This window comes from Corvus hawaiiensis, chromosome 12, assembly GCF_020740725.1.
Source record: "Corvus hawaiiensis isolate bCorHaw1 chromosome 12, bCorHaw1.pri.cur, whole genome shotgun sequence".
Taxonomy (NCBI): Eukaryota; Metazoa; Chordata; class Aves; order Passeriformes; family Corvidae; genus Corvus; species Corvus hawaiiensis.
In genome coordinates, this window is record NC_063224.1 from 2458834 (window position 1) to 2575243 (window position 116410).

At 61.4% G+C, this 116410-nt stretch overlaps 2 protein-coding genes and 1 long non-coding RNA gene across 7 annotated transcripts; 1 reads left to right on the forward strand and 2 right to left on the reverse strand.

The window, feature by feature from the left end:
* The first annotated feature begins 2779 nt into the window (after positions 1–2779).
* Positions 2780–103447, forward strand: GSE1 (Gse1 coiled-coil protein). Of its 4 annotated transcripts, none has more exons than XM_048316683.1 (17): positions 2780–4150; positions 36940–37102; positions 86411–86629; positions 89861–90060; positions 91471–91652; positions 91784–91981; positions 92179–92370; positions 92654–92964; positions 93314–93638; positions 95282–95862; positions 96432–96544; positions 96979–97249; positions 97370–97477; positions 97585–97953; positions 99584–99862; positions 100257–100360; positions 102724–103447. In XM_048316683.1, the coding sequence occupies exons 1-17, from the start codon at positions 3170–3172 to the stop codon at positions 102856–102858; spliced, it is 4731 nt and encodes a 1576-aa protein (XP_048172640.1). In that variant the 5' UTR covers positions 2780–3169; the 3' UTR covers positions 102859–103447. The 4 variants fall into 4 exon arrangements, with proteins under 4 accessions (XP_048172640.1, XP_048172639.1, XP_048172641.1 ...); XM_048316682.1 differs by having other exon boundaries at positions 91474–91652; positions 97355–97477; XM_048316684.1 differs by having other exon boundaries at positions 91474–91652.
* Positions 103448–105711: 2264 nt separating this feature from the next.
* Positions 105712–109904, reverse strand: GINS2 (GINS complex subunit 2). Its single transcript, XM_048317084.1, has 5 exons — positions 109699–109904; positions 108787–108901; positions 107995–108094; positions 106810–106936; positions 105712–106343 (listed from the first exon to the last, which is right to left on the reverse strand). Exons 1-5 carry the CDS (start codon positions 109786–109788, stop codon positions 106218–106220), a joined length of 558 nt encoding a protein of 185 aa, XP_048173041.1. The 5' UTR covers positions 109789–109904; the 3' UTR covers positions 105712–106217.
* Positions 109905–111701: 1797 nt separating this feature from the next.
* Positions 111702–115524, reverse strand: LOC125332106. Of its 2 annotated transcripts, none has more exons than XR_007206364.1 (3): positions 114939–115524; positions 113467–113590; positions 111702–112117 (listed from the first exon to the last, which is right to left on the reverse strand). It is a non-coding gene; the product is annotated as an uncharacterized LOC125332106 (long non-coding RNA). The 2 variants fall into 2 exon arrangements; XR_007206363.1 differs by having other exon boundaries at positions 113467–113555; positions 114939–115514.
* Between the last annotated feature and the right edge of the window lie 886 nt (positions 115525–116410).

The following is a 116410-nucleotide window of genomic DNA, read 5'->3' on the forward strand; positions in this document are numbered from 1 at the left end:
AACCGCAGGGCCGGGGCGGCACAGGATGATAAATGAGCTGCTCTGTCCGGGCTCAGCCAAGGCCCGGGAAGCTGCTCCGAGGCTGCGTCCCAGTGGGGTGCGGGGGGAATGGGGGAGCCAGGGGCTCACGGTGCCTCCGGAGAGGGGCACGGAGGGTTGGTGTCTCAGGGCAGGGTGGGGAGGGGAGTTTGGCCCTGCTGAGCTCTGGACTTTGAATGCAGCGTGTTGTTTTCTCGCCCATCTGCGGAGCAGGCGGGAGAGCATCTGTCGGCTGCACTCGAAGGGTGGGCTGAGCTGGTGGCCACAGCTCCTGGGGGAGCTCCAGCTGGGCAACTAGGGTGAGGCATTCCCAGATCCGGTGCTGCTGCCCGGGGTCAGGGATCCCATCCGGCCCAGTGGCCCCTTTCCATCCGGGAAAAGGGGTGACACCAAGAGACTGTGTACGTCTTTAAAGAACATCTGAGTCATGTCCACCCCGACGTGCGGCGTTCCCACTGCCCTCGCTGCATAGAGCAGCCACCACATCAGCCCTATAAATAAATAAAATATAACGAGGCCCTGCTGTCTTCTGGAAACCCCTGAAAAAACCCCGTAGAGCCAGTTCTCCCAAGGTATCGTATTCCCGCTTTGTGTGTTGCCTCCCACCCCCTGCTTCTTTACTGCTGGAGCCATCTGCGTGGAAACTGGATCCGGGTCCCTGAAGAGCCCTCCTGCCCCTGCCCGCGCTCCAGCTGATGTCACACAATCTGTTTGATCTCAGGGCCAGTTGCTGGGGAGCACCGGACGCCGTCACCCGCAATCCGGGTGGGAGGTGACACGAGGGGTTGGTCAGTCCAAGGGGGACCCAGACGGGGCGCCCCGAGGAGTGATGAGGAGCAAGGGACAATGGGGCTTCTGTGCATCATCTGGGTGTGCTGGCACGTGGCTCAGACATTCATCCTGCTGTCCCTCTGTCCCCGTGTCCTATGCAACCACTGACCTTGCCTCTTTGGGTTTCATTCTGCCCCCTCCAAGCTCAGGGAGATTTGCAAGGACAGCACCTGGGATATTGCAGCGACTTGCCATGAACTCCAACTCCACAGCACTGCCGGGAGCAGGCTTCCTCCTAAAATGACTGTTTGAAAAATCCCCCTTCCAGCACCGTGCCGAGCCGGTGGGCATGCTGACGAGCCGCTCGGGTGGTTAATCAGTCAGGTTTAATTGAGGCTGGCCCTGGGTACAGTTTGCGCTTCCGCGGTGCCTATTGTCCAAGGACAGCAAAGTGCTTTCCAAGCATTAAATCTTATCGCAGGCTGCGAGGCAGGTAAGGATATACCGGGATTATTGCATGCGCCGCTGAAACGCCGCCAGCTCCGGCTGGGAACACATCAGCTATTTACCAGTGAGTGGCAAAGCGATGCAGCATTTTAGGACCGAGCGGGAAATAGAATCTGGTATCGAACTGGAACAGCGGCAGTAGTTTTTAAAGTGGGAAATAAATTACCGGGGGTGGTCGGGACACCGAGTTAATGGCTGGAAAGGGCAGGAAAGGGCCGGTGCTTTCGGTGGGATCCGTCCTGCCGCCGTGAAGCAGGACACGGTGCCTTTGGGGAGTGGGAGCCGCACAAAGCGCCCTGCTGTGCTTCGGGGGCGGCGGGTGGGGGACGCTGGTGCCGGGCGCGGAGGGGACAGCGCGTGCGGGGGCTGCTGCGGGGATCCCCGCGTGGGGCCGGTCACGAACCCCCTCGGGGGGTGGCTTTGTAAATCCCCCCGTCCCTCCCCCGTGGGGTCCCTCGGCTGCGCTCCGCGCCGGGCTGGCGGCGGGCGGGGGGTGGCAGCGGCTCGTTCCTCCCCCCGGGCCCCCCCGGGCGGGCAGGTCGCGGCGGGGGGGCCGGGGAGGAGCCGGGCCGGGGGCGCCGGGGCCGGGAGGCGGCCGGCAGCCGCCCTTCCTCCGCGCCGCCGGCGGGACCCAAACTTTCGCACCGAACTTTTATCCTGGCTTTATTTTTGTTGCTGTTCGTGGATATTTTGTTGCCGCTGGGAGCTTTTTTTTTTTTCTGTTGTTGCCGTTGTTTTATTATAATTTTTTTTTTTTCCCTTTCCTTTCTCGCTGCCTTCCCCCGGCGGGAGGAGGCGGGCGGAGGGGTGGGGGGGGAGCGCTCCGCAAACCCGCCCCCCGAGCCTGCGTGTCCGGCGGAGCCGCGGGATGAGCCGGGGGCGGCGATGAGCGCGGCGGGGCCGGGGGCGGCGGCGGGGCCGGGGGCAGCGGCGGCGCCGCTCTCCCGCAAGCAGCGGCTGATGGCCGCGCTGGCGGCCGGCGAGGCGGCGGCGGCGGCGGGGGGGGGCGGCCCCGGGGCCCCGCAACCCCCGGCGCCCCCGCTCTGCTGCTTCATCTGCGGCGGCGGCATCAGCCGCGGCAAAGAGCTCAAGCTTCAAGTGCGACCCCCCCCGCGACCACCGGCCCTTCTTCCCCTTCCTGCAGCACCAGGAGCCGGCGCCCGGCGCCCGCGCCGTCTCGGCGGAGGGCTGCGCCCTGGTCTGCGCTGTCTGCCGCTGCTTCCTGGGCGAGCAGTGGGACTCCTTCGAGCGCAGCCGCACGCCGGTGGAGAAGCGCATGTACTGGCTCAAGCGGCCCCATCAGTGCGAGGCGGCGGCGGCGGCGGCGGCGGCGGGGGGAGCCGGGCTGCGGCGGGGGGCCACGGGCTGGGACCCCGCCGCGCCGCCGCGCCGCGCCGCCGGCCACCCGGAGGAGGAGGAGGAGGAGGAGGAGGAGGAAGAGGAGGAGGAGGAAGGGCCGGCAGCCGGCTCCGAGCTCTCCGAGCTCTCCGACGCCGAGCCCCTCTCGGAGCCCGAGGGGGCGGGCGGCGCGGCGCGGGCCCCCCCGGCGGCGGGGAGCGAGCGGGGGCCCCCCTGCTGCTCCTCGGACAGCGAGATCAACATCACCAGCGAGGAGGAGGAGGACGACGAGGAAGGCAGCGAGCGGCCCGCTTGGGCACCGGGCACCGCCTGCTACATCTGCGGCAGCCCCTTGGCACCCGGCGCCCAGCACCGCGTCCACGTGCAGAAGCAGGAGAAAACCTCGCCGGGACCTTTCTTCCCGTTCCTGTGGCTGCACAGCCCCCCGCCGGGCGCCCAGCCGCTGTCTCCCACCGGCAGCACCCTGGTGTGTCCCTGCTGCTTCGCCTCCCTCATGCAGCAGTGGCAGAGCTTCGAGCTGGCCAACGTGCCCGTGCTGCAGCGGCTCTACGTGGTGCCTCTCAGCGCCGGGGCCATGCCCGCCAAGGGCCGCCGAGGGATGAAGGAGGACGGGACGGGCATCCCGCCGGTGCCCGAGGCTTGCTACCTCTGCGGGGAGGAGTGCGGCAAGGAGGCGAGGCCGGTGGCTGCCAAAATCACCAACGGCAACGCGAAGAGCACCATGCACTTCCCCTTCCTCAGCCTGCTGCCCTGCCCGCCCGGCGCCAAGGGGCTGAACAAGCACTGGGAGGTCAGCAGCTGCCGCAAGTGCTTCGGGGTGCTGCAGGACCTGTGGGCCATGTACAGGGCCTGTCACAACGAGGAGCTCATCTCCTCGGTACAGAGCTTCCTGGGGCGGTACCACCAGGTCTTCTCCGCCGGTGACCTCGCCGGTCACCCCGCTGTCATCAAGCCTGGTCCCACCTCTGTCTGCTACATCTGCGGGGCCGAGTTGGGAGCTGGTAAAGAGTTCCAGCTCAACGTTAACCCACCGGGGCGATTTGGGGAGAAGGAGCCCTTTTTCCCCTTCTTGACGGTCTACCCACCCGCCCCGCGGGCCAGACCGGCTGACTCCACCGGGCTGGTGGCCACCTGCATCCTGTGCTACCACGACCTGCTGGGACAGTGGCTGCAGCACGAGGGCAGGAACTCCCACCACCCCAGCAGCGCCTGGTCCCGGCAGTACAAAGTGGAGACCTTCGTCTGCTTCTTCTGCCGGCAGGAGAAGAAGAGATGCCTTGGATTAAAAGCGGTTCAGGTGGCCAGGCTTCCCGTCTTCCTCTACACCCTGCGCGTGGCCAACAGCCTGCTGGTGGACGATGGGAAGCAGCTGACCATCGGCGCTTGTGCCGAGTGCGGGGCCGTGGTCCTGGCTGGCAAGAGCATGACCCCGCCAGAGCTGCTGGCAGTGGCACCCCCGGCTCTCCTCCCCAAGGTAAGGCAGTTGGCCCAGAGCCCATCCCTCCTTTCCCAGCACTTCCCACCTCTGGAATCCAGGAGGAGTTGGAGCAGTGACATAGATGGATGCTCTTCTTTTGGGTCTGGTTCCTGGGGGCGAATGCTAATGGATGGGGTGCCTTTAGCAATGAAATTTTGGAGCTGTCAAGCTGTGAAAGAACAGATAAAAACCCTTCCAGGAGGTGGGAAGAGCCAAGATCTGTCCCGTTCCAGAAGTGTCTGTGTTATTGGCAGCTTCGCACGAGGGAGGTGGGAGCCAGGACAGAGGAAATCCCAGTCCCGTCCCGCTTGCCATTAAGGGTGCTCAGAGACGCCAGAGGGGCGGGAGGGCTGCCTGGCCTGCCCTCCATGGGAGCATCCTTGGGAAGCTGGAAGGAGCTCATGGCCTCTGTGGGAAACTTCCCAACTTATCCCTACTTTTACAAGGCACCCTAATCAAGGGATTTCCCTTGGAGAAACCCCAGTTCTTCCCACAGCTGGGGGGCTGATGGGTGGCCACAGGGCTGGGTGCCCCGCACCCGTGCTGCTCTGGTTGTTCTGCAGTGAGGGCCCCCAGGCAGCGTCCCCTTGGGCCCCCCTGAAGGGTGTCACTGGTGTCATCGCCCAGCTGCTGCCAGTTTCCCCAGTTGTTCCTTTCTGTGCCTCTCCCTGGAGCTACACAGGTTGCTTTGGGGGCATCAACTCGAAAGCACATGGCAGAGCAAAAGTTTATTCCTCCCAAGCTTGTCTTTCTCGTGGGATGGGGAAATAACAGCTTTCACCCCCAAATTTCCAGCCTGTGGGAGCTCTCCAGAGCCACCGCTCTGTATCAGCAAACCAGGCCCCAGGCTGGGCTCTGTCAAATGCCAACATCCCAAATCCCTGAGGTCATTTTCAAGGCCTTTCGGCTCCATCTGTAGCCAGAACCCTGTGGCTCTCTGAGGCACTGGCATTTTCTTTAGAAATGTAAACCAGCCCTTCCAAGACAGCGCTCCTTTTCTCTCCCGTCGCTCGCCCTTGGCTGCTTACAAATATAATTTCCCACTCAGCTGTGCTGGCTCCTGAACTGGGGGGGGGGACGACACTGCTTGGAAAGCCACCAGACAGGAGCTGCATTCACCTGGAGGGTGCCAGGATGGCACTGGAGGTTGGCTTGGCACCGGTGCTGGGAATCCTCTGGAAGCCATTGCTTTTGGGGGGTTTCCCCTGGCGTCTGTCAGCCTGAGCTGGATGGTCCTGACATAACTTCGGGTCATTTGTGCATGCAGGTGGTTCATTTTCATGGTTGCTGGGTGGGTTGTGATGCCTACGTGGTCACGGGTCTGGTGGCATCTGCGAGGTGCTGGTGGCCATGGAGGGCTCAGGAGGCAGGCGAGTGGTGCTGATCCAGGAGTGATTTTGGGGCGCTGCCCCAGCAGAGCCCAGGTGGGTGCAGCTGATGGGAAGGGGATCATCTGCGTGTCCCCAGCTGGTTTCCCAGGCCTCTGCCCCCTTGGTGTCCCCAGGCCACCTCAAGGGGACAATACAGACAGCAGTTCTGCTCCAGCATGGATGGGTGCTCTGGGTGCTTCCCGTGGGGTTCCTCAGTGACCCCCCCAGATCCCAGCAATTTCTCAAGCACGCCACTCCTCGTCCCTGCTGGCCCCAATCCCAAACTCCCAGAGTGTGTCCCGGGGAAGGGACGTTGTTGAGTTCCTCCTCTTTTTCCCGGGTTTGCTAATGAGCAAATTAAGGGGCTGCTGCAAGGGGCTGAGTGGCAGGAGGCACAGCAGAGCTGCCTGGGGACAGCGTGGCGGGGCTCTGCCGTGTCCTGGTGGGGACTCTGGCTGGCCAGAAGGTCCTGGCGCATTTTCCCTCCCTGTCTCCACATGCTTTCCAGCAGGCTGAGACCTCACAGATGTCAAGGTTATTTAAAACACGGCTTAATGCTTGGGTAGGGCACTTGGTTAATTTAGCTGTACCCTTGTTCAGTCACGCTTGCTGGTGTAAGTCACCCCAGATGAGCTTTTCACTCTTGTGTGACACCCAGATTCCCATTCCAATGGGACCAGGCCGGAGGGAATGAGCCTGAGCAGTTAAAATCCTCTCCCCAGTTCTCCTTGCAGCTCTGCAACTTCCTTTCTGGGCTGCACTTGCTTTTTCACACCCCATGCCCACAGAGCTGTGGCTTGCTGCTGTCCTGCCTGTGTATTTGTGGACACAAATGGCTCAAAGCTTGAGGTCAGTGCCCCAAAAGCCACCAGACACGCCCACATCTCCCTCTTTTAGCAGGGCAGCAAGAGCAGAATGGGGTTAAGGCCCTCTCTGTAACAGAATGGAGGTGCTGATGAGGGACCCCCACATCTGAGGCTGGTTAGGGAGGAGCCAGCGATATTTTGGGTGGGTGGTGGCTCTGCTGCTGGTTTAGTGGTGGGGAGCAGTGGAACCAGTGATGCTCTGTGGAGTGTGTGGTGGGGCCTGAGGTTCTCCTTGCTGCAGGAGGATCTCCTGGAGGTGAGCTCTGCAGAACCCTGCTGTGGTTGGCGTGTGTGGGGCGGGTTTGGGTTCTCCCCTCCGAGAAGAAATGGCAAGGCTGGGTGTGGAAATGGCACCCGGCATGGGCATCCTTTGGTTTGTCACCCTCGGTCCCCAGATGTGCACCGTGAGAAGGGATTTTCTTTCCAGCTGTGCCCCTTGCAAGGGGAAGCTGTGCAGATCTTTGCCCTTACTGGTGCAGGGCTCTGAGTTTGGGGCATCTGGGTGGGATATCTCCTCCTGCTGATCTGGATAAACTGCCTGTGCATCCCACTGGGATGTGCACCCACCCCAGGAGGAGCTGGTTCCTCGAGCAGCCGCTGTTGGGAGCGATGGCTTTGAATAAACCATAAAAGGCCCAGATTTTGTTGCTTCTCAGAGGTGACAGTGACCTGTGTCCCTGGCTGTGCCTTCTGAAGTCACCCCCAAGCCCTCCAGCCCTCTCCCCAGGGGTGAAGTGCTGCGTTCCCATCTCAAGGGCTGCTTGTCCTCAGCCTGCCTGGCACTCTCAGTGTCCTGTGTTCCCCAGGAAAAGCTTCCCCTGTCTTTCAGCTCTTCCCATCTTTGCCTTCCACTCTCTCTCTGCAGTTATGTAAAAGTGACTCCTCTTGAGGTTTTCTGGGTTTTTTTCCCCTTAAATACAACTTCTTGGAAATACTTTCAGGTGTCTGGAAAGCTCTCAAATCCCACCATAACTCAAGCACAGCTGTTCAGGACAACCAAGTGATCAGGCCCAGCCACATGGGTTCATGAATGGCAGGTCCTTGTCCCCTGATGTCCTGTGACAAGGTGACCCACTCCGTGGGTGAGGGAAGGCTCTGGACGTTGTCTACGTGGACTTTAGGAAATGCTTTGGCAGCGTTTCCCACAGCATTCTCCTGGAGAAACTGGCTGCTCATGGCTGGGATGGGTTCCTCGGGTAAAAATCTGTCGGGATGCTGGGCCCAGAGAGTGGCGGTGAATGGAGACACATCCCATTGGTGGCTGGTCACCAGTGCTGTCCCCAGGGCTCAGTGTTGGGGCAGCAGGGCTGGGGAAGGCTCTGGAGCCCCAGGAGCGGCTGAGGGAGCTGGGAAAGGGGCTCAGCCTGGAGCAAAGGAGGCTCAGGGGGGACCTTGTGGCTCTGCACAAGTCCCTGACAGGAGGGGGCAGCCGGGGGGGTCGGGCTCTGCTCCCAGGGAACAGGGCCAGGAGGAGAGGGAACGGCCTCAGGCTGGGCCAGGGGAGGCTCAGGGTGGATATTAAGGAAAATTTCTCTGTTGAAAGGGTCATCAAATCCTGGCACAGCTGCCCCGGGCAGTGGGGGAGTCACCATTCCTGGAGGGATTTTACAGATGTGTAGGTGTGACACTTGGAGACATGGTCAGTGGTGGCCTTGGCAGTGCTGGGGGAACGGTTGGACCCGATGATCTTGGAGGGCTTTTCAAACCTAAACGAGTCTGTGGCTCTGTGTTCAGTTTCCTTTGGTGCTGTGTGGTGCCCTGGAGGTGTTGCCATCCTGCTCCTGGGAGCAGCTGGATTCCACTGCCTCTCCCAGCCTCGTCCTTGGGCCGGTTTCTGGGAATCACGTGGTGTTTTCCATGCCCCATTCCCGCTTTTCAGAGCACACCTGGGGCTGGTTGTGTGGGGCTGTGCCTGACAGGGCACAGGCAGTCTCCAGGGGTTGAGTTCACTGTATTTACTAATTGCCAGCAGTGCTGTTGGCTCAGCTGGGGATTTGGCCCCCGCTGCAGGTTCCGAGCTCCAAAGGTCATGGCTGCGTTTCCAAATCACCGCGTCGAGCTGACAGCTGTTGGTGGGCACTTTCCTTTTGGCTTTCGAAAAGGGCTTTGGGCAAAAATCAAAGAGTTCTTGTGTTCTCCACTAAACATTGTCCCACTGATGCTGAGTGGCAGCCAAAGCTCCTGGATGCCAGAAAAGCAAACCCAGAAGGCAGGGAGTGATGCCTGAGCCCTCCTCCTGCATTGCACCAGGCCAAATTATGGGATATATGGGTGCACTGCAGCATGAGAATTCAGAGACCTGTGTAGGAAGAGCCCCAGGCACCTCTGCCTTCTTCGCATCTTTTACAGATTTTGAGGGAATCAAAAACCTTCTGGCCACTGGCAGTGTTTTGGGTGGTGGTGCTTTTTTGGCCAAGCTGGTGGCACCTCTGTGTGTCCCCAGGTGTCACGTGTGGGGTCCAGGGGGGTGGCACAGGCTGCGTTTGGCTTCTCCTCATGCCTTGAATAAGGAGCGGAGCTGGTCTTACGTGTCTCAATCTTTTGGCTTCCAGCTCAGGTCGGTTTTGGTGGTTCTACCTGTGCTTGTGCCAATTTCTGCCACCACGAATTCCAGCAGCTTCAGAGCAAAATCAGGCCAGTTTAAGCCAACTTCATTGAGATAAACCTGTTTAGTTTGCAGCATGGGAAGGTGTTTTTAGTGGGGCCTACGCTGCCTTTCAGCAAAGCAGCTGCTGCAGCCAGCCCCGACCCGGGCTGGCATTTTCAGATGAGATCTCAGTCCCAGCACGGAGGTGGCAATATAATCATGATATGACTTCATGTCTCGGGGCACGGCCTCCCTCGGGATCGTGTTCCCAGATGGCAAACAAAGAAAGAACACGGGGAAAATGTGCTGTGTGCTTTTTCCTGCCGCTGAGCCCAGGGGTGCTTTGCTCTGTGGGAACTCGCACCTGGCTGTCCCTCCTCCTCCTCCTCACCCGCCACTTACCTCGTGTCAGAGTCACCCCCTGGCGTGGTGGCTTGTCCCCCTGGGGTTTCCAGCCGGGGGTGTGTGTCCTTCAGCCACGCTGGGGGAGCAGCACAGGGGTCTTTGCTGTGGCCGGGCTGACCTTGCTGGAGCAGCTGTCCGAAATTCCAGGGCTCCCGCGCCGCTGCCAGCGCCGTGTCCTGCAGACCTCGTGCTGACTCCACAGCTCACCAGCTGGCTGCTATATATTTATTTTTCACCCTGCCCTCCCTGCTCTTTGCTTTCTCCCTGCCTTTCCCAAAAGCAGCAGCGCTGCAGGACTGGCAGCTCGAGCAGGCACCTGCCAAAAACGCTGGTCTGACACTGTGCTGCACCCCCGAAATACCCCCTGTGGGCCCCCTGGGGAGAGGGACCGGCTCTGCTCTCACCCCATGCAGTGAAAATGCTTTTGCAACCGCCGGAGCATCCGCAGCAGCCTCTGGAGTCGCAGCCAAGTCGGGAGATGGGGTAAAGGGGCGGCCGGACGGCTCTGGCTGCTGCGGCCGGACAGATGTTTTGTCCAGACACTTGGCCTTTCTCAGCCATCCAGGAAGCCCGGTCGCAGAGGGCAGCCTGCGATGCTCTTTGGCTGCTTCCCAGCGAGGAGGGACTTCCCTGCACAGCAGAGTGGGTGCCTGGTTTTCCAAGCACATCAGGAATGGCAGGGGTTGGCTTTTCACCCCCCAAGATACCAGCTGGGTCCGGTCCTGACGCCCTCGTCACTGTCCTTGAGTGGCAAGGAGCTGTCTCAATCTCCTGAGCAGGGTTTGGGGACCCACGATGTTTTGGGGCACAGGGCACAGCTGGTTTGCCAGGAGCCTGTTTACATCTCTCTGGCTGCAGTAGGTGCCCTGGATCTGTTCCAACATTGGTTTGTGGGGTGAGGAGGGCTCTGTTTGCTCCCTGATGGCTCCTTTGCTTGGAGATGGTCCTGTGCTGCTGGACAGCATCTGCCCAGATGTTCCTCCCCGCAGCAAAAGGCCTGTGCCACATGCTGCCATCCTGGCCTGGAAGGGATGGCATGGAAACTTCCCTCTGGTGCCTCAGGGGGACACTGCCCTCCTTGGGGGCAAATCCAGGCAGGTGGTGAGGCAGGAGCATCCCTGGGAGCTGGGGCAGGAGCCCGGCTGGCAGTGGCAGCCTCCCAGCCGTGCCGGCCTCTCTTCCGCAGGGAGCAGCTGGCGGCGGGAGCCTTTCCAGCGGCACGATTCCCCCGGGCCCCGTCCCAGGGCTGGGACAGCCCCAGGTCCCCCCATGGCCAAGGCGGGTGGCAGCGGGGCCTCGAGCGTGCCTTGGCTCCTCGGTGCCGCGCAGCGACGCGTGCCAGCCGCGCTTTGGGGGCCGCTCCTGTGCCAGAGACATCGCTCCCGGCCATCCCAGCCTGCTTGCCCTCCCTAGGTCGTGGGGAGGGTGCCGGAGCCCCGGTGCCAGCCCAGGCTGCTGCGGGCAGGTCGTGGTTTGCTCCCAGTGCTGGGTGAGCAGCTGCTGTGGCCTCTCCCCGGCACATGCGAGCTGAGCTGTGCCATGGCTGGATAAACAGCCTCGTGCAGCTGCTCCGGCTGCTGTGTGACTCCTTTTCCCTGCTGGATCTTCGGCAGCAGGGCAGGGATGAAGGGGATGGCTCCAGGGGGAGTTTTGGCTGGGCTGGGAGAAGGGGGACATTACCTGGGTGTGCTTGGCGGCCTGGCATGGGTATGATGCTGCTTCTCCCTCTTTAGTTTCCTTCTTTTCCTCCTCCCTTCCACATTAGCATGAGTGCTGCTGGGCTTTAGGAGCTCTCAGGAGGCTGAAGTCATCTGTTTACCCACGGAGCTGGCATGCTTGGAGAAGCAGCTCTCCCGGCTTTCCCTCTCCAACCTGCCGGGGAGGTGCCTGTGCCGAGCGTGCCGTGACCTGCACCAGGGCAGGGTGAGCCCTGTGGCTGCCCCGGGCTGCCTCACATCCCATCGCATCCCATCGCATCCCATCGCATCCCATCGCATCCCGAAATGGGGCTGGGGTGTCTGTGCTGTCGTGGTGCAGGTGTAGGAGCTCCATCCATCTGGAGAACTTCCAAGACGCTGTGTTTTGGTGGCTGTATCCAAGCACTGGTGCTGGATGGGCCATTCCCGGTGGCACAGGGACCTGCTGCAGGATTTACCGAGGGTTATTTCATAACCCCTGGCACACAAACTCAGGAAATCACCGTCTGCCCTGGTGCTGCCTCTTCCCGCCGGCTTCCGGCAGAGCCGGCCACGGCATCGCCTGCCCCGGTACCCTGGGAGAGCCAGGTCTTGGCAGGGGTGAGCAGCTGGGTTTTAGGGCTGGTTTTGACCAGGAATGCATGGGGAAAGTCCTGGCACCTCCCATGAGGGATGTGGAGAGGGCAGGAGGGCTTGCAGGGGCTGCTTTGCTCTCTCCCAGCTCCTCCCAGTGAATTTTTGTCTTCTGCTTTAGAGCTGAAGCAAGGCTGGGAGCCAGCTGGGATGAGAGGGAAGGTCCTGATGTGAGAGGGGTGGTGGCCACCCCACAGCCAGGAGCAACCCCCCCTTGGTTTGGGATGGACAGCTGCCTTCCCTGGCCGAAGGGCAGGAGCCTGGACTGCTCCCAGGCTTCCAGCCCCTCTGTGACCCCCTCGAGGCTGTGTCCTGATGTGCTGTCACCCAGCATGTCCCCAGCACCTGCTGTTTTGGGACTGGGGATTCCTGCTGTGGGGGCATCATCCCTGTGGGATGTGCATCCCATGGCACAGCCCAGGCTCTGCCACAACTCCATGCAGGGGAGTTCTCCCAGCTGACCCTCCAAAATGGTTTTAATTGTCCTCCCCAGCCTTGCCTCCCTTGGAAACAGAGAGTGGGTCATCTGATGGATCCAAGGGGCCACCAGCAGCCATCTCTGTCCCTGGGGGCACCAGGGAGGGACTTTGGAGCTGGGAACATTTTGGTGACAGCCGGGACATTGGGCTCTCGCTCAGTGTTTTGCAGGCACGTCGGGACAGACAGACCCGGGAGGGAGGGAGGGACGCACAGACAGCTGAGGGTGTGGGGCACACAGCAAATTGCCACCGTCACCTTCCAGCTGCTTCCAGCATGTTTCTGGAAAGGGGCTGTGAAGCTTTTCTTCGAGTGATGATCAGGTGCTGATGATTCCAGTTATTGTGCTGGCCAGGAATAAATGTGTGGGTATGTATAGGGATGGATGGATGGAAGTCTCCTGCTCCCCTCCTTGTCCTCACTGCTAAACCAGCCACATTTTCTCCTCCCCGTCGCTCCCCCCGGCTCTCAGAGCAGGCAGCAGGAGTTATCCTGGAGTGAAAACACGGCGAGGACAAGGCCCTTCAGTTTTCCTGGGAGGCAGCGGTGCCAAGGTCAACCTGGTGTGGGGACAGGGCTGAGTTGTCACTGCTGGCCCTGGTGGGCACCCCGGGGGTGTCCGGGCTGTTCCCAGTGCGGGGCTCCCCGGGAATGGGGGGAGCAGCTCTGCTGCCTGCAGACAGAGTCCAGATGCTCTGGCTGCAGCGTCTCTGGAGGGGGAGATGAATTCGCTCCTGCCGTCTTCTGTTTTCAGTCCAGAACATCTGCACAGTAACTGGGAAATCTGGGCTTTCTCCTGCTTCTCAGCCAGGTCCTGTCAGCCCTTTCCTCTTCCAAAAAGGGGTTTGGTGTTGTTTTTTTTTCTCTCCCCTTCCTGCTGTTGCTTGTGCTGTGTAACCTGCTCCCTGCTGTGCATCCTGTCAGGGCTCTGCTTGGGTTTGACTCTGTGAGGAGCATTTGGAGGGACCTCCCCATCTCAGCCACCGCCTGAGCTCAGGGATGTGGATCCCCGGGAGCAGATTTTCCTGTGGGGCTGTTCCCCTGGGGCACTGGGATCACCCAAGCTGCTGTATCCCTCATTCCAGTGGTTTTTCCCCGTTCTCGTGCTGATCACGCTGATCCTGCATCCCGGAGCCCGGGTGCTGCATGCTGTGTGCTTGGGGCTGGACAACCCCTCCCAAAAGCTGGCACTGGGAAGCATTTGAGGCTGCAGCAGGGTGGGGGCCACCCTGCTCCCTGCTCCCTGTTCTTTCCAGCAGTGAGTGGCTTGGCCAGGCTGGCCTCGGGCTGGCCAGGACAGCTCTTGGCTTGGCAGTGGTCCCACACGGGTGAGGTTTATTCCGTGGCCGCTGGCTCGGGCTCCTGGCAGGGCTCTGGTGGGTGCTGGGCACCTCCTTTTCCTTGCTGCTGCTTCCACCATACCCTGGGGACCCTCAGGAAGTGTCATCCCAGTAACTGAAGCCCTGGAGGAGGAATAAATCCGTGTCCTGTGCTCTCACCCTGACCTTCCCCACCGGAGCTGCTGGGGCCCGAACCTGGCTCCATCCTTTATCCATCCCTGCTCTTTCTCCTTCATTTGCAAAGATTTCCTCCCTCTTTGCTCATCTCTTAGTCCTTTTGCTGTGTTTCCCCAGCCCTTGCTGCCCTAGTTCTGGCTGCACTGGCCCCGTGCCCGGTGCCCTCTGCTCAGAGTGGAAGGAAGGGCTCCGGGGAAGGACAGCAAAGTCTGGATGATGCCAGCAGGGTTTGTCCTTGGCTTGGACAAGGGACTGACCCCCTCAGAGGGGCTTTGGGGCCATGAATATCACGGGTGCTGTTCCCCCAGGCCAGCAGGGGTCTTGCAGGATGCAAAGAGACAGTGGAGGAGGGGATGCCCCCTCTTTTGGCACTTTGGGGACCTTGGGACAAAATGCAAGTGGTGCTGCCTCCCCCTGGGTTCCCTGCTTCCAGAGGAGGGGGGAGAACCCTCAGGACGAGATGATTTGGGGTGCACTTGAGAGCCAGCAGGCTGCCTGGGGGGTGGCTGGGCAGGGTGGCTGCCAGCTGGGTACCTGGAGGTGACGTATGCCCGGTGCCCCCGTCCTGGGGACGGCCACACAGCACTGGCCTCACAGCTGCTGTTTCTGGCCAGTCCGTGGCCTCTGCACCGCAGTCACCACCGCCGGGGCCGGCAGCTGCTGCCCTTTCCCTTCCCATTCCCTCAGACCCGTGGGATGGATGGAGACAGGATGAGGAATCCCCCCAGCGTGGGCAGCAACGGAGCAGCTCAATCCCTCCTGGGATCTTCCCTCCAGCCCCGTTTTCCTCCCGTTTAAACGCGGGATGCGGCTCTGTTTGGTGGGCGGCTGTAAAAATAGCACTTGGTTTGAGTTAGGAGGGTGGCGGGGACGGGCTGGGAGGGGGCCGGGGTGCAGGGGGAGGTCCGGTTTCTCCCTTTCCTGGAGGAATTAGGGAGGCCACATGCTGCCAGGAGTGTTTGGCTGGTAGAGGCAAGCGGAGGCTCCGAGGAGGCGAGCAGGCGTCCGCACAGATGGAAATTTGATCACCCACGGCTCAACAGATTGTTTGATTTATTTTAAAATCAAGCAGATGGCTGCAACAGGAGTTTGTTTAAGTTCAGCTCCGAGCTGGGCCAACGGCCAGGATACTCGGGGGTAGGCGTGCCAAAAAATGTTCAATGACTTTGGTCATCACCCACCTCTCCTCCTCCTCCTCCCCTTCCCTCGCTCCAGCGCACACACCCCGCTCCCCCTCTTATCGCATCCTCGCCTTCATCTCTTGGCTCCTGCATCTCGCTTTGTCTCTCCCGGCGGGCGCAGCCTTGCCCTCCGCTTTTTCCTCCCCTTCCCTGCACTCCAGAGGGTTTAACTCTTCCCCAGCCGTCCCCTCGCCCTGGTTCCCGTGTGCTGGAGGGGTGCGGCAGGGGTTGTCCCCGGTGGAGAGAGGGACAACCCCCACCCCACGGCTCTCTCCTCGTGTCTGTCTACTCTGGGACCAGTTTGGGGGGCATGGAGATGTGTGGGTCCTGGCTGGATGCCCAGAGGGATACCCTGTCCCATACCCTGCCCCCCATGGCTGTCCCTCCATGGTGGGGAGGGCGTGGGTGGATCCTGGTGTCCCCCTGCCCTGCCCTGCCCTGAAATGGTGGCAGCCTGAATGAGCCCCAGCAGTGTGGGATGCCCATCTTGGGGTGCGAGGGGTGACCTGGGCATGGAGAGGAGCCCCTGCTGCAGCCCGTGGTGGCTCTGGACGTGTTCCTGCCCCGCTGCCATATGGCCGGCAGGGAAGGGGCTGGAGGAGCCAGTGGGAGGCAACCTGGGATGTGCTAAACTGCTGTCAGTGGGATGGGGCTTGCTGTGCTCGGGGCTTTAAATCACCCCGTGCCACCAGGCTGGCACTGCCCGGGGGGTCTGACCACCCCGGGGTGGCACAGGGTCCCCAGCACGCGTGGCTGTGTCCCCTCAGCCTGCCAAGGGATGTCTGGTTTGCTCTCTGTGGCAGGGACAAGGAGCTCTCTGCATCTCCTGCGGAGAGTGGGTGGGATGCTCCAGGACCACCGGCCATCCTTGGTGGCCTCAGGATATCCCTGTGCCCCGTGCCAGCTCCCAGCACCAGGGCAGGTTCTCCCTGCAGGTTTTCCTGCCTGGGAATTGCCCGTTCTCCCATTTCTGGGAGCAGGACAGCCTATGGGCTGTGGGATGAGGCTTCTCCCCAGCTCCGGTCTCCTCTCCACGGCGGGGGCTGGGGGCTGTGGGTCCTGCTGGGAGGAGCGCGTGGGGCTGGAAGGGGTTAAGGCAGGCAAAGGAAAACAAGAGTGCTGCAGGGCCTGGGTGGCTGACAAGCCAAACAACTGTTTTTGACTCACTGTTGCTGCCTTGCCAAGTGCAATTGCTTCCACATTCCCATCCCCTGGCTGCAGGGGCGCGGGGAGATGTTGGCTCTTTGCGGTCAGGAGGGGAAGGGGGATGCCGGGGGGGAGCAGCAGCGGGAAGGGCTGGCTCTGCACTGCTTTCTCTCAGCTCAGCTCTCTCCTGTTCCCCTCCCTGGCGAGGGGCAGGGGGTGATGCTGGCCGGGGAGTGATGCTGGCAGGGGAGTGATGCTGGCAGGGGAGTGATGCTGCCAGGCTCACTCAGGCCAGCTCCTGGTGGAGCATCCCCTTCTGCCAGCCCTGAAGGCGGGAGAGGGAATGGGGGGGCTAAAATGCACCCCCAGGGTGTCTGCCCTGCCTTCTCCTGCTGTTTTGTCTGCGGGGATCACTCTGAAGAGTGGCTCCTTCCCTGCCAGGGGGTGCTGGTGGGTGTTTGGGGTCAGCAGCACCCATTTCGCCCCCCTCCATCCTCCCAAGAGTGGAGCCCCGCATCCTCAATGTCCCAATTCCAGCCGTTTACAGGGATCAGGAGTGACCCCACTGCAACCCTGCTCACAGATGTGGGGTCTCATGTGGGGCTGGACCCCCCACCATGCCTGGGCGGCGGCAAATCTGCCACCAGGGTTTGGGGGACACAGACAAGCCCGATAAAACCCCCAGGCCTCCGAGTGCTGGTGCCGGTTGTGTTGGAGACAGGAAGAAATAACTCCTTGGAGAAGAGGCTGGGGAGTTACAGCGAAGATTTGAGCTACTCAGGGTCGCTGCTTTGTGGAGTTAATTATCTTCTGAGTCTGGGTTTTTTGGGTGTTTTTTTGAGTTGGTGTTGGTTTTTGGTTTTTTTTTTCCGCTTCTCGGGATTATTTCTTGGCAAATGAGGCGTCATTCTGAAGCACTGAGCTCTGCTCCCTCAGAACTCCTGGCTGCTAAGTGCTGTGGAGGAGATCCTGGTCCTAAAAAAAACCACACACCAAAAAAACCACCCTCAAAAAAAGCCCTGCTGCTTTTGCAGTGCGAATATGGGGTCTGGGACAGCTCAGGATAGATTCTGTGTGTGTTCCTGGAGCTGTTTCCCTGGGGAAGCCGGAGCAGGAACCTCGTGTGGGCACGGGCAGCACTGGGATGGGCAGGGGAGGATGTGGAAGGGCACTTGATCCCTGTAGGATTGTGAGCTGTTTGGGGTCCCCCACAAAGTCCAGCCTGGATTGGAGGGCCTGGAAGGAACCCCCAGAATTTGGGAAGCTGTGAGGGTGTGCTGTGAGCTGACCCTTGGGTGAGGAGGGGTTTTATGGGGCATTTTTTGTGGCAGCTGTTTCCCTGTTTGGGGTGCTGTGGGGTTGGGACATCGCTCTGGCATCAACATTCCCGTCACCCTCGGGCTCCTGGGGCTCTGCTGCCGCCTCTCCGCACTTTGGAGAGGCCACTTCCTCCTGCTGGCTGTGGAAAGGGTCCGTCTGTGCTGGGACAGGCGGGCCTGTGATGCAGAGGAGCTGGCCTGGATGCTGTCGGACAAATGGGACGCATACCTGGAGCTGCTCCTGCGGGATCTGACTCCTCTCGCTCCCGCTGCTGGTCCCTGTTTAATCTCAGCCTCGTTTGCTGAATCCCAGGGGAAGGAGGCAGCGGCAGAGCAGGAGCTGGTGGCGCTGGAGGTCGGAATGGAAATCCCTTCTCCTGTTCATGCTGCAGGAAAGGACCCCCAGAGCTTTGCCCAAAATATCCCATGTCCACGAGGGATGTGGGAGACCCGCTCACGCTCCGGTCTGGCACCATGGGGACAGTCACACCATCCATCATCCCGTCTCCAGGGGAGCTGCAGTCCAACCTCTGCCCCTCTCCTGAGCATCCACCACCCTGCAGGACCCATCCGTGCCGCTCCCATCCCCCTGGCATCGCCTCACCACGGCGAACCCCCAAACTCTGCAGAGGAAGCCAAAAGGCCCTCCTGGCATGCCCCAGCCACAAGTGGCAGGGGATGCTCGTGTCCCTGTTGTCGGACACCTTGTCAGCTCCTAATCCCGACATGAGAAGGCAATTAGGGGCCGGGATCCCCTTCCCGAGGCGGCAGATGGGGCGCGGTGCCGCCGTGGGGCTGGGGCTGGGGCGGAGGGGCCGGCTCTGCCTCCTAATGTGTTTGCAAATCCTCCCCAGCTGAGGGGATTAAAGCCGGCATCTGGCTCGCTTTAGAATATTAAAACAAAGGGAGTTGTAGGCGCCATGATCGGGGGCAGGCGAGGGAGGGAGCGGGGCCGGGGGGGGCCTCCCCATGCTGGGAAAGTCTGCAGGAATCCCCCCCCTCTCCCAGCCCTTCCACGAGGTTTTCCCTAAGGACCAAACCCAGCGCTGGGGTGAGGGCAGCAGGGCACAGGCGGCCGCACCCGGGGACCAAGGGGGGATGCTGGAGGCGGGTGGGCTGCGGGGGTGCTTTTTGGGGCGGGGGGTGGTGAGGAAGGTTTCTCTCTGCTTTTTCCACCCCGTTGCGCTGTTCTGGAAGCGGCAAGAATTCAGGAAGCCGGCGTGCGGCGAGTGCCAAGTCAGGCTGTACCGCAGCCAAGCCCCTGCTTGTTTTCTCGTCTTGCTGGAGCCAGTGAGTGACCTTATTAGCTTAGGGGGCAGCTGCCTTATTAACACACATCTGGCGGCGAGGGGGCCGCATAGGCCTGATATTGTCTCCCTGCCTGCTACCAGCGTGGCTGGGGGGGCTCCCCCCGTGGCTTCTCCCACCCCTCCCGGTAGCAGGGCTGGCATCCAGTCGGCCCCACTCGCCCCATCCCCCTGGGAGGGGGTTTGTGCTGGGGGGCCAGGATTAGGCAGATGGGGTTTGGATTTGTTGGGGATTAATAATTTAAGATGATAATCTGTGTGAGGCTATCATCTGCAGGGGAGGGAGGGGTGTGGGGTCCCCCACCAGCGCGGGGGGCCTGTGCTGCCAGCATTCCCATGGATGCTGCCCCATGTCCCATCTTCCCTATGGGGCAGGCCCTGGTTTTTGGGGCACAGCATCGCCCTGCAGGACGAGATCACTCAGAGGGGCTGGACCACCCATGCAGCATCCTCCCATCCCTGCCAGCAGCCGGGGTGGGCACTGGGATTTCCTTCTGGATCAGCATCGGCGTCTCCTGCAGCAAGGAGAGCCTCCAGCATGCCTGCTTCGGGACTTTTCCAGCACTTTTGGCTCCTGAAGCGGGTGGGTTCCCAGGAGGATGGGAGCTGGGAGGCTCCTGCCGTGCCAGGACAGGGAGCTGGGGGCTTTGCCATGTGTCGAATCACCCCAGGCCCTGCTCTGGCCTGTCCTGTGGGTGCACATCCCACTCACAGCCACCCATCAGCCCCATGGGGGACTGGCCCCATGCCCAGTGTCCACCATCACCCAGAACTGCCCATTTCCTCTCCCTGGATATAATCAGAGCCAAGCTGGGAGCACCCCTGTGCCGCATCCCGGGGGATCCGGGGCAGGCCAGCTGGGGGGTGCTGGGTGCCCGCCCTCCCCTCCACCACACAGGGATGCCCTTTGTCCTTCTTGGCGTGTGGGGGAACTCGGCAGCTCTTGGCTTCTCCCTTCTGTTTTGGAAATTCAAAACATTTGCAGGGCGGCCCACTCGCGCCCTGCCGCCACGGAGAGAGGCACTTGGCTGACTCCTCTGCTTTCCTTGGCCGCTGCTCCCTCCCGCTCACGCTCGGGGAGGGCCTTTTCTCCACCTCCTCACCCCTCTTTTTTTTCCTTTTCCCCTTTTTTTTTTCCTCTCCTATGCTGTAAGCTTGGAAAAACACCCCCCCCAGCCTGCAGGAAAGGCCACCAAGGGGGCCGGGCAGCAGAGCCCAGGGCGAGCGCGGTGCTGGCAGCGCCGGTGCCCGCTGGCCCCTGGCACTGACCTTGCTCTCCGCTGGGAAGGGCGGCTGTGCCGGGCGGCCGGAGCAGCCCCGCGCTGCTCCAGCGCTAATGAGCTCTGCCCGAGCAGAAGGATTAATTAGCTGCTGGGAGGAGGAGGAGGAAGAGGAGGAGGAGGAGGGGGGCATCCTTCTGCGGGGACTCTGGTGCCACCGGAGCCTGGCACGGCACAGCGCCCAGGGCTGCGGCACCGGCGGCGTTTTTGGGATGCTCCAGGAGGAGATGTGGCTCTTCCTGGAGCAAATGCATGAGCCAGGTGGGGAGAGGGAATCCCAGTGCCACGCTGGGAAGACACAAGAGCTGCCAATCAGTCACCCAGGCTGCTGCTCTTTGTATTCCATTTTTTCCCCCAAAAAGAGCCTCGTAGGTTTTTTTTTTTAATTGCTGTTTCTGTGCTGTTGTCCCTGTGGGAATGGGAACCGAGGGTGTGACATGGATGTGTTAAATACGTCCCCTGGAATCTAAAATGTCACTGCAGGGGACGAGGTGGCAGCTGGCTGGGAGCTGTGTGTGGGCAGGGCCTGGCTGTGTGCTGGGGCTCGGCCCTCACCCCAGAACCCTAAGGGCTCAGGGATGCTCAGGAGCATTGTATTGGGGACTGTCACCCTCCTGGAGGGGGGCCCCAAAGCTGGCTTGGGGCTTTTGGTGTCACGTTAAGCTGGGGGGATTTTGGGGGGGAGGGTGGCTTTGTGCCTTGTCCTCCCCTTGTCCTTTGTGCCCCTCTCCTCTCCGGAGAACCAGACATGGGGCAGGGGTGACATCAGGGAGGCCCCGGAGACACAAGCAGGGACATCGTGTCGAGGCCGGGAAGGTCGCAAGGATGCGGAGCTTGAACTTGAATTAGATGGTAATTGCGACGTGCCTAATTACAGGGAAAGAGCAAATCACTCCGGTGCTTCATAAAGTGTCTGACACGGAATAACGAGGATAATTAGCAATCAGACGGGAAGCTGCTGCCTCCCCGGCCCCGAAAGCCCTGGGGAGCCCCACTCCCCCTCCCCTCCGCAGAGCATCTGCCCCTGCCTGGGGTGGTTTGTCCCCCCCAGCATGGGACAGCTGCCCCCCAGTCCCCCCAGTATGGGACAGCAGCCCAGCAAAGCCACCCGAGCTGGGGTGAGGTGCAGCTGGTGGCTGTGTCCCCTGCCCAAGGGGGTCTGGTGGCTGTGCCAGTGTCCCTCCCCGTGTGTGTGTGTGTGTGTCCAGGTGTCCATCCCCACGCGGATCCGTGTCCACGTGTCCGTCCCCACGGCCGTGTCCGTGTCCAGCCGTGCAGCTCGTGCCTGCTGCCAGCAATGCATTAATGCTGCCTGACGCTAGAGCGCACCACAGGCATGTCGTGACATCCTCCCGGGGACACGGCTCCCAGCAGGACCACCTGCCCCGGCCACCTGCCCGCGGCCACCCCGCTGGGCACCCCCGCTGCCCTCGGTGGCCGCAGGGGACGTGAATGGGTGTCAGGGCTGGGACTGGTGGTGCCTAATTGCACTCGGACGGCTTGGGATGTGGCACCCCAAAAAACCCCCCAGCCATCCCAGCCTGGCTGCTGTCACCCGTGGGGGACCGGGAGGAGGGCAGGGAGTGTCTGGCTCCCAATTAGCTGCACCCTTTAATGATGCTGGAGTTGGTGCAGGGAATGTGTGTCCCCCCTCAGGGACGCTGGGTTGTACTGGGGAGCTGATCCTAAACCTTCCATCCTCTCATCCTGCACCCAAAGGCTGAGGAATATCCTCCCTCTGGGCATGAAAGGACCTCCTAGCCCCAAAATGCCCCTGGGTGAGGGGTGCCAGGCTGCTTTGGTGACTTCACTCCAACTCCTGCTTGCCCTGCAGCCACCTCACTGCTGTCCCCGCCACCTCCCAGACCAACACTGGCAAGGCACATCCCTCTGCCCCTGTCCCAGCACCTCCAGGGAACCCCACAGCAGATCCCACCATGATTTTTGGACTGGTCCCACCGCTGGGTTTGCAGAGAGGGCTGAGCATGCTGGTGCCATCGTGGGGATGATGTCCCTGGGCGTCCCTGAGTGCCGGGGCAGGGTGGAGGTCACGCTTCCCCATCCTCCTCTGTGCCTGTCTCCTTCCTGCCTCTCCTGCTGGCTTCTCTTTTTTGTTTCCCCCTCTCAGAGCAGCTGTTCTCTAATAAGCTGTTAATGATGATACAGTAAGTAGGAGCGGAGAGTCCTGCGGGAGCTGCCATGATTTGTGTAATTGGCCTCAGAGGAGACAGAAGTATCTAATATTTACATGCCGGTATTAGTCCCCTGGGAGCCTGTCTGGGCTGCCACGGGAGGCAGCTCCCAGCTTCAACCTGTCTGCTCCCAGCTGATGGATCCTCAGATCTCAAATGGATGGGAATAGCCGGATGGGAATGTGGGGGGGGATCCCCCCCAAAAACCTGCTGAGCATCCCCACAGCTCGGCACCCAGCCGGTTTGTGGGAGCAGCGGGGTTGGGCTGAGCTTCCAGAGGGAGGATACTGAGGTTTGAGGATGAGGAGCTCTGTGCTGGGCTGGATGGAGGCAGGAGCTGGAGATGCCCCAGAATGGGTTTACCAGGGCTTTGGCCGGGCTCTTGGGGCACAAACCTGTTCCCGAGCTGGCTGGTGCCTGGAGCAAGGAGCGGCAATAGAGAGGGCCACTCGCCATGCGGCCACCAAGCACCGTCTCCCCTGTGCCAGGGGCTGGGGTGGGTCCCTGGGAGCTGTGCCAGAGCTGCTGGCAGGGCAGGTTTGGAAGCAGAGCTGTCACTGTGCTGCCAGCAGGCCGGGTGAGCCATGGGGCTGGGCAGGGACTGCCCGGGGTGATCCTGCCTGCAGCTGTAAGGCCGGAATGCCAGGGGAAACTGAGGCACGGCTGGGGAAACTGAGGCACGGAGGGCTGAGGAGCAGCCTGCCCACCCTCCTGCCAGCCCTCACGCTATGGGGCCTTGCCTTGGGCTCCATCCTGTGCTGTAGCGTGGCCAGGGTGCCACCAGGGCTTTCCCGCTTCCCTTGGCACCTCCTGGTGTCCCCAGGGCTCTGGGGCTGTCCCCTCCTGCTGGGGGTCAGTCTCTGGCCAGGATTCCGCCCGTGCCACTGAGCTGAGCTGTGCTGGGATGCTGGGGCTGTGCTCACTCCAGTGCTCACATTCCTGCACCCCCAAACCTTCAGAGACCCCAAAGGAGAGTGTAGGGACTGGCATGAGCACATCCCCGCTGAGCAGTGGGGCCAGGGAGTGGGTACATCCCAATTCCCTGCCTGGGGTGGAAGTTGAGGGGTGCCATGGTCCCCCAACCCGTCTCCCAGTGCACATTGGTGTGCTGGAGGGGCCCCCAGCCCTGTGGGATTGCATCCCCAACCTTTTCCACCCGGATTCCCACTCTCCCATTGCCTTGGCAACCCCTGGCGTGGTGACTCAGAGCCTTCTGCAAGGGGATGTCTCACTGTGTGCCCTCCCCATGCTTGGGGTGCCCTCCGGGGGGGATGAGAGGGCTGTGGGGGCCTGATGCGGGTGGCCAGGGGGGTTATTTTATGGGATGCCAGGCTGGGCACCGCTGTTGACCCCGCAGAATCAAAGGCGCAGTGTTTCCCAACCGTTTCCCAAAAGGCAAGTGGGCACCTTTGCTTTGGAGGTGGCCTCATCCTGCCCGCTGGGACTGGGCTGGGAGCCACCCGGACCTGGCCCCGGGGTTATCCGGGGTCTCCTGCGGTGGGGAATGGCTGTGGGGTGGAGGTCGCTGAGCCCTGGCAAGCTCGTGGCAGGGGTGGAGGCGCTCGGGTGGAGTCTTGTGGTTCTACGCTGGTGTCACGGGGGGTGAGGAGCTGTTGGCTCCTGCTCTTCCCTCATCCCTCCCTCCCTCCATCCCTTTTCGGTTGTCCTCCCTGCTCAGGACGTTCCAGCCTCTCTGTCCCTGGCTTCCTGCCAGCCCTTTCCCACACTCCCTAATCCTGGGCTCCAGCCCTGGCTGCTGATGCCCTGGGAGCAGCTGCTCAAATCTCCCCGAGCCAGGGAAACAGGACCTGGCCCTTGACCTCCTGGAGAACCTGGGGGGGTGGCAGGTTTGGCGTGGGGACAGCAGGGGTGTCCCCGAGTCCCCTGCTGTGTCTGCCACCCCTTGTCCAGGGCAGAGAAGATGGATTTATGTTGGCAAAGGGTGCAGTGGGGAGCGGGGCAGCACCCCTGGGTGCTCTCAGGCTCTTATGGGGCTGAGGGGGGTGTTCACAGCCCCTCACACCCCTGTTCTGTGGGTGTTTGGGGGGGCAGATCCCCCCACCTCCTTCCCTCCCTCCTGCCTGATCTGTTCAATCTGCTAAGCAGGGGAATAGTGCAGCCGCCATCTGTGAGCCTGCCAATAATGGGATTAACTCCTTCCCCTGGCCGGGGCCGAGCCTGACGCTCTTTCTGGCACCCCCTTTCCCGGGGTACCCCCTCCTCCTGCCTGCCGGGGGCAGCCAGCCCGCCAGGACATGCCGGTGCTGATGTCCCAGGGCAGTGATGTCCCAGGGCTGGCTGGGGGCAGCGCCAAGCTGCCCCCACGCAGATCTGAGCCACCAGCATGGACTCACCCCCTCCTGCCTCAGTTTCCCCTCTCCTACCTCAGTGCCCCCCCTTCTTCCTGGTTTCCCCTCTTCTGCCTCAGTTTCCCCTTTTCTGCCTAGCACGGTGGATTTGGGGCATTCCAAAGGGCTCTGTGCTCCTGGCAGCGCAGGGGCCGCTTTCCCCGCGTGGCAGTGGGAACACGGGCAGGGGGAACGCGCTGAGCTGTGCCTGAACCCCCGCGTGGGGGTGAGTCCTGCTCTTGGAGGCAGAGGAATGCAGGATGCGAGCCCACCCGCCCGGGATGCTGCCGGGGGAGGGATGCAGGGATGCGGGATGCGAGCCCAACCCCCCCGGGAAGCTGCCCGAGGCTGGGGCAGAGGCGACACCGCACGGGGGGGGTTCAAGGGACCCCCACCCCCAGCGCTGCAGCTTCAAGCCCTTTTGCCGGGGGCGGGATGCCCCCGCTAATCCTCTTAGGCTGCGCCCCGGAGCAGCTGGCGAGGCTGGCCCGGCCGCTGCCCATCCTCCCTCCCAACAGGTGCCCCCCGGCCCCCTCCCCGCCGGGGCTGGGCGGGGGGCTCGGGGCTCCCCGCAGCAGGCAGCGCCCCCCTCCCCTTCCCCCGAGGCTGGCCCGGGAGCGCTCATTAATTATCTAATCTTCCCTTTATGTTTAATTTACAGCCCCGCGCGGCTCTGGCCATATGCTGCTTTTGTTGTGTCTGGCTCTTTGTTGTGGCAGGCAGCGGGGGCTGGCGAGACCCCCCCCCCCCCTCACCCCCATCCTTTGATCCCCCCCTCCCCTCCCAGCGCCACCCTCCAGCCACCCCCACGGCACGGTGGCGAGCCCCGCGGAGGGGGTAAGTGCCTTTTTCTCGGTTATTAATTTCCCTGACCCCCACCCCCCCAGCTCAGCACAGCCCCCACCCCCCTAGCAGTGCGTGCGTGTGTGTGTGTCTGTGTGTGTGTGTCTGTGTGTGTGTGTGTCCCCCGCCTCTCGCCGGCGGCTCGGGATGTGATCGCGCGTGTGCGTGTGCGCGGCGCTGCCTCCTCCCGCTGCCGCCGCCGGGGTCACCGCGCCGCCCGCGCCCCGCACCGCGCCCCGCACCGCGCCCCGCACCGCGCCCCGCACCGCGCCCCGCACCGCGCCCCGCAGCGCCCGCGCAGGTACGTGCAGGGCAGGCAGCTGCCTGTGCCATCCCCTCGGACTGTCCCCCTGCCTTACCTGTACCCCCCCCCGGCTGTACCTTCCATCCCATCCCATCCCATCCCATCCCATCCCATCCCATCCCATCCCATCCATCCCATCCCATCCCATCCCATCCCATCCCATCCCATCCCATCCCATCCCTGTACTGCCCACATCTGTACCCCCTACCTCCCGTCTGCACCTCTCTCATCTCCACCTGTACCCCCCTCACGCCTGTACCCCCCTCGTCCCCATCCTAAATGCCCCCACCCCCTCCTGTATCCTCCCACCCCTCTGTGCCCCCCTACCCACAGCCTCTACCTCCCCGCCTGTACCCCCCACCCCTGCCTGTACCCACCCCATACCCCCAACCCCTGCCTGTACCCCCCACCCCATAACCCCCATCCCACCCCCCATTCAGCCTTGAGGGGGGCACCCCACCAGCCTTGTTGGGGAGATAAACCTTGTAGCCCCACCCCGACTTGTTGCGTGTCCCCCCCCCCAATTTCTCTGTGTGTGTGTGTGGCTCCTGCTGTGGGTGGGTGTGGGGACACAGTGGGGGGACCCCTGTGGCCCCCTGGCCTGCGGTGGGTACTTGAGGGGGGGGAGTCTGTGGAACTTGCTGCAAACTTTGTGTGGTGCTGCCAGGTGCCTTCTGCACTTCCAGTTTTTTCTGTAGTTTTTTTTTAAAAAGTAGTAAAATGTTTTTTCTGCACCCCAGCAGGCCCATACACAGCTCTAATGGGGTGCTTGGGGGGCACCCCAACCCGGGGGCTGCAGAATGTGCACCCGCCCTCGAGGGGTTCATCTCTGGCTCCTGTGGGGCAGTGGGCAAAGGGTTTGGGGCATGTGGCCACTGGGGCAGCGCAAGGCTCCATCTGTGGGTGATGGGGGGCACCTCCGGGTGCTCTGCTGGGGTGCTGAGGTGGGATTTGCCCCCCCAGTGAGGGATGCTGGTGGCCTGGGAGGTTGCCCAGCTGGGCTCTGCCGGTCCTGGTGTGGGCAAGACCCGCACCCCCCGGCTCGGGGCGGCGCGCAGGGGGCTGTGCTCGTGCTGTCTGTCCGTCTGTCGGCACCTCCTGCAGCTGCTGCTGCCCGCTCCCTGCCCGCGCTGTGGGAGGGTGGGTGCCAAGCCGCCAGCCCGCCTTGGCTGGAGGATCCGTGTGCCGGGCCAAGCGCTGGGCTTGGAGCGCTCCGGCAGCGGTGTAAGGTCACCGCGACCGCCGGCGAGGTGGCCCTGCCGGGGCGTGCTGGCTGCTGCATGCCAGGAGCCACGGGGTGGTGGCAGGAGCTGGACCTGGGGTCACCGAGCCACTCATCAGGTGAACAAATCTCCTTTCATGGGCACAGGAGGCAGCTGGCTCTGCAGGCATCCTGCTGCCGGGCATTCCGGGGGCTCTGTTGGACAAGGGACTCCTTGTCCCCAAGGGGATGCAGCGGCGTGGGGAACCCATGTCCTAAAGGTGGGTAGTGGCAACAGGGGACAGTGCCAGCTGCTGGCGTGGGTGACCCACACACGTGTCCTGGCAGCAGAGAGGGAGACAGGGTGGACACCACCAGCACTCCTCATCCTTGCATGTGGGGCTGGCTGTCCCCATGCAGCCCCGTGTGTCATCAGGGTGACCGGGCTGGCCCTTTTTGGGGTTGTTTTCTGCCCACCAGGTGTGGGGACCTGAGGAGGGGTTGTGCCACCATGCCAGGTGGCCACTGCTGCCATCTGGCTGTGCCTGTCCACATACAAAGTCCCGCTGCTCCCCCCCTCCTGGCCCCATGCCATGGGGTCACTTCCCAATAAGTCACCACAGCTCTGTGTCACGGTGGGTTCGCGCTGCGTGTCATAAGCAGCCACAACACGAGGCTGGGGTCCCCCCATGGCAGCCCACCCTCTGCCCATGCCCTGCTATCCCTGCCAGCTGGGGAAACTGAGGCAGCGGGGCAGGAGGCAGCTTGCCCGAGGGACCCAGTGCCAGGGCTGGGGAGAGCAAACAAGATTCTTGGCACGGGCCGGCAGTGCCGCGCTCTGCCTGCAGGCAGGGTTGCTCTTTGCTGGGTATGCAGTTTTGCTGCTGCTCTGCACCCCAGCTCTGGCTTCCTGGGGACTGTGCCCCTGTCCCCACAGGTGACACCACCTCACCTTGGCACTGGTGAATGGGGTGATTGTTCCCCCCAGGGGTGGCCGGTGCCCGGCGCTGTGTGTGGCGGGGCTGGCACAGAGAGCGGCTTGGCCTTGGCCCCCTGCCCGCTGCCGTGCCCTTTTCCAGAGGCAGCTGCCTGTGGGTACGGCTGGGCAGCCGTCCTGCCTGCGGGCTCGGCCAGGGCAGGACCCTGCTCCCCTGGGCCGCCGGGTCACCTCCGTGCAGGGTTGCAACACCCGGGGCCACCGCTGCCGTGAGCTTGCCGTTCTCAGCTCAGTGGTGGTTTTTCTCCCATGTTTCTGTGCCAGCTCCATCCCTAAAGCAGAGGAGGGGATGAGCAGGGAGCTGGTTCTCCCTACTCTGCCGAAAAGTCCCTCTGGGAGAGGCGCCCAGTGGCGTCACCTCTTGTAGAAGCGATGTGTCAGCTCCGAAAGCCCCTGGTTTTCCACCTTGGAGCTGTGTGCGGGAGGGGGCGGTCCTGCCCCCGCTCCCCGGGCACGCGGGAGCCCTCGGGGTGCTGACATTCCCTGGTCCACGCTGGGTTCCGTGCATCCCTCCCCTCCCAGCTCGCTTGCCAGCTAATGGCGCGGCTTATTCCTATGGCTTTTTAAGTGCTTAATGGCGCGCGGGGCTAATGATGCAGCTCCCTCTGTTCCTGCCGCCTGGATGGATGGATGGATGGATGGTGTCGGATGGCGCTGCCCGAACCTCCGGGAATGGGGACAGGGACGAGGAGGGGCCCAGCCGGTGCCCCGTGGAGCTGGGGTTGGGCGCGGGCGTCCGCCTGCCTCTCCTCCCTCCCCTGCGCGGCTGCTCGGAGCAGTAATGTCACCATAAACGATATTTATCACGAGGTGATAAAAATCTATTTCCAGCGACCTCTTGGAAATGGCCCTCGTAAAACCAGGCAGCAGACGGAGGCAGGAGGCAGACAGCGGGGAGGGGGCACGGGCAGGGAAATGGCTGTAATCAGCCACGGAGCAGAGGCTGGATCTGCCGGGGAGCCGGCCCTGCCATTCCCGACCCCAGGAAATTGATGGCAGCCGTGAAGGCCAGAGGGCTGCCCGGGCACAGCTGGGCAGATGCTCGGGCATCCCAGGGCTTGAGCATCCTGGGATGCAGCATCCAGGCTGTGAAGGGAGGACCAGAGGGATTTTTGTCTTTAGGTGAGCGGGATCAGGGGGTTCTGTCCCTCAGTGACACCTGAGGGATCCTGGGCTGGAGCTGGTCCTGGAGCAGCAGACTGGGATGGGATGCTGGGCTAGCCAGCTTTCCCCCAGGCTTCCCAGCCATGGGGATGGCCCCCTCCTCTGTCAAGCACCGCTGGGTCACCCCAGTGCCCCCTGTGTCCCTTCTGGGGGGCCACCATCGGTGCCAGAGCCCCTCCAGCTCCATCCCTTTGGTGCCCATGGCCAGGTGCTGATTCAGCATCTCAACACTAATTACTGAGCCTGTAGTGGATCCTGGCTGTAAATTCTCCATCAGGAGTGGGCTGGGTGGTGGAAAACCTCCCTGGCTTCTTTCCCTGCTGACCTGAGCAGGGACCCGTGGTCCCGTGTAATTCATTGGGGTGCTGAGTTGGCAGCATCTCATCCTCCCCCACCCACCTTTGGGGTGCACTGCCCGCCAGGAATCCCTCCTTCCTGCAGAGGTCATTCCTGTCATGCTCAGCCCAGCTGTGTCCCCACTAGCATTAGGGACAGCCTGCGTGACCCCATGTCCCCCCTGCACCCTGGGTGATTCTGCCAGTCTGGGCATTACTGGGGGCTTTGCCAGGCTGAGGGGACAGAGGACACCTGGGCCACCTTTTTTGGGGCTGGGGAGGTGGGATTCACTCTTCAAAATGGGGACAGTGCAGGGCCCCCCGTGTTGTCCCCTGAGGGAGGAGATTGTGAGGGAAAACAGCTCCCAGCTGCAGGGGCTAATCCGCTGCCCTGATGAAGAGACTTTAATCACTTAAACTAATTAACCAGGTGGGGCATTGGCTGGACACCCCCCCACCCCCCACCCCCCCACGCCTGGGTGTCCCCTGCCTGGGGTGTCTGCCTTAGGGGGGGACACGGGCTGGTGAAGCAGGGGCTGGCTGGGCGTGCAGCTCTCAGCCGTGGATCCTCACGGAGCTGTGCCAGGAGGGGACAGCAAGGACGATGGGGACATCCAGGAGGATGGGAACATCATGTGCAGAGCCTCAACATCCCCGTGGAGGGACTCGATGCCAGCGCGGGGCTCTGTGCCCACCTGGCCGGGGCGCGCGGTGACACGGTGGGGTGTGTGTGGCAGGTATTATCCTGCATTAAAGTTTCCCCTTGCAGATGGTTCACATTTAATCTGCGGCTTAAGGCAGCGCCGGACCTGGCGGTAAGTCCGTCTTTAGATGGCAGGCGGGAGCCGAGAACGGGCGCTAAGCTGCCCGCGGGATGGAGAAGGGGGACACGGCGGATCGAGGGACACGGATCGAGGCCTTAATGCCACCGCGCCGCGAGCTGATGGCCCAGCCGGCGTGCGGCCCTCGCTGGGATTGCCGTGACGTGTCCCCCCCCAAGCGGGATGGGGACCCCCAGATGTGTCCCCTCACCCAGCAGAGCCTTGCACCCACCTGGCTGTGCCTCCCTGCCTCGGTTTACCCCTGAGCACGCGGGGATTGGCCCGTGTGGGAATGTCCCGAAAACATGAGCCGCTGTGGGGTGGGTGGGGTTTTCCAGAGTGAAAAGTCCCTTGGGACAGCTGCCTTTCCCTATGGCAGGTATTTAGGGTGGCAGGGAGGGGACACTGGTCACAGAGTGCCCGGCAGCTCTGGAGCTGGAGGTGGGTGAGCTGTGCTGGGTGGTGGTGTCCCTGAGATGGGGATGGGGAGCAGGGGCTGGGGCTGAGCAGCTGCATGTCCTTGTGGGATGTCAGCAGGATTTGGGTGACAGACATCAAGCTGCATGCCTCCCATACCAGCTCTGGGCCCCATGGTCTCAGGGGGACCTGGAGCCGGGGCTGGGGCATGGTGGCAGTGGGAGGTGGGAGCTGCAGGGACATCTGAGGCCAGGGAGTGACTGCCCCAGCCAGGACAGTTTGTCTCAGTGTGGAACGGCAGCACTGCAGCTATTAACTCTGGAGCCTAATGATGACAGCGAAGGCTCTGTGCTGCACAACCTTGAGGAAATCCTTGAGGATTTGAAAAAGCTGATTGTTCCCTGCAGGCCCGGCACCAGGAGTGGCAGTGCTGCTGCCAGCCCTGCTGTCCATGCATGGGTGGGATGCTCACATCCTCCCCTGCCTCAGTTTCCCTGCCTTGAAAGGAGGGTGAAGGCAACATTCCCCAGCCTGGCAGGGACTGGCGAACGTGAGCTAGAGATGTGTGTCCCCACAGTGGGACAGGGACCGAGCAGGATGCGGGTCCCATCCTGCCCAGCCAGCCTGGCGCTGGGGTGATGGAGGGATGATGAGCATGGAGGGGATTTTGTGTGGACGTGTGGAGCATTGTGGAACACTGCACTGCCCGGGCATGGGCTGCAGGTGCTGACATCCCCACCAGCCACGGCTCATCCCACAGCCTGGAGAAACTGAGGCACGGGAGGAGACACGGCCTGGCCTGAGCTGCCGGAGCAGCGAGCAGCCGCCGATCCCCACGCCCAGAGCCCCAGAGGAGCTCGAGGAAAAGCCAGGAGCAGGCGGCTGCGTGCCCCCCGCCTCCCCCTCCATCACCTCCCTGTTCGCTGGCGAACAAATGTCTGTTCTTGCAAAAAAAAGAAGTGACAGGGGTCGGCGCAGCGCTTTCCACATGACCTGCCCGGGAACAGAGGACGTCTTTGTTAATCCAGCGAGCTGTCAGTTCAGCCTCTTCACAAAAGGCATAAACCACTTATTGCTGCTCTCACCCCTGACCCCGGATCCGCCTGCGCGCCCTCCATTGTGCCGTCTCGAGGAAGCTGGCAAACAATTTCGGCTCCGGCTCCCCCTCCCCGCCGGCGGCTGCACGCGGGGGCCGCCGCTTGCCCCGCCGGCGTGGGGAGCCGCTGCGGGGGACCCCCCTACACACACACACACACACACACAGAGCACCTCCCCCGGCCGCATCTGCGCGCCCGCCGCCTCGCCTGGCAGCTGCTGCGAGGGGATGGGGGCTGCCACAAAGGGAGCACCTCCCTCCCTCTCTGCCTCCAGCCATCCCTCCCTCCCCGGGGCTGCCGGAGCAGCTGGCCGGAGCCCGCAGGCTGCGGAGAGGGGCTGCCGGGTGCTGAGCGCCCGTGGCCCCCTGGCCGAAACCCCTTAATGAGAGGGGACAAAAGCTCTTTAGGGTCCCTGGCTGGGACAGGCTGGGACGGCGGCTTTAGCCAAAGCCGCTTATGGCCCGGCACAAAGCCGCCGGGAACAGCCCAGCTCCTCGGGGAGGGCGTGGATGGGGTGATGCTTGTGCCCTGCCAGCCTCAGGGTGCCCGGGGGTCACACGGGGTGACAGCCGGGGGAGGGGGGCTGAGCACGTGCCACTCACCCTGTCCCCCTGCGCCCAGCACCCGGACCCCGCGGCGGGGCCGGTGCGCGCTGGAGCAATTAGATGCAGTCACTTTGGGGCTATATATAACCCAAATTGCTGCCTGCAGCTCGTTAGCTGCTGTCAGAGCCGCTGCGGCCGCCGCGCTGAGGTGGTGTCGCCGGTGGGGGGCTGGAGAGTGACGCGGGGACCCGCTGCTCCCCGGGAATGGGGGCATGAGGGGGGCTGTGGTCGTGCTGGGGTGGCCACAGGGTCGGATCCTCGCTGAGGATGGGGTCCTGGGGGGGTTGTGCTTCACCCCATGTGCTTCTGCTCCAAGTGGTGCAGGGTGGGCTGTGGTGACACACGGGGGTCACGGCCAGGCCTGTCCCCCTGCCTGCTGCTCCCAGGGCTCGTGGCACAGTCTGGTGTGTGTGAGTGTGCTCGGGCATGGGCAGCCACTGGTGCATCCCTTGCCCGTGCCAGTGGTGTTTCCAGTCTCATCTGCCCTTGTGGCATTCAGCCTGACCACAGTCTCCAGCCCCTTCCATCCGTGCTGGTTCCCAACCGGCACGTCGCAGCTCTGCCGGCACACACCGGCCCCCACGCCGGCGAGGAGCGCGGCACCTCGGGCTGTCTGGGGGCAGCTGCGAGATGAGTGCGAACATATTGTGTGGGCTCCTGGAGCAGGCGTCACGGTGTCGCTGCTGGAGAGCGAGCGGGAACCGCAGCCCCGCTGTGACAAACGGCTCCGGCACAGCCGCAGCCGTGCCCACGCGGGCGCCGCGGCACAGCCGGCACCGCCGCTGCGCTGGGACAGGGATTGGGGATCCAGGTGGGCAGTGATGCTCATGGGCAGACCCTCGGCACACGGTGTCACCTGCCACCACAGTGACCCATCCCTCCAGCTGTTTGAATTTCCTGGGGGGCCACATCCCCATCTTGGGAAGGGTTAACGGCACCGTGTCTCACTCTGGAGCCTTTTGTTTCTTTCCCCTTTTTATTTTTTTCCCCTTCCCCTCTTTAATGAGGGGTTAGCACAGCTGTAATTGTAGGTTCCAACTTTCCGCCAGCAAACACGGCTGAGAAACTTTAAATACGGTGGAGATGCATGGACCCAGCCACCACCCCTCCCGTGGGCACCCATCAGGGCCAAGCCGTGCCACCAGCAGGGACCCCAGCTCCCCAGGGGGACCCCAGCCTGCTCTTGTGGGAAAACCCTGTGTTTTCAGGCTGCTGGGACAAGGATGAGGAGGGCAGAGGCTTCCTGGAGGGAAGAGCAGCTGGAAACGTCTGGGGGAACACACGGCAGGGGCTGTGCTGTGATAAAGCCCCAGCAGGAGCTGGGGGGCTTGAGGGCCTCAGCGACAAAGGGAACTGGGGGCAGCCTGCTCCGGCAGCCCTCAACACTCCAAAAACACCTTTTATCCTGAGCACCGCCTCCTGGGCCTGGGGGAGCCGGGGCACAGCGAGGGTTTGTGTCCCCCAGGCCTTCCAGCTGGGTGCTGGTGCTCTCTGCATCCCTGGGAAGTGCAGGATGTGGCCCCTCTGTGCTGGGCATTCTCCTCACCTCATCCCTTGCTCGCTCACAGGAGGTGGCACCGAGGTTGTGCCAAACCCCATCGCTGGTGCAGCTGTGCCGGTGCTTGCCGGGCTCCATGCCCGCTGCCTTGCTGGGGTGATGCCAGCCAAGAGCCAAAGATTGCATCCACCCCCGGTGCCCTGGCTGCTGGCAGCACGGGGGTTTTCCGGGGTGCTGCCACCCGGGAGGGTGGAGGTTGGGGTGTTGCGGTGGGGGCTTTGCCGTGCCCGTGGCATTCCCGTGGGCGGCGTTTCCGTGGGCGGCATCGGCGCTGCGCACGCCGCAGCCCGTCCCAGCAGCAGGCGAGGCACAGGGGAGGTGGAATGGGGAAGCCACGTTTTTGGGTGTCCCGAAGGCACAGGAAGTACGCTGGCGTGGCCTCCTGCCCTTTGCTTTCCCACCCCACCACTGGCATCCCAAAGCTGGGGGCAGAGCTGGGAGCTGCAGCAGGTATTTAGCCCAGTGATGGGAGCAGAAGGAATGTGCCCTTGGCAGGGAGGGACAGGCGTGGGGACACTGGGCATGGGGACACTATCCCCTGCCCTTGGTGCCATTGTGTTCCCAGACTGCCACACTGCCTGCCCTGGGCACCACACCAAGGGCAGGGGGGGCACCAGGTGACATGGCTGATGTGGGGTCTGGCAGTGCCTCTCTGTGTCTGTCCCTAGAGGCCACCAGCTGTATTTTGACCCTACTCGAGCTCTCCACGTCCTTCGTACCAAGAACCTGCTTGGGTAGAGAGGGGCAGATGCCACCCAGGAGGGGTTTGAGGAGTGTCATGCCATGGGGCCATCCCTGCCAGCTCTGGTTGGAGCCTTTTCCCTGTGGTTTTGTCACTTGTGGAGCTGGCCTGCGTGCCAGGTCCATTTCTCCTGTGTTAGTAACATCACATAGCGATGTCACATTGCTGTCACCCCCTGCACACCTACCCCTGACCTGGATGTGCTTGAGGCTGTGCCCTGTGTCCCTGATCCCTGTTGTGGATGTCCTGGGAGCTGTTTCAGGCTTGTCCATCTGCAGGTCCCTTGATGCGTGTCACGAGCGGGCCGGCCTCAGCTCAGCGCCATTCAGCAGGCACAGATCCTGGTCCCCTCTCTCCAGCCCTGGAAAGATGTGGGATGAGCATCTCCCAGAGCCAGGAGGAGCTGAGCTTCCTCCCAGTGAGATGTGGGGGATCGGCCAGCCCTCCCCTCAAATTTCAGCGCTTGGTGGCAGAGCACCCTTCCCTCCCAGCTTCTTCCCAAGCACCTCAGGGTGCTGCTTAGCAAATTAGCACCCAAATCAACCCGCTCGCCTCTAGTTGGGGGTGAGTCTTTGAGGACGTGGCTGGGGAGGAGGCCCCCCCACCGAGGGGCTGCCGCCATGCTTTATCTGGGTGGACAGATCCCTCCTAATTGAGCAGATATTCCGTGTTCGCAAACAGATGGCTCCTTTGCATCAATTATTCCTTATCTGTGTAACCGGGGATGATTTGCTGACAGATAGCGCTGGGTGAAGTTAAAGCAAGGAGGCGGCCGGTGCTCCCTGCAGAGCCTGGGGGTTCCAGGGGACACGGGTGGTGAGGGGAGGTCGGATCCTGGCTGCCCTTGGGCAGGTGGGACCCATCTCTGGTGCCTTTGCATCTCAGCATCGCTTGGCAGGAAAATAGAAGGGATGGGAGCTGCTGGTGCTGCGGGGCTGCTGGGTGGGTTGGGGTGTGGGTCAGGGTCTGGGGGGGCTCCCTGGGGAGCAGGAGGGTGCCAGCCTCGGCCCAGCTGTCAAAATCCACCTTCCCCCCCAAGACTCCGGCCTGGTGCTTCCCAGCTGCGTCTTGCCCAATGCTGCTGCGACACGTGATGGGGAGTGATTAATGCTAATTAATGATTAGTTGCTCCGGGTATCAAAGTGCACCCCAGCCTTTTCTCATGCCCACAGGTAGGGGATTGCTGCCTGCTGCTGCCGGTGGCATTGTCCTGGGAGGAGGAGCAGTGGCATGGCCTCCCCCCTGAGACATCCCTGCCACCTCCAGGGATCCCACCCCAAGCTGTCAGGGCTGGGGACTGATCCCTGGGCTTATCCCCTGCCTGCTGTGAAAGTCATCTTCTGTTAATCATTGGGAAGGAGAACAGCATCCCGCCATCACTGGGACAGCCGGTGGCACCCTGCCAGTTGGAGCTGGGACATGGTGGCACTCGAGGACTCACGGGATGTGCCAAGCACTCGCGGTTGTGCAGCGCTGCCATATGAATTCCATAAATTAAACCTTTCCAGGAAGCAAATGGTAAATTTATACGTCCACTTGTGTGTGTAGCTCGTTGAGTCTAAGGGCTTCCCAGCAAGACATCCACCGACCATCCATCTCCATGTTTATAGGAGTAATCCTGAGAAAAACAGGATCAACATAAAATCCTCACCGTGGCCCTAATGTCCCCAAATCAGGCGCACGGTGTCCCCGATGGATGTCACCTGTGGCAGGGGGAGGTCACCTGCATCCCACCATGCCCGGGGTGGGCGCAGCATCCTGTGAACCTGGGTTGTCCGTGTGTCTTTCCCAGAGTGGCACAACAGTTCTGGGATGAGCGTGGTGTCACTGGCTGTTGCTTTATTAAAGCTAAACAGGAGCGGTGACAGCCCAGGCTGTGTGCCCAGGCAGGAGGGTGACAGCTACAACAAACCCAGGGCCACAGCAGTGCCCAGGGGTTGAGGAGGTGGACTGTCCCCAAGCAAGGTGCAGCAGGAATGCCATCCCCATCCCAGCAGCACGTTTCCCTCGCCCGCCTGGCAGGGAAGGCGATGGGGGGTTGTTGATCTCGAGTAAACACTGCCCGGTTGAGTAATCGGGAGCTGCCTAACCGGCCAGCTGCTGCCGGCGGGCGAGGGGACGCCGCTTTGATTCATGTCCTCACCCCCCTGCAGCCTTTCTTGTCTGGCTGTGCTGGGAGCCATCGGCCGGATCCAGCTGTAGCCCCGCGGCGGGGCTGGCGTGCGGCTCCCGCGCTGGCCACGTGCACCGGCCGGCAGGAAAACAAAAGCATCTTGTGTCTGTGCGCCCCGAACCCCCCTGTGCCCCCCACCCGCGCCAGCGCTGCTCCGACAGGGAGAGGCAACGGCGCTGAGTGTCTGTCCTGCTTCTCTTCCAGGCGTCCTCTTCGTCCCTGGAGACAGCCATCACTAAGCCTGTGGCCGGTGAGCCCCGACACCGGGTGGCCAGCGCTGGGGAGAGCCCGGGAACGGGCAGCACTGCCCCGGACATCGGCCAGCGGACGCCTTTGGATGTGGAGGGTGCGGACGCTGGAGCCACAAGTAGGTGATGGTGGGGGATACCAGAGGGTACAGGGCTGCCATTCCCAAAGGATGCCCCCGTCCCACTGTGGGGTGACCATCAGCCCAGTGTGCTGCTTGGGGCTCCCAGTGAAGGCTCACGCCCAGCGGCTTGGGGTTGGGATCCAACACCCGCAGCCCCGCTGGGAAGGTGACCCCGATAGCTCCACGGTCCCTGCCCGCCATCCCCGGGGCCGTGAGTCAGGCTGTGGGCGCCAGGGAGAGCCGCGGTGTTGGGCTGGCTGTGCTGGGGAACCGGGGGGCCCCCGGGGCTGGGATGGACCGCGGCTCCAGGGACTCGGCCGCCCCGTCCGTCAGGAGCAGCAGCATTTTTAGGAGAGGTATCATGCGTGCTTCCCGCCTGCCGCCTCCCTGGACCGGCCTGTTTGCCAGCCCTTCCCGGCGGGCGCGCCGGGCCGTGTTGTGCTGGGCCACGCCAGGCTCCTTTGATCCCGTAACAGCCGCCGATGCCGGTTCCTGGCGTTGGGCTGGGAAGAGCCGGGAACCGCAAGGTGCAACGGGCAGGAAGCCGGGACAGGCAGGGAGAGCCAGGGGGCAGCCTGCAGGGCCAGGGGGCTGCTTGGTGGTGGGGATTTGTGACCCCTCACATTCCCTAAGAAGGACACTCCCCAGGATTGCAGTAGCCCATGTCACCCGTCAATCAGCCCCACGGGGATCTGGCCGTGGTTTGGGGACCCTGCAAGGCACTGTGTCCCCCGGGGGGGCCAGGATGCATTTACAAGCTGCTCACAGCCCAGCCGGCAGTGGCGTGGAGGCAAGCTGGGAGCCGTGGCCTGGAACGGGCCCGCTGGAGTCAGCCCGGGATTTATTACCCTGCCAGTGGCTGCCGGGCAAAGGTGACAGTGACTAATGGCTTGTTACACGCCTGCCACATCTCATCTGTGCACCGCGTCCCGCTGCCGCGCTCCCAGCCCTGCTGTGCAGGCAGCCTGCGCTGTGTCCCATCCTGGGGGGGGGACAAAGGGGTGACCCCCCCTTTGCCCCTGCAGGGACCTCAGCCAGAGAGAGTGACAATGACAGCTGGACAGCTTGGCATGGAGACCCACACTGTCAGCAGTCCCTATGGCCAGGCAGAGCCAGGCTGGTATCCCCGGGAGCACCTCCATATCTTGGGGGTGGTGACACATCCCAGGGTGTCCTGGTGAGCCTTGTGTCACATACAGGACTTCCTGGTGCACAAAACCCCTTTGTGGTTGCCAAACCATGAGCCACTGCTCTGCCAGCACGGTGACAATCCCATGCCAGGGTGGCTGGGCTGGGATGCCGAGGGGATCCTGTGTGCGTGTCCGGATGGATGCTGACGGAACCACAAATGCATTCACCAGGAAAATTAAAAAATTAACAGGCATTGGCTCGCTCTAGATTAGTAAAGGCAGGAGATAAAAGCAGCTCTTTATACCTTGTGAGAATTGCTGATAAGGGCATTTGTTCCTCTGTATTCTTTAAAAAGAATGCAATAAAAATTTAAAATAGAACGGGAAAAGGGAGTTGGAGGGGGGGGAAGCACGAGGAGGGTGGGGGGGAAGCATGAGGAGGGCTGGGGGGGTGGCGGGCAGCAGCGGCACCGCAGCAGCACCGGCGTGGCGGGCACTAGGGCCTGTTGCAGGAAGAGGAGGAGGAAGGAGGGGATGCAGAGGTGAGGGTGAGCCGGGAAAGGGCTTGGGGCTGTGTGTGTGGTGGTGTGGCAGTTTGTTTGGGGACAGCTGGGTGTCCCTGTCATGGCCTTTGTCTCCTCCTGCAGAGATGCCAGTTCACGGCTGGCAGTGCCAGGATGAGATTCCTCACTGAAGCCTCCTTCTGGCCCGGGGGAGGTGGGGGTCTGGCCTGTCCGAGGCAGCCGAGCCTGTCCGGCGCGTGGAGGCAGCCGGCGTGGCCGGTGAATGATGGGCAACTTCCTCCTGTGTGAGTGGGCTGAGCCCCACCCCACTCATGTCACTGGTGTCCCCAAGCCCAGGTGATGGTGGCACGGCACAGGGCTGACCACCACCATCCCCACCCGGGGGGGACAGTGCTGTTCTCATTCCCACTCCTGGTGCAGGGGGTCCCTGGGGCACTGGGGTGCTCCGAGGGGAATACCCCTTATCTCTGCAGGGTCTGGGCTCAGGACCACCCTGGGTGCTCACTGTGCTGGGCCAGGCTGGCACCCCTGAGCCTCCCAGGGTGTCTTGGAGCAGTTTTGGGGTGGGGGTCAAAGGCCTGGATCCCACCCCAACCTCTGGCCCCCATCAGTGCCTGGCACAAGCATCCCCTCATCTCTACATTTGGGGAGAGGTCACCTGTGGGGTCATCAGTAGTGACACCCCCCTCACCCTAATTCTTGGCATGCTGCGGAGGGAGGGAGACCCCGCGGGACCCCCCGCATCGGGGGAACCCCCATCCCAGGTGAACTGGGGGGGTGATCCCGGCTGGGAGGGGTCCCGCTCCCTGCCCAGCATCCCCGTTTTCGGAGCCCCTCGTGCCTCGCTGCCGGTGCCCGTCGCCCCCGCCCCCGCCGCCCTGCCCTGCCCGGCCCGGCCCCCGGTGAGTCACGCTCCAGCCGTGCGGCTCCCGGGGCGGCGGGCGGGCGCCGAGGGAAGCAGGAAGCGGCGGGGGAAGGCTCGGCACGGCTCGGCTCGGCACGGCTCCGCTCCGCTCGGCTCCGCTCCGCTCCCTCCAGCGCTGCCCATGGAGGAGCGCAGCCCCCGCTGGACGGCGCGGCCCGCGGGTGAGTGACCCCCCCCACGGGAACCCCCCAGCAGCGCCGTGGGGAGGGGGCAGCGGGGTCCCCCCCGGGTGCGGGTGGTGCTGGAGGGGTGGGATGGGTTTGGTGTGATCCCGCCGCTCGCAGACCCCCCCCCAGCCCATTTGCTGGGGGGCCCGGCGTGGGGGATGGAGGTCACCCTGGGGTCGGGGGACCCTGCGGTGTGGGGGACAGAGGTCAGCCTGGGGCTGAGAGAGACTGTGGAGTGGGGGATGGAGGTCACCCTGGGGTTGGGGGACCTCATGATATAGGGGGGTGGAGGTTGCCCTGGGATTTGGGGGCACTGTTGTTTGGTGAATGGAGGTCACCCTGGACCGGGGGGACCCCATGGTATAAGGGGCAGTGGTCGCTTTGTGTTTGGGGGAACCCATGGTGTGGGGGATGGAGGTCACCCTGGATTGGGGAACCCTGTTGTGAGGGGAACAGAGGTCACCCTGGGTCTGGAGGAACCCATGCTGTGGGAGAGCAAGGTCACCCTGGGGCTGAGAGACCCCATGGTTGCCCTGGGGCTGGGGGGTCCCTGTGATGTGGGGGATGGAGGTCACCTTGGATTTGGGGGACCCCACTGTGTGCGGACTGACATCGCCCCAGAGTTGGGGGACCCCATAACACAGAGGGTGGTGGTCACCCTGAGCTTCAGGGGACACTGTTGTTTGGGGGATGGAGCTCACGCTGAGGCGGGGGACCCTGTGGCCTGGAGGATGGAGGTCGTCTTGGCTTGGAGGACCCTATTGTGTGAGGGGTGGAGGTCACCCTGGTGGAGGAGCACCCGATCATGGGGGGGACAGAGGTCACCCTGAGCTTCAGGTGCCCCGTAGTGTTGTGGACAGAGGTCACCCTGGCCTTGGGGGACTCCCTGGGTTGGAAAATGGAGGTTGCCTTGGAGCTGGGGATCCAGCTGGGGAGTGTTGTAGGGAGATGAGACCCTCTGGGTGCCGTGACCCACATTCCGGAGAGACCCTTGGGGTCATTTCCCATGGCTGGCATGGCACTTGGTGGCCCTAACCTTGACCCTTCTCCTTGCCTTGCTGCCTGTCCCTCTCTCGATGCGGGCACACAGGGTGCTGTGTGGGGCCGTGCCTCAGTTTACCCACCCGCCGCTGCCGTATATCCATGTTTCTGGACACCCAGGGTGGCCAGAGCTGGGGAGGGACCGTGTTGCTGATTGAGCCTAAAGTGGGGAGCCCGGGCACCGCACCCTGTGCCGGGCTGATGCCACAGCCCCAGCGTCTTGCCTGCCTCCACCTTCATTGCCCTGCTCCATCCTGGCTCTTCCAGCCCTGCCTGTGCCACCTGCCGTGCCCTTCGCCCTGGGGCTGCCGGCTCACCGTGCCCTGCTAGCGCCCGCTTTGCATGGTGACATGGGTGCCAGTCCCCAATGGGTGGCATCTGTCAATCGAGTGCCCCATCGGTGGCATCTGTCCCCAAGCCCTGGGCAAGTGCCCACTGCCAGCCCTTGGAGCAGCAGGGCGAGTGCCCCGCTCTCTTCATCCTCATCCCTATCCTCCTCCCGTGGCCGAGGGCACTGAGCTGTGGGGTGGGCGCCGCGTGGGTGCCTGCTGGGCCACGAGCAGGATCCAGATCCAGGGAGGGAGTTAATGGAGGGAAAAGGCAGCGGGAAGCCAGCGCCTCTTCCTGCAAGGGCGCGCGTGCGCCGGCGAGCACCGGGGTGAGCCCGTGTGGTTTGTGGGTATGAGCAAGGGGAGCGTGCGCCCGGCTGCGTGTGCGCTTGGCAGCCTGTGTGTGTAACCTGCTGGGGAGCTGGCGGCTGTGACGGGGCCAGCGGCCTGGCAAGGCTGGCCAGCTAAGGCCAGTGGGTCCCACGGGGCTGGGGGGGGTCGGTGTGCGGGGGGAGCTGGCTGTGAGCACACGTGTGAGCGTGCGGGAGCGTTGCACAACCGCGGGGTGTCAAGCGCTGCGTGCCGAGTGCTCGCCGGGGGCACACGGGGTGCGTGTCCCTGCACGTCCCGCTGGGCCTGCGCTGCTGTGCGCGCACATGGGGCCTGCTTTGGGCGGTGGATGGGGGTGAGGGTGAGCGTGTTGGCTGCAGGGCAGGGAGCTGCAGCGAGGAGATGGTGGCTTTGGCAGGGGGCCAGGCTGCCGGGGGGCGCAGGGGGGGGTGCCGAAGGACGCAGGACAGTTTATTCCTTCCTAGCATGCTGGTGGCTGGGACAGGGGAACGGGGCGGGGGGCAGCTTGAGGAGGGGGTGTTAGTTTTAATCGCTGCTCCTCTGTTTGTTCCTCTGTCCCCCAGCCCTCTCTCTGACCCTGGCGTCTGGCCCGTGGGAGGTTGAGGCCTGGAGGGGCTGTTCCTGGGGGGTTTGTGCCTGTGCCAGCCGTGTGGGAGGTGGTGGTGCTCTCCCCCACACCAGGGCACAGTGCCATGGGTCACACCTCTGTCCCAGAGCCCTGGCACTGCCGCCAGCTCCGGGTGTAAGGCCTGGCCTTACCGTGGGCAGCAGCAGATGGCCTCTGCCATCATGGCCCAATGGGGACACCCAACGCAGACCCCATGTGCTGGCAGTGCTGGGGTGCATCACCCACCTGTGGGGTGCTGGGTGCCCCTGAGGGGCTGTGGGGCAGCCCTGCCAAAGCCCCGGGAAGGAGCAGCCGGGACAGAGCTTGGCCTGTGGCAGCTGCCCGGGCAGGCTGCCAGGGGGATTGCCCTTGAACTGGCCCTTGCCATGCCTCATGCCTCATGCCCTGGCCGCCCTGGCTGTCCCACTTCCCCCCCGCGTCCCCCCACCCCGGCACCCCGCTGCCCGCTGGCGGTTGTACCGCGGGGCAGGGTGGGAGGAAGCGCCCCAGAGCTCCCGCACCCCTAACGGCGGCTGCCTTATCTCGGGGCCTTCTGGGCCCCCCCACCCTTATCCGCCACGGCCGTTGGCCCTGGCTGGGCTCGCAGCCCCCCCTCGGCCCCCCCCAGCCCCCGCAGGGTCAGCCCTTGGGGGCGGCCGCTTGGCAGCCTGCCCCCTCGATCCTTTTTGAAGTTTCAAATCCATTTAAGTCAAGAGGAGGGAAAGTTATTGCCTCTAAAGCCCCTTGCGTTGAGCAGTAAATCCTCTTTGCTGGGCCAGCACCGCCTCCGAGCACCCGCGGGACCGGGGGGTGACTCCCGGAGGGGGGTACAGCCTGAATATGTGTGTGTCCCCAGCACCCTGCAGGCGGGTGCTTTGTGGCTGGGAGGGAGCGGGGACCCCAAAAGCATGGGGTTGGGGTTCCTTTGAAACCCCCCAGCTGAGCAGGCAGGAGCATCACTGCTGCTTGCTCACCATTTGCTGGCCACCTCCTTGCTCACCCTGATTTGGCCCAGAAAGGGGGTTCCCCTCGTGGCATCAATGCCCTGGTGTCCCCAGCGGTGTGGCACAGCACCCCCACTGCTGCTGTGCACCCTCTTTGAGGCCGATGGAGCGGGAGCTGGATGTGCTGCCAGCACACCGGCGTGTTTTATTTGATTTCCCTTCTCCTGAGCTGGCAATATTTAAATATTAATGCCTGCCTCTAATTGCTGGGTCAGAGGAGCGGGGCGGCGCGGGAACGGGTGCAGGGGCGGCTGATTTTGTTGTCTCGGGGAGTGTTTGCCGAGGAAAAATGTTTGCGCACACACACACATAATTTTACTCCCTTGGGATTTTCTTGGCCTTGGGAGTGATGCAGGGGGGGAGGCTGAGCTGTGATGCCACCGGGCCATCATTTTGCAGCAAGGCACCCACCCCCCGCCTCCGGGGGCCCTTCTCTGGCGCCCGCGGAGGGATTGTTAATGGCAGGGGAGGGGGGTGTTTTATTTTCTCTCCGGGCAGCGCGGCGTCAGATGCTTGCGTGCTCGCTTCCTGTAATAAAGCGACCGCCGGCGCGCTTGTCACCTGCTCTCTGTTGTGCTGCCAAGCGCAGACATGCCGCTTCTTGCTGCGGGCCCTGGCGTGCTCCCCACCGCCGCCGCTGCCGTGCCCGCTCCGGGCGCTCGCCCCGTGCCAGCGCGGCGGTAGCAGGTGTTTGGGGAGGGTGCGACGGTGCCTGTTGCCGCACGCCCCGTGCGGGCGGGGGCCGTTTAACTGTTCCTCACCGCGGCCGTGCCCCCTTGGATGCCCTCCCTGCTTGGCACTGGGGTGTCCCGCTCCCCTGCGAGCGTTGGCGCTGCTGTTCCCCGGCGTTTGGGGTGCGCCGTGGCAGAGCCAGCCCAGCTGCAGGCAGGTGGCTCCGGTTGTCCCCAGCTGTGCCGCGCAGTTGGATCGGGGAGGTCCGTGCAGCGTGTGCCACGCAGGGGCTGCGCAAGCTGCTTGGCACTGCTCTTGCATACCGTGCTGTGCCATACCGTGCCGTGCAGCTGGCTTGGACACCAGGGCACTGCCCGCTGTGCCGTGCTGTCCCTTTGCACTCACCTTCCCAGTGCTGTTAGGGGAATTTTCCCCATTGGGAAATCCCTCTGCTCCCCCTTGGATCCCTCACTGGTTTGCCAACCCCCGCAGCCGTTGTTCCTTGGCTGTGCAATCTCCTTCCTCCTGCCCGCATGGCACATGAGCCGTCCTGGTTAACTGGTGTTTGCCGGGTCCTGCTCCTGTTAACCCCGGCCAGGGGAATTCTGTATCCTTGAACCTGGCAGGGAGGCTCCTTGGAGGGGGCTAACACGGGGTCTGCTCCCCCGCGGGCAGCCTGGAGTGTGGTAGATGTGGGGTTTAGGGATGAATTACACCCAAATATCCCCCGTGGAGGAGGCAGGCTGGGTTTTCCTCCTTCTCACCCGCATCCTGCCCTGCTCCAGCCCCAGCTCCCGGCACTGCCTTTGTTTCCGCTGTATAACAAGATGATGGGTTAGGGTCAAGCTGCGGGTTCATAACTTGTTGGAAGACTTTGCCGAACAATAAAGGTGTCTGGCTTTATATCTGCTCGTATTTTATCCGCGCCACGGCCTTTCCCCTGCGCCGGCCGGGATTTACGGCGGGGGATATTTGAACGTGTCGAGGCGAGCTGGGGAAGCCGAGGCCGACCCCCTCCCCACGCCTTTGCATTCAGTGCCTGGGCGCTGAAATATTTACCTTCCAGCTCCTCTGACAGTTCAAGCCGTCTCGTGAAGCAAAGGTTATTGAACTGCGAATGTTATGACATTACATTTTTGTGTCTGCACTTTCTAGATGCGTGATGCAGCCTGAATGATAAGTGATCTCGGGGTTAAGGGTGGGGTTTTTTTTTCCTTTCTGTTCCTTTCCCTCCCTCCCTGCTCTCCTCCCTGAGCTGTCAGCTCTGCTGAGGCTTGATAACGCTCCCTTTTATTGCCCTGCCTTTGCATTCCTGCTGCTGGGCTCCCTGCGGTGGAGGTGGGTGCTGGGAAGGCGGGAGAGGGACATTTCCAGCACAGAAGCTGGCTGCACTGGTGTGTGCCTCAGTTTCCCTAACCCTCATGCCGTAAAGTGGTAACCCATGCCAGCAGCCTGGTTGGTACTCCCCAGTGTAGGGAAATGCTGCATCCTGTATTCCACCAGGACCATAGAATCACAGGATAGTTTGAGCTGGAAGTGACCTCAAAGCTCATTTCATTCCAACCCCCTGCCATAGACAGCGACACCTTCCACTAGGCCAGGTTGCTCCAAGCCTTGTCCAGCCTGGCCTTGCCCTGCCATGGGGCAGGAGGTGATGCCCGGTGTCACTGGTGCCAGTCTGTGCTGTGGTGCCCATCTTGCAGCCCCATTAGTGGGATTTTGGGGTGCTGAGGTGATGCTCTCTGGTACCCCGTCTGTCAGGGCTCTGAGCATCTCTTCAGCTGTCCGCACTTGAGATGCAGCATCCTGGGTGCCCAAGTGGCCAGGGGGACACGTGGGGAGGGGGACAAGTGACAGCAGGCCTGGACTGTCCCGTACACACTAGAGGGCAGCAATAAACTGGATCAGTGGGCTGTGTTCTGTCCCTGGGGGCGTTGAGGGGTCTGACCCCCCAAATTTGCCCTGGCACAGTGGATTTGCAACGGGGGCATGCTTATTTTTCAGGGGTGCTTAAATAAACCCATTGCAGCAGAGTGAGGGCCCTCCAACCACTCGGACCCGTGGTGTCACCTCATCCCAGGAGCAAATTAATTAAGTCATTCCATAAATTTGGCTGCGTTCACCGCTGGTGAATCACATCTGCACCCCCCTTTCTCCCCTGGCTTTTCTCTGGGCTCCCCCTCCCTGCAGGAGTCAAGATCTCACCCCGCAGCGCCTGGAGATTTCCATGGGCTCAGGGCTGGCTGAGCATCCCGAGCATCCCGGGTCGGGGCGGCCGCCAGCGCTAACAGAATCCAGCTGTGCCGGTGGGCGGGCAGGGGGGGCCGCGGGGAAAAGGGGGGAAAAAAAAAGAGGTCAGGGCCCGGGAAATTAAATGTTCATAAATGTAGGCCCGAGCGCTTAAAAAGTAGGGCAGTGCCATTAAATCTCATTAAAGTTTAATACCTATCAGTGCCACTTCAGGCAGCCCTTGGACATTGCTTTAATTTGATGGGTGTTAAGGGAGAATTATCAAATAATTGTGCTGGCTGGGGACTTGCTTTTATCATGTTACATGGAAAGCTCTCCCGGCTTTGTGCTGCACATCAAAACAGCGGTGGGTAGGTATTGTTCTGGGGAGGGGATGGGGGTGGCTGCAGGGGGGTCCCCGCTGTCCCCATGGCCCTCAGCAGTGGCAGGAGGGATGAGGGACACCGGATCAGGTTGTTACAGGGATTAGTTGCCCCAGCAATCAGGTTTTTCTGCCCAAATTTAACCCATCTGCCCCCAGCAGGGGTGTGCTGCCCCAGGCTGGCATCCCTGAGGGTGGCGTGGGGACAGGGAGCATCTTGCCATTGTCCTCATGGGTTCTGCTGTCATCCCTGTGGGCCCTGCCAGTGTTCCCATGGGTCCTGCCACCATTCCCATGGGTCTTATTGGTGTCCCCATGGGTCCTACCATCAATCCTGTGGGTCCTGTCATCATCCCCACAGCTCCTGCCATTGTCCCCATGGGTCCTGCCAGTCTCTCCATCACTCCTCCTGGTTTTCCCATGGGTCGTGCTGGTGTCCCCATGTCCCAGCACGGTTGTGCCACCCTTCCTGCACTCGCTGCCCCAGGATGCCAGTGTGGGGCTGTGGGTACTGCTAATTAATACTAATTTTTGGAGAGGCTGTGGGGTCTGTGGGGAATTGCAGATGGGAGGAGCCAGGGATGGCTGGCTCCGTGCGGAGGCGAGGACATGGGCCCATGCATTTTTTATAGGGTGCACCCGGGGTTATTTTTATTTCTTTCTATTTCCTTCCTCCTCCCCTTGCTGTAAAAGTCCCTGTTGATAAAGAATTAGTGCCAGGTCGTTAGTCCTGGTTTTTATGAGATAAACCCGGGCGCAAGGTGCTGTCGTGTAAACGCCGGGGCCAGGGGAGCGCGAGGACGGGGAGAGCGGAGCCGCTGCCATGAATTATTCAGCAGCGCCTGATTTCACATTATTCTCACTGATACTTTTACAACCTGTCAGTAAATAAAAAGATTCTACATTATTTATAGAAATGGGCCCGAATTGGGTAGGAGAATTTACTGTTGCTATTATTAGGGGCTGCTCAGAACCGCGTTAATGAGAGCCGGGTGATGGCGAACGCTGCTTCCCGCGGGCACGGTGTCCCCGTGTCCTCCTGGGTGCCACCTTGCTCCCCAAGGATCACTGTGTCCCCTGTCTCTCCCTGCTGGGGCTCCATGCGTTTGAGCTGCTTGAAGGGGGGGATGTCTCCTTCCTAAGGGATGTCCTTCCCTGGGATGTGTTCTTCCTGGTGACGCATCCCTGCAGATGACACCTGGGACGTCCATGACAGGGATGTCACCTTCCAGGGGATGACATCTTCCCAGGGATGTCTCCTTCCTGGGGACATCTTCCCAAATATGTCTGCTTCTTGGGAACATCTTCTTCCCCAGGACTATGTCTTCCTGGAGACATCTTCTCAGGCACATCTCCTTCCTGAGTATCACATCTTCTCAGGGACATCCTCTTCCCGACACTTTTCCAGAGACACCTCCCTGTGGATGACACCTTCCCAGGGACATCCCTGTGGGGGATGTCTCCTTCCAGGAGATGCTATCTTCCCAGAGCCATCTTCTTCCCAGGGACAACTCCCTGTGGATGACACCTTCCCAGTGATGTCTCCTTGCTGGGGAAATCTCCTTCCAGGGATGTCTTCTTCCTGAGCACATCTCCTTCCCAAGCACAGACATCTGCTTCCTGGGGATATCTCCTTCCCAGGGCCCACATTTCCTCAGGGACATCCTCTACCTGGGGATGTGTCCTTCCCTGGGACATCGTCTTCCCAGGGACGTCTCCTTACCAAAGACATCTGCTTCTTGGGGACATTGGCTTGGGAACGTTTCCTCCCTGGGGACCACGTCTTCAGGAACGTCTCCTTCCTGGTGACCACATCTTCCTAGGGATGTCTCCTTCCTAGGGGCCAGCCCTGGGATGCAGATCTCTGTGGGAGGAGGATGCTTTCCAGTCACGATGCAGTTGCATTTCTGTCCCCATCCAGTGAATTTTTCCCACCATGCCCGTGCCCTCCTGGCTCTGCATCCCACCCTGTTGCAGGAACTGGAAGGGCTCCATTTCCAGCCCGTCCCCCCCTTCCCATCATTTGCCTGTCGCCGGAACGGGAGCCATCCCACCCACGCACCCGCCAGCCCCCCGGATCCCATCTGGGCTTCCCGCATCCCTGATGTGACAGCTCCAGGGAGGTGGAAAAGCATCGCACGGGGTTGGGAAGCCCCGAGGAGGGAGGTGCTGGGCTGTGGGTAAACCAAGGCACGGCGGCAATGGAAAAACCAGGAGGAAACCCAAGCTGTAATGGTTTGTCTGCGGTGTCCTAAGGTGGCTGCTCCCAGCCTGCCGGTGACAGGTTTATTGGCAGGCAGGCCGGGCTGGAAGGATTGTGGGCTATTTACAGTGCTGGGGCCGTGACTTTGCGAGCAGACAGTTAACATAAATTCACATGATGGATCAGTTATCACTTCATTGAACTGGTGGCGGATCCATTGAAGGCTGTGCAGTAACATACTGTTTCCTGGCTCTGCGCAGCGCTGGGATACATTAAATACACTTTATTTATAGCTTACCATTGCTGCACTGTGGGCAGGAGAATGCAGCTTTTGCAACTATCATCTAATTTTATGATGAGCATTAAAGCAAGGCCTATAATTTGCACCTTTTTATTCATTAGACACTGGTGCAGCCATAAGTCAAGAATGCCCAGGGATTTAGATGCTGATCCAGAAGATAAACTATTGACAAGCCAGATGTATTTTTACATTAGTGTGCCTTTACAATAGTTTATGTTGAGAGTGGAATATAAATTGCATTATTAAATACGAACCACTCTTGTAACCGCTGCTCTTCCTGCGTCTGTGCAGGGTGGGATTCGGAACTGCAGAGCACGGAGGCTTTGCCTAATGGCTCCAGGTTGGGGGGGGATTGTTATTTTGGCTTATTTTATCCGTGGATGTGCTGATGCATCAGAGCAGGGGTCTGTGTCAGCACTGTCCCTAGGAGGAGGCATCCTGAGGGATGAAGAGATGTGGGATGTCAGAGCAAAGCCATCCCAACCACGTGCCCTCAGCAGGGACCTTGGCTCGGCCGCTGCCACCCGGCCAGCAGCGAGTTAAATCCTTTTGTTTCTGAGGCAATACAGTTTATATTATGAGCATGAATAAAAGATGGTTGTGCTAGGGGTAGCTGTCAGGATCTTCGCCGCCTATAAAGGCTTCTACTGTAGCTTGACAGTAAAAGACTGTGTTTGGGGACTGATGTGGTTTCTCAAAGGAGCTAAATAAATAAGGGACGCTTATTTTTACACCAGTAAAGGCTGCTGGAAATTTAAAGCCCTGTTTATCTCGCTGAAATCACGGTGTTTATTGTTATCTCGTGGAGGGGGAATTTGCATGTTCGCTAATAATTAACCCAACCCAGCACTTCTCCCTCTCTTACGTGCGGTGGCCCCGCCGTTATCTGGGGGGAGGAAACGCTTGCAAATCAAATGCAAATATTGACCCTGCCTGGGCCAGGCGCTGCGGTGGCCGGGTGCTCCCTGTACCCATCCCACAGCCGCTGCAGGGGCAGGAGGGCAGGATGGAGGGGCTGGGTGCTGGTGTGGGGCATGAGAGGGCTGATGGGAGCCATCCCCATGGCCACCCCATCCTTATTTCTGCCCTATTCCCACTGACATCCCATCCACACTGATGCCTGTCCATATTTCCACCCCGTTCCCATCACCTGTCCCCATTGCCACCCTGTCGCCATTACCACTCCATCCTTATTTCCATCCTATTGCCATGGCCACCCCAGCCCCATTGTCACCCTCTTTGCCACCCCATTCCCACTGTCACCATGTTGCCACCCCATCCTTCTTTTCACCTCATACTCATCCATGGCCACCCCATCTTCATTTCTACCCATCACCATCCTGTCCCCATTCCTTTCCCCAAGCCACCCTGTCCCCATTGCTACCCCATCCATATTTCCACTCCATCTCCATGGCCACCCCTTCCCCATTGCCACTTCATCCTTATTTCCACCCTGGTCTCATGGTCACCCTGGTTCCATGATCACACCATCCCCATCGCCACCCTATCCCTATTGTCACCTTGTCCCCATTGCCACCCTGTCCTTATTTCCACCCTATTTCCTTTGCCACCCCATCCTTATTTCCACCCCATCCCTGTCCCCACCCCGTGGCCACCCCTTTGTGGCAGGTGCTAACAGGCGTCCCGTCCCGGTTGCCGGTCCCCGCGCCACCAGATGCTGCCGCTCCGTGTCACACCATCATGTCGCTAGCGGAGTGTAACGGGGAGAGCAGTCGGTGCCTTTGTTTCTCCTGCTCTCCGCACAGCTGTCACTTCCAGTGATCAGTAGAAAAATCATCACCCCACCGGATCATACATATGGAACGGTGTCTGTGCGGAATATTTATTGTAACATGTGTCGGGGCCGCGCCGGTCACGAGCCCCGGGCTGGGCTCGCGCCATGCCAGCCCCGGAAGGATGCTCCAATCCCCCTGACTCTGCCCGCTGCGGAGGTGTGGGTATCCCCCCGGCGGTGTCCCCACAGTGGTTGGGGGACTCGGGGCTAATTGCTCTTGGTGGCCTCAGGCTGTGCAGCATCCTCTGCCTCATGGGGGACTGGGAAAGTGTTCCCTCTCCCAGCCTGTCCCCACCTTGTTCCCAAAGGATGGCTTCAAGCTGGGGGAGCAGCTGAGGTGTGGGGGTGTGCAGAGCTGCAGCTGGTAAAGCTGCAGGGGAGCAGAAGCCCGGGGGCTGCCCCTTGCTGGGGTCACCTATGGGGTGGCCTCTGGGGTCTCCAAGAGCAGGAGGTGAATGCTCACAGGCGCCTTGGCCCCGTCAGTGTCTCCAGGAGCTCTCTCCCATCTCGGGAGCTGTCAGCTCGGCACCTTTCATGTATGATGGGTAAACAGCGTGGCGCGCCTGCCGGGGAAGGCTGTTGGATCCCTGCTGGTGCTAAAGCGGTGTCTGGCAGGGACGGGGAACGTGCCGTCGCCTGCGCGAGGCACGGCGGACGTGACGCCCCGCTGGGGCTCCGTGCGGCTTTCCTGATGGAGAGCAGAGCCCGAGCCGGCCCGGTGTCAGGGTGAGGCTGTGCTGATGGGATCCCTGCTATTCCCTGCAGGTGTGCCACTCCCATCACCAAAAAACAGTTCCCACATCCCCATCCCGTGCGCTGGTGGCTGATGGGGACACAGAGCCCCCCGTGCCCCCTCTCCGTGCGTTCTCCCTCTCCGGGGTGGACAGATGCCGCGCGGGCAGGACGGGGTCACCGGGTCCCCCCAGCACATGGCTGGGGGAAGGTGTTGCCAGCGCCTTTTGGCACCCGCTGCCACACGAGCGCGCTCCTCTGACAGCTTTATCAAGCCTCCAGACTTCCCAATTCCATTGTTCCTGACATCTGTTTCGGTAAGTGATTAATTGCAATTAGTGAACGGTTTGAAAGCCTGTGGAAGAATATTCAGCAGAAAACTCGTCAAGATTAATGAGTGGTGGCAGTTGTCAGAAGGGCTGCTGCCTCGCCGGGATGCGGCGGCGGCGGGGAGGTGCGGGAGGCTGGGCGAGCGGGGTGCCCCCCTCCCCGCGCCCGTGTCCCCCCCCCACCGTGTCCCCCCCTCCCGGAGAATAACACGGGCTGATTTTTCATCCGAACGCATGAATTATCCACTAATGCGCTATTAATAAAGCGCTGTGGAGTTTCACCGAGATTAGGTCCTAAATCATGCAGAATGAATTTTAATCAGTCCGAAAGACACCGGTGCTAGCCACTCCCGGGGACCTGCGGGAAACCAGCCTGGATCCAGCCGGGATCTGCTGCCGGAGCAGCCGCGCCTGCACCTTTGCCCCCGTGTCATGCCGTGCTACGTGCGGGTGGTGGCAGAGCCAGGCGCTTTTGTGCGCTGCTGGCAGGGCAGGGGGGTTGCAGGATATGAGCTCTGTGGGCACAGCCGGATCTCCAAATCCTTGCCAACGGGCACAGGGGGATGGCAACATGTGAAGTGGCACCCGGCCGGGGTGCCAGGAGGGAGCAAGGATCCTCTGTGCCGCTGTGCCATGCCCAGATTCCCAAAGGCCCCACATTTTGGGGGTGTCACTGCTGCAGCGAGATTCCCAGGTCTCTGCAATGTGCCTTTGCTCTCCGGTTGTGCCCCCAGCTCGGTGCAAGGGGCCACCCCGAGGTGCCGGGGGCTTGTGGGGGTGCCGAGGCCGGGGGGTGACACACCCACAGCCCCGAGGGGGAAGGGAGGGTGCGACATCTGCTCCTGCAAATTGTTTGCCTTGCCGAGGTCAGGGCGGCTCGACAGCTCCAGGTCCTGCGAGCAGATGGCTCCGGCATGTTCCCGGCCGCGCTCCGCTGTGCCGCACCCATGAAATTCCCCATTAACTGGCTCTGACCGGAGGGTGGAGGGGAGAGGAAGCATCCCTCACTCCTCTGCACTCAGCCTGGGAGCACACACAGCCTGTGTGTGTGCCCAAGGGCAGCAGGGACTTGTTTCCTCCGCCGGGGAGGGGGATGTGCCCCATGCTTTGCACGGCCTCACTAATCCAGGGGGGCTACTCATCGTCCGGGTGCAGGGGGTGCACCCACGTGCTGGTGGGGAGGGAGTCCTCATCCTCATCCCCATCCCCATCCCTGCCTGCCGGCCTGTCCCCGTCCCATTGCTTTGATTTATTGCTCTTTTGGCGGAGGGCGGGGGTGGCGGGGGTCGGCAGGGGCTGGCAGGGGTCGGGAGGTCGCGCCATCGGCCGCCCTTTGTTGGTGTCCGGCACAATGACCCGGCGCAGGCTGTTTGCTCGGCGCTCTGGGTAATTACCGTGCCGGGGAGGATGAGGAGGTCAGGGCCGATGGAGCCGCCGTGACCCGCCACCGTTGAGCCCTGTGTGGCAGCGGCTTGTCCTTCCCCTGTCACCATCTGCTCGGAGGCGGCCGCTCGGAGCGGCGGGGCTGCGGCGCTCAGACGGACGGACAGATGGTGGTGGGTTTGAAGAGGTAGAGTGTGTACTTTGTTCTGGAGAGCTTGGAGGAAAAAAAAAAACCATTAGAAGGAGAAAAAGACAGGGAGAGGAGAAGGAGGGGACGTCCTCCTGTGTCCTCACCGCCTGCCACCGTGCCACATGCTGTAGTGGAGATTGTCACCGTGCCACGGATGGGGCTGTGAGTGCTGGCACCGCAGCGTGCTGCAATTGGAACGACAGGGAGGTGGCATGGGTGGTCACTGCCCCTCTGAGTGTCCCCTATGCCACCACCCCACAGGATGCGGGGGTCCCTGTGGTGCTGCCAGGGTTGCCCTTATCCCCGCTGCGTCCCTCCAGGGCCTGACCCCAGTGTGCTGCCCGCTGGCACGGCACGTCCCCACCTGCCAGCGGTGCCAGCCAGGCCAGGGCTGATGCAAGCGGCATTCCCGGGCAAGCCCGGCCACTTCCCAACCGGCTGGGGCGGCCGGACCGGGGAGGGGGGTGGTGCGGGCGTGGGGTCCCTGCAGCGGTGCTGCGGACGCCGGGCACAGGCAGGGCGACGCGGCGTCTGCCCGGGGCGCTCCTGACCCGCCGGACCCGCTCGGGGAGCGGCGGCGTGGGTTGGCGGCTTTGGCTCCTGTGCAAGAGGTGGGGCTGGCCGCCCCTGCCGCCTCGCCGCCGCCTTTTCCAGCGGCGCCGGTCCTCCGTGTCCCGGCATCGCCTCCGCGCAGCGGGCCGCGCTCGACGCCCATGCAACGGTGCCACGGCGGAGCCTGCCCGGCGCCCGCGGGCAGGGCGGGGGTGCTGGCACCGCGTCCTGGCACCCGGGTGGCTTTGCTGGAGCGCGCCGGTGTTGTGCCATACAGGGGGGATTTGGCGCAAGCAGCGGGCGCTTGAGGCCACGGGGCACAGGCCGATGTCCTGGAGCGGGGATGTGAGTGGGCTCCCTGAGAAGGGATTCCCACGGAAGTCAGAGGCTCCGGGTTTGGGACCCTGCCCGCTGCCTGCCACCGTTGCAATTCTGGCTTTGCTGCCTTTTAATTACTGCCCGCGCCAGGCCTGGCCCCGCGTTCCACTTCATTACGCGATTGCGATCGGGGCCGCTCCTCCCTCCCGGCCGGCTCCGGTGGATAATTAGGTGTGTTTTCTCCCGCGTGCAGACAGACACTTAATACAGCTTTAATCACCTGCTCCAGCGGCTCCCACCCACCGCCCTGTGCCCGCTGCTGCCGCTGCTGCTGCTGCCCACAGCCCGCCCAGCTGGGTAATGACAGGCTGCGGGTCCCCAGTGGAACGCCCGTTGATAACCCCCGGTGCAAATGGCCGGTGCAGGTGCCCAGTGCAAACAAACACCCCCTGCAAGTGCCCAGTGAACGTGCCCACTGCATCAGCCCCGTGCCAACGCCTCGTGAACACCCCTAGTGCAAATCATGGAGTTGTGGAATGGTTTGGGTTGGAAGAGACCTTAAAGATCATCTTCTTTCAACCCCCTGCCCCTGCAGGGACACCTTACACTAGACCACATTGCTCCAAGGCCTCTCCAGCCTGGCCTTGAACACTTCCAGGGATGGGGAATGCCCAGTGCCAACACCCAGTGCCCATCCCTGACGCAAATGCGCCATGCAAACACCTTGTGCAAATGATCAGTGCAAACGCCTGGTGGACATCCCCAGCACAAATGCCCCGTTCCAACGCCCAATGCCCATCCCTGGTGCCGATGCCCGGTGCATACACCACCCAGGCGGGGACCTGGCGTGTCCTGGGGCGCCGTGGCGCTGGCAGGCAGCACTGCCCAGCTCCCGGCCGGCTTCTCTGGAGCAGGCGGCCGCCGGCTCCTCGCAGGTGTACGCACAGACTCCGCGGCGCCCGAGCTTCTGTGCGGCGGGCGCGTGCCAGCACACTGCTGTGCCTTGCGAAGGTAGCAGCCATCTGCACTGTGATAAAAAGCCCTGAGGATGATAAATAGACAAGTAGCACTTTTATTGGATTGCCGTTCCGAAGCAGCCACTTTGGGTTTGGCACGGCGCTAACGACAGACTCGCCGCACGCTGTGCCCAGCCGCCCCGGCCGGGGGAAAGGGGCTGCCCGGTGGCGATGCCAGCGCCCACCCGGGCACCAGTGCTCAGCCTGGAGCGCTCCCCCTGCCTCTTCTGCCCTTGGTTTTCAGGTGTGACACAGATCTGGGTGACCCGGGATGTGGCGGATGGGAGGGCAGCGTGGCTGGCTGTGGGGCAGGAGTGGGGCTGTCCAGCTGGCACAGCTCGGCACAGCATGGCACGGTGTCCCAGCTGCTGCGCTGGCCTCAGCATCACCTGCACAAAGCAGCTTGTTTGTCAATAATGGAGCAGGGAAAATTGCACCCGAAATGCCTCTCGGCTCTGCTTTGTGCTGCCTTAATGTGTCCACCCCGGAGGTGCCGGCTTGGCGGCGGCACAAAGGCTGCTGGAAGGGAGGGGAGGAAGGGATGGGGAGCTCAGAGAGGTTCCAGGGGCGATTTACTCCCCACTGCCCTGCACAGACCCCCAGTGCCAGGGTGAGGGGGCAGAGACAGGCTCTGACCCACGTGGTTGGCACCATCATACCCCCACAGCTTGGCCATGCCTGATGCCAGGGATGTCAGCCCAGTGGGATTGATGTGAGTCTTGGGGGCAGTTTTGGGGGGGCAGCATTGCTCAGTGCTTGCCCAAAACTCCCGCTGCTGGAAGCGGGGTCCTACCAAACATCCCCATCTCACCGTGCTGGAACATTGCTCTGGCCTTGAGGATGCGTTTTCCAGTTAATTCCATGTGAATCATGGCTGCACTCACCGTCCCACACTGCCTGTCCCACTAGAGCCCCGACATGGAGGTGACACCGGATTTTGGGGTGGCGTGGGAAAAGCAGTGACCCCCTGCTTGCTGGTTTGGCTTGGGAGACACTGGCAGCATCCTTGTCCCTGTCTGTGCCCACCTGTGGAGGCAGCTTCTGCAGTGGGATGGGGCAGCTGGGGACACCATTTCAGGGGTGAGACAGGACAGACTGGGGACACCGGTTTAGGGATGCTGCAGGACACGACAGCTTGGGGACACTGTTTCAGGGCACAGTCTCCATGCTACAGGGATGACAAGGGGAGGCTGGGCTGGCAGCGCTGGGGCTGGGGGTGCTGACGGGGGGTGTCTGTCCCCACACCCTGCCAGCCCCCCACCTGCAGCTCAGGGGCCGCACGCAGCTGCCTGCCCGGGCGTGCATCCCAGGAATTTGGGAATGCGGGGGGGCCGGCTGCCTCCGTGCCCTCTGACCCCCCGGATGATACAAGCCCTCTTCTGTTTCTCCTCAGCCCGCCGGCGGGGTCAGCCTGACGGCTGGCAATGGCTCCCTCGACGCGATAAAACAGCTCGTCTGTCACGACACAATAGATCCGTCAGGCTGCTGGCACAGCCCAGGGGACACGGCCCCGGGGCTGGGTGTGTGCTGGGGTGCGCCTGAGAGGCCCCCTCAGCCATGCTGGGGCTCCCCGGGGTGCTCAGGGTCTCAGCAGGGGGGTAGGGACAGGGACAGGACCCAGGTGTCCCGGCTGATACCCCTGCCAGCCCCTGCTCTGCCGCAGGGAGATACAGCCCCGTGTCCTGGCTCCCTGCCATGCCCGCTGCCCTCACTCCTCGCCATCCAAAAATACCTCGGGAGGCCCCAGCACGAGGTGCCCCTCATGCAGGGGGACGTTCCCGAGGGAATTGCTCACCTTCACCTATCCCAGTCCCACTTTCCTCCTGACTTCAGCGTCTTTTTTATCCAATTTTGCATCAGCTTCTCAATAATTTCTGGCATCTCACTATCCGGGATGCTGATGGGTGCGGGCTGGGTGCTGCATCCCCCTGCAGCACCACTCCCTGGCATGGGTGCAGGACTCCCCCTGGACCCCCAGCCCCGACTGGGGTTGTTTTTGAGAACTCAAAAGCATCTCCAATTAGGAGCAGTGGTGCCGTGGCGAGGTGGCAAGGCACTGGGGCTGTCACTGTGCCGCCTTAATTAGCAGCGCCAGGGCAGGGGTCAGCACAGCTCGGCGGTCTTGACAAGGCTGCTATCAAGTGCAAGGAGGGAGGAGGAGGGAAGGGAGGGAAAAGCAAAACTCCCCAACTCAGGACCAGCCTGGGCGGCGGGGAGGGGGAGGATGAGCGCGCCGGAGCCACGCAGGCAGAGTTAAAAGGGAATAAAATGGTCGCTGTCACCCGCCAGCGGCTCAGCGCCGGGGCTGTGCCTCCTGCTGCCGGGCTGTGGGACCGGTCCTGGGCCCCCCCAGCAGCCTGAGCACCAGCCTGGGGAGGGGGGCACAGGACCCCTGCCATGCTGGAGATGAAGAGCTGGTCGTCTTTGCTGCAGAGCCTCAGTAAGTGACGGGAGTGGTGAGGCTGGGGGCTGTGGGACGCTCCTCCTATGGGGCACCCCCTCCTGTGGGGACACCCCACTGCGAGGTCCCCACAAGCCGCCCCCTGCCCGGTCCCACCGTGCAAGGGGAAGTGGGTGGGTGGCATGGCCGGGGCGAGGGTCCCGCACCCCCCGGCCCCGCGTGCCGCCCCGTCCCCTCTCCGGCGTCCCCGGCCGCGGGGTCAGCGCCCGGCCGCGGCCAGGCTTAACCTCTGCCCTTACCCTCCCGACCTCCAGCCCTGTTAAAAAGGGTTTAAATGCAAAGTTATTTGATAGCTAATCCCAGCTATCCTGGGGGCAGCCCCGGGTTTTGGCGCTGGGAATCGCCCCGAGCCGGGACCCTCAGGTGGCACCGCCGGCGCAGCCGGGGTTGCACCGGGGCTGGAGGTCGGGCAAACGCGCCGATTAAAGTCCAGCGGGTGAAAAGAGCTTAAACAAATCCCAAATCCCTCAGATGCCAGATGAAGCTGGTTGAAATTTGCTTGGGAGCCACCGTGGGGAGGGGGAGAAATGCTGAAACTGCTGGGAGCACTGGGGAGGCTGGAGCTGTGTGGGTGCTGGGAGGGCTTGGGGCTGGGCAGGGGGCTCAGTTGGTGTTGTGGGGGCCAGGTCAGTGTTGGGGGACCCTGTGTGACTTCCTGCCCTATATCCCTGTGCTGCTGGGCCAGGAGGGACCAGCATCAGGGAACCCCCCCCAATTTCACCATCACCTCCCCAGTTTAGCACATCTCTCCTCCAAAATGCCGTTTGTGGGGTGCCAAGGGGAGACACAGGTGGGTGTCCCCAATGCTGAGCAGTCACCCAGCCAAACTGTTTGCTTGGGAGCAAAAAATCCCCATTTTCCCCCTTCCAGGTGTCATGACATGGAGGTACTTGCTTGTCCCCAGGCCTGTGCCACTAAACAGGTCACAAGTCCCTGGCCTGCCGTGTCCCCTTGCTTTCTCCAAGGGAAAACATCTCCTTGGGGTGCCAGGCTGCAGCTTCACCCCTAAGTCCAGCAGGATATAGGGACTGAAGAGTCCGTGGGTAGCCAGATCCTGCCCTCCCGTTGTGATGCCCTTAGGGAAACTGAGGCAGGCACAGCCAGGAGGTGCTGGTGTGGTGGGACCTGCGATCTGGGGTGCGATGGGGGCTGTGGGTGGGAGGCAGCCAAAGGAGGAGGAACAGGGGGACAATTCCCAGCGACAGCTGTCTGGCCTGGGGCTGGGGTGGCCGGACAGGCTCTGTCCCCTCGGTCCTTACCTGTCGCCCTTGGCAATGAGTCCCCAAAGAACCATCCTGGCCAGCTGAACCCCAGCCCAGGGACGGAGGTCACAGATGCTGCGAGGAGCCACGCAGACCCCCCCAGACCTCCCTTAATTGGGGAGGATGGATGGGCTGCGGGAAGGGCTGGGGACCCCTGTGCTCCCTGCCCAGTGGTTATGGGATGCCCTGCACCCCTGTGCCAGCCTCTCCATTGTCGCCTTGCAGGCTCCATCATCGCGCCCATTCCATTGTGGTGCACCCTCCTTCACACCCCCTTGTGAGCACCGCTGACAACCCCAAACCAGGCAGCTGGTGGCAGGGTGGGCTCTGTGCAGGGACCATCGGCCTCTCCAGCTCTGTCACACCCCACATCCCACATCCCTGCCCACCAAGGGTTAACCCTGCAGAGGCAGGATGCCTGCAAGCCGTCGTGCCAGTTCAGAAATGAATGTTGCCTTTAATATACCATCCTTCAATCCTTATCTCTCCTAATTTATTGGACATAACTGGTTGCGCTGATGGATTCGTGGCTTAGACCTTGGCTTCTAAATTTCAGCATTAATAATCTGCCCCTTCATTCTGCTCTCCAGATGTCTTTCATTTATCTGCTTATTCAGTAGGGGTGCAACCTCGCGTCCTCCGTGCCAGTGCTAATGTGGCCCGGTGACAATAAATTTGGACTTGCAATAACGTGGCCAGATGAATGAATTGACCTCTTGGTGACTGTCACTCCCAGCCTCCCCCCTCGTTAGGGACTGCTCGGGACAAGGGGGGCCCCAAACAACGGATGCTGATGTCAACCCCCTCCTCCTCGCTTTTTTTTCCCCAAATTTGGGACAATTTTTAGGGAAGCAGATGAAGGGACTGCTTAATCTTTAATCAGCTCTGGAGCAGGGTGAGGGCAGCCATCCCTGGGGAAATCCTAAAACCAGAGAGCCCTAATAAGGCCCCCCAGGGGCTGTGACCCCTTGCCCAGGTGGGGATGTGTCAGTGCTGCCGGGCTGAACCTGAACCGGGCAGGTTGCACACCTGAGAGCGTGCGGAGGAATGTGTTTGCTTAATTAATTGGCGGCGGGAGCGCGCCGGGGGTGTAAATCTAACGTGGGCCTTGGCAGCCTGCAGTGCTGCGCACACAAGACTAGACTTTAAATAAGGGTGCAATTATTGTTTGAATAATTGACGAACAACGGGCGCGCATCGGCGCTCAGCCTAATGGGCTTTGATCGCTCGCCAGGGCCGCCCGGCGCGCCGGCATCCCGCCCATGAAAGATGTGAGGGGTCCAGCTAGGGGTGCCGGGGGGTCAGCGGGGGAAATCAGGGTGCTGCTCCCCTCCAGGTGGGTTTTGTGGCGTAGATGTGGAAAGTGGGGTGTTATTCCCCCCCGCCCCGGCCGACAGTGTGGCGCCGCGGGGTCGGCCGGGGAGGAGGAAGAGGACCCTGCACGTAGCAATTGATTTAAATCATTTTAGAGAGGACCTATGGAAAATAAAAAGCCTTTAATCACATTTGTATCCATTTCCAGCCTCGGTAAATCAATTTGGATTGAGCTGGGTGCCACGGTTACAGCTGATTAGCGCGCGGCGGATGGGGTCAAATTAATGCTAGCTGGGTTCGCGTAATGGGGTCACCGTCGTGAGCATCCCTCCTCCGGGGGGCTGGGGTGGGGAGGAACATTTCGGTCCTGTCCATACCACGGGCAGCTTTTCCAGCAAGGAAGTGCCAGGATGTGAGCTCCATGCTGCTCCGTGCCTCAGTTTCCCCTTGCACCAGCATTAACCATCGCAGAGGAGCCAGTGAGCAGCGCGGAGGATATTTAGGGGGATGTTGAGGTTGTCCCACCTTCTTCCCCCGATCCCACTGTGCATCACCCACGTGTCAGAGCCACTCACGTGTCCTCCCCGCTGCCCCACGGAGGAGCCATAAACAGGTCCCTGCGCCCTGGTGCCGGTTAATTTGTTTTCAATAGGTTCCAATCAATTAAACGTGGTCCTGGCGAAGGGAAAAGTGCCCCGGTAATTGGTGAGAATAAATCACTCGGCGCGCGGCCCCGGCAGAGCCGCGGTGGTGCCTGGGAGCCTGGGCTGCAGCCGTGTGGCACTGTGGGGATGGGGATGCTGGGGATGGAACCCGCTTAGCCTGGCCAGCATTCCTGTGGGGCTGGCGTGGGATCCGCTGGGAATGGCGTGCTTGGAAGCTCCCAGCTCGCTTCCTTCGCCTTCTCCCTGCCTGCCCTGCCAGCTCCTTGCACGCGATGCCTGCCTGCACCCCGGGGCGAGGGCGATGCCTCCCTGCCCGTCCCCACAGTGGGGAGCATCCCCCCATCCCTTCGCCTGCCTCCCCCAGCCCTACCCCAACCCGGGCTGTAATTACCGCACGCTGTGCTTTGATTGCTCCATTCCAATTAATTAAACCCGGCGGTGACCCAAATTATGATCCCTTGTCTTGTCAAGCGCCGTATTTTTAACCTTAACTGGCTGGGCTGTGTTTAGATTTCCAATCCGGGCAGAAATGTCACCCGGGGAGAGTGACTGGCATTGAACCCAGCCTTCCTGTGACGAACCCCGTAATTAGAAACCCTCGTGTCCCCGAGACGGGTCTTTAAAGCTGTCAGAAGCCAAGATCCAGCCATTTGATACAAGACTATCATTAGCTGCGCCCAACCTATTAGCTGCAGGTAAATAACAGGCTGTACCGGAGCCGGGGAACAGGCGGGCTGGGGAATTGGATGGTTCTTAATTAGGAGAAGCGGTGCGAGGGATGCTTTCCCCTCTAATTGCCTTCGTTAGCAGCCTGGGTATGTGTCCCTGTGCCTGGATCCTCTTTCCTGGCGCGGTGACGGCTCCTGCGCCCCCATCTTCCCATCGTGGTGCCCATGCCACCCGCTGGCCCAGCCATGGGATGGGCACCATGATGGGAAGGCAGGGGCGTGAAGCCATTTCCCAGGCTTGGATAGGGATTGATGGTCTCCGGTCCAAGTGGAGGATAAATCTGGGCTTGCCGCCGCTTTCCGAGGGCTTGTCTGGGTGACATATTCGGTTGGTTTGAATGTCTGGATGGAAAATCAATCACCGGGGCTGTTTCCGTCCCCCCTCTCGTGCTACGTTTTAATTTGCCAGGCTGCGGGGTCCGTACTCCGAGGATCCATCTATATTTGTGTCAAGTGCCGGCGTCTTTGTCTCCCCGGTGAGGAATTGTCCTTCCCAGCTCGTCACACTCTGCCCTGGTCATGGTTTTGGGGTGCATGTGGGCACTGGGGGGGGTCTCCAACACTCCTGGGGTTTTTCCTGGTGTGGAACTGCTCTCCTTCACCAGATAAAGGGGCACGGAGTGTGGGGAAACTGAGGCAATGCAGTCTGCTCCAGGCTCTGCTTTGCCTGCTGGATGGATGAGGATCCCCATCCTGCTCTGCCCCCCCTGACAGCAGGTGGACCCCCCATATCCAGCATATGGGGGGGTCAGGAGACACCCGGCAGTGCCGCGGCAGCAGAGCCGCCCGCCTGGCCCTCGCCGGCCTGCCCCCGCCTGATCCCGCTCCTGCAGACGCTCTCCCTGACACCGGCTGACAAGAGCCATTTCCAAGATGGATTGATTCAATTTAGCACCGATTTTTTGCCGGGGCCGGTGACGTACGGCTCCCCAGCCGGCGCTGGGCAGCACGTGACTCCCCAGCGCCCGCCGTCATTAGAGCAGCTCAGCACCGGCTGCTGCAGCCTAATCAGCCCCGGCCGGCGCGGGAGGGGGCCGCATCCTGCCCTGGCACCGCATCCTGCCGTGCCGCGGCTCCGCGAGGCTGCCCGCCCCCGGCATTCCCACCAGGATGCGGCCCTGGAAATGTGGGGGTGGTGGGCTACCCAGGATCGTGGCAGCTGGTACCCAGGGTGGTACCCAGGGATGCTGGTGTTGATACCCAGGGATGCTGGCAGTGGTACCCAGGGATGCTGGTATTGATACCCAGGGATGCTGGCAGCAGTACCCACAGATGCTTGCAGTAATACCCAAGGGTGCTGGCAGTGGTACCCAGGGATGCTGGCAGCACCACCCAGGGATGTTGATGCTGATACCCAGGGATGCTGGCAGTGATATCCAGAGATGCGGGTGGTGGTACCCAGGGATGCTGGCGGTGATATTCAGCGGTGCCAGAGCCGCTGGTGAGGCTGCGCGGGGGTGATTTTGTTTGTTCCCTCGTTTTCTGGGTTTTTCTCCAGGCTTGATGAGTATGTCTGGTTCTTTCTCGCTGTCTGTCTTCTCCTCTCTCCTTCTTTGGAGGCAAATGGCTGACTGATTGCTTTTCATCTCCCGCTCTGAGGAGCTGTAAGAGCTACTTTATACAAACATCAATTACAGGCACGTAATAAATTAAGGCTCCCTTACACCGAACCCATTAGAGTCCACTCTCATATCAAAGCGCTCCCATCACACACGGATTGGGGTGGAGTGGGGGGGAGGAGGGAGAGGGAGGAAAATGTCTTATTAGCCGGCAGATTGTTAGCAGAACACTGATTTAATTGTGTCCCCGCGCCCGAGCGCGGGAGGAGGACGGGGGGTGCAGAGGGGGGGCACCCGGGGCCTGCCAAAAAAGAAATGCCCAGGGATTGTTCCCTTCCCCGAGGTGCTGGGGGGCCACCTCCCTCCCAGGCTTGTTCCCGTGCCAGCTCCGGCTGCCAGCGATTCTCCTGGTAACGGCCGAAGGGGCCACGTTTCGGAGGTGCCCCCCACCCCGGCGGGCACCGCGCCGAGCAGCAAAGCCCAGGGGTGGGTGCCCACCCTCCTCCTACCCCCACAACCTTTGGGGTGCCACCTCCAGCGCCTTGGCCTGGCTGGGTGATGCTGAGGGCTGCTGGGGTGGGGGGAGCGTGGCAGCTGCCTGGTGTCCCTGTGTGCCAGAGTCCTGCCATGGCACAGTGGGCATCGGGGCTGGGAGCCCTGGGCTGGGAACTCGCCCAAATGCCTCCCTGCATTTGGATGGTGCGTCGGCGTGTGGAGGTGGAAAAACAGAGGAGATGGGGGGCAGGCAGGAGGCAGGGAGCAAACTTCCCTGTAGGACAAAGGCGACTGCATCCGCCAGCAGCTCCCGCTGCCTCTGCCTGCGAATAAATAGCCTCCAGGCTGTCAGTCTGGCACTACCCCGGGGCTGGAGGCTCTTGGAGAGGAACGGAGCCCGGGAACAGCAGGCATGGCTGGAGCGCTGCCCGCCGGGGCTGTGCAGGCGCTGGCACGCTGCGCTGGCGTGCTCTGCCCGGCCGGGGCTGCCTCCCAGCCCAGCCCAGCGTGGTGGCCCAGGGCCTCGCCACACATCCCTCGGGATGGGCATGGCTCCCCAGGAAGCCAGGATGGGGACTGGCATGGGTGCATGGGGGTGCCGAGGTGTGCGTGGGGTGGAGTTGTGGGGTTGTACATGGATGTGTGACACATGTCAGGGCACCGAGGTTGCCTGTCCTCCTGCAGAGGTGATGCACGTGCACATCCTGTGCTGCGAAGGGGGTGTTGTGCACAGGGTGTGAGTGCACACACATGAATCCATCCCTCTCTGCTGAGGGGTGTTGTGCACAGGGTGTGAGTGCACACACATGAATCCATCCCTCTCTGCTGAGGGGTGTTGTACACACGTGTGAGTGCACACACACATGAACCCATCGCTCTCTGCTGATGGACATTGTGCACACATGTGAGTGCACACACATGAATCCATCCCTCCCTGCTGACGGATGTTGTGCACACGTGTGTGAGTGCACACACATGAATCCATCCCTCCCTGCTGACAGATGTTGTGCACACGTGTTTGTGCTCACGCACACCCATCGCTCTCTGCTGAGGCTGTGCATGGTGCACACACACAAACGCACCCCCAAGCTCCTCTCAGCACGCTCCATCCCAGGCGCACCTCCCCCTTCCTGCACACCCCTGGGTGCGGCCTGGGGGTCTTGCTCGCCCCCCTCCCTTCCAGGGCAGGTTTTATCTCCCGGCCTGCTCCCTGCCTGCCGTTCCCTCGCTGCCCTCCGAGCCTGACATTTACATATTAATATTTTCCAGGGAGGCAATGCATTGCGGTGCAAGTGTCTGCATTGTGGTTGCACATAATGTAAAGTGAGATAAAGCGCCCGGCTCCGCTATGAATAACTGCAAATGAAAACCCATGTGGCCATAAAAGCCTTCACATTTGCCCTGTCAGCATGTGGTACATCGGCTAAACAACTGATTTAGCTTTTCTTTTTTTTTTCCAAGGTTTATCACCACTTACAGAGGACATGCTCTTTGTGTACTGCCTGTCGCTTTCTGCTCAGCTTCCTTGTCACTTCCCCTCGGCGTCCTCCCAGCCGGGCCCCGAAACGATGCTCTGCTCCTCTAAACCGCCCTGACAGCCCCTATTAGCTTCTGGCCGAGTACAGCTTGGCGCTGCTGGGGCTATTTATCTCGCCGGCACAGAGGGCTGTTATCTATCACCCTCGCTCCGTACGGCCCCGCTCCTTCGCTTCTGCTGATGGCAGGGATTTGGGATGGGGTCCTGGTGGGGCCTGGGGGGAGCGAGGGGACCTGGTAGCGCTTATCCCTCCTCCCAAAGGGGCTGGATCAACCCACCAGGCTTGGCTTTTTCGGCCATGGTGGCTCCTCAACCTGGTGCTGCCGGGCTCTGGCCCCCTCTGTGCCAAGGGGATGCAGCCAAAACCGCTCGGGATAACCTGGAGAATTATTCCTGCTCCTACGCGGCGTGGCTGCTGCCATCCCCACGGCGCTGGCCCCGGGCAGGGGTGATGTCCCTGCGGGACCGCTGGCTCCCGAAGGCGCCGGCTTGGGTGCCAGACCTGAAATACCGGGTGGGGAGGGAGCAGGCGAGGTGGTGACGCCGGCGAGCGGGACGAGCAGCTCCGTGCAGTGCCTGTGGCAAGGGGGGGGGACGGGGGTCCCCGTTCGGTGCCCGTGGAGCTGCCTGGCCCTTGGCCAAGGGCGCTGGCACCCAGCCGGCCCCCGGCACTGCCGGTAACCAGAGCTGCCTCCCCTCGCTGTTATTTCAGCAGGTGGGGGCAGATCGGTTTACAAGGCCGGGGAGATGCCTATCAGTCCCCTCCTGCCACTTCGTCCCCACGCCACCTCTGCCACGTCCCCGTTAGCAGGGCTAGACATCACCGGTGATGGCAATTGCCATCACCAATGGTCGCCTCGCCTGGGCACGCTGCTCTTTGGGGTCCCCAGCACTGGCTGGTGCTGGCAGAGGGACTGCAGTGTCACCAGCGTGGTGAGCTTTGCCCCTGGCTGCCCTGCACCACCACCTCGGCTCGTCCCCTTGAGTCATGCCGGACGTCATGGCAGGCGCCAGCGAGGTGTTGTCCTGCAGGGCCAGCCCGGGCTGGCGAAAGCTCTGCGTCACCCCACGCTCTGCCCGGGGTGCCAGCGTCCCTGGGCGCTGGGCAGGGGCTGGGGGGGCCCTGTGTCCCTGGCAGGGCTTGCATCAGAGCACGAAGGGGGTGTTGCACAAGTGTTTTCTGTCTCAACCTGCCCCCAGCCAGTGCTTGGGGAGGGCTGTGGGGGGCCGTGGGTGGGAAGCGGGGGGCCGGGGGGGTTGTTTACAGCCACGGAGCTTGTTTCCTTCCACCTGCCTCGGGGGAAGCAGTTAGCGATTTGTTAGTCAAACCAGATGAGCCTTCCCGGAGCGGCTTCCTGCCAGGCTCAGCGCGGCCCGGCTGCCCTGCCAGCGGGGTCCCCTGCGTCCCCCAGCTCTGCCGTGCCCCCCGCCGCAGCCAGCGGCACACGGAGGGTGCGTGGGTGGGATGTGGGGAGGCTCAGCAGCTCCCAGGCATCGCCCCTTGGTGCGGGCACTCCCGGAGCAGCCTGCGTGGGAGCGTGACTGGAAAACCGGGGTGGTGCTTGCTTTGGGGCCTCTCCCCAGATACCTCCAGGGAGGTTGTGCTGGGCATGGCAGAGCCCGTGGTGGCTTGGCGGGGTGTTGAGATGGAGGGGTGCTCTCCGGGGAGATGTTTGGGTGCTTGGGCGATGGGTGGGTGCTGCGCGATGCACTGAGCAGCACTGTGACAAGTGCCACGTGTGTCACGGCCCATGCACTGACCCGCTGTGCCTCATCCCTGGTGGGCCACGTGTCGTGCGTCGTGTCCCACGTGCCGTGTCACTTGTGGGCACGGTGTGCTGAACCCCACACGCGACCACGCGTCGCGTGTCAAGCGTCGCGCACTGAAAACGCCGCAGCGCGCGTCCTGCATCGCCTGCTGAGCACCAGGCGCTGACCCCCGTGCACCGCACGCCAAGCACCACGCGTCCTGCATACCTGTGTGACGTGCCAGGCCCCCTGCACCGAGCACTCTGTGCATCAGGAGCCCCCTGCAGCGAGCCCCATGGTCGGGCACCGTGCCCTGAGCCCTTCGTGCCCTGCACCGTGTGCCCGCACCGTGTGCCGCGCACGGCGCATCCCGCACGCATCCAGCGCCGCTGCCCCGACCCTGCGGGACCGGGGCCCACGCAGAGAGCGGGAAGTGCCAGCCCTCGCTCACCGAGTGGCGCCGGGTGATAAATAAGGAAGTTAACACCCAACCCGGGCTGCTAATTAGCTTTTAACCTGTACTAGCAGTTAACTACAAAAGGCAGTCATTTGTTCCGGGGAGCTGGTAGCGTAGAAAGAGCGAAACATGGCCAATTTTGTTCAGGATGAATTAAGACTTGCAAATGTAAAATGAGTTCATCTATTTAATTAAGTAGCGGCAATATGGATGTTAAATTAAGTTAATGGCAGGCATGCCAAAACAAGGTTATACAAATCTTGTCCTGACGGGGTGGGTTCCGGATCCGGCCCTTGGATGTGGGGTGCTGGGGTTCTCGGGGGGGGCCCTGGGGTGAGCTGGTGGCCCTGGGGACACCCCGCTGGCCTCCTCAAGGATGGAGGGAGAGGGAGGTGGAGGTGGAGGGAAGGAAAAACAAGGCAGGAGGAAAGGAAAAGCGCGTCTCACCCAGCGCCGCAATCTTATCAGGGCTGAACTTTACTCTCCCGCTAAAGATATAGGATACTTTAGGGACATCGGAAAGAAATAATAACCCTCTGATTTGTAGCTCTTGGGCTCTGGCAGCCGAGGGGAAAGGAAGACTGTCTTCTGCCATTACCATTTTTTGTATGAACTATTCCCCAAAGAAATCAAACCCTTGTACAAGCCCTCCCGTGCGGCAGCCCCTGCTCCGGCGCTGACCCGAGCCGTACGGATTATCACCGCGCATCGCAGCCGGAGACAGGAACATTCATTAAAATTTGAAACACAAATGGAAAATTGCTACTTGAAGCCTCCTTGCCAGAGAGCCAGCCGCTTGATCAGAGACCTCATTAATGTATCTAATGTGTAAGGAACAATTAGACTTTTCAAAGACATCCTTTTCCCAGCCAGGGGGAAAAAAAGCCACCAGAAGCAGCTTGAAACCCCCCCCCAGTCCAAAGCAAACCCAAACCTGCCCCGAGGAATTGGGGTGCTCCCCAGAGGGAGCCTACGAGCCGTCGGAGAGTCTCGGCTCCATCCTGGCACCCGAAATGCCCGTTTCTCCTTAAGTTAGATGGGGAGGAAAGTGGGCTGATTAAAAAGCTGATTTCTTTTCCCAGCGACCGGCGGGGTTTTGCCATCCTCCCGTAATTAGCCGGTTACACGGCCGTATGTTTTATTTATGAGCCGAGGGTGGAGGGAAGGGAAAGCGGAGGAACGACCGTGCCCTATATATCTGCAAATAAAACACTTCATTTCCCTCCTGGGGAATGTCACCTCGAGAAACCATCGCTTTCCTGCTCACTGCCCCGTCCAAATCGCAGGCTGTAAATGGCTTTGTGGGCCTGGCTGGCGCTCAGATGGGTTTAAAATATGGATTTATGTCTTTATTCTGCATAGTCAAAGGTCAACAAGAGCAGGAAATCATCGCTGAGCTGCTTATTTACGATGGGAGGCGACCGTTCGCTCCTCTTGATCCTGTGTCCCCACTGATGGATGCTTCCAGGGGGCCGGGCTGCAGGGAATGTGGTGGAGCCTGTGCCTCAGTTTCCCTAGAGCGGGCATCCCTTGGGGTTGGGCATCCCACGGGGCGGGGGGGGGGACTGCAGGCTGGATGTCTCCAGCACGGCCGCATCCCACTCCGTGGGGACACCCATGGGGAGGCCGAGCATTCCCAGGGAGGGGTGTCCCGGTGGCGATCCGGGGATGCCCGTGCGGCGTGGCCGGGCCGTGGCGGCGGCGTGGGCAGGGCCGGCCCCGCGAGCTGCGCTCTCATGCTTTGCTAATCCCGCCTGGCACCTGCCCCAGCTCCCGGCGGCTTCGCGCGAGCAAAGGAACCAATTAATCCTCCCGGCGCTCGGGGAAGTGGGTCAGGCTCGTCAGGCTCTGCCGCTAACGAGGGGCGAGGCGCGGCGTGGCCCAGCCCGGCTGCTGGCTGGCCGGGCGGGTGTCTCGGCCGGTGCCCGGCGTCCCGGCTCCCCGCGGGGTGGTAAGTGGGTAAACTGAGGCAGGGTGGTCGTCCGCAGAGCGGGGACAGCCCAGGAGGGTGGCGGATAATTCGGTTGGGCCGATGTCGCAAAGGACCGGGGTTTCCCAACGGGGTTGCCCGGCCGCTGCGCCTCGGTTTCCCCATCCCGGCCAAGCAACGGGTGCTCCTGGTTTGGGGTGTTGGGGTTTTGGGAGGCAGGGCGGGGAGCGCTGGCAGGGCACCCCTTTGAAGTGGAGCACAACTTCCAGGAGTGAAGCAATTCTCGTTTGCATAATGAATAAATGGAGCGGAGCGGGGGGTGGTGGTGGGGAAGGGGGGCGAAACCCCAAAACCGGAGCTGGCAGGCAGGTCTGCCCTCTCTCCCCTCCCTGGCCTCCCCTCCCTGCCTGCCCGCTCCCCCAGCCGCCTGTAATTACAGGTTTATTGCCTGCACAGCTATTGTGTAATGACATGTTTGCAAATTAATTTTTACGGCTCCTGCCGTGGGGTGGGGGGGGAGCAGGGGAGGGGTCCCCCGGTGCTTGCCTGAACCCAGCAAATCCAACTCCTCTGCCAGCGAGATGGGAACTGGCTGGGAATTGGGTGACGTGGTGACTCCAAAGCTTTCCCAGCGCGGGGTGGGGGGGTCCCCGTTGCACCCACACTGGGGCGGAGCATTGGGTTTGGGGCACCCCCAGGTGTGTCACCCCATAAATGACATTATAGAGTGCACCAGTGAGGTGGGGGGGGGGGGTTGGCCGGGGTGGGGGGACACGGTGGAGCAGCACCCCATGGGTGGAAGCAGCAGCTGCCAGCACCCCACGGAGCACGGTGACACAGGGGAGCTGCCTGGGAGGGAGCGGGACGCGAGCGACAATGACTCAGGGGACGGGCCAGAAATACTCCCAGCGCCGATCTTGACAGATGTAGGTTAGGAAGGAAGAGAAGACATAATAATAATCCCCCGACCTGGAATCGGGAAAGCAATATTTAATGGGGGAGGGGGGGAGGAGGGTGCAGGTTTTCACCGGCTCTGTCTGTGCCAAGTGGGTTTTTGGGGAGCACGGCTGGCAGGGTGGGAGTGCAGGGATACCTGTGTGTGTGCACAAGTGCGTTTGCAGCCAGAGGACCTCTCACAACCCCACTCCAACATCCATGCCCAGCCGTGGGGGCTGGATAGGTTTGGGGTGACGCTGTGACCCCCGTTTCCCCCTCGTGCCCACGCTCTGGTGAAGGTAGGGCAGGCAGTGCTCTCCTGGGAATGGCCGGATGGATTTGGGGTGACACCGTGACCCCCATGCCCCCCCATCCCCACACCCAGTGCAGGCAGTGCTCTCCTGGGAATGGCTGGCTGGATTTGGGGTGACACCGTGACCCCCATGCCCGTCTCTCCCCACGCTCTGGAGCAGGCGGGGGCCACCTGGGAATGGCCGGATGGGTTTGGGGTGACACTGCGACCTGCGTGCCCCTTGTCCCCAGGCTGCGGTGCAGGCAGGAGCAGGCAGCGGGCGCCTGGGAATGGCCTCTGTATCTTTAAGCTGTTTGAAGGGCTGGTCATTATCATACAGGATGTGGCTTCTCTTGCAGGGGCGAGATATCACACATCGCCCTCGTGAACTTTGGTGTTAAAACCAGTTTGGGAAGAGAAGGACGGAGCTGGGTGGGGGGGGGGGAAGGAGGGAGGGAGGGGTGAGACGCGCGCGGAACCCTCAGGGGCGCGCTCCCGTGAGAAGCGCGCTCCCGCTGGAAGCGCGTGCCCGCGGAAGCGCGCCCGTGCGTGCCCGGAGCCGGCGACGCTCCCCCCCGCCCCCCCCGTCCCCTCCTTTCTCCACCCCGCCTTGGCTGATCGTTTGCTTAAAGCAAATTAAGCCGGGCCCTCGTTACTATGGTGCAGCCAGGATCTCCAGCCTCCCTCGCGCTCCCGTAATAGCATTTATTAGCCCTATTTGCCTGCAAGCATGTCTTCCCGGATCTGCTAATGCATCAGCGGAGAGGGGATGGGGGAGATCCTATCGGGCGGCTCATTACAGCCCCCGACGACCAGCGAGGCCGGCAACGGGGGATTTAGAGGCTCAGAGGGGATTTGGGGGGGCAGCAGGAGCACACCCCCAGCCCCCCGCGCTAGGGTTGGGGCAGGCGGCTTTGCTCGCCTGCCTTTTGTGAAGCAGCAGGCAGCTCCCGGCAGGCAGGAAAGTTGGGTTATTTATTGTTTTATTTCCTAATTTTCCCTCCTGAAGCGACTGGGGGGACTTGGGTTCCTATTTTTATTTTACATATATCTCTTCACCCCCCCCCCCCCCCCCCCTCCGGCGCCCCCCTCCGCCCGCCGCATCGACAGCTGTTTGAAAACAGAAAAAGGCAAGAAAGAAAAATTTAAAATTATTCCGTCTGTAGGCGAGGAGGAGGAGCGGGAGGTGAGGGGGAAGGAGGCTGCTCCCCGGGGCGCCCCGGGGGTTCACCCCCTCCCCCGAAACCGCCGGGGCCAAAGACTGGAGCCCGGGGGACGCGGGCGGTGGGCGGAGGGTGCTGGGGCGAGCAGCTGCCGGCCGCCCTCCTGCCCGCTCCCCGTCATTAGGGGAGACAAATCTGCTGTCAAGGAGCCAGATTTCCAATTTACCGATAATGATTCTTGCATGAAAATTGATCGAGGGGCAAGTCTGCCGCCTCTCGCCCGCCCGCCTTGGCGCAGCCCGCCGAGACGGGGCTTTCCGGCCGCACGGACGGACGGACGGACGGACGGACACCGGCTCGCTGCCCCCGCGTGGGTCACCCGCCCCACGCCCCCAGCACCCTCCGCAGGGTGGGGGGAACCCCACTGCGCTGATTAGGGGGTGCGTTCCCCGCCGCCGAGGGTCCCACCGCCTCTTCCTCCTCCTCCTCGTCGTCGCTGGCTTTTTGTGTGCCTGCGGTTGGCAGCTGGGGGCTCAGCGGCAGGAAAACCCCCGGGAAGGCGTCACGCGTGGCAGCCAGGCTCCTGCCCTGGCCCCGCCGGTGACAGCCGCCACCGCCACCCTCCGCCGGCGCCCTGCGCTCGCTGCTATTTCAATTTTTATTTTTCCTCCTCCCCCCACGCACTTGATTCCCCCCGCTCCTCCTCCTCCTCCTCCTCCTCCTTCTCCTCCTCCTCCTCCTTCTCCTCCTCCCAGCTCCACCGTATTTTTTCGCCTCTGGTTTATTTTTCCAACCCCCTCCGTGTGGCTTGGTGCTAATTTTTGGGGTTTTTTTCTTTTTTTTCTTTTTTCTGGTTTTTTTTTTTTTTCTTGCTTCCTGACACATCCTCCTCACGTTGGCTCTTTTATTTTTATTTTTAATTTTTTTTTTTCCTGGCTGCAATGGAACTGTAACATAAATCATGTTTGGGTTGAAACCACCTCTCTATTACTTACCAGGTAAGGCACCGAGCGATGCTGCCGCCAGCCCTCTGCACTCCCTCTCCCCTCACTCCGGGGTCTCCCCGCGGGGTCCCCCCCAACCCGGGGACTCCCCTTTGTCCGCCCCAGCCAGCGGCAGCCAAGGGCGATTTGGGGGTGAAGTTACTTTCTTCCAGCACCTTATAGAGGTTTTGGGGCTGGGGGAAGGGGGGAGAGAGGGGAGCAGAGAGCCCTGGCACGGCACTGCAGTGTTTTGGGGTGCTTGGATTCCCCCTCTCTTCTCCTGCTGCCACTCCCTCACCCTTGGGGTTTCTCCCGCTCCCCGAGGAGCCAGGGGCGTTCTGGCCGAGGTGGGATGGGGAGAAATGCTGGATTCGCTGTGTTTTGGGGTGGGGGTCCCCGCTGGCAGCCCAGTCACTGCGAGGGCACGGGGATTTGGGGCACCAAAGTTTGCTGTGCCACCCCAGCCAGCAGCTCCGGCCCCCGCGGCAGCCGGCGACGGAGGAGGATTCCCCTCGGCGGGGTTTGGGGAGCATCCGTGGGGCTGGGGCGCGAGCTCGGGGGGTGCATCCAGGGTGTGTGCTCAGGGTGAGTGTTTTGGGGGGGCTTTGGGGTGCTTAAGCGTACTGGAGGTACTCTGGGGGCGCAGGCTCAGGGTGCGTGTTTGGGGTGCGTACCGGGGGTGCAGACTCGGCACGCTCGGGCTGTGAGCTCAGGGTGTGATCTTGGGGTGCTCTCGGGGTTCACACTCGGGGTGCAGCCTTGAGCTGGGAGCCCAGCCGTGAACTCGAGGCGCTTTTGGGTGCAGGCTCGGGGTGCAGGCTCAGGGCGTGAGCTCAGGGGCGCTCTCCCAGAGTTGGGGGGCGGTGGCAGGGCCCCTCTCCGGGGGTCGGTGGCCACGCGTGGCCGTCCCTCCGCGGATGGCTGTTTGTTTCAGGAAATGGCTTTGGCATGTGGCCGTTCTTACCGGTGCGAGCGGCTCTCCCAGCGCGCCTGCGCCGGAGCGCACGAAGGCGAGCCGGGAAGGGCGGCCAAGGGGCACCGGGGTCGAATTGGGGGTCCCCCCCCAGCTCTGGGAGGGGTTGCGCTGTGACATCCCCTTCCAGCGCTGTGCCGTGGTGGGGACATGGGTGACCTGCTTTCCTGTGCCGCCCTGAGCGCTCCCACCCTGCTCCGACCCTGCGCCCTCCTCCGTGCCGGCTGTGGGGGTCCTGCTCCCCGTGTTCCCCCCAAACGCCATCGCCTCGCCCGCTCCTCGCTTTTCTCCGCTGCCTGCAGCAGCCCTGGGTGGTTCCTGCCCAGCCTCGGAGCTGTCCCTTGCGGTGGGGAGCCCTCCGAGGGCTGCAGGTGCAGGGAGACGGGTTTGGGGTTGGCTTTTTTCCCCCCTTAAATTCCATATTTAGCACGCGCCGGTCGAGCCGGGGTTCCCGGCGGCAGCTCCTGTTGCGTGAAACTTCTCGTTTTGCCGTTGTGGCTGATGCGCTAATTCCTGCGCCCTGGAAAACCCTGCCCCGGCCGGCTCCCCAACCGCCTCGGAGGAGGGGGAGTAATAAAATTGGAGGAGAAAAGCAAGACGGAGAGGAACATGGAAGTGTCAGGCTGCGAGATTTAAAGCAATTAGGGGGAATGATGCTGGAGGCGCTGGCACGCAGCGGGATCGCTGGCGGCAGCTGCCGGGCGTTGGGAGATGCCGGTGGGCCAGGTCGGGTGGGAGCAGATGGAGACGGGAACCTTCCCCCCACCCTGGGCTCGCGGGGGTTTCATCAGCTCGGGGCTGGTGGCGGTGACTCAGCGGCGCGAGTCCTGCTGGGGACTGTCACCGCCTCAGGGACTGCCTGGCCGTGGCCCGTGTCACACGCTCCTCCTCGGTGGCTTGTTCTCTCAGCTTGGCTGGCCCAGGATCCAGCCGGCTCCTGTGTGTCCCCTCGGTCCCTCTGGTCACCAATGCTCCTGTCCCCTCTGGTCACTGATGCTCGTGTTCCCTGTATCCCTCTGGTCACCAATGCTCCTGTCCTCTCTGGTCATTGATGCTCCTGTTCCCTGTATCCCTCTGGTCACCAATCCTCCTGTCCCCTGTATCCCTCTGGTCACTGATGCTTCTGTCCCTCTTTTCACCAATGCTGCTGTCCACTTTCATCCCTCTGGTCACCTCACCAATGCTCCTGTCACCTCTGTCTCTCTGGTCACCGATGCTTCTGTCCCCTTTTATCCCTGTGGTCACCGAAGCCTCTGTCCCCTCTTATCCCTCTGGTCATGAGGCTGGATTTGTGCCACGGGGCTCAGCCGGCTGCAAGGGGACACTGGGCGCTGTGGGGACCTGCCACCAAGCATCACTGAGAGCCGGAGGACCGGGAAGGGACCCCATTCCCTGCTGGTCCATATGGGAACCATGCTGAGGCTGATCTTCCCTGAGATAATGTGGGCGCATTTGTCACCCTATGGCCCCTGTCAGCGTCCCTCGGGGACACCACCCTCCTTTGGGGACGTCGGCACCCCTTGGGGACACAGAGCATCCCCGCAGGGCCTGGCTGTTTGCTCCAGCAGGCACAGGGGTGGCACCTGGATACACCCGGCCTTTTGGGGACCCCCCCTCCCTATGGGTGTCCCCAAATCCGGCAAATCCCCCAGGTGCTGGAGGGGTCCTGGGGCTCCCCGGCGGGTGCCTGGTGTGCCGGGGAGGATGGCGGTGGGTGCCGGCAGCGGATGCTGCTGACTCAGGACCTTCCCAAATGGTTCCTATTTTTATGCCGGGGCCGGGAATATTTAGCCCCTGGATCAAAGCAGATGGAAGGAGCTGGGTGATGCCGCGTAAACACCCGCTCGGCGGGTGCCGCTGGCGCGGGGTGTGAGTCACCGGCGGCTCTTGGCAGCGCTGGGCGGGTGCAGTCACCCCCAGGCTGGGTTTGGGGTGCTCGGGGCTCTGCCCCACTCTTGGCATCCCCCTGGCTGGGTCTGGGGTTTGGGGATACCCTTCCTTATCCTCGCCGTGTGTGGGGTCGAGGGATGCACGAGGAGGTGTTTGTGGGGTGCTGAGAGGGGGCTGGGTGATGCCGGGGGGTTCCAAGCCGTTTTGGGGTGCCGGGAAGTCCTCCTGCCTTTCTCCCTTGCCCACCCCACCATCTTCCTCCTCCTCCTCCTCCTCCTCTCGCCAGTCCTAAATTCGGTCGCCATGGCAACCATGTCAACCACTTTCCAGCTTCCCCGTGATGGTTTGAGGAGGGGAGGGGTGGAAGAGGGAAGCCAGGGGAAGGGGGGGACTGGGGGCATTGCTCGGAGCTCAGGGGGATACTTCCCAGATGGTTTTTTCCTGCTGGATCCTGTCTGGCGAGTGGGGCCCGTGCCAGCCCACCTCGTGCCAAGGGGTCAGGGGGTCCTGGCCTGGGGAGGGGGCTCCATCACAGCCCCCCAGCTCTGAGTGGGTGGGTGGGCACCCCCAAAATCCGGTGCCTTTCTGCAGCCATCCTGCTCGTGCCAGGGCCCTGCAGGCACCCGGGACATCAGTAGCTGGGAGGGGGTGAATTATTCCCAGACACCCCCTTTTTTCATTCCTCCTTCCTTTCTCACACCCCCCCCCCTCCATAATCTCTTTATTCCCAGGCTAAACCTGGTTCCTGAAGGTTTTACAGGCAGATTTGCCTGTAGCTATGTAGGACAGGGTGCAAAGCCGGCTGTCTGTGTGGGTGGGTGGGTTACACCAGCACTGGCATCACCCCACGGCAGGTGGGCACCCGGCTGCCCCCCGGGAACGGCTGTGCCAGCACGGAGCTGCCGGGGGAGAGGTGGAATTACCCCGGCCGGAATTCGGCTGGCGATTCGGGGCCGCCCTGCCACCATCCCCCTTCTCCTGGCACTGCCGCACCCCGATCCCCGGGGGTACAGCGGGCACCGCTCACCTCCAAACCTCCCAACGCATCGCGGGGTTTTGAGGGGGAGCAGGTGCTGCCTTTCTTTCTGGCGTGTCCCCCCCTTTTCCCTCGCCTTGGCACCGGCTGTCGGCACCTGCCGGGATGCTCCTTGGCACGGCACCGCGGCACGTGCGTGGGCACCGCCGGCGGCAGCCGCGCTCGAGGCACCGGCGGTGGCAGCCGGGGGTGGCAGGGAGGTGGGGGGGGGGGCGGGGGAGAACGGGGCCAGCTCTGCCCCGAGCCTGGCAGCGGGAGCATCCCCTCCCTCTAATTTTATGACTGATTTTTTAACTTTATTTCCCAAACGCTGTGCTTAATTAAAGCCAGGCGCCTCTCGCCGCGAGCCTGACGTGGGGGATTTATGACTCCAAACATCGACCCCCGCCGAAAAACTCCTCTCTTGACAGATTATTCCCCCCTGATTCAAAGTGGGGGTGATGCTCTGAGCACCCCCTCCCTATCCCTTGCAAGATGCTTTGAGGGGGGAAGCCGGCTGTGCTTCAGCATCCCCAAGCTTCCTCCTTCCCCCCCTTCTTTTAATAATAATGCTTTAAAGATGTTTGACATCTGTAACAAACAGCTGGCATCCTGTTATGGAAGAATGTCCTTTTATTTCCGAGCAGGTTGAACTGTCATTAATAGTATAATTAGGTGATTATCGGCGTACAGCAGAAAACTGCTTAATTGCACAGCCAGCTTTCCGAGGATCCCAGCTCCTTTATTGCTGGATTTGTTTTAGCCGCCTGAATTTTTTCGCACTGTTTTGTTGGGTTCGGTTGTTGGTTGTTTTGTTGTTTTTTGGGTGGGGTTTTTTTTTTTTTTTTTGCCACGTTGATGATTATTATTTTTTAATGCGTGTGACAGCTGGGGGAATGTGGCAGCACCGGGGGGGGGGGGGACACACACGCCAGTGCTGGCACTGGTCCCCATGTGTGTGTCCCCCCCCCTCCTTCCAGGTCCCCAGGGGGTTTAGTTTTAACCCCGTGTGTGCTGGAGTTGGGGAAAAGGGCTTAGAGGGGGCGGTTTGCTGGGTGCAGCACCCCTGGATGGGAGCTGAGAGTCGTTTGAGGGAATAAAGGAGGTGCCTTTGTTGGGGAGCAGAGCCGTGGCACCTGCATGGAGGGCACCCCTCACCCTGGGCAGCCTTCACCCACCGCTCCCTGCTGGGACCCTCCTTTTGGGGGCTCCGTGGCAAACAAACGTGGTTCCCCGCGCTGCCGCCGTGGCGTCGCTCCATCCCCATCCCCACCCTCATCCCCGTCCCCGGGATGTGTGGGTTTGGGGGCAGAGCAGCTTTTTTGGCGCCTGCCAGACAATAGCGCTTTGTATCTCCCCCCGGTGCCGCCAAACACACTTGTTAGCGCCGCAGCTTTGTGCTGTAAATTTCCATGGAGTAATTACGTCTTAATTTATGATAATCCCGGGCGGGCGGTGGAGGGGGGACAAGCGCCAGTCAAGTTTGGAAGTTGCCCGCCGGGGCCCGGGGGTCCCCCGTGGCTCCTGCCGACCGTGAACTCCACGCTCGACCATGAACTTCTCAATCCCGGTGGGTGGGGAGAGCATCCCCGAGCATCTCCGGGCCAGGAACGGGGCTGTTCCCGGGGGCGACTGCGAGTTGAGGCCGCGTGGGGCTGGGAGTTGGTGTCAGTTTGCAGGGCCGGAGTGTCCCCAGCGCCGTGGCTCGTGTGTCCCATCCCACCGCCCATCCAGGAGCTCGGGATCATCCTGGGGTCATCCCGGGGTGAGGCCGGGATGCTGTGTGCGTGTCCCTCCCGGCAAGGAGGGAATCTCTCCCTTCCCCGAGCCCCTGGCACCGCTCCGCCGTGGGGCCGGACCCTTCCCCCTTCCCGGCGCTGAATGGCTCATCCCGCCTTTGTCTGGAGGGCTTATTACCGGCAAAATAGAGGCTCTTTTCCCTCGGCCTTCCCAGGGGGCAAATTAGAAGCTTTGGAAATTTGCGAGGAGGAGGATGGGGAGGGGATGAAGGGTCTCGTCACCCGGAGGGCGACCACAATGCCAGCCAGGGCACTGGCATCTCCAGCATGGGTGTGGGAAAGGGAGAGAGGGGCTCCCTGTGTCCCCTGCAAAACCACCACAGTGGGAATCCCTTGGGATTTGGGGGAGCCTCCCTCCACAGGGAGGTTTGGGGGGTGCACACCTGGTGTTGCTGAGCATTGGTGTGGAGCTAGGAGGGTGCTGGCATCCTGGCATCCCGCTGCCCTTGCCAGAGGGGCCTGTGGGCACCCTGTCCCCTGCTCCGGGGTGGGATTTATCCCTGGAGAGCGGTGAGAGCCGGGGGCTGTGCCCGCTGCACCTGCAGCCGGGTCCCCGTTGGGAGGCAGCGTACACCCACTGACATTTGCCAAGCGTAAAAATTCAATTAATTCCAGCAGGCAGATTAAATATAAGTGAATTTTAATAATTTGCTCGAAAGGCTGAGGATTACCGTAGGCGAAAAGGGAAGATGCTGCTCGTGGGGGCACAGGCCGGCCTTCCCAGCACCGGCACATGGGATCACCGCTATTAATCACCCTAAATCCCAGCGTGGGAAGAGAAGAGGACTCTGCTCCCCTTGCTGGGGTTTTGGTTTATCTTCCCTGTGATGAGGAACTTGCTGGATCTGTCCCACCAGTGCTGGCAGCGTGTCCCCATCCCCAGAAGAGTTTGGCTCCAGGGATATCTCTGCTCCTCCAAGCCCTCCTCATTTTTTTGAGGGGCTTCATGAGAAGGGAAACACCCATCAAGGTAGCCCTGGTGACACTGCAGGTGCTCCCAGGCTTGGAGAAATCCAAGGTCTTCCCAAGACCTCTGCAGCATCTCGTAGCTCAGCGCTAGGGACGTGGGGCACCGATGGGGAGCAGATGGCGCTGGGACTGGGGAAATGAAAATCCACGTGGCAAATTCTCTGTTTGCCAGGGATCATTTTTTATCCCTAGGTAAAACCTTTGCTCTGGCCTGTGCTGGACCCATCTGCACCGCCAGAAACCGCGGGGGGATCCTGGGAGTGAAGGGGGGATCCCCATCCTGCCCGGACGCCCCCATCCTGCCCGGACCCCCCCATCCTGCCCAGACCCCTGGCTCTGCAGTGGGATTGATGGAGATTGCCCGTGACCTTTGCTGGGACACGAGGAATTACCATTAATACTCCCGTATTTCCGGACTTCGCGCCATCCATAAATCTCATATCAAGCTGGGCGGGCGGCGTAATCTGCCAGGCGGTGTTATTAATGCTCCTTATTAATACTCGTTATTAATGCCCCTTACTAGTACTTGTTATTAATACCTGCTATTAGCACCTGTTATTAATTGCCCCTGGAGCCTGGCGTGAGCTGCCCTGTGGATGTGGTAAGGGATGGGGGCTGCACTGTGTAACCCCTCTCTGCTTTTTGGGGTGCAGCCAGGGCGGATGCTGGGGAGTGCCAGGTGCCAGCAGAGTCACCCACCAGCAGTGAGGGTTCTCTGTGGGCACCCACCCCCGTGATGGGGGCAGTTTTTGGCTGTGGGCCCAGTGCTGGAGGGGGTTACAGCAGCTGGAAGGCGGTGGGGTGGCACGAGGCATCCGCTCACCTTGTCCTGGCACTTCCCAGCTGTGTCCTGCAGCCCCTTCCCTTGGCTGAGTCCTGGCAGCCCCCCTGCCCTGTCTCCTCCTGCCCCTGCCCTGCCTGCAGCCCCCTGCCCTGCCCCTGCCCCTCCAGGACCTGCCCCGTTCAAGATCCAGCCTGTGTGAAACTCTAATCTCCAATTTTATTCGCTCGGCTCCAGCCGATTTGCATAATCCACATAATCACCCTGGTTTTAATTGCCTACAACTCTGCAGAAAGATCATGTGGTTAAGTGGTAAATCATAATTAGATAAATAATTGGCTTGGCCGCAGCAAGCTGCTTTGTTATACCTGCCATCTGCTGGGCAAGGGATCCTGCGCCCAAAACAATGCGCCGCTGCCGCACGCCTGCGCCAGCCTGGGGACGTGGGGCACGGGGCTGTGGGCATGGGAGGGCAGCCTGGATGCGCCGGGCACTGCCCACTCTCGTGTCTGGTAGTGCCGTGAAAGGTTTGGCAGCACCGTGTGGCGCCTGGCTCCGACCCAGGCGTTGCCCAGCGGCTCTGTGGAATGCCCGGTGCCACCGTGCAGTGCCCTGCGGCATCCGGGAATGCCCAGTGCCACCGCCATGGAATGCCCAGCGGCGCTGTGGAATGCCCAGTGCCACCGTGGAATGCCCAGTGCCACCGTGCAGTGCTCAGTGGCACCGTGGAATGCCCAGTGGCACCATTTAATGCCGCTGTGCAGTGCCCGGCAGCACCAAACAATGCCTGGCAGCACCATCAAGTGCCCAGCAGTGCAGCTCCCTCCTAGGTGATGCCCAGCATCCCAGTGCAATGCCCAAATCTCCCCCAGACCGTACCCAGCATCCCAGTGCAATGCCCAAATCTCCCGCAGGCAATTCCCAGCATCCCAGTGCAATGTCCAGTCTCTCCCAGGCGATGCCTGGCAGCTCCATGGAGGGCCCAGCACCCCACAAAGCCACTGAGCCCCAGAAGATGCCAGTGCAGAGGGGTGAGGGCTGTACCCCACATGCCCCAAAGCAGAGGGATCCTCAGGAGACATCCGGATCTGGGCATCAGGAGCCAAGAGGAGTTGCCAACCCAACCCTGGAGCTGCAGAGGGGAGTTCAGGGCCCAGCAGCACCGGGGGGCCACAGGGGCTTGATTTTCCAAGCCCCCAGCATTCAACACAGGACAGAAACAGGGTAGAAAGTTGCTTTGAAGTAAATCTTTTGCTGGCTTGATTTTCCTGAGGGCTGCAAAGGCTCCCAGGGCTGCTTGGCTGGGCATGGGAAGGCCAGGAAGGGAGAGAAACCAGCCGGCATCACTCCATCCCTAGCACTACACCCTCCAAATGAGCTCTTATTAGTTTGCTTGTTGTCGTTTGCCAGATCAATGGTCCATGGAGGAGTGATCGATGGAGGCCCAGCCGGATAATTGTGCCGGATGCTCGGTGCCGTGCCGGGGCTCCACGGGGAGCCCCAAATCCCGTCTTTGGCCACCAAGGTGCTCCTCGCCATGGGGGACCTATCCAAGGCCCTCCGAGGGGATGGGGGATGTTCCCAGGATGGGCCCTGGGCGCTGTGCTGAGGCACCCTAAAATTGGACAGAGGTCATGCCTGCATCTCTCGGCACTTGGGGACATTTGGGGGCACCAAGCCTGGCCACCTCCCTTCATTTCAGCTGCGTGCTGGGAGGTGGGAAGGGAGGGAGGGCAGGAGCGAGGGCTCCGATCGATCAATTAATTAATTAATGGAGCATGTTGGAGGTGCGGCGGCAGAGCTGCTTTAATGAGGGGTGGAAAACGTGCGGCGGCTCGGCGGGACATCGCCGGGAGAGGAGCTGCTGCCCTCTGCCTGTCCCCTGCCTGTCCCCTGCCCGAGGGGGTGGCGGGGCATGTGACAGGGAGACGATGGGCACACGCTGGCCCTGGCCCCCTGCCCTCCATCCTGGGGCTCTGCCCGCTGCATTCAGGCAGAGGGAAGGGGGAGCTGACAATGCGAGGCCATTAGCATTGAAAATCCATGCGGAGCAGCTGTTCCTGCTTGGAGCGTGCAGCTGGATGCGGCTCCGGAGCGGGAGCAGAGGCGCTGAGAGAGGGGGGAAAGGCTGAGGGGGGACCTCATCACCCCAAATCCCTCGGGAAACCAGCAACAGCGAGCACGGTGGAGCCTTCCAGAGGGCTTGGCCAAGTGGGCTCCGTCCCAGCCGCCGTCCTGCGGGGTGGGTGGGTGCAGATCCATCCCGGGGGAGGAGGAGGATGCAGGATGCTCGTCTCTCCCCACTCCCTCGGCCTCCCGCCGCACTGGGTTTTTTTCCGCTCCATTTGCCAGGGGCTGGAGCTGCTGCCTGATCGTATTTGGTAATAAATTATTAGTTCCAGCACTTGGGAGCCCGGGAGCTCAAAATAGCCGCTGTAAGAGCGGGTGGCTGGTGCAGGTCGAGTTCAATGGCAATCTGCTCCCAAGGGCACTCCACGCTCATTAGAGGCCTTTCAAGGTGCTGGGAAGGGGGCAATCGGCAGCCGAGGTGCTAAACCTGCCCGCTTCCCTTTTCCCGACAGCCGTACCCCGTGCCCAGGGATTTCAGGGCGCTGGGAGCCCATCCCTGCCCCTCGCTGCCCGCTCCTGCCTGCCCGCGGCGGCTGCCAAGGGGTTTTATTTGTCTCCAGCCCCACCAGGCAGCCAGACTGGTTCTGCTCTCGCTGCCGGAGGAGGCTCCCGCTGCCAAAAAACCCGCCAGCATCATCAGGAGCAGATGGAGAGAACATGGCACGCTCCCAGCTCCCGGCTCCCAGCCCTGAGCCAGGGATGCGGGGGTTCGGGGGGGGCGGGAGCACCGCTCCAGGAGTCAGGGGTTTGGGGTCCTGTGCCGGCAGAGATGCCAGCCCCGTGGCGGGTGCCATGTGCGGCGCTGTGGGAAGGAGTGGCGCAGGGAATGGTGAGGGGAGCGTGGCAGTGACCCTGCCATCCCCTCTCCTCCTCCTGCCGGGCAGGGAGCTGCCTGCTCCCGCGGGCAGGCAGCCAGCGGGCACTGGGAATGCCAGACACTCCCTGTACTGCTGTGCCCGGGCACATGCTGTGGGAGGGACGGGGACAGGGTGACACATCGCCTGCTCCCCGGTCCCCAACCTCCCTCGTGGCCTCAGCGGGGGACCCAGGTGTCCCGTGGCCCCCACAGCCCCCCTGCCTTGGCGTGTGGGTGGGGTACAGGCATCAGTTTCCCAAGGAGGAGTGCATGGGAGTGCCAGCCCTGTACCCGCACAGGGCTGGGGACAGTGGAGGGACAGCCTGTCCCGTTTTGGGCTTCATCTCCCCGCCCTGGTGAGGCAACCGCTGCCATGACCCTGGACTGCTCCAGGCACCAAACTTGACCTGTTTTTCCACACGGATCTGCCTGCTGGGAGAAGCAGCCGGGGAGGGGCAGAGCTGGGGGGGGGCCCCACCTCACCGTGGGGCGTCACGGCGTCCCCAGCCACCCGCAGGGGTGAGTGGCACCCACGCCGTGCCGGCGACGGGATGCCGGAGGGATGGGGGGGACGCAGCACGGCAGCCCCACATCCCATCCCATCCCCGTGTGGATGCTGCCGCCCAGCCAGCTCTCCGTGCCTCAGTTTCCCCAGCTGGCAGCTGGCCCGCGGAGCGGCCCAGGGACGCCCGGACAGACGGACGCCAGAGCCGGTGGGGCACGGCGGGTGAGCTGCGCTGCTCGGGCCCCAGCCTGGGCGGAGGCGCAGATTTTATCACCGGGAGGGAGCGGCAGAACTGGTTTGGAGCGCGGCTGGGGCAGCGGCACGGCTCAGCCCGGGGGGCACGCCAGCTCCCCGCACGCTGCCCGGCCACTCGCCGGCTCCCGGCTGCCCTGTGCTCGCCTGGCAAATCCCATCGGGATCATGAGTTGACCGGGAGGCGTTTGGGGCCGTGAGGATCAGCTGAGCATCACACGGATGATGCTCAGCTGCCAGCCCCGTGCCCGTGCACCAGCCTGCTGATCCCACCGGATGGTTGGAAAAGCATCTCCAGACCCGGATTGGGGCTGGAAGAGGGGGTTGTGCTGGGGTTAATAGGTGGGGAGGAACTGGGGGACACTGGGAAGTGCTTGGGCAGGTGCAGGGCTGTGCCTGGAGGATGTGGGGCAGTGCCTGGGGGGATGTAGGGCAGTGCCAAGGGGATGCCGGGCAGTGCCTGGGGATGCAGGATTGTGCCTGGTGGATGTGGGGCAGTGCTGGGAGGTGCAGGGCTGTGCCAAAGGGATGCCAGGCAGTGCCTGGAAGATGTGGGGCAGTGCCTGGGGAGATGCAGGGTTGTGCCAAAGGGATGCCAGGCAGTGCCTGGAAGATGTGGGGCAGTGCCTGGGGAGATGCAGGGTTGTGCCAAAGGGATGCCAGGCAGTGCCTGGAAGATGTGGGGCAGTGCCTGGGAGGTGCAGGGCTGTGCCAAAGGGATGCCAGGCAGTGCCTGGAGAATGCAGGATTGTGCCTGGTGGATGTGGGGCAATGCTCAGGGGGTGCAAGGGAGTCACAGGCTGTGCCTGGAGCGCTGCGTCCCCTTTGGATGGTGCGTGGGTGCCTGGTGCTGCAGGCACATCCCGGTGCCCCGCTCTCGGGGGAGCACCGAGCCCTCCCCCGGGGCTGGAGCAGAGCCAGGGGGTGCCAGCGCAGAGCCCGGGGGTGCCGGGGCCAGGCTGGCGTGGCGAGTTGGCTTCCCAGCTGTTCTGGTAATGAATTTACATGAGCCGAGCGTGTCGACAAGGCGGCAGTCAATGGCTGAGAGCAGCGGAGTTAATAAATGCTTGTATAATGAGGGCAGAGGGGAGCGCGCCGCCGCGCCGGCCGCCTCTCCTGGGGCCGGGGGGCAAAGATTAATCAACGCTGAGTGCCCCCCGTGCCCCCCCGGCTCCCGCCGCGCTCCCCGGCCAGCCGCTACAGCGGGATGCTCCGGGGGCTCCGGGGATGCTCCATCCGCCCTCTGCAGTGGATGCTCCAGGTGTTCCGGCGTCTCAATGCCTCGAGCTGCCTCCAGGCCCGCTGGGAGTTGGGGGCTGCCCCACGACCCCCCCCCGGTCCTCCTGCCAACCTGGGAGCGGGGCTAATTTTAGGCTGGTGTTAATGAAGCTGCTCGGTGAAGTCTATTTTAAGGGCCCTGACATCAGCAGTTGCTGTTTTGGGAGGTGGAGAGCCCTGGAGCAATTGGTGTGACAGCTGGGGGGGGCTCGGGGAGGGCTGCACCCTCCTGCTCTGCTCCTGAACCTCACTTTTGGGGTCACCGTGCCCTGGAGCACCTCGGTGCTTTGGGGTGCAATGGTGGGGATTTGAGGCGTGAGGATCTGAAGGTGCAATGTGGGGAGCTGGGGATGCAGTACTGGGGATTTGGGGGTGCAGTGGTGGGGATTTAAGGGTGCAGTTCTGGGGATCCAGGGTTGTGTTATTGGGGATTTGGGGGTGCAGTGGTGGAATCCAGGGATGTATTATTGGGGATTTGGGGCTGCAGTACTGGGGATTTGGGGGTGCAGTGGTGGGGATTTAAGGGTGCAGTTCTGGGGATCCAGGGATGTGTTATCGGGGATTTGGGGGTGCAGTGGTGGGGGTTTAAAGGTGCATTTCTGGGGATCCAGGGGTGTGTTATTGGGGATTTGGGGGGGCAGTGCTGAAGACCCAGGGATGAAATATTGTTAATCCAGAGATGCAGTGATGGGAATTCAGGGTGCAGTGTTGGGAATCCAGGGATACACTATTGGGGATTTAGAGGTACAATGGTGGGGATTTTGGGGTGCAGTCGCTGGGATTTGGGGGTGCAGAGGTGGCAATTAGGGGTGCAGCAGTGATGCCTTGGGTTTTGGCAGCACCATCCGAGTCAGGGGGCTGCGCCTCTCCCCATCAGCTCCATCAGGATGCTGAAGTCCCTGTGTCCCCCAAAACACGCTGGTCATTCCTGCAGAGCTCCGCTGAGGCCCCCCTGCTCCATTATCCAGGGGTTCAGTGGGTCTGGGGGATGCTGGCATGTGGGACTGCATTCCCCCCATTGCCTGAACTCGGGGTGCATTTCGGGGTGGGATGGTGAACTAGAGGAAAGGTGTTGGTGGTCCCATCTCCTGGGGGAAATTGAGGATCCTCTCTGCCCACGTCTAACCCGGGCTTTCTCGTTCACAGGCATGAGCCATGAGCCGAAGTCGCCGTCCCTAGGAATGCTCTCCACCGCCACCCGCACCACCGCCACCGTGAGCCCCCTGACCCCGTCCCCCCTGAACGGCTCCATCGTTCCCAATGGCAGCCCCGCCGCCAGCAGCACTTTGTCCGTCCAGGCAGCACCTTCCTCCAGCTTCGCCGCCGCTCTCCGCAAGCTCGCCAAGCAAGCTGAGGAGCCCAGAGGTGGGGACAGGGGCAGGGACAGGGGGGTGACAAACACCAGTGCCTTTCCCGGGAGCTGGAGCCGGTGTTTTCCTGCCATTTCCCAACTAATGGCTTTTCCTGGCGTTGTGTCTCGAGGGGGCAGTTTGGGAATTCAATTCATCCGGAGTAATCCGAGTGCTGTATCACTCACGGTGCCTTGGGAGAGCACAGCATGGCAGGGCCAGCCCTGCTCCCTCCCACCACGCTGCTTTTTCCAGAGGTTCCTCCAATTTGCTACTTCCCCAGCCAAATTTCCCAACTAAACAGCCCTAGAAGGTCCCCAGCTCTTGTCACTCACATCCTCCACCACACCCCCCTCTCTCTGCTTGGATATGGGATGCTGGGTGTGAGCTGCTTCTGGAGCACCCCGTGGGAATTGTCGGGGCTCCCACACCCAGAGGGAGAGGCAGCCAGTCCCCAGGCTGGGAAGTGTTTCAGGAGACTGCTGGTATCCTCGATTTGGGATGAAATAGCCTTTATCCCTGCTATTTGCATCGGCGGGTGCTCCTCTTGGATCACTGCCCACTGCCTGGGCACTTTGATCCCTGGAGAAGACACACAAGCCCTTTGCAAGATGTTTTTTTTGCAAGGTCTTTTTGGAAGACCCTGTTTTAAAGGCCCCTTTGGCACAGTCCTTTTTCCAAGACCCCTTTTGCAAGGGTCTTTTTTGGAAAATCCCTTTTGGAAGCACCATCTTCCACAAGACCCTCCTTGCAGCCCCAAAATCTCTGGCACAGCTGTGACCTGAAGCATTGGCTGTTCCCAAGGAAATGTGTGGGGATACCAGGTCCCTGTAACTCTGAGGGAGCCCGGTCTTGGTGATGCTTCGTCCTCACTGGAAGCTCCTGGTTTTTCCCAGCTGCTTCCTCTGGAGCCCATCTGCTTCCTTTGGAGCGACTGATTGAGTTTGGGGAATTATTTTGCTTTTTTTCCCCCTTGCACCCCACATCTTGTGCCCTCCCTGTGCTGCTCAGCCCATCCCAAGGGACATCAGCAGGTTTGGGCATGGATTTTATGGCACTGGAGAGAAGCAGCCACGCTCCCTTTGGATTTCCCCTTAACACCTGCATAGTTTGTTTGCAGAAACCCTTCCCTCGCCCATTTGGGTGCCTCAAGTGGCCCATCCCAGAGGTTTTTGATCCGTGTGGGTTTGGGTGTGTGTTGGGAAGGGGGTTTCTCTCCTTGCTGTGGTTTTTAGCACCAGGAAGTGAATTGCTTTTCCCTCAAATCCTCACCCACTTCCCACAATGGGAGATGCTCGCCCCCCTTCCCTTCCACCACGGGCGCTGTGGCAGATGCTGGATCCATGCAGGATCACTGTATTTTTTCCATCTATATGGGCTCACAGGTGTGCTGGGATGCCCCTAGGGATGTCCTGCTGCTCCACAGCATCCCAAACTGTCAAGGCTCATCCCGACCAACCTCTTCCCAGCAAAGCCCCACAAAGCCACCGCCTGCCCGGGGGCTGCTGCCTCTTGTCCTGCCCGGGGCTGTCCGCAGGGTGGGTTTGATTCCACACCCCCCTTCCCTTCTCTTTCCCCAGTTCTCCGTCAGGGTCTCAGCTGTTAATTACATTTGCCTGTCAGCCCGGGCTGCTAATCTGCTATCGCCGAGCGGGAAGCGGGAGGTCAGAAAACAAAGGTGACACCATCACACTGTGCCTCTTGTCATCTCCAATCCAGATTAGTTTCATTGACTAACTCCTGGCTGAATACCACCAGTTAATTATAACGATCACAAACCCTCCCGTTTAAAGCCACACAGCGAGAATTAAGGTTCTGAAGTAAGACTTTAGCTTCATTAATTGCCGGGCTCATTGTGATGGTATTGATTGTTAACGCTATCGCGTGGTGAGTAATGGCTTCCCAGCTCAGAGGGGATTAGGCTGCTAATTGTTGTTGGCCTTGCGCTGACAAGATAGACTTCAGTGGGTGTCAGATCGGCCTCCTTTGTCGGGGGACAGCCTTTCTCCTTCCCCCAGCCTTGCTGCTCTTCAAATGAAAGCGATTCGGAGCGACTCGGGAATAATTAATCAGAGAGGGCGGCCGGCAGTGGGATGCTCTGCTCGGCCTGTGCTCCGCTCAGCATCCTTCCCATGGAGCATCCTTCCCACCCAGCGTCCTTCCCGCTGCCTGGGGGTGCTCCTGATTCCCCTGGCGTTCCCAGACGCCTGGCTCCCTCCTGGTGTTGTGTGGCATGAGGAGAGGGCGAGGGGATGGAGGTGGAGTGCGGGGTGAGGAGCTGCTGGCACACTCTGGGAGCTGGCTGGTGTGCCCACAGGACAGCAGCTGGCTGGCACACTCAGAGGAGTGGCCTTGCACACTTGGAAGGTGAGGAGACACCCTGCACACTCGGGGGAGCCAAGGGCCCTCTCCGTGCCCTGCTCACTGCCCTGGAGCATCGCTGTCACCTCATCGTGCTGTGCCCACAGACCGCTCCTCACTCTCCAACAGCTGATCCCTGCTGGCGTGCTGGAACCTCCCTCTGACGCAGACTCTGGGGTGGAGAAGCAGAGTTTGGGGGGCTTGCAGCCCCCCAGGCTGCCCAGCCGGGTTTGGGGAATGGGAAGTGTCCTGTGGAGCAGACACCCAGCTCCGTGTGCCCTGGTTAATGTGGAATTTGTATTTCTCTGCTTTTCCTGTTCTCCACTTCCGCTCCATTTTTATTTTTCCTTTGGAAATATGGCCAGCATCCCTGGGGTGGGGATAAGCTAAAGTACAGATGTATTATGCAAGTGCAACCAAAGCCTTGCCCAAGGGTTTCAGGGAGTCACTCCTTCATCCCAGTGTCTCCAGAGGCCCTGGCTTTTCCCTGACAACTTCTGCAGCTGGATTAAGGAGTCTCTGGGTTTGCCTTGGGAAGATGTGGCCGTCTGGGGCTGGCATCACATCGGTGTCACTTGTGCCAAGGGGCTTTGTGGCACTGGGGGTTTAGCAGTCCCTGTTCAATGGCAGCAAGAGGCTGCCCCATCCCACCATGTTGGGTGGAGCCTTTGGCACCACTGGGAACCTCCCTTCTGGGATGGGAGGATGAGGGTCCAGCTTGGGGGTCTGGCAGGATGCTGACCACCCTGAATGCATCCCAGCGCCCCACCCCTGCTCCCTGCAGCGGGGCATCCTGTTGGGAATGGCTCCCACTCCTCCAGGGGGTGATTTCATCCCGTTAATGCTGTGTTCTCCTAACTTACTTCAGTTTTTGATTTAATTCCAGGGTCCTCACTGAGCAGCGAGTCGTCCCCGGTGTCCTCGCCGGCCACCAACCACAGCTCCCCCGCCAGCACGCCCAAGCGTGGCCCCATGGGCCCCATCATCGTGCCCCCGGGGGGGCACAGCGTGCCCAGCACGCCGCCCGTCGTCACCATCGCCCCCACCAAGACGGTCAACGGGGTCTGGAGGAGCGAGGGCAGACAGGTATGGCTGTGTTTGGGGGGAAGGATGGAGGGTATGGGGTGCCGTGCATGGCTCCCAAGGGATCACTGGGCTGCCCACATTTGGTCCCTTCCCCAAACTGGTGTGTCCCCGAGCTGCCGTTGTCACCGGGGCTGCCACCATCCCTGGGCTGCCATCGTCCCCTCACTGCCATCATCCCTGGGCTGCCATCGTCCCCTCACTGCCACCATCCCTGGGCTGCCATCCGGAGGGGAGCTCGAGGAAGGAGGAGGAGTGGAGGGGGGGGGCGGGTGGAGAGCAGCTAATTAAGAAGCATCGTTAGTGGTTCTCCTCTCCTCCGCATGCTACAAGCAGATTCCCGGGGGGATTATGCCACTTGGAAAGACTAATTAAACCACAAAGCGGAGAGCCGAGGGTAGGGGATGAGAAACGCCGGGGGCGGAACGGGGGAAAATAAATGGAGCCGCGATCCCCGGGATCTCGGAGGGGTGCGTGGGATGTCCGGGTGCTCCCCAGCGCGGTGTCACCCCCGTGTCACCCCCGTGTCCCCCCCTGGAGTGGGGGTTAACCGAGTGCGGTGATTGTCTGGCAGAGCCGCGCTCGCAGCGTGGTGCCCGGGACGGGAGGTGATTAGAGCAGAGCCTGGCACGCACAGCGAGCTCAGGGGGGACACCGCACCCTTCGTGGTGACCTTGGGGCTGCCCCTGCCCTGGCCCTGCCCTGGATGGGCTGGGATGGGGTGGGGAGGGATGCCCACACGGCGTGGGGGATGCTGTGGGTGCCGCCATCCTCATCCTCCTGAGCTGCTAAACGGAGAAGGCGCAATGAAAAATGATAATATTTAAACCTAAACGAGCCTTGCTGGGGGTCACCCCACTAATTGTCAGATCCTGTGGGGTCTCCTGTCGCCCCAAGCGGTTCCCCCTTGCCAGGGAGTGACCTTCATCCTGACACCAGGGCTGGAAGCTGATGGAAAGCGGCTGAGGCCCTGAGGGCGGGTGCTGATGCCGGGGGGTGCTGGGGGGGTTGTGGGCTGACCGCTGGGTTATGGCCCTTATCAAAGGCCAGCTGGATTTCCCCCAGCCGTGTCATTCCTGCCCAGATGATTAATAGCTCTGGAGAACAAAGCGGCCATAAATCTCTGGGCAGGTAATGGGTGTCTTGCCCTCAGCTCTGCCCCAGCTCCAGCACCTCCTTTCCCACTGGGGCCCCACTGCTGTAGCCTCCCAGACCCTCCCACCTCTCCAGCTGCCCTTCCAAAGCCTGGATGCAGGAGATGCTCTGCTGGATGCATCCTCTCCTGGGTACTGGTGCCAGGCAGGGCAGGCTGGGGACCTACCGAGGGTCTCGGGGTGGGGACACAGCAGGGATTCCCCATCTCCTGCCATCCCCTAATGCCCATCTTGGCATTCCTGCCCCTTTGCCTCCCAGCAGGAAGCAGGGTCGCGAGGCAGCAGCAGCAGCGCCGGCCGCGAGCGCCTCATCTCGGAGCCCCCCCTGACGCAGGAGAAAGCAGGGGGTCCCACTGTGCCCTCCCACCTCCTGGGGACACCCTACTCCTTCGGGCTGCCCCCCAGCTCTGTGGTCCAGGACTCCCGCTTCCCGCCTCTCAAGTGAGTCTGCTCGGAATGGACGAGGGGGTTGCAGGATGTGGGTGTGCCCTTCGAGCTCTGGTCCCACCTGGGGGAGGTGACATCTCCCCACGGGGACAGTGAGGGATGGTGACCATCTCCTTGCCCCCCAGCCTGCAGCGGCCCGTGCACCACGTGGTGCCTCCCAGCGCGGTGACCGAGGATTACCTGCGGAGCTTCCGTCCCTACCACACGGCCGAGGATCTCCGCATGTCCTCCCTGCCGCCCCTTGGCCTCGACCCGGCCACTGCCGCCGCCTACTACCACCCCAGCTACCTGACACATCACCCCTTCCCTCATCCTGCCTTCAGGTGGGCACCTCTGAGCCTTGGGATCCCTGGGAGTTGCTGCTGGATGAGCTTTGGGGTCTGGGGAGGTGGGAGCATGATCCACTGAGGGCGTTTTGGAGCTCTCCATCCCTTTCTCCCAGTGGAAGGCAGTCCCCATCCGGCTCCTGGGAGGGGAACTGGGGGCTTCTTTGCCTGTCTGAGCATCCCTGTTTTCCCAGGATGGATGAGTCGTACTGCCTGTCGGCACTGCGGTCCCCCTTCTACCCGCTGCCAGCGCCGGGCTCGCTGCCCCCCCTGCACCCCTCGGCCATGCACCTGCACCTCTCGGGGGTCCGGTACCCCCCCGAGCTCTCCCACTCCTCCCTCTCTGCCCTGCAGTCCGAGCGCATCTCCAGCCTTGCTGCCGAGAGGTACGGAAGGGCTGATGGATGGTGGGGGGCATGGATGGGGCGCTCCAGGGGATGCTGACAGAGGACCAGGGGTGGTGTTGGGGTGCTCTATGATTGCTGGTAAGTGAGTAGGGATTTGGGAGTGCTCCAGAGGATGCTGGCAGGTGCCCAGGAATTGTTTGGGGGTGCTCTGGAGGTTCAGGGGTGTTCCAGGGGATGATGAGAGGCATGCAGGGTTGATTTCAGAGGTGCTCCAAGGGGGATGTTTGGGGTTGGTGCTTTTCTTTTTGGCTTTTCTCCGCAGGCTGCAGATGGACGAGGAGCTGCGGCAGAGGGAGCGGGAGCGGGAGAAGGAGCGGGAGCGAGAAGCCGACCGGGAGCGGGAGAAGGAGCGGGAGCGGGAGCGGGAGCGTGAGAAGGAGCTGGAGCGCGAGCGGGAGAAGGAGCGGGAACGGGAGCTGGAGAGGCAGCGGGAGCGTGCCCGGGAGAAGGAGCTGAGCATGGTGAAAGCCATGGAGGGGCCCTTCCTCCCCGTGGCGGAGCTGCACGGGCTGCGGGGGCACCCGGCCGAGGAGCGGGGCAAGCCGGTGGAGCCGCTGGCGCCCGGCAGAGCAGGTAACGCCCACCTTCCACAGCTTGCCTTGGTCCCTGTCCCCTCCAGATGGCAAAGCCAAGGGGGTCTGTGGCCCCGGGAGATGGCTGGGGACGGGGACGGGCTGTCCTGGCTGCCAGCTCTCTTTGCCAGGAGCCCAGCTGCAGCAGCTCGGAGCGGCGGCGCGGTGCCGGTGCCATCTGACTCGGGCCGGGGTGGCACCGTGCCCGGTGCATGCCGGGCAGCTGGGCTGGCAGCGAGTGGGCAGCCCCCTGTGCTGAGCTCTGACCAGTGGCTGCCCCAGGGATGCTCACCCCAAAACACCCTCCCTCTCCCACACCCTGACTCTCCGTCACCCCTTTCCCAACGCAGACAAACTCAAGGACTCGGTGCTGCCCACGCCGAAGCCCATCCAGCACCCTCTGCACCCGCCACCGGGCTCCCACCACCCCGTGCCCAGCCTCATCCCCAACCACAGCGTGTTCCCGCTGCCCGGGAGCAGCGCGGCCACGGCGCTGCTCATCCACCGCACCAACGAGGAGGAGAAGTGGCTGGCCCGGCAGCGCCGGCTGCGCCAGGAGAAGGAGGATCGGCAGTCCCAAGTCTCGGAGTTCCGGCAACAAGTGCTGGAGCAGCACCTGGACATAGGGCGTGCCCCAAGCCAAGCTGAGCCCGAGCACCGGCCCGAGCACCCCAGGTAGGGATGGTGCCAGCCCTGCTCCAGGGATGGAACTTTCCCCCAAAACTGAGCTGCATTTTCCTGTGTCGCAGCTGTCCTTGCTGGAATATCTGTAGCTGAAGCTGGATAGGGACTTTGGACAAGGGAAAGGAGTGATAGGACAGGGGAAATGTCTTTAAATGGAAAGAGGGCAGGGTTAGATGGGATATTGGGAAGGAATTGTTCCCTGGGAGGGTGGGGAGGCCCTGCACAGGGTGCCCAGAGAAGCTGTGGCTGCCTTATCCCTGGAAGTGGTCAAAGCCAGATTGGACAGGGCTTGGAGCAACCTGGTCTAGTGGAAGCTGTCCCTGCCCATGGCAGGGGGTGGAATGGGGTGACCTCTGAGGTCCCCTCATCCCACACCATTCCATGATGCCATGATATGATGATCTATAGGATTTTTCCCCCAACCTGTGTCTGTGCCCACCCCGTTACCCAGCTCTGCCCCCATCAGGTATCCATCACCCCACGGCCGTGCCCCTCACACATCCCACGAGCCGAAGCTGCAGTGCCTGGCCGGTGCCAGTGGGTTCCTGCCACGCGGTGCCAGCCAGGCCGGCTGTGCTGGCAGCACCCGGCGTTCCCGGTGCCCGACATCTGTGCGGCGGCAGGCGCCGAGCCCAGGAGGTGGCCGAGGGCCAGCGGCAAGTGGCCAGGTGCTGCCCAGCCACCGGCACCGCTAATTGTAGCTCCCCCCTCCCGGGCAGTGGGGCCGGGCAGTGGTGGATGCCTCGTTTGGGGGGCACCTGCACAGAGCCGGGTGGTTTGGGGGGCAGCAGAGCGTGCCCACACCCCCGGATTGATTGACAGGGGCTTGCTCGCCCCCGTGGCTGAGCACTTAAGCGGTGCAGGCTCATCCAGCCAGCTCTGCCGCCTGCTCCCTTTGTTATTTTTGGGTATCCAGGGGATTAGCGCGGCTCATCGAGGATAATAAGGAGCGGATCACAGGGCGGCACAAAGGCAAGCGCCCGCCGCAGGCTCCCTTCCCCATCCGCTCCTCCCACCCCAAACCGGAGAGGAGACAGCAAGGTCACCCCGGAACACCTGCAGCCGGGGTTGTTTCATCCCCATCCTTTTCCAGCATCCAGCGGGGCGGGAGAGGGATGGATCCTGGGGGGCAGGCGGTGCTCCTCGCCGGCGGTGGCACGACGGCGGCACCGGGCTGAGCTCGCTGCTCCGTGCGCGGAGCTCGGGGGCGCTGGAGTGGAAACGTGTTAAATGCACAGCTTGGGCACATGAAATATTTATCCCGCTAACGGGCTGGCTCCGGCTCCGGCTGGCGGAGGAGGGCTGCACCGGGGCACTGCCCTCGCCACGGGGCTGTGCCAGGGCTGGTGGCTCTCTTGTCCCCACACAGGGGTCAAGGCTGGGGTCTCCAGCTCCGGTGCTCCTGGGGTGCAGCCACATCTCTGCCCAACCCACACATGCACAGCCTTAACTCTGCCCCCATGCTCAGGCTGGTGGCAGGGAGGGGAGAAGCACGGCAGTGCCACGTGCACAAACCCCTCTGGGTGTTCCTGACAGGCACGTTTCTCCCCAAAATCCCCCAGTGCTGGAGCGCTGCCAGCTCTCCGCTGGCAGTGCCAGCTCCTCACCTCTCCGGTGCTCTCCTCTCCCTGCAGGTTGGGATCGAGCCGCCACGAGCCGAGCAGCCGGGAGCCGGGGCAGCACTTTGGCGGGCCCCCACCCCTCATCTCCCCCAAGCCCCAGCACCACCCTGTCACCACGTCCCTCTGGAACCCCGTCTCGCTGATGGAGAGCCCCCCCGACCCTCCCCGGCGCCTCCCTGAGCCCCACGCCCTCCACAGCCACCCGGCACCCTTCGAGCCCAGCCGCCAGGGCATCCCGCTGGTGAAGGTGGAGAGGGTCTTCTGCCCGGAGAAGCTGGAGGAGGGGCCGAGGAAGAGGGATGCTCTGGAGAAATACCCCCCGGGACGGGAGCCCGGCGCCCCGGAGCACGGGGCCTTCACCCACACCCCCTTCCTAGCTGAGCTGGAAAAGTCCACTCAGAGCATCCTGAGCCAGCAGAGAGCCCCGGCCACCCCGTTCCCCGAGGCCACCAAGCCCAGTTCGCCCTACCGGGCCCCCCAGCCCCGCGCCCAGGACCCCATGTACATCTACGACGAGTTTGTGCAGCAGCACCGCAGGCTGGTCAGCAAACTGGACCTGGAGGAGCGCCGGCGGCGGGAGGCCCGCGAGAAAGGTGAGGGAGCGGGGATTTCCCCCCGGCACCGGGACCTGGCCGGGGGTCTCCCGGGAATGCCGACATTCCCGCATCCGAGCGGTTCGGTAAACCCTGCGCTCCAGACGTGCCCCATTAATAAATGATGAACTGGAGCTAATAAGAGGGTTTTAAATATTGATGGGGTTGCTGGAGTGGGGATGAGAACAGCAGTGAGGAGGAGATGGAGAGCTTGGAGGGGGCTGGCATTGCTGTCCCCACTCCTTTGGGGTGGGGGCTCAGCCACAGCCTCCCCAGGCTGTGTCCCATTGACCCCCCGCCACCCATGCCACTGCCATGCCAAGAGGATACACAGGGGTGGGTGATGCCCTCCGAGGTCCCACAGCTGCTGGAGAAGGGACAGGGCTCTGTTGGGTTGCACCCCGCACCCTGCTGGGCCCCCCACTGGATCCCCATCTCTCCTCTCTGACATCCCACCCTGAGGCACCCCCATCCCCAGTGGGGTTCTCCTGTGTCCCCGAAGATTCCCGGGGGTCCCAGCAGGTTCCCAAGGTGTCCCCAGCCTCACGCCAACCTCTCCCCATCCCCAGGGTACTACTATGACCTGGATGACTCCTGTGACGACAGCGACGAGGAGGAGGTGCGGGCCCATCTCCGCTGCGTGGCTGAGCAGCCCCCGCTGAAGCTGGACACGTCCTCTGAGGTACTGATGGCACTCCCTGTCCCCTCCCTGTCCCCTGCTGTCCCCTGGGGGAGCAGCCCCTCCTTTACACCCGTTCCCAGTGCTCAGAGCAGCCACCATCCCCAGACATCTGCAAAGGCACTGGGGGATGAGGGATGGGGATGGCGAGGATGGGGATGGATATGGGTGATGGAGGTGGGGATGGAAACAGGGATTGGGGTAAGGATGGGGATTGGAATGGGAATGGGGGTGGGATGAGGATGGGGATGGAGATGGGAACAGGAATGAAGATGGGGATGAGAGGAATGGAGATGAGAATGGGGCTGGGAATGGGAATGGAGATGGGGACTGCAACAGGGATGAGGATGGGAACAGGAATGAAGATGAGGATGGGAATGGGGATGAGAATGGGGATGGGGGATGACCCTGCTCTGCTCTCCCCATGGTCGCCCCAGAAGCTGGAGTTCCTGCAGCTCTTCGGCCTCACCACGCAGCAGCAGAAGGAGGAACTGCTGAGCCAGAAGCGGCGCAAGCGGCGGCGGATGCTGCGGGAGCGGAGCCCCTCTCCGCCCACGGTGCAGAACAAGCGCCGCACGCCCTCCCCGCGCCTCCCGCTCTCCACCCGCTACAGCCCCGACGAGATGAACAACAGCCCCAACTTCGAGGAGAAGAAGCGCTTCCTCACCATCTTCAACCTCACGCACATCAGCGCCGAGAAGAGGAAAGGTAACAGCCATGGCCCGCGCACGCTCGGCTTTGGGGGTGCCCTGGGGGGGTCCTGCCTGGGGCCCTGAGCTTGCTCTGCTGAGCAGAGGCTACACTAAACCTCAGCTTCCCATGCCGCAGACAAGGAGAAGCTGGTGGAGATGCTCCAGGCCATGAAGCAGAAGACCACGCCGGCCGCCGTGGTGGTGAAGAGCTCCCCGCGGGACAGCCCCGGTGCCCCCAGCACCGGTAAGCGCCCCAGGTCCTTCCCTGGGTCTCGGGATGGGGGGCACGGCTTTGCCTTGAGGGACGCACGGAGTCCTGGCTGTGTCCAACTGCTGCTCCTCTTCCCAAAGAGCCGCCGGTGCCGCCGCTCCTGCTGGACCTGGATAAACCCGTGGGCATCGCCGTGTCCGTGCCAGAGGTGCCGAAGGCGGCGGAAGCGTCCAGGTTAGAGCAGCTGAGAGCCCAGGAGCCACCGAGGCCCAAGGAGTCGGGCACGGCACCGGAGAAGCCCCGGCTGAGTGATGGGCACCCCGGGAAGAAGGCTCTGAGCATCCTCAGCTACGTCAGGGGTCCCCTCCCCAAGGACATCCCGGTGCCGCTGTCCCACAGCATGAACGGCAAGAGCAAGCCCTGGGAACCCTTCATTGCCGAGGAGTTTGCCCACCAGTTCCACGAGTCGGTGCTGCAGTCCACGCAGAAGGCTCTGCAGAAGCACAAAGGTAATGGGGATTTGTTGGGAATTCGTGTTTTAAAGTCGCTTTAAGAATCACCAGCAAAAGTACCAGCAAAACCAGGCTTAGAGTAAAACCAGCATCACAGCAAAGCTCGTCGGCAAGGTTCGCTCCCCTGTTTATTAAGTGGTTAAAGCACTCCGAAAAAAGCAAACAGAAATCCAGCGTCAATAAATAAACCCCAAATAATCCATGTGGGGGCTGGAGGAGGGGGAAACAAAAGGATAGGAAAGGGGGAGGACAAAAAGCAGTATGGAAGATCCTCGTGTTGAGTCACAAGTTCAGAACAGACCCCTGTGCTAAACTGAGCCTGGACTTGAGCAACGGGCTATGTTTAAAGGGCCAACAGCACTTAACTTAGACTTAACAGCACTTAACAGCATTTAAACTTAACTTAAACTTGATTGATAAGTTAAACAATTTAGCAGAGGAGTCATACAGAATTCACACACAACAGTAACTTCCTCCCAGGCCTAACTTAGCAATCTGAGGTACTTTAGAATCCAGGAGAGTAAGATTCCCAGGGTATTTGCTATGGCGTGTTCACCCTCACACATGGACAGAAAGAGTCTGTACAAGGTACCTGTGAAAATTCCCCTGGAATTCAGTGAAATGCTCGCTTTGGATGCCTTTCCATCTGCTCAGTGAGTGAAGTGTTGAGCTTTGAGGAGTGGAGGATCAGCTCAGGATCTGCTGTGGTTCAGGGATCCTCCAAGTGCAGGAAATGTGAGAATTCCCTGGCTCTGAGAGGGAATTTGCTGGTCCCAGCCCACTGTGGTCCAGGAGAGCTCCTGGAGTCTCACTCAGGGACTTTGTAGGGCTTTAGTCACAGGAATTTTCCACCCTGGCCCCAGTTCAGGTCAGTGACTCTCTGTGGAAGTTTGATAACAAAATGATGATCCCACTTGGGTTGTTCAGGCCAGGAAGAGAAGTTTTGAAGGCTGTTCATTACACAGGAGCTCGTTAGGCAGCAGCAGTGCCTGGGGTAAGCAGACAGGGTTTGTGATAAGCTCCAGAGGAGCTGAGTCCAGGTGCTGCTCATCAAGGCCAAGGCCTAACGAGCATTTCCCAGCTCATGCTGTGAGGGGGGACACAGCGCCACAAATCCCAGAATCCCAGAATCACTGTGGTTGGGAAGGACTTCCAAGGTCGAGTCCAACCTGTGGCCGATCCCCACCTTGTCACCCAGACCAGAGCCACATCCAGCCATTCCTGAACTGGTGGGGACTCCACTGCCTCTCTGGGCAGCCCATTCCAGTGGGCATTGCTATCAAGAAATTCTCCCTGATGTCCAGGAAAATAAGCAGGGATGCAGGAAGCTGGCTGGATACTGGGATATCACCCCCTTGTCCTCCCACTGGGGTTTGGCACTGGCAACCTCGTCGCTGGAGCATCCCATGAGCTCATTGCTGAAGCTAAAAATTAGGGATAACACAGCTCCAAAGCCTCCAAACCCATTCAGCTGAGTGATTGAGATAGCTAAAACGACTCCAGCGCACAGGGAGTGACAAAAACCCCCAGAAGATGCTGTAACCCCCCAAAACATCCATGAAGGGTAGAATTAATGCCTTGAAGGGGCCGTGGGGAGCAGGCAGGGGCTGACTGTGGCTGCCCACAGGGGGGACGGCGGCGCTGACGGCGGAGCAGAACCACAAACTGGACGCCTCCATCCACTACAACATCCCCGAGCTGCAGGCGTCCACCCGCCTGGCCGGGCCCCCGCACAACGGCACAGCCGAGGGGCCGCTCCGGCCACTGCCCGCCCTGCCCCGGGACTCCGCCTCTGAGGAGGAGGAAGAGGAGGAGGAGGAGGAGGAGGAAGAGGAGGAAGATTACCCCAGGCCCAAGTGGCAAGGGATCGAGGCAATTTTTGCAGCTTACCAGGAACATATAGAAGGTAGGGGGTGTGGGGGGGTTGGGCAGGGAGGGTAAAATGCCACTTGGTGCTTTGTTTTCCCTTGGGAGCGTGTCACTGGTTCCTGCTGGGATGGGCTGGGGAAGCACTGGGGGTTCTCCAGCACTGCAGGAGCAGCATGAAAGCAGCAGGCACTGTTGTTGTTTTTGCAAAAACGGATGCATGCATGAGAAATTGGTGTGCTCAGAGCTGCCCAGCATCCTCCCAGTGGCACTTGGAGGTTCCTCACAGGCAGTGCCAGGGTTGGGAATGCTCTGGGATGCTGGGGGCAATCACTGCTGGCTGGGCAGAGCCTCGAGCAGGGCTGGCACCCTCTGTGGGTGGCGCAGGGAGCCGGAGGAGCCGGTGCTCAGCCCCTGTCCTTTGGATGTTGCAGAACAAAACCTGGAGCGCCAGGTGCTGCAGACACAGTGCCGGCGGCTGGAGGCCCAGCACTACACCCTGAGCCTGACGGCCGAGCAGCTGTCACACAGCATGGCGGTGAGTGGGGACGGGCACCCACCCCTGGGCACCCCATCCCCTGGACACCCCATCCCCTGGGCACCCCATCCCCTGGGCACCCCATCCCCTGGGCACCCATCCCCTGGACACCCATCCCCTGGGCACCTCATCCCCTGGACACCCCATCTCCTGGACACCCCATCCCCTGGGCACCCAGCCTGCCTGGGATCTGACCTCAAGGCACCCAACTTCCCCAGAGCACACCCGTGTGCCTCCATTGCACCCATCCTGTGCAGTGCCCATTCCCTGCAGTGCCCATCCCTGTAGTTCCCCATTCCCTGCTGTATCCCAAACGCTGCAGTGCCCATTCCTTGCCTCCCATCCTATTCCCCCACTATTTCCCAGGCACCCAAATCCCCTATGAGAGCATCCAGGCGAGCTCAGCATCCCAAAAGGGATCCCATTCCTTGCAGTGCCCATTCCCCTTCACTGCCCATTCCCCTTCACTGCCCATCCCCTCACTGCCCATCCCCGCACTGCCCATTCCCCTTCACTGCCCATCCCCTCACTGCCCATCCCCTCACTGCCCATCCCTGCACTGCCCATCCCCTGCACTGCCCGTCCCTTCACTGCCCATTCCCCTTCACTGCCCATCCCCTCACTGCCCATCCCCGCACTGCCCATCCCCTTCACTGCCCATCCCCTCACTGCCCATCCCCTTCACTGCCCATCCCCGCACTGCCCATCCCCGCACTGCCCATCCCCTCACTGCCCATCCCCTTCACTGCCCATCCCCTTCACTGCCCATCCCTTCACTGCCCCTCCCCTCACTGCCCATCCCCTTCACTGCCCATCCCCTCACTGCCCATCCCTGCACTGCCCATCCCCGCACTGCCCATCCCCGCACTGCCCATCCCCGCACTGCCCATCCCCTCACTGCCCATCCCCTTCACTGCCCATCCCCTTCACTGCCCATCCCTGCACTGCCCATCCCCGCACTGCCCATCCCCTCGCTGCCCATCCCCTTCACTGCCCATCCCCGCACTGCCCATCCCCGCACTGCCCATCCCCTCGCTGCCCATCCCCTTCACTGCCCATCCCTGCACTGCCCATCCCCTGCACTGCCCGTCCCTTCACTGCCCATTCCCCTTCACTGCCCATCCCCTCACTGCCCATCCCCTTCACTGCCCATCCCCGCACTGCCCATCCCCTCACTGCCCATCCCCGCACTGCCCATCCCCTCGCTGCCCATCCCCTTCACTGCCCATTCCCCTTCACTGCCCATCCCCTCGCTGCCCATCCCCTTCACTGCCCATCCCCTCGCTGCCCATCCCCTTCACTGCCCATTCCCCTTCACTGCCCATCCCCTCGCTGCCCATCCCCTTCACTGCCCATTCCCCTTCACTGCCCATCCCCGCACTGCCCATCCCCTTCACTGCCCATCCCCGCACTGCCCATCCCCTCACTGCCCATCCCCGCACTGCCCATCCCTTCACTGCCCATCCCCTCACTGCCCATCCCCTCACTGCCCATCCCCTGCACTGCCCATTCCCCTTCACTGCCCATCCCCTCACTGCCCATCCCTTCACTGCCCATCCCCTCACTGCCCATCCCCTCACTGCCCATCCCCTCACTGCCCATCCCCTGCACTGCCCATTCCCCTTCACTGCCCATCCCCTCACTGCCCATCCCTGCACTGCCCATCCCCGCACTGCCCATCCCCTTCACTGCCCATCCCCTCACTGCCCATCCCCGCACTGCCCATCCCCTGCACTGCCCATTCCCCTTCACTGCCCATCCCCTCACTGCCCATCCCCTCACTGCCCATCCCCTGCACTGCCCGTCCCTTCACTGCCCATTCCCCTTCACTGCCCATTCCCCTTCACTGCCCATCCCCGCACTGCCCATCCCCTTCACTGCCCATCCCCTTCACTGCCCATCCCCTCACTGCCCATCCCCGCACTGCCCATCCCCGCACTGCCCATCCCCTCACTGCCCATCCCCGCACTGCCCATTCCCCTTCACTGCCCATCCCCGCACTGCCCATCCCCTTCACTGCCCATCCCCTTCACTGCCCATCCCCTCACTGCCCATCCCCGCACTGCCCATCCCCGCACTGCCCATCCCCTCACTGCCCATTCCCCTTCACTGCCCATTCCCCTTCACTGCCCATCCCCGCACTGCCCATCTCCGCACTGCCCATCCCCTCACTGCCCATCCCCGCACTGCCCATCCCCGCACTGCCCATCTCCGCACTGCCCATCCCCGCACTGCCCATCCCCGCACTGCCCATCCCCTCACTGCCCATCCCTGCAGCACCCTCACCCTATTCCCCCACTATTGCCCCACTCCACGAGCTGTCTGGTGCCCGCTGACCGTTCCCATTCCCTGGCTGCCCGCAGGAGCTGAGGACCCAGAAGCAGAAGATGGTGTCGGAGCGGGAGCGCCTGCAAGCCGAGCTGGATCACCTGCGGAAGTGCCTTGCCTTGCCTGCAATGCAGTGGTCTAGGGGTTATTTCAAGGGGTATCCCAGGTGACGCTCCTTGGGCCAGGCCGAACATATAGTCTAGAAATAATAATCTATTTTATTACCTTGAATATTTAATATTTTTCACTGGGAGGTTTGAAGCTAAAAAAATAAAATTAAAAAAAAAAAAAACCCAAACAAAAACAAACAAAACACCACGACAACAACAATGACAAACCATTAATAATGAAAGGAGGAAAACAAACAAACAAACAAACAAAAAAAAGAGAAATAAATAAATGGAGAATGTGCCATGCATGAAGCAAACAGGAGCCGGGAGGAGCCGGGAGCCCATCCCATGGCCAGCAGCCCACGGCATGTCCCCTCCTGTCCCCTCCTCCGGGGGCCACGGCGCTGAAGCCCCACCCCCCCTCCACCCACCCACACTTTATAACTCTCATTTTTGTTGGTTCTTTGATTTTTTTTCTAAAAAAAAAAAAAAGAAAAAAGACAATGAAAGACTCCACCGACAACACTAAACCCAGGCGGGGCCCCAGGGGCCGGGTGCTGCCAGATCCCGCTCCCGGCACGGCACCCCCAGCCCAGGGTTTCCCCTGGAAATGCACTTGGCTATCAAAAAATAAAGTCAATAAACTGGTTGAAGGTCCCTTTTTGTTCCTGGTCGGCGGGGAAGGGGCAGGGATACGCGTGGGGTCACTTTGTCACCCCGGCTTTGGGACTGAGCAGGCGGGGAAGGAAAAAAAAAGAAAAAAGGTGCTTCAGCCTTGTACTGTGTATATATATTAAAAAACAACAAAGTTTTGTATGTTTTTATTGCTTTAATTATTGTTATAAAAAGCTTGCCTTTTTTTTTAAGATGTTTCTGCTTTTTGTTTTTTCCTTTTCCACCCCCCCTGCCCCCCCCTTTCTCCCTCCCTGTTTTTATTTCCTTTCCAGTTTGGTTTTTTGGCAAAAGGATGAACTCACTTTTTGTGTTTGTACTGCTGCTGGTCGGGCCAGAAAAGATACTGAAGTGTTTTAAAAAGAATCTAAACCCAGGAAACATAAATCCCCTTTTCCACTGGGACAGGCCCTGTCCCACCATCAGTCCCTTGGGAAGCTGAACCTTTCCATCCTCCTGTGGTTTGTTTTTTTTATTTTTACCCTTTTTCTTTGCTTTCTGGGGCTCTTTTTGCTCAAGCTGGGTTGTCGTGGGTGTCATGATGCTGGGTGGTGTCTGAGCCTTGCCCAGGCTCCATCTGCCAAAGGAAAAATCCCAAAAAATTGTGCTGAGAGGGTGGAGGGTTGGGGGTGGGTGGCACTGGGGTGTCCTTGTCACCCCCCAAAAAATACCAAGACAATCAGAGTGGCTCTAAGGCAGTTTGGGCACAGGGAGAGGGGGCCCTGTGGGGTCTCCTGGTGGCACCTCGGGGACAATCCAGGTGGAGCTGTGCCCGCAGGTGGGCAGGGATGTCCTGGTGCCACCAGGCTGTGGTGACAGGGTCAGGCTCGGTGCCATTTGCAGCCAGTTTCTAAAAACCCCATTGCGTGCCCCGCCTCCCCCCGGGGGGAAGGGGAAGGGGGGAGCCTTTTTTTTTTTTTTTTATTGTTATTTTTGAATTATTTATTAGAAATTGTTCTTAATTCGCCACGAGACCAGCTCACATCTCCGGCAAAAGGTGACCTCTGCTTCCTGCTTTAAATTCCCTCGTTGCACAGGCAAAGAAAAGCATTAACCCCCCCTCCCCATGCCCCCCCCTTGCTCCCTGCTCTCTCATTGGCTTCACTAAATAAAAAAAAAAAATTAAAAAAAAAAAAAAAAAAAAAAAAAAAAAAAAAAAAAAGCTGGGCAAGATTAAAAAGCAAAATGCCCTTGTGACAGAAATTAGTTTAATCTGTTTTAAATCCCCAATTGCCTCGCCAGCCTCTGGCCTCGCCGCTGCCAACTCCGGGCTTCGCAGGGAATTTTAACACGGCAAAATATGCTCGTTGCTCCACTCTGTTCCCTGCCTGTGTGCCGTGGCAGAGGGAGGGGGAAGAAGCCAGGGATGGAAAATCATTGGCAATTTATCCCTCGCCGCGCTGAGGAGCCCGGCTGGGGTGCAGCCTCGCTTTGTAGCAGCTCCCGTGCTGACTTTCCCTCCTCACCAGCCCGGATTCAGGGTTTTTGGACCAATTTTCCCCCCCCTCCGGGGTTGTGGTGAGCATTTGTGTCCATGCAGAATTTCTGGAGCGGCTGTGACAGAGCCTGGAAGGGCTGGGAGGAAAGAGAGGAAGGCAGAGCCTGCTGGGGACAGGTTGGATGCTGTGAAAGAAAACAAAACAACCCAAAAAAGGAGAAAAACCCAACCCTAAACATGTTCAAAGTGTACTTGTCAGAATTAATTGTAATGTAATATATTATTTGTTGAATGTAGTAATTAGGTATTTATGAATATATCGCTGTAATTCCTGAAAACATCCCCAAAAAAAACCCCAAACCCAAAATAAACTCTTCCACAACGACGGCAAGGAATCCTTTCTCCACCGCTGCCGCCGCCGGCGTTGGGAACGCAGCGCTGCTCCGAGCATCCCCAGCCCTGCTCCGAGCATTGCCGGCAGCTCCTTGCCTCATTCCTGCCATCATTCCCGCTGTGCCAGCCCTTCGGGGCGCAGCCCAGGCAGGCAGGCCACAGATGGCAGCGGGAGCCTGGCCCAGCTGCTCGGGGAAGGGCAGCGCTGGCAGCCTGGCACCCTCGGGCGCCAGGAATAATTACAGCTGCCATCAGCACAGCCCGGCTCCAGCCAGAGCCCGCCTGGATCCTGCCCTGGATGCCGCCTGGATCCTGCCCTTGCCTGTCGCTCTGCCGCAGGGAAACGGGGCCGGAGCCAAAGGAGAGCTGCAGGATTTTCCAAGCATTGTTTAACCCGTGCCGGTGGCACAGCCCAGCATTAATTCGATGCCGTTCTTCAGCTGCAGTTATTTTTTATTATCGTTACGGATTTTTTTGTTACAGTTTCAGATTGAAACCCCAACTATTACAAAAATAAAGAGGGATGATAGGATGGTATTTCCCCACAGCTTGGGATCTGAGGGGGAAAACCATTTTCTTTTGTCCTTCTCCAAAGAGCAGATGGATCTGCCTCCCACCTGATCTCCCCAGCAGACACCTCATTGCCGGCACATCTTCCCTTTTTTTTTTTTCTTTTTTCCCAAAGCTCTGAGAAAATCCATGGAAGCACCGCCTCGAAATTTATGCCTTTCAAGGCAGCGTGTGGCCTGTGCTGCCCTCAGAAGTTCCCTCGCTGAAGTACAACCCGAGAGATCCGCCCAGCGAGTCACCGCCTGCACCGAGGCTCTGGGGATGCTCGGGAGCAATTCCCACCCGGCCCCGAGGGAATACTGAGGGCTGGGCTGGCCGGGTGAAGCAGCTCCTTCCCAGCTCCCTCTCAGAAATCCTGGGAGTGGGAGCTCTCGCCAGGCTGGAGGTTAGTCCGGAGCTTGTACATGTGATCCAAGGCTTGGGTAAGGAAAGTCCCGGTGGTGTTGATCTCCATCAGGGTTAAGTTATCCAGCTAAAAGGGGGAATAACAGGATCTGGGAAGACAAGGCACTCAGGAAGCAGCTCACAGCCCACAGTTCCCTTTAGTGACATCCCAAAGGACCGATGCAGCTGCCACCCCTGTCAAGAGAAGCACCCAAGCACCATTTCAAGCATCATTCCCCATCCCTGGAAGTGCTCAAGGACAAGCTGGATGGGCTTTGGAGCTGCCTGTTCTAACGGAAGGTGTGGAACAGGGGTGGAGTGAGACCTTTAAGACCCAACCCAAACCATTCCATGACTCCCTGCTTCCCACAAAGCACAGGGAGCCGCCCCCGGCCCGCAAGGCACGGGTCCAACCCACGGCTCCAGCACCCCGGTGACGCACCCACCACCCAGGACAAGCATGCCCCAGAGCCAGCCTCTTCCCAGCAGCTCATTCCTCATCCCTCAGCACCCCCAGGGCAGCTGGATCCCCCCGGGATGAGGTCCTGGCACACCTTGGCGTGAGCCTCCTGCTGCCGCACGAAGCTGTCCGCGGACAGCCGCAGCTTGGCCATGCGCGTGTCCCACGTGTCCTTCACCAGCGTCCGGATCTCGTCCGCCCTGGGGATGTTGTCAGAGGCACTGGGACAGGGAAAGGCAAGGCAGGATCAGAGCAGGCTGTGAGGGATGTGTGGTTATGCCACTGAGTGGTGGTGTCACCGTCTCACCCCCCACCCCGAGGCGCTTGCAGGACAGTTTGCTAAAAACCTGCGACTGCACATTAAAATCCTCTCTGCTCCTCGTGCTGCTAGGATTTCTGGGATGGCTCCTTTCCCCAGGAATGCTCAGCTCCAACGCAGCAGCTGGTTGTCGCTAGAATCCTTCTGCTCTTTAATTGCCCAGCTGGTACGAGGCACACAGAGGGCCCCTAACCCGGCCAAAGTCACGGCCAGCCGAGAATCCAAGAGCTCAGGCACGCTGAAATCCCCGGCTCGGGGCTCCCAGGGCTCCATCAGGGAGAATTAAGCTGGAAGGGCTGTGCCACATCGCCCCATTAAGGCCATTCAGCGCTGCCATAAGGACCCCGGGATGTGATCGATGCGCACGGACAGAGCTGTCAGGGTTGCTGGAGCGTGCTGGGAAGGAGCAGCACGCCAGGAGCCTCCTCTCCAGAGGAAAAGCCAGAGCTGGAATGCCCACCCTGCTTAATCGAGGGCTTAAAGTCAGCAGAGCCCTCGCCGAGACAAATACCAGCCAGCACATTTTACAAGTGAAATGCCTCAGCAGGCAGGAGCTCAGGCTCGGAATATCCCCGGCCTCCTGCTTCCCAGGCTGAGGGAAGAGGAGCTTTCCTCCTGAAGGGGAGCCAAGCAAGAAGCCTGCAGGCTTTAGGCTGCTGAACAGATTGCAGCCGTGGAACGTGCTGCGGATCCTCCGGGCCTCCACGCCGAGCTGCTGCTCAATAAAGCGGCACAGCCCCAAATACAAGGCCACGGAACAAGCAACCCCCCCAAGTTCCTGAAAGGCACAGTTACCACGAGGGAAGTGCTGCTGTGAAATCTTGGCAGGCTGAGGGATAAACCTCCCTTCACTCTCCCTGTCCCCACCGCCCTGCGGGGCTGCTGCCAAGCAAAGCCTGAAAAATCGTCTGTGCTCACGAGTAGTGGGGTGGAAAACGGGCCAGCTCAGCTCCTACTCACTAGTTCAGCAGCAGCTTGGTGAGTTCCATGTAGTAGGGGCTGGGCATCGGAGTGAAGGTGTCCTTTTTGCGCTCCTGATCCCGGATTTCCTCCAGTTTCCCTAAAATAAAACCGGGGATGCTCAGGTGTTGCCAGGCTTTCAGTGCTCTGGGTGTGTTTTTGGCCCTGCCTGGGAAAACCCACATTGTTTCTGTAGGATCAGCTCAGTGCCCAAGCCTCAAATGTTATGAGGGCAGAGAAAGGCTCCTGTGAGGAGGCACACAAGAGACAGGGATGCCTCCAAGGTCTCCCTCCTCACAGAGCATCATCCAGAGGTTTTCCCAGGGAATTAGTGACAGCATGAGAGGAATGGCCTCAATTTTTGCCAGGGGAGGCTCAAGTTGGACATCAGGGAGAATTTCTCGACTGAATGGGTAAAATAAACATTGGAAGGGGCTGCCCACAGAGGTTTGGAGTGCCCATCCCAGGAGGTGTCCAAGGAATAAATGGATGTGGCTCTCAGTGCTCTGGGCTGGGGACAAGGTGGGGATTGGTCACAGGTTGGACTTGATGATCTTGGAGGGCCTTTCCAACCTAAAAAATTCTGGGATTCTGTGAGCCAAGGTCCCCAAAGCTCCCTCTGAACAAGTAAATAAAGCATTCCAGTGGTGGAACATGAGACCCTTCTCTCTCCCTTGCTTTGTGTTTTTGAGTTAAGCTCCCCACTAATGGTGAAAAACGGATTATTTTCAATTTCATGTTTCCACTGCACCCACTGAAGGCCAGAGCTGAATCCAGAGCCTCCATCCTCACCAACATCCATCCATTCTGGGGGAATGAGCCGGCACTTCTGCCTCTGCTTCAGATTAATGGCCAACCACACAGGCACTTCCACCGGCAAACCAGGATTGAAGGGACCCAGATCTCCCTGGAAAACAAATCAAGGATGAGAGGAGGGCAGCATCCAGGGCTCGGACTGCACAGAACTTGTCTGCTAATGTGGTGTGAGTTTCCAGAAGATTTGGAAAAGCCTGAGCCAAAAAGATCCTGCATTTCCTCCTCTCACTTCCCAGAATTCTTGCTCTCAGACTTCTCCTCATCTCCCTCGAGAAGCAATAACCAACGGTTCCCGTGCATTTTCTATTTCGAGGTGTTTCACAGGAGTCACAGCCACAAATTCCATCTCCCTGGATGTGCAGTCTCTGGACCCACGCCAAGGGCTCCCAGAGGCTCCCCAGGTTCTGGTCAGCACCCAGGACAGCCGGACACTCCCGGCCCGAGTTCAGGGGCTGCACAAATCCCCAAAAATATGAGGACAGCCCAGTCCCCTCCCAAACCTCCCGGGGGCTGCAGTGCCTCTTCTCCCAAACCGGTCCCCCCTCTGCTTGTCACCCCCCAACCCCTTAATCCCTCCCAAATCCAGCCCGATCCTCCCCCATGATCCCCATCTCCTCCCCGTGTTCCCAAACACCCCAGACCCATCCGAATCCCGCCAGCTCCCGCACCTCAGTCCCAATCCCTTTAACCCAATTCTCCACACCGAATCCCCCGTCCCGGCCTCAAGACCCACCCAGACCCTGCCCTGCCCCATAATCCCCCCAAACTTGTCCTGGGTCACCCCAAGCTGTGTCCCCAAGCCCCCAGGCCACCCCAGCCCCTGTCCCTGCCCAGCCTCTCCCGGAGCCCCCTCAGCCCAGCCCAGGCCCGGCCCCCGGCCCCGCCAACCCCGATGAGGTGAATCCGGTCGAGGCTGAAGTTGGGCACGATCGTCACCAGCTCCTTCTCGGCCAGGAACTCCACCTCGGCTGGCTCCATGGACCCGGAGGGGACCGAACCGGGATCAGACCGGGATGGAACCGGGACCGAACCGGGATCGAACCGGGATCAGACCGGGGTGGGACAGGGCCGGAACCGGGGCGGGGCCAGGGCCGAGTCGGCCGCGCGCCCTCACTCCCTATTGGCTGCGCAGCCCCCAGGCCCCGCCCACCGCGCCCCGCTCCCACTGCCCCGCGCGTTTTCGCGGTCCTCGCGAGGAGGCGGGGCCCGGCGCGGAGCCGCGCGCTCTGATTGGCTATCCCCTGCTGTTGCTGCGGCGCACGTCTCTCTGATTGGCTGTCCTTTCGCGCGGCGCGCTCCGGCCGCGGCCCCGCGGGGGGAGGTCCGGGTCGGGGCACGGGGACCAATCGCGGCGCTCCCCGCTGGCTCTCGGCCAATCAGCGCTCGGCACTTGTTGCCGGGGCCCCGCGGGAGTGGCGGCGGCCGTCGGTGCTGCCCCCTGGCGGGGACGCGCGCGGGTGGCTCGGCCGTGCTGGGTGACCCGGGCTGAGGGCGAGTGACCCCGGCCGTGCGTGGCTGTCCCTGGGCCGTACCCAGACCCCGGCAGCTGCCCTCCCGTGCATGCACCAGCAGCAGCGTCCGTCTGTCTGTTCAGTGGCCCCTGTGCAGACACCCACGCTCGGGCACCTGCCGTCACCCACCTGTCCCTTTCCTCTGTTCCCTATCCATCCATCCATCCATCCCCATCCATCCTTCAATCTACACATCTACCCACTCCGCTATTCACCCACCCATCCATCTGTCTAACCACCTATCCACTCCTCCATCACTCATCCATGCTTCCATCTAACCACCCACCTATCCATCCATCCATCCATCCATCCACCCACTCATCCATCCACCCAGACAGTCATCCTTTCACCCATCCATGCCTGCATCCACATTTCCACCCCGCCATCCATCCATGCTTCCATCCGTCCAGCCACACCTCCTTCCCTCATCCACTCCATCCATCCATCCATCCATCCATCCATCCATCCATCCATCCATCCATCCCTCCATCCATCCATCCATCCCTCCATCCATCCATCCATCCATCCCTCCATCCATCCATCCATCCATCCATCCATCCAATCATCCATCCATCCATCCCTCCCTCCCTCCATCCATCCATCCATCCATCCCTCCCTCCTTCCATCCATCCATCCATCCCTCCATCCATCCATCCATCCCTCCATCCATCCATCCATCCATCCATCCATCCATCCATCCATCTATCCATCCATCCACACCCAGCCCAGCCAAGTGGCTTCTGGATGATTTGGGGGGGCTGCATCCCATTTGCAAGTCCCCATGGAAACACCCCCCACCAGACAAATCCACCTCTCCCCAATCCCTCTCCCAAACCACCTCGGGCTCAGCCCTGGAGCCATCCATAGAGCAACCACGACGCTTGGGATGAGCGTTACCCCCAGAATGGGTGGGAGCCAAGCCTTGGGGACCCCCCAGCCCACCCCCCGCCATGGGTGGCACGAGGAGGGTCCCCGAGCCCCCGTTCCCGGAGCAGCCCCCGGTGCCACCGGCACGTGCCGGGCGCTCCAGGAACGTCTCCCCCACGCTGCGCCTCCCCTCGCGTGTCTTTTGCCATCTGCTGCTGTCATTAAAAAATTAAATTTCCATCTGCTTTCACACTCCCGCCTCTCCCGCCGGCTCCGGGTGCTGCCGCTCTCCGGGAAGCATCGCCCCCGGCTCCCTCCCGGGATGCGGTCGATCCGGCGGGATGCAGGTGACGCCGAGTTCATTTTCCCGCTGCTGTTTGCTGAGATGGCTTCTTCAATCCCGCGTGGAGAGTTGGGGGGCCCCACTTTTGGCCACCCGTGGGCACGATGGCTGCTCCGTTTTGGGGGCACAACCCAACCCCCCGCCCCCCACGCTGACACAAAAACTGGGGGTGCGGAACCCCAGGGGTTTTATTCATCGGGGGGGGGGGGGGGGATCCCCCTCCCTGGTGCTGTTAGGAAAAGGGACAAAACGCAGTCCCTGTTGTCCAAACCCACCCGCGTGGGTGCTCCGTGTGTCCCTGCGGAGCTCCCGCGGAGCCGCGTCCGGCCGAGCCGCATCCTCCAGGCTGCGGCTCCATCGCGGCCGAGCGGGGACAGGTCCTGCCGGGCTGGCTGTCCCCGTGTCCCCGCTCAGCACTGGCTGCAGGGTGACGGGCCCTCGCCGCGCCGCCCCTCGCGGGACAGCGTGGTCCCCGTGGGCGTGGGCGGCGTGACGATGATGGAGGGCACGTGCAGGTGCTTCTGTCCCGAGGACACCGTCAGGGTCCCGTCGCCGCCGTTCCCGCTGCTCACACACATCTTCAAGCCTGGGGAAATTTGGGGGGGTAAAAGGGGGATAAAAAGTGAATGGGGCACCAGGCTACAGCATCCCCACATCCCCGCCCTCCTCTGTGTCAACCCTCTAGGAGCCACTGGAGAATCCACAGCATCCTCACATCTCCTCCCCTGGATCCACCTTGGATTTTGGGGGGTTTCATAGGTGGATTCCCCCCCCGCCTCCCCCGACCACCTGCCCAGCCCACCCCCCTGAGGGGAGCAGATCGCTTTAATCTGCTTTTTTAATCAGGAGAAAAGCCCCGCGCAGCACAGGCAGCATCCAGGGAGGTTTCAGCTCTTCCCAAGCAGGAAAATGCCTGGAGGGGACAGACACTGATATTTTTAATCTCTTTTTAATTAAGGATAAAGCCCTGCCTTATGTAAGGGAGCTGCAAAAGGGGGAGGGTCTTTTCTTTTATTCCAGACTCCAAGCCTGTCAGAGGGGTCTGGAGACATGGGGGAATATTCTGGGGCTCTGTCCTGGGTTTGGGGCAGGATTGGGATTCCCTGGCTGCCTGCTTCCCCTTCTCAGTCATCCTGTGTTGGACTGGGGGGGTTGTGGGACTTCCAAACACCCCAGACCACCCCATCCCAGCATCCCTGATGCAGAGAGGGAGCAGAGCTCATTTTTGGGTGATGCATCCAACTCCATGCCCATCACAACCAGAATCCCACAGAATCTGGTCTTGGGAAAAGCCAGGGAAGAGGCAGCCCTGCATCTGGGAGAGGGATACTCATTAAGGCCCATCCCTAACGACCCCAAGGGTGATTAGCAGGAGTCAGTGGGATGCAGAGCTAATGGGAGAGGCGATATCCAGCCTTCGCCCTGCGAGGCCAGGAGCATTAAAAGCTCCCACTTTCCCCTTGTGCAGACATCCCTGACGCCATTCCTGGCCTAAATCCATTAAGAAAATGAAAGTTGGGGAAGAAGCTCCTGGTTGGAGTATCTCTGGGGAGAATGGAGCAGTGAGAGATGCTTGGGGTTGGCCTGGAGGCCGGGAGCCGGGACCCTGGCTCTGGGCTGAGCCCATGCATCCCATCCATGTGTCCCATCCATGCTGGCCCTTTCCCATGTCCACCTGATTTCTTGAGGGATGTCATTAATCCATGGATTCTCCAGAGCAAAGGGTGTAGGACAAGCACAGGACTGAGAAAATACGCCTGGGAAAATCCTCTCCGGGCTGATCCAGGTGCAACAGGTCACCCGTGGGACTTCCAAAATTCCACCACATTCCCAAACTGCACCAACCCCGCCCACACCTAAAGCTCCTCCAGGTACAGCCACCCTTCAGGTGCCTTCAGAGAGCAGGAACACCCCAACCCCCTACCCCAAACTCACCTTTCAGGCAGGATAACTTGAGCCCCATGTTTTCATCCTCTCAGCAGGATCCAGCTCTCCAGCTCCGCCGCCGGCCCTCGCCGCTGGCGCTGAGGAAGAGAGGCGAGGGTTGAGGGAAGAGATCCTGGGAAGGAGGAAGGAGCAGGAGCTAAAAGCTCACATCTCTCCGTGCCTGGCTTATCTACCAGAGCCCGGGCACCACAGGAAACGCGGCTGCTCGCTCACAAAACCACGAGTGATGATGTCATGGCGCTTCAGTGACTCAATCTCATCCCAGGAGGTTCAGGAAGAACTTTTTGGGAGGGTGGAGAAGGAGCCTGTTGCTGGGTGAGGGGTCCCATCCCAGCTTCTCTGCTCCTGGGGTCTGGGCTGGAAGTATTTTGGGATGAGAAGGTCGTGAGCAGGAGGAATTGGGTTGGTTTTAGGTTGGTTCTTGCAGAGAAAGCCCCGAGTCCACACTCAGGAAATAGAGGGATGCTCCTGGGGCTGCCTCCCTCGGGCTGAGCTGGAGCAGCTGCCGGGATGCACTGCTGGAATTCACATCATCCCGCTCCTCTCGGGCATCCCTGATGTCTTGAGAGCTTTTGGATGGATGATTCCCGCTGTGGGACATCGTTTTTTTTTAAGATGCTGAAATTTTTTCTGCGAAAAAGGTCCCTTTACTGGGAAATCTTCACCCCTCCTCCCACAGCTGCTGGGAAAAGCTTATTGGGATGAGGGTCAGTGACTCATTTTGGCTCCTCCAAGCTCTGGGCCGCACAGAGAGCCAAGGAAAGCCTCTGCTCCCCCTGCCTGACCTCTGCCTTTCCAAGAAGCCCTTAGGTGGGTCGGCAGCCGCCAGCAAGGGGAAGTGAAAATTTGCTATTTCTGCTTTGAATTCTGCATTTTTATCAGTTCCTCAGGTGCAGCCTGAGCTGTGACCCTCCCCCAGGGCTGGGGAGTGGAGTCCTCCCCAGGACCTCACTTTGCAGCTCTCCTGGAGGCTGCCCAAATAGCAAGAAATCTGTTTTGAGGCAAATCCTGTGGGTTTTGGCACCCACTGGTGGCTCACACTACTCAGGAACAGAGGAGGGTCATGCTGGGGACACCCAGCTCCAGACACAGGGGGGTCTCCTCTGGGATCTGATCCTTTGGGATCTGATCCTCTGGGATCAGCCAAACCCTTGCAGGACACAGCAGCCCCCTCTCCGTCGCTGAGGGCCAGGCTCCAGCACCAGAGTTTGGGTAGAGAATTCCCCCTGTGAGCATTCCAGCGGCATTCCTGGTGCTTCCCGCTGGGGCTCCAGCTTCGCTCCCGTGTGCCAGCTACCAGGCCAAAGAAACGTTTGCATCCCGACGAGTTCACGCTCCAAAAACCCCCAGACACTCATCGCAGGCGTCACTGGAGCGGGGACCGAGCTGCCCGGGCAGGGGGGACACTCAGGGAAGGGGAAAAGGGGACAAAGCCCGGGCTCCGAGGGGGTGGCACTTACCCGGTGCCCGGAGAGGCGATGCCCGCGGTCGCATCCCACCTCCCACCGCACCCGGCTGCTCCTGGATGCCAGAGGCTGGGAGAAGGGGTCCCTTAGGAGCAGCCGTGCCCTGCGAGGAGGGCGGGAGGAGGTGGCAGCCGGCCGGCTTTGGCTTTGGCTTTGGCGAGATCGGTTCGGAAGCTGGTTAATCAGGTTAGCGGAGCCCCGGCTCCTCCCATCCAGCCCCCACTCCAGCCCCATCCATGCCCAGCAAAGCCCTTGGGTGATGAGGAAACGCTGCTTTACTCTCAGCCCGCTGCACAAGCCAGTTCAGAGCTGAGAGAGAGTGAGGAAGGAGTGCCCTCGGCTGCAGGCAAAGCCCCCGGGCATCCAACATCCCTACAAACAGCCAGAGGGCTACCAAGTGCCTGGAAAGGCAAGTGCCAGTTTGGTATAAGGGTCCACACCCAGCTCTGGCAAAACCCATCGCCATCTCTGAGCTCCTGCTGTCAAGAGCCAACAACCTCTGGGAGCACCTCCACCTTCGCCAGCTGCCAGAAAGGATCTTTTCCCCTTCCCAGCCCCAAAGCCAGCCTGGCAGCGGGAACAGCAGCCGGCAGCAGCGGGTTCCTCACCATTCCCAGGATGAGCGCTCCGGGTCGGGTCCCACCCCGCTGGGAGGATGCCCGGGAGGAGGCTGTGCCTCCGGAGCAGCCGCCTTCGCCTGCATTAGCAGCAGCCAGAGGCTTTTCCATGTTCCCCCTCCTCCGCAATTAAGAGGCGAGGCCCCGCGCCGGCTCCTTTTCAGCCGGAGCTGAAAGGCAGCGGTTCAAATGCAGGGCGCCGGCCTGCGGGGAACGCCGGCCGCACATTAAACACCCCCCGGCTGCGGCAGCGAGGGAAGGGAAGGGAAGGGAAGCTCGGAACTTCACCCAGGGATCGGGAGCGAACTGATCCCAGGAGTTTGGGAGGTCTCCGGTGGGATCAGAGCCCCACCAAGCCTGGCCGGGATGGGCATGAAGGGCAGCAGGGAGTGGAAAAGGGTGGTTTTGCTCCTCTTTCTGCTGGTTTGGTCCCGCCACATCTGATGAAAATCACAAATCTGGGAAGAGCTGATTTCCTTCCTGATGTGACTCCTTCGATTTGTCAAATAACGGAGTTACTGCGAAGCTCCAGGAGCGGGGAGGGTGGCACCGGGGCAAGGCTGCAGCTCCAGCTGCAGGCACAGTCCTGGGCAGAGATGTTTGCAACCCACAGCTCCTTTGTTTTCCCCAGAAAACAGACAAATTTACTGCTTTATGTAGATTTTTTCCCTGTTTAACCACAAAGTCCAAGAGTTAAAGGACAAAGTCTGAGCCAGGCCCTGGCAAACCTGATCTTTGAGGATCCCATCCCAAACTCAGAGCACACGGCATCCCCTGGAGCCAGGGATCACTCCCGCCTCCGCACTGAGCTATTTTACTGCCTGCCTCCAAAACTACCTGTTTGCTGCT

What these genes read in the sequence shown, in the direction of transcription:
- GSE1 (XM_048316682.1), top strand. Translation starts at nt 3,170, where the DNA reads ATGCAGCAGTGGCAGAGCTTCGAGCTGGCCAACGTGCCCGTGCTGCAG. An exon ending in GCTGGCGCCCGGCAGAGCAG is followed by an intron (nt 92,965 to 93,313) that starts GTAACGCCCACC and finishes TTCCCAACGCAG; the next exon opens with ACAAACTCAAGGACTCGGTG. An exon ending in AGCTGGACACGTCCTCTGAG is followed by an intron (nt 96,545 to 96,978) that starts GTACTGATGGCA and finishes TGGTCGCCCCAG; the next exon opens with AAGCTGGAGTTCCTGCAGCT.
- GINS2 (XM_048317084.1), bottom strand. Translation starts at nt 109,788, where the DNA reads ATGGAGCCAGCCGAGGTGGAGTTCCTGGCCGAGAAGGAGCTGGTGACG. An exon ending in CCCAGAATGGATGGATGTTG is followed by an intron (nt 108,095 to 108,786) that starts GTGAGGATGGAG and finishes GTTTTATTTTAG; the next exon opens with GGAAACTGGAGGAAATCCGG. An exon ending in AGCAGGAGGCTCACGCCAAG is followed by an intron (nt 106,344 to 106,809) that starts GTGTGCCAGGAC and finishes TCCCCCTTTTAG; the next exon opens with CTGGATAACTTAACCCTGAT.